The sequence below is a fragment of the Canis lupus genome, chromosome 17 (genome assembly GCF_003254725.2).
Source record: "Canis lupus dingo isolate Sandy chromosome 17, ASM325472v2, whole genome shotgun sequence".
Taxonomy (NCBI): Eukaryota; Metazoa; Chordata; class Mammalia; order Carnivora; family Canidae; genus Canis; species Canis lupus.
In genome coordinates this window covers 59,378,184-59,504,062 of record NC_064259.1, presented here as the reverse complement: position 1 = coordinate 59,504,062, position 125,879 = coordinate 59,378,184, and the positions used below count along the sequence as shown (strand labels likewise).

Here is a 125,879-nt window from a genome sequence, read left to right as displayed (position 1 = left end):
TGGGATCACGCCCTGAGCCAAAGGCAGACGCTCAACTTCTGAGCCACGCAGGTGTCCCTGGGTAAACTTTAAGGTAATTTACTTACATAAATTGCAATTTGTGTAATTACATTGTAATATGCAAATTAGTGGTTTACACAAATACATAATAGCAGTGTAATCATTTACAAATCATTCATAATTGTTTATATTCCCAGCAAAACAATTAAAAAATAAATTTCTTCAAAAATTTTAATGAACTTTATTTTTTTTAAGATTATATTTATTTATTTACAAGAGACACACACAGAGAGAGAAAGAGGCAGAGACACAGGCAGAGGGAGAAGCAGTCTTCATGCAGGGAGCCCGACGTGGGACTCGATCCCGGGTCCCCAGGATCAGGCCCTGGGCTGAAGGCGGCGCTAAACCACTGAGCCACCCGGGCTGCCCCTGAACTTTAAACTTTTATTTGACATGAGAAAATTACTGTCTGCTTAATCATTCAAATATTGACGTTCTTTCCTTTTCAGCATTCGACAGTTAATGATAAACTGAAAAACAAAAATATAATTAAATAATTAAATACAAACTATTTTTCTTTCAAAGATTTTATTTATTTGATAGAATGAGAGAGAGCACAAACAGGAGGAGCAGCAGGCAGAGGGAGAGGGAGAAACAGGTTTCCTAAAGAGCAGGGAGCCTAATGCAGGGCTGGATCCCACGACCCTGAAATCATGACCCGAGCCAAAGGCAGATATTAACCAGCTGAGCCACCCAGATGCCCCAAATACAAACTATTTTTATTTGCTCCTCAAAGGCCAAGTCATATGCAAAAACACTCAGAATCAAACATGATTTTCACAAGGCATTAGATGACAGCCAAAAAATCAGATATAGACCACTTCTTGTGTTTATCTACTTTTAAGAATTATTCATTCTTGAGAAAGAGAGGCAGAGACATAGGCAGAGGGAGAAGCAGGTTCTCTGTGGGGAGCCTCATGTGGGACTCCATCCCAGGACCCTGGGATCATGACGTGAGCCAAAGGCAGACTCAACCACTGAGCTACCCAGGCGCCCCCACTTCCTGTGTTTAGAATTTCAAAATGAAGGGAGAGAAAGTTCTCCAGTCACAGCCTCAAAGTTTTGTAGCGCTGACTTTGCATACATTTTGTATATCTTCTATGAACTCAATGTTCTTGTTGCTTGTGTCATATCAAAAAAAAAAGAATTTTTTAAAAAAGATTTTATTTATGTACTCATGAGAGACATGGAGAGGCAGAGACACAGGCAGAGGGAGAAGCAGGCACCATGCAGGGAGCCTGATGTGGGACTTGATCCCGGAACTCTAGGATCATACCCTGAGCCACCCCCAGCATCCCAAAAATAGAGAATTAAGTAAGGAATAAGACTGTGTTGAGTAGGGGCACCTGGGTGGCTCAATCGGTTAAGCATCCAACTCTTGGTTTCGGCTAGGTTGTGATCTCAGGGTCATTTTGGTCATTGGATTGAGCCCCAACACAGGCCCAGGCTCTGCAAAAAATCTCCTTGTCTCTTTGCTTCCCCCTCAGCCCCTCCTTCTCCATGCACCAGCTCTTTCTCTTTCTAAAGAAAATAAAATCTTTGCAGAAAAAAAAAATGTGTTGGGTATATTTGAGTTTTGGAGGGTTACAAACCACCGTAAAACAAAACAAAAAAACAAACCATAATATCTAAGATTTCTTCATCACCAAAGAGCAAATTTTTCCCTTTTGTGGAATGATATTGCCCCCATTGAAAATGCATAAAGTAGAAGAATGGAGTTTCCGTTTTCTCAGATGGAAGAGGAGAAGAAAGATGGAGGAGCAGTTGTGTGAGAAATAAGCAGGACTTAGAGGACTTCAGCTACAGACAGCTTGAGTTTGAGATATTAGATACATAAATGTATCTCTTTCATGAGAAAGATCTAGGCAGGAAACATCAATTTAAGAATTGTCAGTATTGGGGGGCTCCTGGGGCTCCTGGTTGGCTCAGTTGGTTAAGCATCTGATTCTTGATTTCACTTTTTTTTTTTAAGATTACATTTATTAATGAGAGACAGAGAGAGAGGTAGGAACACAGGCAGAAGGAGAAGTAGGCTCCATGCAGGGAGCCCAATGTGGAACTTGATCGCAGGACTCCAGGATCACACCCTGAGCTGAAGGCAGATGCTAAACCACTGAGCCACTGGCATCCCTGATTCTTGATTTCAGCTCAGGTCATGATCTTGGTGTCCTGCAATCGAGCCCTGAGTCAGTCTCCATGCATTGCACAGAGTCTGCTTGAGATTCTCTTCCTCTCCCTCTGCCCCTCTCTCCCCTCACTTTCACTTTTTCTCTCAAAAATAAATCTTTAAAAAAAAGTCAATATTGGAGCTTTTGGGTTGGTGAACTCACGGAGATTTGGAGAGAAGTACCCAGAGAGGGCATGAAAGCTGTGTGGCCTTCCCCATACCTGGCCCTGTGCATTTCTTCACCTGGCAATTCTTGAGTTGTATCTTTCTATGATAAACTGGTGACCTGGCATATCGTGTTACCCAGAGAACTTTCCAAACAAGTACCAAAAACCTATCTTATGTCTGAAGAATAGAGGAGACTTGGTATGTAACAGAGTCCAGGCTGGGTTGATTGCATGATTCATGAGCCAGAACCACATGTTCTTCTCTTTGGATGACCTCTTCCAAAAGATCAACAAATATGAAGTAGATCAATTGAATCTTTTTCAAATTTAATGTATGTGTGTATAAGGTAGTAGTCAATGAATGTACAAATGTTCATCCATACCTGTGCAGATGTAAAAAATGTACAAATTGTTCATCCATACCTGTGCACAAGCTATAGTCTTCACAGCCACAGAACTCAGTTAAATGCAAATCCAAGTAGGTTACTGTAAGATGTTTAAGATAAAGTTCCTTCCATGCAGTTTTTCTCTTAATATAAGTGCCTGTTTGACCTTGTTGTTACTTTTGTTAAATAAAGTCTGTATGTTACATTTAAAAAAATTGTCAGTATTTAGGGGTGCTTGGCTGGAAGAGCATGCAACTTTTTAAAAATTTTTATTTATTCATGAAAGACACAGAGAGAGGCAGAGGGAGTAGCAAGCTCCCTAAGGTTCCCCTAAGGAACCCCTAAGGGACCGATGCAGGACTCGATCCCAGGACCCCAGGATCACACCCTGAGCCAAAGGCAAATGCTCAACCGCTGAGCCACCCAGCTGTCCCTCATTATTTACAGTGTATTATTTACAGGCTTCACTTTCCATTTTTCTGATAGCATAATGGTTAAGAGCAAGACCTCTAGAACCAGACTGCTGAAATTCAGCCTCTGCCACTTACCAGCAGCAATTTTAGGTAAATTTCTTAACCTCTGTGGTGCTATAATTATTAAATAAGTTAGCATAGCACCTGAGTCAGAAAAGGTTTGATGATGATATCATTATTACACTTAAGCTTCCTTTAAAAAAAAAAAAGATATTTATTTATTCATGAGACACAGGGAGAAGCAGAGATGGGGAGCCCAGTGAGGGACTCGACCCCAGGACCCTGGGATCATGACCCAAGCCAAAGGCAGATGCTCAACCACTGAGCCACCCAGGTGCCCCTACACTTAAACTTTTCTTAAAAGTCATTTCCTTTTGCTTTTGTTAAATGTATAATCCTTAATCAGATTGTAGTAAATTGATGGCTTCTTTCTCTGCCCATTGCTAGTTTTCTTACCCTGGTTTGCCAGAGTTCCATTCTTTAGCCCTTTAGTCATCTTTCTCCTTACCTTCTCCTAAAGATTAAATTTTATCACCTGCATTCAGATATATTCAAGTTGGATAGTCTGGTTATCTTTGATTCCACCTCTTCCATCTAGTTATCAAATCCTATAGACTTTTACCAAGAAATCTCTTGTATCAATTCCCTTTCCACTTCCTTTGCCCTCTACTTACTTTTATGGTTATTACCATTCTAATAAACTATGTTTCAACAGCATCACAATTAGCTTCCCAGTCTCTTTAACTTCTACATTATTACTAATGAACATTAGTCCCTTCCCCTCAAAAAACAAAACAAAAGTGTTCCTCGTTACCTATCAGATTAAATAAAAGCGCTGGCTCCTAAGATCCTCCATAGTAGGATCCAATCTAACTTCCCAGTATTATCTCAAATGCCTTCCCTCCATGGTTCCCTGGGCTCCAAACTGTTATTTTCTTTAAACGTATCCGGTAATTTTCTATTTATAATTCTGCTCTTTCTGCCTAAAATGTCCTTTTCTGTTATCAAAATTCTACCCATCTTTCAAGAGGTATCTTAAATTGCTTTAAAAAAATTTTATTTATTTATTTATTTAGTTAGTTAGTTAGTTAGTTAGTTAGTGACACAGAGAGAGAGGCAGAGACACAGGCAGAGGGAGAAGCAGGCTCCCTGCAGGGAGCCCAATGTTAGACTCGATCCTGAGTCTCTAGGATCATGCCCCGGCCTGAAGGCAGCACTAAACTGCTGAGCCACCTGGGCTGCCCAAATTGCTTCTTTCATGCAGACTTCCCTGATCATTCCAACCAAATGGAATTTCTCTGTACAGTAACATTTTCTACCCTGAGTGCAATTATTTGTATTTTCTTACCTCCCAGAATACTGCATTGAATAACATGGAAGAGCACCTTGAAAACTGTAAAATGCTCAACAGCATTATTACTGAATTGTCTTATCCAAAAATAATTATTCGAAATATTGGAATATTATTGAAAGAACATAGCTCTCCCTACCACTTTGTTTCACAAACAAAGCAGCTTATGTAGGGGCTAAGAGTTTGAGCTCTAGTCAAACAAACCTGGGTTCAAACTCAGCTCCATTACTTACTGGCCCTAACCTTGCACAAATTACTTTCTCTAAGCCTTTAAAATCTACTTTTCTCTTAAATTTGTTCTGATAAAGGAGGCAATGCTTATGGAACACAATGCTCAATACAGCATGGGGTCAAGAAAATCTAAAGACAATCAAAAACATCATGAGGCACAGGGAGATTGAAGATTTGCTCAAGGCATGGTGAAGTCTTACTATACTACTATACTTTATATCAAACAATTGTGTATTATAGTATAAATATTCCTTTTAGGCCTTGTGCAATACATTTTTGAAGTTGTATATAAATTATTTACACACATTGTGGTAAACCCTTTAATAAAACCAAAAGCACTTATTTCTATGACAATGAATTTTTCCCCTGGATTTGCTTAAGTCAAGAAATATCAAAAACAAGTTCAATTCTCTGGCTTCCATCTCATATATACTGAGATGATTCCTATCAAGTACCCAGTTCATTGCTGAGGCTTGGTGAGCTTTTTGGATTTCATCCTGCTCCAGGAATAACTTCACCTGTCTGGGTTATAGTTTACTATCTCTAAGAAAAGGTCATACTACTTTATCTTTAAGGCCTTTAGCAGTCTTTGTCTGCTTTCCACTTTTTCTCCTAAAGCTCTCTCATACTGCTGTAAGATTGGAACTCTAGGGATGCCTAGGTGGTTCATCGGTTGAGCATCTGCCTTTGGCTCAGGGTGTGATCCTGGGGTCCTGAGATCGAGTCTCACATTGGGACACTGGGCTCCCTACGAGGAGCCTGCTTCTCTCTCTATGTCTCTGCCTCTCTCTCTCTGTCTTTCATGAATAAATAAATAAATCTTATTAAAAAATTGGAACTCTAACTAGGACCTGAAACACTTTTTAAAAAAAATATTTTATTTATTCATAGGACACAGAAAGAGAGAGGCAGAGACATAGGCTGAGGGAGAAGCAGGCTCCATGCAGGGAGCCTGATGTGGGATTTGATCCTGAAATTCCAGGATCCGCCCTGAGCTGAAGACAGACGCTCAACCAATCAATGAGCCACCCAGTCGTCCCAACACTTAACTTTTTTAAAAGGGTTAATTTTATAACACAGAATGTTTTAACTTCTGATCAAATATCCATTTTGCAACACCACTTTGTGGTAAGCTCAAACTACAGGAATTTATGGGAGGACTAATGGCTCCTGTGTTCAATGCATTTCCAGCCATGTCCTCAACAGGCAACATGAAATGGAAGTGTAGATGTGGCAAGAATTTTGGATTCTAATGGATACTTATGCTGACCTAAATACTCCTAAAATCAAACCAGAAGCATTAAATTCTTAAACAGAATCACACTTAAATTCTTCAGAAAAGAAAAAAGAAACTACACATTGCTTTTTAGAAAAAGATTTTCTTTCGTTTTTTTAATTAGTAAAGAGAGGAAACAGACTAAATTCCTGAATTCTATTCCATTTTACAAGCTGACCCATAATGTCCTCCTTGGACTCTCCCTGTGCCCACTTCACTCACAACACACCTCATATATACACCTGCTTGAGGAAATGACTTCCTGTTAAGATTACTTAGCCGAGATCAGAGGTAATCTACCTTGTGACTTTACTGAAGGTTAACAGATGGACACTCATTTGTTCCACCCTCTTTTACCCACTTAACACCTTCTGCTTCATTCCGCTCCAGGAAAACAGTATTTATCACTCTTGTTCCAAGATGAGGTCAGAAGTTTCCATTAGACATCAAAAATACATATTCATCCATTCATCCACCCACCCATTCATCCATTTATATATACACAGATATCAGTGATAAAATTTTCTTTTTCCACAGCAATTTCTAGAAGTTGGGAGAAAAGATCATCTGAAGACCGAAACTCCAATACCTATAAGTGTGTGAAAAATATCATACCAACTTTAAAAATAACTCTTTAATCATATGCACATAAGGGGAATAAAGGGCAGCACCAGGCTGACTGGGGAAGGGACTAAGGTGTTTTTCCTTTGTCCCAATTGTCAGCTTGGCACAGTTCTGAGATCACACACACAAGTGGGACTGGGCTGGGAAGTAGAATAAGAGGACTGAAGAGACAAAGGCAGGAGGGGAGGCAAGGGCTCACAGTAGTCTCAGTCGGTAGACTCCAACACAGATTCACTCAGCGCAAGGTCCCAGTAGTGTTCAGCCCCATGCTTTTTGAAGTGTTCTCGAGCCATGTTCTCTGTAGGGCACTGTTTGAACTTCATTTCCCCAAAGCTCCGGTCTTTGGCTGTACCCTGGGAAAGAGACAAAATCTGTAATAAACATGCTGTAAATTTATAAAAAATATTTTAAGTAATCTCTGTACTCAATGTGGGGCTCCAACCTACAACCCCAAGATTGAGAGCTGTAGGCTCCAACTACTGAGCCAGCCAGGGCCCTAAAACACTGCAATTAAAAAAAATTATTTATTCATGAGAGATGGGGGGGGGGGCAGAGACCTAGACAGAGGGAGAAGCAGGATCCCTGTGGGGAGTCCTATGCAGGACTTGATCCTGGGACTCGATCCCCAGACTCTGGGATCACGACCGGAGCCGAAGGCAAACGCTCAACTGCTGAGCCACCCAGGCGTCCCAACACTGCAATTTCTAATCTAAATCAGATATAGCTAACTCTTTCAGCAGGGAGTCTGCTTCTCTCCCTCTTCCTCTGCCCCTCCCCTTGCGTGCATGCACACACACACAGACCGACTCTCTCAAACAAATAAATGAATCTTTATTATTTTTAAAGATTTTATTTATTTGACAGAACATGTATGCACAACTTGGGGGGAGGGGCAGAGGGAAAGGGAGAAACGGACTCTCCGTGTCCCACAAACAGCTCCATTCTAGGACCCTGCGATCATGACCAGAGCCAAAGGCAGATACTTAACTGACTGAGCCACCCAGGCAACTCTTAAATAAATGAATCTGTATAACCTAATAACATTTTCATAGCAATATGCCTAGTTGAGCATGAGTTTATGGTAAAAGCTATTTAAACCTCCACTCCCTTAGATGTTCGCGTGAGTCTTCATGAATTTATTGGCAAAAAGGTTTCAGGTCTTTTTTTTAACCAAATGGAGGATGAGGAATTCTGTGCTCTGATATCTGGGTAAAATGGGATGAATACTGGCCCACCAGGCACCTCTAGGCCTAGATTTGAGCCTTTAAGGAGAGAGAACTGGAGGCTGAAAGGACTCTTTCCACAAGACTCAGTGAGGTCCTGTATGCAAGCAGAAGGCTGTGGGGCCCACTGACCAAGAACAGTATAAGGGTGAGCTAAAGAGGGGAATGGGAGCAGTGAGGGAGGTACCTGAAGAAAATTACAATAGAAAAATATACAGTACTGGGTGTAACCACGTTCTCACCAAAGGTACCAGCAGCAACGGCAGTCATGAAGTATACCTCAAGAGGCTTTCAGGGATCAAATTCCAATAAGCTAGAGTAGAACCTGGCTTATTTCTGAACCTGAGATACAATTTCTATGGATTCTTACAGATAAATGGAAGAGAAATTGGAAGAGATGTAGGCGTTGGGTTCTTAAATATGCAGGTGGGGTATTATGGTTATTATGGCCTAATTTGTATGCATAAATTAGAGGAATCTGGGATAAGACAAAAGGATACATGAAGAACAGAAACAATTGCCTATAAAGAGTGGTCTTAAAGAATCAGAGAATTGGAAGGGGACAATTTCAGTTAAGTGCTTTTCTGTGTTATTAGAACTTTATATTTTTTAAGATTTATTTATTTATTTATCCATGAGAGACACAGAGAGAGGCAGAGACACAGGCAGAGGGAGAAGCAGGCTCCATGCAGGGAGCCCGATGTGGGACTCAATCCCAGAACTGGGACCACACCCTGAGCCAAAGGCAGATGCGCAACCACTGAGCCATCCAGGTGTCCCTAGAATTTATTTTAATAAACATTCACCACTTTTAAATAATGTAATACTTTTATAATAAAGAACTAGTACTAAACATCAGTACTTTTTAAAAAAAGGATATATATGTACTCAACATAAAAGAATAAAATGAAAACATTAAATCAACATAAAGGTACAAAATATTTACAATGTAAAAAAATGTATTTTGGAGTGGGAATAAAAGAATTACTGCAAAACATCAGGATAAGAATATAATTAATTAAGAAAGAAAAAAATTTTAAAGGTTTTATTTATTTATTCATGAGAGAGACACAGAGAGAGGCAGAGGCACAGGCAGAGGGAAAAGCAGGCTCCTCGTGAGGAGCCTGATGGGGTACTTGATCCCAGGACCCTGGGATCACACCCTGAGCCAAAGACATACGCTCAACCGCTGAGCCACCCAGGCACCCCAAGAAAGAAATTTTTAATGCTTCCTGGAAAAAAACAGAATGGTATTTTATGCTTCACAAACAATGAACAATCCTTAATTCACATATTGGCCTGAATAAGCCTATTCATTAATTCATTCTTCAGAACTAATACTGATTCACTAAGATTTCAGGGATGAGGGGAACTAATACTGATTCACTAAGATTTCAGGGATGAGGGAACTGTATAACCATAAACAAGCTCCATTTTACAGAGCACTATTACATAGTAATCTAATCCTGCTCTCAGAAAAAACTGACAAAGAGAAAAGAATATCCACATTTTGTAGATAAAACAACAGTAATTGATGTTAAGTGTCTTGCCAAGTTAAAGAGCTAGTGAGTGGTAATGCCCAGACTCCCAACTTCATATTGTTAAGTCTAGTACTTCTTTCATTATATCCAGACCAAAACAAAACAAAACAAAATCTCACAATGATTCATTTCCCTCTTTCCACGTCTCATATCCATGACTGTGAAATAAACGAGTTGGTAGAGAATTTGTATTCTTTCCACCAGTTTTTCATACTCTTCCCCAGATGACATATCCTATATACTCATCAATTTCACTAAAATATAATCAGGAAGAATCTGCTGCCAAACATTTACCATGGGTTCCAAAAAGAAACATGAATTACTTAAGGAATCAGTAATTGCATAGTTGTACCATCCCACTGCTCACTAGAATGGTATAAACAACCAGGAATTAGCTAACAGTCTGCTTCGGTGTTTAACAAAAAATCACCTACCTCCCAGACTAGTACACATTTGTTGGTTTTCTTCACAGCTTCCTCATCAGATTCCTCATCATCTGGAAAAGACAATATAGCTAAATCTTGCTCTAGACTTACACTAGAGACCAAGGTTTAGGTTCTAAACAAAGAGTATTCAAGGCTACCCCAATTCTTTTAAATGTTCCTTTGCCATATATCAGAATCAAATGTCTTGTATTATCTTTATTTCCCCCAAATTAGACTGAAAGCTTCAAACTCAACATTTACTGAGCACTACAATATATCAAGAGCTGCATCAGGTACTGGGAATAAGGAGATAAATAAAACACAAGCAATTAACAAGTTTTTATTGTTAATAAAAAGTTGTCCTAAGCACTTTGAGAGAGCAAGGCTTCAGATGCCAACATGACAGCATCCCTTATCAAGGACTTTCTAATCTAATGAAGGACAGATAAACCAAATGAAAATATCTTAGAAACCTTGCAAAGCAAAAGAAAATATAGATCAGTTTAAAACTGTCCTTTAAAAAAAATAAAAAATAAAAAAAAAATAAAACTGTCCTTTAAGTAGGGCACAAAAATAAAGACAAAAAACATAAGAGGGTCTGCAAAGTTAGGTAAAATTAAGAAAAGTAAGGTAAGCACATATTGCTAAAGCAGGGCTTCAAAGAAGGTAAGAATGAATATTGATAGAAGAATAACAGGAGGGTATCAAATATATACATGTATTTTATATTTTTTATTTTATATCTATATAAAGTTGGGCTAAAGAAAAGTGTGTGTGTATATATATATATATCTGTATATATATTTTTTGCCTTTAAAAAACTTTTAAAAACTTCTTTAAAAATAGTATAATATAGACAATGCACATATAAATGCATAGCCTGCTAAATTTCACAAACTAAATATATGCCCATAACCTGTGTAAATATAGGCAGACAGTGAAACCAGCTAATAGAAAGGCCTTAAAGGTCGGGCAGAATAACTAACCCTCACACATATCATCACATAATAAAAACTCTATGAATGTCTACTATGTTCATAGTCCAAACAGGTCTTTCTAAAATTCCTCCACAATATGTAGTGTGATCAAGTTTCAGTGGGAGGGAATAGATGAATGGACAGAGTACCATCCCCACCTCCCACTTAATCCCCTCTAACCCCCATTCACCATCTCCCTTTGTGTTAGATGTCTGTTCATCCCACTTTATCCGATGCAGCATAAGACGCTTAAATTTCTTCTGGGCCTTGGGGCCTGGAAACAGAGAAGGAGAATTTTGCCAGAATGGTGGAAGATGATGAAGTAGAAAGAACCTCTGAGCTCATTTGTTACTCAGACCCTAAGGTGGTAGTTGCAATCTTGGAAACCACATTTTAGGTTCTTCTACTCCAATAAACACAGAAACAGAAACCCAGGACGTTATACCTAGGCGTGGCTCTAAAACACTTATCTTCTCCTCCTTTTCCCCACCATTCTATTCACTTCAAGGCCTAGGGTTGTGTGGGGACAGTCTCCCTCAGTTTTTTCGGACTCACCCCCTTCCACTACTACCACGTTGACATCCTTGTGCAGTACAACCACCCCTGTCAGGTACAGTTGCCCAGCATTGGCCTCAATCTTGAACTTCTTGGCTGGATTGCTCAAATTTCGAACTCTGGAGAAGGGAAAGTTTAATTATGGCTTTTGTTTTAGCATCAGTAGCTGCCTGAATGGAATGGCAAATAAACAGATGTTCCACAATGGTTTTCTCTCTACAAACAACAGCCTCTGGAGTAAGCACGTACACTAACGCTTGAAAGAAAGGCAGAATCAGTAAGTCTTGAAGTAACTCCACTGTCTTATACTTCAAAGACCAGTATTGTACACACACACAACAAATAGCAGGTAATCAAAATTTACTCTAAGAAAGAAGAGGTATTACCACTATCCAAAAGTACTTGCAAGCTAATTGTTCTTGACAGTGTAATGATCAACAAATTCTTTGCCTTCTAGATGCTTATAATGTCAAGTTACCAGAATGCTATGCATGGAAAATTTCTAGAATTTTCTAGAATTACAAAAAATTGTTAGTAGCAATTATCTACAGTAAGCAGTAAGGGATCAGAGAGCAAGAAGGGGACTTTTTTCAGTAAAGGCCTTCTATACTGTTATATTAAAAAAATTCTTAAATATTCATTACTTTGTAATAATGTATCACTTTCATAATAAAGAACTAGTTATTAAACAAGAGCACTTTTAAAAAATGGAAGGTACACACGTACTCAACATAAAAATAAAATGAAGACATTAAATCAACAAGAAGGTAGAAAATATTTACAATGTGCAAAATGTATTTTGTAGTGGGAATAAAAGGATTACTACATTACATGAGAATAAGAATATAGTTACTGAAGAAAGAAACTTTTGATGCTTCCTGAAGAAATAGATTATATTTTATTTCACATAGAGAATGATCCTTAGTTCATATGTTGGTCTCACCAGGTATATTCATTCATTCATTCATTCATTCATTCATTCATTCATTCATTCATTCTTCAGAACTAGTACCGGTTCACTGAGAAGCTCTCAGAGATAGAACAGTAAGTCTTTAACCCTCCCTCATTATAAAAGATTTACTAGCTCCTGATTCATGTTGAGGTCACAGAAGAGAGTAGGGACTGATGTTAGACCACAGTGATTCTGCCTCAAGCACTTGGAAAAGTTTTTGGTATTTCTAAGGCAAAGGCTGGCCCAGTTTGGACACCTACCTATATACAGATATGTGTACCCCCTGTGAAATGTCTTCTTTAAGCTTTTTAATTTTCTTGACCTTTCTCTGTTCTGCTGTAAGTTTTCGGGCAGCGTTGGCCTCTTCATGCGCTCTGTCGTGACAGGAAGGACATCCACAAGTGAGAAAGGCATTGAAGATCAGAGGCAAAGCTGAGGGAAAGAGAGAGCAACAGAGGACTCTCCCCTCCCTCCAAATATGGATCCCCTCAGAAGAGTCTGGGAAAGGTACTTGCCCGGGTTTCCACCCAATCCCATGGCACTTACTTCTGTCTTTTTGCCATCTGAGCTCTGACATGGGCTTCTACCTTCGTGGGGTCTTGAACAGCTTCTGTTCCTAATACTCGCATTAAATTTGAAATTCTCACTGCAAGTGGAGAGAGGATAGAAAACAATGAATTCTCCAGCTGGGATAACTTGTCACCTTTTCTCAATCAATTCAACTATTTACCTATTTCAAATCTCTGCTCCAAGTTTATTTCCTCCAAAAACCCCTACACCTTGAAAAGCCCATCCAATTAACTCAGTATTTGTGGAAGGTCACACAATCTATACAGTTGGTATACATTTATTTACACTGCTTGAAAATTTATGATAGATAAGGAACTTTAATTTCGTTGGTATTTTTCACTCTGATCACAGCATTTTTTTTTTTAATAAAGATTTTTATTTATTTATGAGAGACTCACAGAGAGAGAGGCAGAGACACAGGCAGAGGGAGAAGCAGGCTCCATGCAGGGAGCCAGATGTGGGACTTGATCCCAGGTCTCCAGCCCATTAGAGGATCAGGCAGGCCCTGGGCTGAAGGCAGCGCTAAACCACTGAGCCACCTGGGCTGCCCCTGATCACAGCATTTAATAAAAGATCCTACACATAACAGTGCTCACTCAAATATTACTGAGTGATAATGGAAACTACAGGAGTGAAGGTTTCTTTCAACAGTATTTTCATTTTTCAAATATTAAGAGTTATGTACAAAACACTCTATGCAAACACTGTAACTACTATCTTCATGAATTTCAAGACCATTACTCTTCCAGGAAGATCAGTGTTATATATTTTTACACTTTACAAATAAACCTTAAATGACCTCTACACCGAATATGTTGACCTGTCTTAACAAGATTGTAGAAAATTTAGAATAGGAAGAAAAAAATCAATGAATGATTCAGAGAAAACAAAAAGCACCCAAATACAGAGAGATATAAAAGTTCCTCTAGAAATACAGGGATAAACAAATGTACCACCCTTTCTTCTTTGCCTCCAAGATACGTACCTTTGGGTTCTGGAGGAGGCATCAGGCCCAGCCTGACTTTCTCTTGTAGTTCCTTCTGTGCTTCCCTCCTTGTTTGCCTTCGAAGTTTCTTCTGTTCCTTCTTGGTAAGATACACCCCCAGAGTAACTGGTGTGTCATTGTCAACTGCCAGGTAGAGAAATGAAAGTATAAAAGCAAGAAGCCCATTAGAGGAAGGTAGGTGACAATCAATCACTCACATTAAAAGAAATTTGCTATTTTTAAGTTGGATAATGGTAGTATGTTACATTTTTTAAAAGCATCCTTATCTTTCATAAGTGTTCTAACTTGTTTTTTCTTGAAGCAGGTGAACGCTTTAATCAACTGAAAAGTAGCAAATACAGAAAACAAAATTAGAGCTGCTCTAGTTGCTCTGCATGAGTATTTGGGTTAGGTGGGGCCAAGATGAAATTTATAATTTTGGAGTTACAGGAAAATCCTCTGGACTCCCAAAGCAGTTTATTTAATTTTCTTAAATTTTATTTGTTATTATTATTTTTTAAAAGTTTATTTAAGTAATCTCTACACTCAAAATGGGGCTTGAACTCGCAACCCTGAGATCAAGAGTCTCATGCTCTTTTGATTTGAGGCAGCCAGGTGTGTTCTCAATCTTTTAGTAATATTTTTTAAAGATTTGTTTATTTAGGGATGTGGCTCAGTGGCTCAGTGGTTAAGCTTCTGCCTTCAGCTCAGAGCGTGATCCTCGAGTCCTGGGATCGAGTCCCACATCGGGCTCCCCGTGTGGAGCCTGCTTCTCTCTCTGCCTGTGTCTCTGCCTCTTTCTGTGTCTCACATGAATAAATAAATAAAATCTTAAAAAAAATTGTTAATTTATTTTATAGAGAAAGATCCTGCACACATGCTAGTAGGGGGAGGGGTAGAGGGAGAGAATCTCAAGCAGACTCCCCATTGAGCCTGTAGGGCTCCCCTCAATCTCATGATTCTGAGATCATGACCTGAGGTGAAATCAAGAATTAGACACTCAACTGAGTTGCCCAGGCACCACTCACTTTTTAAAACAAACAAAATCCCCCATGTTCTTCTAATAATTCACAATGATGACAACTAAGTATACTCTGATTAACTAATATTGAATGATTATCATACATTGTAACACCTCAAGGTCTTTTTTTTTTTTTTAGTATTTTTTTAAATTTTTATTTATTTCTGATAGTCACAGAGAGAGAGAGGCAGAGACACAGGCAGAGGGAGCAGCAGGCTCCATGCACCGGGAGCCCGACATGGGATTCGATCCCGGGTCTCCAGGATCGCGCCCTGGGCCAAAGGCAGGCGTTAAACCGCTGCGCCACCCAGGGATCCCACACCTCAAGGTCTTAATCTATTTTTCCAAATTTACTAATTGAAATATTATCTCTTCTATTCATCCCAAATCTGATCAAAGTGTAAAAATCTTTTATGACCTACATAACTCTTGAAGAAGGTATAACAGTTAATATTATCTCTACTTATGAGAAAGTTCTGTGTGCTCAGTGATTTACCCAAGGGATTCAGCTAGTTAAAAACACAGCCACAACTAAAACCTTTCTCTTTTGAGTGAGCCAATAGGTTTTTGCTAAAAAAAATGATAGAGAGAAAGGCTAAAGACAAAGATGACTGAAAAAGAGCAGGTATTTAGTAAAAGTATACAAGACTGGAGTTGGGAGTCAGAGATAAGAATGTTTTTTATTTTTCTTAAAATAGGTTCCATGCCCAGTGTGGATCCCAATGTGGTGCTTAAACCCATGACCCTGGGCAGCCCGGGGTGGCTCAGCGGTTTAGCGCCACCTTCAGCCCAGGGTGTGATCCTGGAGACCTGGGATCGAGTCCCACATCGGGCTCCCTGCATGGAACCTGCTTCTCCCTCTGCCAGTGTCTCTGCCTCTCTCTCTCTCTCTCTCTCTCTCTCTGTGTCTCTTATAAATAAACAAATAAACAAATCTTTAAAAATAAAAAATAAGGGCAGCCCTGGTGGCACAGCGGTTTGGCGCCACCTGCGGCCTGGGGTGTGATCCTGGAGACCCGGGATCGAGTCCCACATCGGGCTCCCTGCATGGGACCTGCTTCTCCCTCTGCCTGTGTTTCTGCCTCTCTCTGTCTATGAATAAATAAATTAAATCTTAAAAAAAAATAAAACATAAAAAATAAATAAATAAACCCATAACCCTGAGATGAAGACCTGAAATGAGATCAAGAGTCAGATGGTTAACTGACTGAGCCACTCAGCCACCCCAAGAATGTTTTTTAAAACCTAACTTGTAATATATATCAGTGAAACTATCTTTAGATTAAGCCTCAGTGCTCTAGAGCTACACTGTCCAATATTGTAGTCAATAGCCACATATTCTATCTATTTTTAAAGATTTCTTTACTTTAGAGACAGGAGAGAGAGAGAGAAAACACATCAGACAGAGGGAGAGAGAAGAATCTTAAGCAGGCTCCATACCTAGCAGAGCTCAATCCCACAACCCTAAGATCATGATACATACACTATTTAAATTGAAATTAATTAAAATTGAATACAATTTAAAATTCAGTCTTTCAGTTTTATTAGCGCAACCCAATTTTCAAGAGCTCAAGTCACTAGTAGATAGTGGCTACTATATGGACAGCACAGGTAGAGAACATGTCCATTATCACATGAAGTTCTATTTAACTAGAACCTTAGTTGAGTAATCTACACATTACCTGGAGGGTTGAGTTGGGCTGGATGTTCAACAAGATTTGTGATTCCAAAATAATCTTCTCTCTTGGGATTTTCCTCTGTACTAAAATTGGAGGAAAAAGGGAAAACAAGATATGTGGGTAGAGACAATTCCAAGAGAGGGAGTCTCAGAAACACAATGAAAAAATGCACTCTTCACAATGCATTCTAGTAGTTTTTAGTGTTTGCATATCTACAACATGTAATTATATTACACATAATTTTTAAGATGAGAAAACTGGGTCCCACTAAGGTTGGACATACTCTCCACACTAGTCATTCTCAACCTTTTTCCTACCCTAACATCCCTGATGGATGTAAAATTCTCTAACAAATAACAAGAACTCCCTGGGACAGTGATTGACAAAAGAAGGGAAAGGAGAAAGGCTGAGACACGGTCTCTTAAAGCCATGTATCAGAATTATAGAACAGATATAATTAAAGCTCTCCAAATGTTTCTTAACCATTCTCTCCTGAATCAATTATCCTTCCTCTTGTTCTAGGAACAGATCTTTAAGAAATGTAAAAATCTATTATAAGTAGCAAAAAAAAAAAAAAAAAAAAATCATTAAGAAAACAAATAATTATGTATAACAAAACCAAGTACAAAATTTACATCCTTTCCCTTTTAGATTTGTGCCTATTCCTTCCTCTGTTAACCCCCAAAACTAAAGAAACCTATACAACATATTCTTCACCAATACATAAGCCTGTGTATGGTTACCTATTTCCTCAGGATTTTAAGATTTTACTTAATGCATGAGTATCATCTCTCCCAATAAAATTCTAGCCTTATTAAAAAATATTAACTAACAAACTCACAGGTCAAAGCCATTGGGGATGATATAAGAGTCCCACCACTCAATTTCAGGGATATCTCCTTCCTTTAGCTCTTTTTTAGGAGCAATGAGGGCCAGCCTAGTTGAAGTATGGATGCCTGTTTTTCGAGCTGCCTGTGAGATCTCTGCCTGCAGCTTCTCCAGTTGAGCCTAAAGACAAGATAAACCAAGATGCGAAGATAAACCAGAGTCACAGAAAACAAGGACATGAAAGAATCCCAAATTTTAAAGCACCCTCGTTGAACTGTTTATGTCTAATGCAAAGAATTCATAATTTCTGAAAACTCTGAAGAGCCATTCTACTTTATTTTATCCTTAGTTGATTTACATGCAACTACCCTCATCACCACCTTTCACCTGTAGCAAAATACAAAAATTGGCATTTTATGAAAACCCCATTCTAAGAAGATAAAAACAAGAAGCAAAATTCACTGAATATATAGTCAGTTTAACTCTTCACGTGTGGAGTTATTTATCTGCAGTAAATGTTAAGACAGGCTAGCTTTCCTCAGTCACTCAGAGCATTTTGAATTATTTCCTTCCACTATTTTTTTTTTAAGATTTTATTTATTTATTCATGAGCGACACAATGAGATAGAGGCAGAGACATAGGCAGAGAGAAAAGCAGGCTCCATGTAAGGAGCCCAATGTGGGACTCGATCCCGGGACTCCAGGATCACGCCCTGGGCTGAAGGCAGGTGCTCAACTGCTGAGCCACCCAGGCATAACCTCCTTCCACTGTTTATAGGTGAATTTTCAAACTTTCCTCTTCACGTAAGTAGAATGTAATTAAGAAGACAAATCAGCTAAAAATCAAGTATTCCAAGAATAAATGAAGTTTTTAAAAATTAGTCATTGCTTTATTACTTATGTATCTAACTGCCTAAAACTTAAGAGAATTGAATTGATACTATTTTAGGACTGTATTAAATTTCCTCTGTCCCCTAACTTCTTTGAAGTTCTAGGTTATATTCTAAACCAGATACCTTTGTCCGTAATCGTTGGGCAATCTTCTCAAATTTGCCCTTGTCATGGAATTTAAAAGTGCGTCTTTGGCGCTGAGAAGGGGCAATTGAAACTCGGGGGTCGAAAAAGGTGTTAGACTCCATGTCTTCTGAAGGCTTTTCTTTCAGCTGTTGTTTGAACTGCTCCCTTTTCACAGCACGAATGTTGGCCTTCAGAGTAGGCATGCGGTGTGTCAGCTCAATCTCCTTTCCTGTTGCATCTACAGTGCGACCTTGCTCGTCAAGAATCAGTGGTGTAGGTTTAGTTTGATCTTTTAACTCCACCTTCCTGAGAAATAGTGCACAAATAAATAAATGCCATATGGGACAATATAGCAAACAAAAACAAACAAAACAAGCCGAATCCAACAAAGAGAATAGGTTACACAAGTCTAGGGAACATAAGCTCATCAGTGAATAGTAACACTCTGATTGAAAACATCAGACTAAATATTTGAGTACAGACTATAGTCTGATGAAATGAATTGAAATTACACTGACGAGAATTTGTAATTCTATTTCACTCCTGAATTTCTAAGTCAGACAGTATGCCAAATCAACTGTATATGCTAAAAATGGTTTATCATCTTTATCCAATTGTAGAGAACTCTCAGATCTGGTATCAACTCACTGTGGTTTAATGGATATAGCTCTGGAGTTAGGAACCAGGAGACCTGGTTCTATTCCTAGCTCCAACAATAGATGAATAATCTTAACTTCAGTTCTACCAATTGTAAAAAAAGATAAATTCTGCAACAAGGAAGCTAAAAGAATTCAATTAGTATTTATTATTTTATTTATTTACTCATGAGAGACAAAGAGACAGGCAGAGAGAGAAGCAGATTCTGCACAGGGAGCCCAATATGGGACTCAATCCCAGGACCTCGGGATCATGTCCTGAGCTGAAGGCAGATGCTCAACCACTGAGCCTCTCAGGTGTCCCTCAACTGGTATTAAACATATGTAAGAAATATGAAACTGTAAGAAATGATGTAGGCTCCTTGAAAGAAGAGGATCAATAACATTCAAAGTTGTTGTTTTCACTTTCAAAAGTATTTATTGCTCCAGCTTCAGCAATAAAAAGGGGTTCCATGAAACAGATACTCACGGGGGAGCAATGCCCATGGCATGGAGATTAGCCAGGCCCACCATATTGGCATTACCAATGAGCCCTGGCTTCAGTGCCAGCTGGGCTTGGATGCGGGCTTGTAGTTCAGCTGCTTTCCTTGCCTTCTCAATGGCATCATTCATGAAAGTGGCAGCCTGGGAAGGCTGAATAGTGTTGCCAATTGGAAGTCGCTCTGGTTGAGAGGAAGAAGGAGTCTTTGGCTGTGAGATAGAGAAAAAGAAGTCAGAATCAGAAGAATCAGATAGGTCACTTACACACATATACACACAGACACACTCTGGTAGACTGTGGGGTGGAACGTGCAGTAACCTTCCAGACTCTCAAATGAGTGGATGGCAAGAAATGCTTTGCTACATAGTCTTCTTTTCAGAGTAACCTGGGCACAATACCTGAGGTGTAGGGGGGCTAATGAAGCTCAGCTGTTTTTTCCTCTCCTCAATTTGCCGTGTAGCTGCCTCCATCATCTGTTTGATCTGTGCTCGATGGGAGAAAAATTGAAAAACTGTTAACATCTCTTTTTTATTTCTCCTGCATAAGTTCCTAAATGCAAAAGGCTTTCAGGTCTAGAGAACTAAAAGTTTTCGAATGAACCCATCATATTCTGCTCGTACCACTGGCTAGAATATTTAGTAAAGATAAGCCTACTACACTGGGCATTGAAACTTTTCAACCCATCATTCTGTGGCAGGATTGGCACATTAGGTAGTAACATAATTTGATGATTAAGACTCAGGTTAAGGGGTGCCTGGATAGTTCAGATGCTTAAGTGTCTGACTCATATTTTGGCTCAGGTCATGATCTCATCTCATGAATCAAGGGATGGAGCCCTACGTCGGCTTGGGATTCTCTCTCTCTCTCCCTCTTCCACCGTCCTTCTCCCACCTCTTTCAAAATAAAGAAATCTTTAAAACCAAAGAAAGGCTCAGGTTAAGAGAAACTTGAGCTTGAATTTTAACTCTCCCATTTACTGCTTATGTGACCTTTGACATGGTATTTAATCTCTAAAACTCCAACTGTCTAAAAAGGGTAAAAACAGTACCTACATTATACAGCTATTATGAGCATTCAAAACAGAATCCACACAAATTATCATACTTTTTGTTTTTAAGTTTATTTACTTATTGGAATTTCTACATCCAACATGGGGTTCACACTCAGGACCCTGAGATCAAGAATCATATGCTCTTCTGATTGAGCCAGCCAGGTGCCCCAAATTATCCTACTTTTTAAGAATTTCTGCTCTGGGTAACTGGAGACAACAAAGCAAAGACCTGCCTTTGTAAAACCCTTCTTTCAGAAGAATTTTAAAGCGTCAGGCTCCCAGCATGGAGCCTGCTTCTCTCTCTGCCTGTGTCTCTGCCTCTCTCTCTCTCTGTCTTTCATGAATAAATAAATAAAAAATCTTAAAAAAAAAAAAAAAAGAATTCTAAAGAATATGACAATGACAAACTCTGAAAATACAATTAAGTAACTCTTGAATTTTCTAAAAAAGACACTGTTGTGTCAAGGTGCTTCAAGATTTTTTTTTAAAGATTTTACTTATTTAGGGCAGCCCCGGTGGCCCAGCGGTTTAGCACTGCTTTCAGCCCGGGGTGTGATCCTGGAAACCTCGGATTGAGTCTCACATTGGGCTCCCTGCATGGAGCCTGCTTCTCCCTCTGCCTGTCTCTCTGCCTCTCTCTCTCTCTGTGTGTCTGTCATAAATAAAATAAAATCTTTAAAAAAATATATTTTACTTATTTATTTGAAAAGAAACGGTGAGAGCATAAGCAGGGAGGCGGCAGAGAGGGAGAAGCAGATTTCCTGCTGAGCAAGGAGTCTGATGCCAGGCTTGATCCCAGAATCCTGGGATCATGACCTGAGCCAAAGGTAGAGGCTTAACCAACTGAATTACCCAGACGCCCCTCTATTTTTTAAAATTTACTTTAAATTATTTTCAAAATTTATTTAAGTCATCTCTACATCCAACTTGGGGCTCAAACTCACGACCTCAAGATTAAGAGTCACATGCTTTTTTCAATGAGCCAGTCAGGAACCCCTGTAAAATTTACTTTCTTAATATTTCTTTTGAGTAGTTCAAAATGCAAAAAAGTACAGTAGGGTATATTATTATTTCTTCCACCTCTATTCTCCATAAAGCACCAGTTATCAGTTTCTTTCCTTGCAGAACTATCATCTACAGATACAAATAAGCAAATTTAGGGATGCCTGGGTGGCTCAATTAGTTAGGAGTCTCTCTCTTTTTTTAAGTTATTCATTCATTCATTCATTTATAGTGGGCGTGCACGCACAAGCAGGCAGAGCAACAAGCAGAGGATGAGGTAGAACAAGCTCCCTGCCTAGCAGAGAGCCTGATGTGGGGCTTGATCTCAGGACCCTGAGATCATGACCTGATTTGCAGGCAGAGGCTAAAGCAACTGAGTCACCCAGGTGCCCCAAGAGTCCAACTCTAAATTTCAGTTCAGGTCATGATCTCAGGGCCAGGAGACTGAGCCCAGAGACAAGCAACGTGCTGGGTGACAGGAGATGCAATGGGCATGGAACCTAATTAAGATTCTCTCTCTCTCCCTTTGCCTCCCTCACCTTAAAAAAAAAAAAAAAAAAAATTCATTCACCATTCACCCACCGATATGCATATGTATATATTCTATTTCCCTTCCAGGAAATCTTAAATGGTTGAAGAAGTATTTACTGTTTATATGGTATCAAACCTGTTTGTTCCTTTTTTATTCTATATATTTATTTATTTATTATTATTATTATTTTTTTTTAATTTTTTTAAGTAATCGCTACACACAACTGGCTTGAACTCACAACCCCAAGATCAAGAGTTGTATGCTCCACTGACTGAGCTGCTCAGGTGCGCTAGTATCAAAATTGTTTTAAGAGAGCCCATTTTTAAAAATTAATTAATTTAGGGCAGCCCCAGGGGCCCAGTGGTTTAGCACCGTCTTCGGCCCAGAGCGTGATCCTGGAGACCTGGGATCGAGTCCCACATCGGGCTCCCTGCATGGAGCCTGGTTCTCCCTCTGCCTGTGTCTCTGCCTGTCTCTCTCTCTGTATGTCTCATGACTAAATAAATATTTTTTAAAAATTTACTTTAATCTCTCTTTTTTTAAGAATTTTATTTATTTATTTGAGAGAGTATCACAGAGAGCACAAGTAGGGGGGATAGGCAGAGAGAGAGGGAGAAGCAGGCTCTCTGCTGAGCAGGGACCCCCATGCAGGGCTTGCTCCCAGGACCCGGAGATCATGACCTGAACCAAAGACAGATACTTTTTTTTTTTTTTGAAGACAGATACTTAACCAACTGCACCACCCAGGCACCCCAAGAAAGTCCATTCTAAAAATATAGAAAATTCCTATTAAAAACAAAAACACAAAGTCGGGGCACCTGGGTAGCTGAATTGGTAGAGCGTCTGACTCTTGGTTTTGGCTCAGGGCATGATCTCAGGGTCCTGGGATGGAGCCCTGCACTGACCTCAGCAAAGTCTGCTTGGGATTCTCTCTCTCTCCCTCTGCCTTCCTCTCTCACTTGTGCATGCTCTCTAAATAAGTCACATCTTGGAGGATCCCTGGGTGGCTCAGCACTTTAGTACCCGCCTTCAGCCCAGGGCATGATCCTGGAGTCCTGTGGTTGGGTCCCACATCAGGCTCCCTGCATGGAGTCTGTTTCTCCCTCTGCCCGTGTCTCTGCCTCTCTCTCTGTGTCTCTCAATCACATATTTAAAAAAACAACAATTTTAAGTCAACTTAAAATTATTTTAGTGGGGGATCCCTGAGTGGTTCAGCAGTGTGGCGCCTGCCTTTGGCCCAGGGTGCGATCCTGGAATCCTGGGATCGAGTACCGCATTGGGCTCCCAGCACGGAGCCTGCTTCTCCCTCCTCCTGTATCTCTGCCTCTATCATAAATAAATAAATAAATAAATCCTTTTAAAAAATTATTAATAAAAAAATTATTTTAGTGGGTTATACTGTCTCTGCATTGTATTTAGAAATTCTCCTCTGCCATCAAGCTGAGTTCTGATTACTTCAACAATTTTTTTTCTTTTTAAAGATTTTTATTTATTTATTCATGAGAGACACAAAGAGAGAGGCAGAGACACAGGCAGAGGGAGAAGCAAGCCCCATGCAGGGAGCCCAATGTGGGACTCGATCCCGGGTCTCCAGGATCAAACCCTGGGCCAAAAGCAGGCGCCAAACCGCAGAGCCACCCAGGCGTCCCTACTTCAACAATTTTCTCAATGATCCAATGAGGTACACAACTGGCTAAATGATATGTGTAATACACCTTGTTTGCCACATAATAGGTACTCAGTAAATGCAATTTTTTTTTTTTTTATTTATGATAGTCATACAGAGAGAGAGAGAGAGAGGCAGAGACAGAGGCAGAGGGAGAAGCAGGCTCCACGCACAGGGAGCCCGACATGGGATTCGATCCCGGGTCTCCAGGATCGCGCCCCGGGCCAAAGGCAGGCGCCAAACCGCTGCGCCACCCAGGGATCCCAGTAAATGCAATTTTTAAAAAAGATTTACTCATGACACATAGAGAGAAGCAGAGACATAAGCAGAGGGAGAAGCAGGTTCCCTGTGGGGAGCCCGATGCAGGCTTGATCCCAGGACCCTAGGATCACAACCTGAACTAAAGGCAGATGCTCAACCACTGAGCCACCCAGGTGCCTGAGTAAATGCAATTTCAATAGTCTTCATTGGAATACTCCTCGTTAAACTGAGAAATGACAAAACATAAAACAGGAAATAAAAGTTCCCGATGCTAAACACTAATTCAAATTAAGGTCACAATGAATCTGGACCCATGCATCTCTTGCTTCTTCAACTCATAAAATCACTGCTTTCAGTTCCTAATTACTCACCTGGAGCTTAGTCAGCATGCCAGGACTCTCTGAGGGAGGCCCAGGGATCACTTCAGGTTCCTCTTCCACCTCCTCAAAACGGGGTATCCGTCGCTTCTTTACTCCTGATGATTCCTTGGAGATCTCAGAGTCATCACCAAACACTTCCTAAGGAAACCCAAGACAAAATAAGAGTTGTCTCCCTGCCCACGGGACAAAGGAAGAATCATCCTAGTCCCTATCAGCATTTTGTGGCTTTTCCCAGAGGCCTCTAGACCCTCCACCAAATGGACCATCTCACCCAACTTCATCATTCTCCTACTCCAGTCAAGCAAATTTCATCTCCATGTCCTTATAAATGTTCCCATCTCAAAGTCTTTAGAAACGCTACTACCTACAGTTGTAATGATTTTCCCTCAACTTTTCATATCCCTGTTCCAAATCCTGCCTAAAACTCACCTCCTCCAGGAAGTTTTCCTCATTAATAATCTTATCCCACTCTGATCAAACTGTTGCTTCACATCCTCTTAGAATTTAAGACCTGGGTTCATACTACATAAAATTACATTGCTGATATTCTGCTTGCCAAGTGTTAAGTCTTTCAATGTTAGTACTTTCTCCCAAATAGAGTCTAAGCTTTTCCAGGACAGGGGTTTTCTTTTTCTTCTTCAGTATTCCCCAGTAACACTTGTTCTCATTAAACAATGGGAACTCAAATATGTTGACTAATTTGCAAGGTGAATTTAACAGGACGAAGAGTGGCCAACTGGAAGGGACAATGGGAAAAAGCAAATGTACACACCGGTGGTAGGCTTTGGGTGACATCCCCTCTTCACTAGGAGGGCTCGTGTTTTGCAAGGACATATCCTCGGCCAGGGGCGAGCGCTTCCTGGAACTCCTACAGTTCAAGAAAAAGGACTCTCCCATAATATATTGTGTGGGGTGGGGACTTGAATGGACCAAAATGGGACCCATATCCCAAAGCTATCTAGATACCTCCTTCAAGAAACCATTTTTATTAATCCCACCCAATGTAGTCACTTCATTCACAGCATGCCTCAACACTTTCATAGCCACACACCCTATTATAGCATTAACTTCACTCCATAGATCTGTGTATATTGTGGATCAAGCATTCCTTCCCTAAACATAACAAAATTCAATGTCAGTCTGACTGTCTGGTCAACTCTAAAATTTACAAGAAACTGCTACTTAGATTTTATTTATAATTTGTGACTTTATTTTGTTGTGCCCTCCCTCCCCCCCAATTGCAAATTCCTTTAAGGCAAGACCTATTTCTCATTCCTCTGAACACCTTACAATGCCTTAAACACAAAAGGCACACAATTCTCTATTTCTCCTGGTTCCACAGCCTGGCCAGGGACCAGCAGACATTGCTTATTCACTCTTTGTGCCTCAGGAAAAGCAACAGGATAGCCAAGGTATCAAATGAACTTTGGAAGGTTTGGTGAGGGTCACAGAAAAGACATTTTTAATGGAAGAGACAGAAAAGATATAGAGAAATGAGCCTCTTGACGCTGCTAATATGAAAGAAAGCCTGACAAATTAGCAACTACCGAATAAAAAATGAAGGAGGTCAGATAGTAATGATGGTCTTTTTAAGTACTCCACTCATGGGGCCAGATGACCAGCAATATGCTATGCTATACAGCAAACGGTAAGCTCTCAAGACATACAGTAAATAATTTTTGTTAGGTATCCCATCTACAGGTCCATTGCAGAGAAACCTCTGAAAGGAACAACAGTGAGGTCTATAGCTGTGGAGTCACATTCTCAATCAATCTATTAGTTATCAAGTAATCCAAAGCATAAAACATTAAAGCAATCAATGTATAGGTAGTAGCAAAGGAGAGAGTGGAGGAGACAAAGGGAAACATAAGAACCAAAACCCTAACTGTACACGAAAAAGGACAAAGCTACCAATTGTTTCCTTGGAATATTTCAACCCATGAACTTAGGTGGTTTATCACCATGAGATGATGATAATACAAGTTCACCTCTCTCCTTTGACTTCTAAGTACCTCTCTTGAATATTATGTATTCTAATAGTGGATATCAAAGTGTAAGCCGGGTAAGCTCAGCAACTTTGTTACCATTCAAAACACTCCCAAGCTCATTAAATAGTTAACTGTAACCTACCTTTAGCTCTCGTTTTCTGCTCCTGTCACTGCTAGACTTGGAATGTCTAGAGCTTCGGCCTTCCTCCACAGCCTCAAACAGTTTGTCCACAAATCGGAGAGTAGAATCATCAAGAAAAGGTTTCAGATGGTCTGACAGGATAAAAAGAGGTGGTAGGGTTGAAAAAATAAAGAGTACTTAGTCCAATACTAGGCATATAGCAGATGCCAACACTGCAATTTTATCCCCAAGAGGGAGGGAAATGTTTTCGTTAGTTCTTTGTAGGATTCCCATAAATCCTTTTACATTGAAAGACTTTACCTTATGAGGTAAAAGTACAGTTAGAATTTTTTGCAGTAGGAAGTAGCATGGTCAGAGCAACCTATTCAGGTCGAGCATCAAAGTTTATGATGAATAATCACCCTAACTCTTCCCAAAGAGTAAGCTATAGGGGACTACCATAAACAAATTCTGCTTTCCTCAACTTTTTTGTTTTTTTCAGACTTCGATATATTCAGATGTCAGTTTGAATCTGAATATATCTATATGACTTTAGCATATTTCCTAAGTAAATATAACTTAGCCAATTCAATACATTGGTCAAAGGAAGTCAGTATGAAATTCAAAGTAGATCACAAAGGGGTGCCTAGGCTGGCTCAGCTGGTAGCAGGCATCTTGCTCTTGGGGTCATGAGTTCAAGCCCCACATTGGGTGTAGAGTTTGCATTTAAAAAAAAAAAAAAAAGTCATGAATAGTATAAAAAATAAGAAAAAAAGCAAAATTCATCATTAGGCTATTTCCATTATTATTCAGGAGAAAATAAAATGTGGCCTGATCTTTTTCAGATACTTCCAATAGAGAATTTGGGGAAATTCAAATCAATATTTGTGGTCATGCTGTATGTTAAGCTCAAAGATTCATAAAAGGACATACCAGCTGCCTTCTTCTTGTCCATGCCCTTCCCCACACAGTTCAGTGCTGCTGTGACCACTGTGGGCTCTGAGAAACCCAGCACCCTCTTCACGGTCTTCTCTATCCATGGTTTCAGCTCATCCAGCTCCCTCTTAGACAGAGCCATTCTTCAGGAAAAGTATGGTAGCTCAAATCGGATTCGGTACTGCACCTAAAAAGAAACCAGGAAAAAGTTCTGTTAGAGGATAGGAAAAGACCATTCCAGGCAATATTTAGTACATCAAGAATGTCATCTCCACCCCTATTCTCAATCCTTAGGTGAGTTCTTGTACTTCATTTCAAGCCAAATACTTTTCCTAAAACCTATACTTCAAAGCAGAAAAAACTATGTTCTATTTGTAACCCTAACTCAGTAAGTATCAGTGGATAAGTGAAATCCGTGGAATAAACAAGCAAACCCCGGGAATAACCCAGTCTGAGAAATGAGTTCTAGCTTCTTTTTTGATCCTATCATAACAAAGATTGGCAAACATACAACCTGAAAACAAGACTGAAAAAGCCTACCCAAAGACCAGCTTTTCTATTCCTCCTACTTCCAGGCAGGTATTCCTTAACCCAGCCTTGACCTGTAGGTTTCCTTTTTTTTTTTTTTTTAACTTATTTATTTATGATAGTCAGAGAGAGAGAGAGAGAGAGAGGCAGAGACACAGGCAGAGGGAGAAGCAGGCTCCATGCACCGGGAGCCCGACGTGGGATTCGATCCCGGGTCTCCAGGATCGCGCCCTGGGCCAAAGGCAGGCGCCAAACCGCTGCACCACCCAGAGATCCCGGTTTCCCTTCTTTTTAGAGATGAAAAAAAAAAAAAGAAGGAGGGCTTATCCAGGTAAGCCATCCAATATTAAAGCTCTTAATCTGGACAGCCTAAGTGGCTCAGTGGTTTAGTGCTGCCTTCAGCCCAGGGCCTGATCCTGGAGACCCAAGATCAAGTCCCACATCAGGCTCCCTGCATGGAAACTGCTTCTCCCTGTGCCTGTATCTCTGCCCCCCGCCCCATGAATAAATAAATAAAATCTTAAAAAAAATAAAATAAAGCTCTTAATCTGGGGTGGCTGGGTGGCTCAGTGAGTCAAGCATACGACTCTTGATTTTCAGCTCAGGTCATGATCTTGGAGTTATGGGATTGAGATTCCTACACTGGGCTGCACACCTAGTGTGGAGCTTGGGATTCTCTTTCTCCCTCTCCCACTGGCCTTCCACCAGGTTATTTAAAAAAAAAAAAAAAAAAAAAGGCTCATCATCCTGGGCACCTGGCTGGCTCAGTCAGTAGAGCATGCAACTCTCAATCCCAGGGTTGGGAGTTCAAGCCCCCGCATTGAGAATGTGTTGAGCCTACTTCAAATAAATAATTTTTTTAAAAACAATAAAGTTCATAATACCTAAGAATGTTGTCACATTTCTCTGTAGTCATAGTCATCCCCATGGAAATTCTGTACCCAGATCATTTTATGTTCTACGAGATCTCTATCAGTTGACTTCACAAAATTAATCCCTCAGCTCAGAAAAGAATACCCTCATTTTGGATGTGCTTTCTCTCCCTTTTCTTTCTTTCTTTCTTTTTTTTTTTTTAAGATTTATTTATTTGAGACACAGAGAGAGAGGCAGAGACATAGGCAGAGGGAGAAGCAGGCAGCCTGATGCAGAACTCAATCCCAGGACCGTGGAATCATGACCTGAGCCAAAGGCAGACACTCAACCACTAAGCCATCTAGGCACTCCTCTCTCCCTTTACATCTTTATTCCTTTCTTTTTAGCTTTTAGCTTAGCAGAGAAAACATTATCATAAAGAACTCTCTATAACAAATTTTAATTATTTACCCAAGTTAGCAATTCTTCAAAATTATTCATGTTTACATTTTGCTCTCCTAGTTAAACAGTAAAGCCTGGAATGCCTGGGTGGCTCAGTGATTGAGCGTCTGTGTTCAGCTCAGGGAGTGATCCCCCCCAGGTCTGGGGATCGAGTCTCACATTGGGGTCTCTGCGAGAAGGCTGCTTCTCCCTCTATGTCTCTGCTTATGTCTCTGTGTCTCTCATGAATAAATCTTAAAAAAAAAAAAAATAGCATAGCTCATGAGCAGAGAGAAAATGTTATTTCCCTGATTTTCTCACTAAGTGCCTAAAGCTAATAAACAGCACTGACCTCAATTTTCAAGCTAACTTCCTCACAGCAGTGCTACAAATCAGGGTCTCTGAGAGTCAATCTTTCAAGATTTTTTGTTTATTTTTTAAAGACTTTATTTGAGAGAGAGAGAACATATGAGCGGTGGGGAGAGGCAAAGGGAGAGGGAGAAGCTGAATCCGGACTTGATCCCAGGATGCTGGGATCATGACCTGAGCTGAAGGCAGATGCCAAATTGACTGAACCACCCAGGCACCCCTCAAGATATTTTAAGACATCTTTTTTCTCTTAAAAGATGGTCTAATTAACTTCTACTTTCTTGGCAGGTTTATTCTCTATAAGACCTGTTGCTAAACTGTGTATTTAATTTTGGTATAACCACTGGAAGCTAGTAGATTAACGTAATGAAAATAGGAGTGAAAGATTTTGTGTGCCTCAGGACATGTTATATGAATAATTCTATGGCAGCTCTACTCACCTCTCATGATATAGCAGTATAGTGTATAAATCAATACATATTAAATGTACGTTACTCAAAAGAAGCAGATTCAGACCCCAAAATGAGTGAAGAAAAGAGTTCACACTGAACATTTGAAATATCGAACTCTTATTTGGCAAGTAATTCCTCTGAGCCTCAGTTTACTTGTCGTACAAAATGAAGCCAATTGCCATATCTAAATAATCCTTAATCACTCAATAAACACTGCATAAGTACTAGGTCTCAAGCAGTGTACTGTGTGCTGAGGATACAAGTGAACAGACAATCCTCGCCTTAATGGGGCTTATATTCCACCAGAATTGAATCATGGGCTAGAAAGGGTAAGCATTTTGAAAATCCAAAGAACAAATCACGTACCGCTCTATCAGATGAAATGTGTGCTCAAGTACCATACTAACAAATGTATTCAACTTCAACCCAATCCTCTAGGAAATTAAACAGTCAGTGGGCAAAAATAAAAGTTTCAAACAGTAACTAGCTTTTTGTCACTAATCAAATGTTCGACAATAACTGCCTCGGGCGGGGCGGGGGTGGAAGTAGAGGAAGGCAGGATCTCTGAGCAGGTAGGAGAATCCAATCTTCTGAAAAATTTCCTTACTCCGTGTTCTTCCCTGCTAACCTGACTTTCCCCCCTGCAACTCCCATTCTTCTGTTTGCTATCTCCGACCGGTTCCCTACCCCACCCTGTTCTCCCCAAACTCCTCATCTTACAGCTAGTCTCCCCACCCCGTCCCCTTCCCGCCCCCGCCCTTTTCCTCCTCACAATCTCACTCCAACCCATTCTCCCTCAGAACCCTGTACTTCTCTCAGCTTCCTTCCCACTGAACGTTCCCGCCTCGGTCCTCCCCGTGGGCTGAGTCCCGGCCCTCGCTGCTCAGACAGGAGGATACCCTCAAAGGGCCCGGGGCACTACTCACCTCACAAACTTCAGCCTCTGAGACGGAGCCCGAACGTTACACCGGAACCGGAAACCCTCGGACCGCCCTACGGCCTGCCGTCGCTACCGCCACAGCTGCCGCCACGCCGCGGTCCCCCACATGTGACGGCGAAGGGCCGGGCCACCGATTTGCGCAGCCGTAGTAGCTACTTTCTCTGCGGCGGAGCGCATGCGTGCCAGGGCAGTAAAGTTTGCGCATGAAAGTTCCTGCGTCTTTGGGTTTCTCCAGCTAAATCTGGTAACTAGATTACTGCGAAGTTAATGTTGCCTGAAGCAGAAATTGGGCTTGCAGTACTCACAGTGTGAATAAATGCGCTAAAAGCGAGGCTTCTGGGACGCCTGGGTGGCTCAGTGGTTGAGAGCCTGCCTTGGGCCCAGGGCGTGATCCTGGAGACCTGGGATCGAGGCCCACGTCGGGCTCCCTGCATGGAGCCTGCTTCTCCCTCTGCCTCTGTCTTTGCCCGCCCCCCCCCCCCCCATGATTAAATAAATAAAAATCTAAAAAAAATTTTTATTATTATTATTTTTTTTTAAAAAGCGAGGCTTCTGGGTTCGGGCTAAACTGAGCCTTTCTGGTAGGCAGTAAACCATCTTGAGAGGCGGCACCACTTTAACCTTTTTCCCTTACTTAAGTGTAGTGTCAGAGACCACCAAGAAAAATGACTAACATAGGACGACTCCGAAGATAGCATGCCCTCCATCTGTGCCTTTTATGGTTTCATTCATTCATTGGCGTAATACTTATTGACTGCCTACTGCCATATGCCAGACATCCTCTGAAAATCGATATTGCTTAAACTAAGGACAGGGGCTTTAAAGTCAGACTGCCGAGATTTGTATTCTAGATCTCACGCGTTAGCTATGAAAGCAGGCAAATTACTGAAGCCCTGTTTCCTCACCTGTTAAAAAAAATTCTCTTCACAGGGGCTGCTCTGAGGTCAACAATGACAGAATGAGGGTAATGCACTTAAAACAGTGCTTTTCATAGAGTTAAATAAGCTATATTACATATAATAGTCAATTGCCTATTTAGTCTGGAACACATCTTAAGTTTACACGATAATGAAAACTAAACTCATGATTTCACACCGCATCCGCCCTGCCAAAATACCAGCTCCAAGTCTTCATTCTCAGTTAAGAGCAACTGTATTACAGTTTCGGCAGGCCAATAATCTTGGAATCATCCTGGACTCCTGTGTTCTGTTGGTCCTGCTTTCAAATACATACAGAACCCACTTGTTTCTCACCACCTCCACTACTCTCATTTTTATGTTTCGATTATTTTAGGAGCCTCCTGCTTCCAGTCTGTCCCCCTTTTGTCTCATAATGTAGGTTAATAAGCAAATTATCTAGTACTAGAAAGGCAGCTATTATAGTGACCATGTAAACACCTCAGAAAGGTCGTTATGTCCTTGCTTAAAACCATTTCTTGGCTCTTCATACAATTCAGAGTAAAATGTGCCACTCTATTACCTCTGTGATTTCAACCTACCACCACTCTTTCCCTCACTCATTCAACTCCAGAATCGTAATCCCTTTTACTCCTTGAACATGCCAAGGATAATTTCACCTCAAGGTCTTTGGATTTGACGTTCTCTACATGGATTGCTCTTTATCCAAGTATAGGATTTGCTTCCTCCATCCCCTTCAAATTTGTATTCAAATATGACTTCAGTGAAGCCTTTCCGATCACCCTGTTAAATTCTGAAGCCTGTTTGGCACTCTCAATTCCCCTTATATTTCTTTTTTCCATAGAACTTCGTACCACCTACCATATCAGTACTAGTTTATTTATGCTTACTGCTTATCATTTGACTCCCTCTGCTAGAATATAAACTCCTTAAAGAGAGGAATCATTGTCATTGATATATCCTAAATGCCTACAGAAGCACGTGGCACAATTAAACAAGTATCTGTTGAAGTAAAGAATGAATATTTTTTGGCAGCAGATCTTGCAGGCCTCAGAACCTGCTGAAGTCTGTTTTTCACCTAAAGAAGAAAAAGGCCTAAGGCATTTTGTTTCACATTGTCTTTATATCTCCAGGACCTAGGATAGTACCAAATAAAATTAAAAGGCTCAAAAAATGATGAAACAGTAAGACTTGCCAGAACTTGTTTTCTCATTCTATCAGTAAGCCTGCATTTTTCCTTTTCTTCAAAATAAGGCTCTAAACCCTTTAAACCACTGCTTCTGAAAAGCACATATGTGGGCAAAGTATAATTTGGAAAAAACACATCCAATATTAGGCACATTTTCATATGTGGAAAATAAACCATTCTGTACCAGATTGCAAACTATAGAAACTAAAATTCCAAGTTGTCTTCTTAAATGATAGACTCACCAGGAAATGCAATTATTCTCTAGGGAGTTATTAGACTTTCCCAGAGAAGATTTTTATATCTAATGGCTGGCTTTAAAGAAGTTTTAGAAATACATACCAAGACCCACCTTCCCTGATGGTGCACCATGACATAATGGAATAAAGCTTGGTTTTGAGTAACAAACTGAAGGAGCTCCACTACGTTAACTCAGCTTCCCCATTGTAACTATGGCATGTAACACCAATGTCTCCCAGAATATTCAAAGTCTGCTGAATGGGCTAATGAGTCCAACTGCAAAGTTGTAAGTTTATTCTGTTTCAGTGCTTTTAACTGTCTGGGTTCAATTCTCCAGAGGAATATGTTTTTCTAGGAACTGATTTTATTTCTAATGTTTGGAATTGGATGGGTTTAAATCCTTAGTCTCTCAGTTACTACCTATGATTCCTTCAGGTAATTAACTCTTCTGAGATTGTTTCCTCAATTATAAAATAAAAATCTCTACTTCAGGGATCCCTGGGTGGCGCAGCGGTTTGGCGCCTGCCTTTGGCCCAGGGCGCGATCCTGGAGACCCGGGATCGAATCCCACGTCGGGCTCCCGGTGCATGGAGCCTGCTTCTCCCTCTGCCTGTGTTCTCTACCTCTCTCTCTCTCTGTGAGGCTATCATAAATAAATAAAAATTAAAAAAAAAATCTCTACTTCAAAAGAATATTCTAAGGATTAAATGCAATGTATAAAACAGTTACTGTGGTACTGACACAAGGGCAGCCATGTAGAACAACAGAACAGAATAGAGCCTAGAAACAAACCCCACATATATGGCCAGCTGATTTTTGACAAGGGTGTCAAGACTATTCAATGGGAGGACAGTCTGCTCAACGAATGATGCAGAAAAAACTGGGTATCCACATCATATACATAACTGGGTATCTGCACATCATATACATAAATCAGCACAAAATGGATCAAAGACCTAAACTTAAGGACAAAAACTATAAAATTTGTAGAAAACATAGGGGAAAATCTTCATATCAAATTTGACAGTGATTTCTTGGCCCTGGCACCAAAAACACATGTTAACAACAACAAAAAATAGATAAATTGTACTTCACCAAAATTAAAACCTTTTTGTACATCAAAGGACACTATCAAGAAAGTGAAAAGACAATCCATGGAATGGGAGGAAATATTTCTGAGTCATATATCTGATAAGTTATTAATATCCCAGAGAGTATAAAGAACTCCTATAATTCAACAACTATAAAAAACAACCCAATTCAAAAATGGGTGAAGGGCAGCCCAGGTGGCTCAGTGGTTTAGCACTGCCTTCGGCCTGGGGTGTGATCCCAGAGACCCGGGATCGAGTCCCATGTCGGGCTCCCTGTGTGGAACCTGCTTCTTCCTCTGCCTGTGTCTCTGCCTCTCTCTATCTCTCATGAATAAATAAATAAAATCTTTTTAAAAAAATGGGTGAAGGACTTGAATACACATTTCTGCAAAGATATACAAATGACCAATAAACACATGAAAAGATGCTCGACATCATTAGTCATCAGAGAAGGGCAAATCAAAACCCACAAGGAAAAAAAATGCACAAGGAGATACCATCTCACACTCATCAAAATGACTACTATCAAAAATATAAACAAAATGGGTGCCTAGATGGCTCAGTTAAGCATCTGACTCTTTTTTAATTATTTTTTTAAAGATTTTATTTATTTATTCACGACAGAGACAAAGAAAGAGAGAGAGGCAGAGACTCAGGCAGAGGGAGAACCAGGCTCCATGCAGGGAACCTGCTGTGGGACTCGATCCTGGGTCTCCAGGATCACGCGCTGGGCTGAAGGCGGCGCTAAACTGCTCAGCCACCCAGGCTGCCCAGCATCTGACTCTTGATTTCAGAGTCATGAGTTCAAGCCCCACGTTGGACTCCATGCTGAGTGTGGAGCCTACGAAAAACAAACAAACAAGCCAACAAAAAAAAGCCAAGCCTCCAAAAAACCCCCAGAAAATAACAAGTGTTGGTGAGGATATAAAGACATGGGGGGAGGATTGGAACCTTGTACACTGGTAGTGGAAATGTAAAATGGTACAGCTGCTATAGTACACAGTATGGTGGTTTCTCAAAAAATTAAAAATATAATTACCATGTGATCCAGCAATTCTCCTTCTGAGTATACACAAAAGAACTGAAAGCAGGGTATCAAAGAGATATTTGAACACCCATGTTCACACCCATTATTCACAATAACTAAAAAGTAGAAGCAACCCAAGTGTCCACTGACAGATGAAAAAATAGACAAAATGTGGTACATATGTACAATGGACTATTGCCATTAAAAGGAATGGACTTCTGATACATGCTACATCATGGATAAACCTTGAAAATATGCTAAGTGAAATAAACCAGACACAAAAGGATAACTACTGTATGATTCCAAATATATGAGCTATCTAGAATAAACAAGTAGAGAGAGTGTTCGCTTTGGCAGCACATACACTAAAATTGGAACGATACAGAGAAGATTAGCATGGCCCCTGCACACATGTTAACAACAACAAGGATGTTGTTGCACAAGGATGAAACAAGTAAAGAGAGATAGAAAGTAGAATAGAGGCTACCAAGGGCTGTGGAGAGGAGGTGTCGAGAATTATTTCTTAATGATGACTGAGTTTGTTTCAGGTGATGAAAGTTTTAGAAATTGATAGTTCTGATAGTCACACAACATTGTGCAAGTACTTAATGCCAATGAATTATACACTTAAAAATGGTTTAAATGGTAAACTTCATGTTATGTATATTTTGTTACAATAAAGAAATATTTAGTACAGTGCCAGGCACATAGTAAGACTCAATTGATTATTACTATTGTCATCTGTTCCTTCAAGAAATATATATTGAGGGGCGTCCGGCTGGCTTAGTCAGTAGAGCATGTGACTCCTGATCTCAGGGTTTTAAGTTTGAGCCCATGCTGGTTGTAGAGAGGACTTTTTTTTTCTTTTTTTTTTAGAGAGGACTTTAAAAAAAAAATCTTTAAAAAAATCTTTATTGAGCATTTATTTTTTTTAAAGATTTATTTATTTTAGGGGGAGCAAAGGGAGAGAATCTCAAGCATAGAGCTTGATCCCACGACCCCAAGATCATGACCTGAGCCAAAATCAAGAGTGAAATGCTCAACTGACTGAGCAACCCATTGCCCCACTTATTAAGCATATAAATGCTGGGCATTATTCTAGGCACTGGGAATATAGTGGTTCAAAAAACAATAAAGACCCAACCTCCAGTAACTGAAAATCTAATGGAGAGAAAAAAGCAAATAAGCAATACATCACAACAAATTACAGAAATCAACTACTAATATAGAAGTAAGCTTGTAAAGATAAATTCAAGACACACACAAAAAAAGGAATAGAAAAAGAAAAGTTGGTAGAGATCAGGGAAGTCATCTCAGAGAACAGCCAAACTGAGAGCTGGTGTAGGCAGAGGGAGAAAACAGCATGTCCCAGGAGTTCATTGGAGAAGACAAGTGGCTAGACAGAAAAACATGATTCAGTCATGAAAGGCCTTAAATGCCATGCTAGTATTTTGGACTTTATCTTGAAATTAATGGGAACCGGGGATCCCTGGGTGGCTCAGTGGTTTAGCGCCTGCCTTCAGCCCAGGGAGTGATCCTGGAGTTCCGGGATCAAGTCCCACATCAGGCTCCCTGCATGGAGCCTGCTTCTCCCTCTGCCTGTGTCTCTGCCTCTCTCTCTCTCTCTCTGTGCCTCTCATAAATGAATATAAATAAAATCTTAAAAAAAAAAAGAAATTAATGGGAACCAATTACTTACTTAGCAGAAAAGTGAAACGATCAGGGTTGCATTTTAGAACATTCTGACATAAGTAAGGGTGGAGGGTTTGAAGGCCAGGCAACACTGATGCAAAATAGTTAAATGGCTATTGTGGTACTTTAGTCTTCAACACAGGAATTAAGTGAATGCTAAGTATGGCTGAGTGTGGAGGAGGACTCAATGACCAGGCTTCTGTCTGGCACAACTGGCCAGAGATTATTGCTAACATTTATTAAGATCTGTGCCAGAAACCACGCTAAGCATTTGACATGCATGAGCTCATTTAATTCTCTCCACAAACCCCTATGTACAATTATTCTCATTTTACAGGGGAAACTAAAATTTATGTTAAATAACTTGCCAAGATCATGATTAAATCTAGATCTTTCTAAACAAAAAGCTTAGACAGCCCTAGTGGCTCAGTGGTTTAGTGCCGCCTTCGGCCTGGGGCGTGATCCTGGAGACCTGGGATGGAGTCCCACATCGGGCATCCTGCATGGAGCCTGCTTCTCCCTCTGCCTGTGTCTGTGTCTCTCTCTCTCCGGTGTCTCTGCCTCTCTCTCTCTCTGTCTCTCATTATTGAATTAAAAAAAAAACCAAAAACTTAAATACACATAGTGCAAGTCCCAATATCTTCCTTTCCCTTCAAATACCTACATTTAACACATCACTCCATAATTACTTTATCTTGTTAGTATTCAGGGAGGTATTATTCCTTAATGTTTTCAGTTAACATATAGGCAAACTCTCGTTTCATACTTAATTCACTTCTGAAAATTTTAAAGTACAATGTCAGTTTCACAACAGAGTCCCAATTTTAAAGCAGTACCTGTTTCCAGAGCACTAAACATTTTAAGATTCTTAACTTGTGATTGGAATCGACCTGTCAGAGGCAATCCAGTGCACATCGAAGAAATGTCACAGGTGCCTAAGATCAGGATGATCAGGATATGAGGTACTGCATCTACCTCTCTGCAACTGGGTAAGCACCAAACCACCACTCTCCTGAACCCAATGCAAGGATAAAAGGATTAGGGAACTTTCTATTCATTTTATGACCATAAGGTATCTTCTAGCTTCTCAGAGCAGGGAGTGGAAGGTCTTTCTCCCTGCCATGACAGCACAAACTGATTGGACTTCAGGCAGCTATCCAGTTACCCTCTTTACACATGAGGCCTCTCAACTGGTTATTTGCTAAAATCCATCATTGTTCACTGCTCTGAGGGACATGGACAACGGTCAGGAAAGTGACTAGAACAAGCAGGGGATATTACCACTCCTTGGTATTTTGGAGGGGGCTCAGGAGAAACTGTAATCTCAGAGGAATACTGCCAAGTAACAGGCCTGGCTCTATTATCACAAACGGTACCCTACCATTTTGTCAAAGGCCAGAACTTTATTCTTCAGCAGCAGCAATTAGCCAGAGGTGAAACAATGCCTGGACTCAAAATCACTCAAAAGTGACATTAAAGACCACATTCAGGGCAGCCTGGGTGGCTCAGCAGTTTAGTGCCGCCTTCAACCCAGGACGTGATCCTGGAGACCTCGGATCGAGTCCCGCGTCAGGCTCCCTGCATGGAGCCTGCTTCTCCCTCTACCTATGTCTCTGCCTCTCTCTCTCTTCTCTGTGTATTCGCATGAATAAATAAAATCTTTAAAAAAAAAAAAAAAATGACCACATTCAGAGACTAAAAAGGGACCTAACTTGAAAATGAGGTTGTACAAAGGTAACAAAATTGAACACCACCTATATACAGAATTTTTTCAACCACAGTGTAAGTTTCTGGAGGGCAAGGATAAGATCTATTTCTAAGCTAAGCTACTTCTATGCTGTGCCCTATAATATGCTTTGTTCACCTTGGGCCTTACTGATGAGGGTAAGAAAAATGATCAAGTCCTGAAAGGCAAGGAACAGTGGTTCCAGCATATCTTTTTGCAGGCCTGCCTAAGTCAATTAAGTATGTTAACTGTGAAAGGGAAAAAGGATATTGAAGACTAAAATTAAGACCAGAGAATTGGATTTCATGCACTTATAGCACAAGGGGGCAGTGTTTGAACACTAGTAATCTGGAGTGCTTGGCAGTCTGTTTACCCTCCCTCCTTTTTAAACACCATACTGAGGGCTGGAGCCTTGGTAAGGAGAGATGGGCTAGTCACTCCACCTACCCAATGTGTTCTCCTACAGAGGTTGGCACCAGCTCTCCTTATACTAGCAGCGTAGCTATCAGGGAGCAAGGCCAAAGGAAACAAAAGGAAGCAGAGGAGCTAGTCTTCCCACAGAGATAACATACGAAAGAGTGCTTGTTGAACAGGAGTAGAGGAGACAGTAGGGATCTCTGCCTGCAAACTACTTTGAATTGGATGGGCCAGGGATTCTCAAACTTTAACAAGCACCAGAATCACTTCCAGGGCTTGTTAAAATAGATTACTGGGCTCTAACCCCAATTTCCAATTCAAGAGAGTCTAAAGTAGGCCCCAGAATTTGCATTTCAAACAATTTCCTGGGTGATGATGATACTGCTGATCTGAAGACCAGACTTTGAGAATCACTGCTGTAGATATTTCTGGCTCTGTGCCCTTATATTTCTTAATATTCGCTCATTCTCTCTTTTCTACCATCCACCTACCGCTTTATTTCTTCTTTACTATCCCTTCATTAGCTTCCTTTAGGAAAACTGAAAAAAAGACAGAAAACAGGAGCGAATGTTAGGTTTGTCTTAAGATTTCCTCTAGACAAGGACTCCAGCACTAGTCTGGTTGATGGGTGTTTCAGTGGCAATTTATTCCAAATACATAGATGCCTCCTCTCCTTTTATCTAACAGTTGGTAGAGGGGGTACAGTTCAGTAAAGAGTAACAGATGCTTTTCCAATAATTTCCTGCTTTGGGTTTCATAAGAATTGGGTAGGAAATGGTAGATATATTTCACTACATTTTAGAAAAGTTCCTCACCTCTCTTAGACTATTTAATAAATTTTTCCCCTCCTCCCCCTTTTTGTCCCTCCCCAATAAATTTTTATTATAGCTAAATATATAGGAAATTTGCCATTGTAACCATTTAATGTACAGTTCAGTGGCATTAAGCATATTCACAGTGTTGTGCAACTATCACCATCATCTGTCTCTGGAACTTGTACAGCTTCCCCAACTAAAATTCTGTACCCATTAAACACTAACTACCCATGCCCCACTCCCGGCCAGTGCTTGGCAACTACCATTCTACTCTTAGACTACTTTCTGACTTACTTTCTTTTTCATGTAATAAAAGACAGAGTCCATTGTTAACTATGCGACTGCTTCTATGTATGCAGGCCTTCTTACATATATGTGACTGAATTTATTACAAGAAAAGTAAGAGAAAATAGGATCAGAGAAAGAAAGATTAGCTGGATAGGGATTTTCATACTGGGCCTACTATCCACAGGCCTCAGCAGCCCTGCCACGGATCCGGCCGGTTCTTTCGCATCAAGAAGTTGATTTTGCGAGCCATTTCCATGTTGTAGATACGCCGGCAGGTTTCATAGCTTTCTCTTTGTCTTCGGCGACAAGGCTTTTCATAGTACCGTCGTCGCTTAATGTCCTCAATGAGCCCATCCATGGTGAGGATTCTGTATTAAAGCAGGCAATGAAGTTAGAAATGTGGGCTCATTATTATTCTTTTCCAATTTCACAGATGGCCAGAAGTCAACTGACAAACAATTGGTGTCTATAAAAATCATGATGTGAAATGGTGGTTATATAGCATTAACTGCCTACATATAGAGGTCCTATATAGGAATTTGTAAGAAATAGCAAAGCAATTAATTACACAGTCCTTGCTCTTGGTAAGTTTATAGTCAGGATATTTCTATCCTTTTTTCTACCACAGCACACCTGAGGAATGTGACACAGTCCTTAAGAACAAGGGCTCTCTATAGCAATGATTCTCAACCAAGGGGTCATTTCAGAATCTTCAGATGGGATGGGTCATTTGTAGTAGGAAAAACAAATCACTAGGAGTGATTCCTAGACAGCAAATGCTGTCCCATCTCTAAAGTTTAACTGACACAGCTGAAGTTCTGTAGGCCCGAGATATCCCCGGACCTACTTAATACAAGGAAAGAGGCTATCACACCAATGATACAAATAAGAGCATTAAATAAAAGCCTCACCCATCATTTTTCCATGTACCATAAGCTCCAACCAGACTACTTTGCTGACTACTCCCTAAACACCCTTTGATACCAAGTCTTTATTCATGCTGTTTCCGCAACCTAGAATGCCACCCCACCTCCAGTTGCTAACCTTCTGAAATTTCCCTCATCTTCTTGATGCCAAGCCTAGACGCCATCTTTCCAGAAGTTTCTTATCTTCTTAAAGAAAATCATTTCTTTTGTTGCAGAACTACTTAGCGATTGTTTCATTCCTCCATTCTAATAGTTATTTATATAAACATCTCCCTCATTAGACTGAAAACTCTCTGAGCAGGGAGCCTGACTCAGGGCTGTATTCCAGGATCCTGAGATCATGACCTGAGCCAAAGGCAGACACTTAACCAACTGAACCACCAGGTGTCCCAACAATATGCACTTCTTGTACTGCTTTCCTAGATAATCCCGGATAACCCCAGCCACAAAGTATGAATTTTCTAAATTCATAAAGAAGCCAAAAAGAGATCTTCACACCTCAGGCCCTAAGCTTCTGGAACTTGAATCTCTTCGTATATTTTTGTTTCTAACCATTCCTCTTCTTTCTGATCAAATTCTTTCCTTTTTAATATGTAGTTCTTTTTTTTCCAAAAGCTATTCCTAAATTGTTCTAATACCTAAAATAAAGTAAATAAAAGTAAATAAAAGTAAAAAAAGTAATGCCACACTTTTTTAAAAAGATATATGTATTTATTTTTGAGGGGAAACCACAAGTAAGGGGAGAGGCAGAAAGAGAGGAAGAGAGAGAATCCTCAAGCAGACTCTTGGCTGAGCAAGGAGCCTGATGTGGGGCTCGATCCTAAGACACCAAGATCATGACTTGAGCCAAAATCAAGTCTGCCACTTAACCAAATGGACCACGCAGGTGCCCCAGAAATGCTATATTTCTTAACTAGGATAATTGAGTGTGCCAAGAGTACAATCCAGAGACAAAAGTCTCTGGATAAAGTTGATACATTTGCCCAAAGAACCAATTTCAGGGACGCCTGGGTGGCTCAGCGGTTGAGTGTCTGCCTTTGGCTCAGGGCATGATCCCAGAGTCCCGAGGTCAAGTCCCACATTGGGCTCCCCTCCAGGAGCCTGCCTCTCCCTCTGCCTGTGTCTCTCACAAATAAATAAATAAAATCCTAAAAAAAACCCCAACAATTTTAACTTGAACAGGGGTGGAGGTGCTACCCTTAAAACAGATGCAATGGCAATGAATTAAAAAAAAAAAAAATCATGCTTGGGTAGCTCAGTGGTTGAGCGTCTGCCTCCGGCTTAGGTTGTGATCCCAGCATCCTGGGATAAAATCCTGCATCTGGCTTTCCACAAGGAGCCTGCTTCTCCCTCTACCTATATGTCTCTGCCTCTCTCTGTGTCTCTCATGAACAAATAAAATCTTAAAAAAAAAAAAAAATCACCTAAAATTTTCATTAAAAAAAGAGAAACTTCAAAGAGAACCCATGTTTGCTTATAGTAGCAGAAACCCTATAGTTCTTTCACTCTCCTTTGCTGTTAAGGATACCTTTGGGAAGGTCTAACAAACATTAAGAGATTGACAAAAGATAAAGAAACATTTACATTCATTAAATAGACACTTACTGAGAGCTTTCTATGCGCCAGACATTTTGGCAAATGTAAGGGATATAAAAATGAAAATGCACAGGTCTCTGCTCTTAAGAAGTTTATTACAATCCTGGCTCAAAACTAAAATCTCATGGGACATTTTAAAAAATGCTGCTGGTCAGATGCCACTGCCCAGACTTAGTCTCGAGGGGGGCCTTGGCATCAAGAGGTTTTTTAAAGGTTCCCCAAGTGATTCCAAATTGGTAGCCAGGGTTGAAATCCGCATGGTGTCACACTGGCCAGTTTCCTTCGGTTTCTGACTAAAATTAGCACTTATACCTAGGAAAAAAGTATGCACAAACTGCCATTCACCTACAAAGAGAATCTTAAAAGAAGTATGGGGCTGCTGTTTAACAAAAAGAAGAATGAAAGAAAGAAAGACAAAAAAAGAGCAATATGAAAACAGATACCTAAGAACAAGATCTGAGATAGTGCCAGGCCAGGCCAGATGGAAGAAAACCAAACATGCCTCACCTTCTGCCATGTATTTATTTTTCTCTCACCTACCACCCATTTGCACCTGGAATCAGGAAGGATTTTTAGAGAAAATTTAAAAAAGGAAAAAAAATGGAAAAGAAAAATTCTAATGTTAATTAAAATAAAAATATATTGGCTAAATACGGATTTTGGAAGATGTAGATATACAGATATTTGGTTCTAAGTTAATTAGAAAGATCCCAAAGACACCAGAAAAGTCTTCTCTCAGAAGGTAGAGAAGGCCTAATGTTTTCTTCAAGTCTAACATCAATGGAAAGAGGATCACCTTCACGGAGGAAATTAGAAATATTCTGTTTTTCAGGGTTTTTGGTTTTTTTTTAAGATTTTATTTATTTATTCATGAAAGACACAGAAAGAGAGAGGCAGAGACATAGGCAGAGGGAGACGCAGGCTCCATGCAGCCTGATGTGGGACTTGATCCTAGAACTCTAGGATCACGCCCTGAGCCGAAGGCAGACGCTCAACCACTGAGCCACCCAGGAGTCCCTGTTTTTCAGGTTTTAAATTTTTGTAACTGGAAATGGAGATGAGAAAGCAGAGCATACAGGGGGAATAAATGCTATTATTTCAAAATAAGATTAGCAATAGGCTAAGTAGAGGAGCCTTGGTTGGGAAGTATCACTATCTATAAGAAAAGTCCTTCCAGTATCAGCAGCAAACTGGCTTAATTTTCTTATCTTTTCATCTTCAGTCCACCTTGAGCATAACCTGATGATCAAGGAAGATAGAGAAAAAACAGCTACAGTAAATTTTTAATCATTCAAAATAAATAAACAGGGACACCTGGGTGGCTCAATGGTTGATCATCTGCCTTCGGCTCAGGGAGTGATCCCGGGGTCCTGGTATGGAGTCCCACATCAGGCCCCCCACAGGGAACCTGATTCTCCTCTACCTATGTCTCTGTCTCTCTCATGAATAAATAAATAAGCAAAACAAAAATAAATAAATAAGCAAACAAATCACCCACAAAGCAAAACCAAAAGGGTAAAAATCTTCCTTACAATGACTTCCAAATTATGAAAATAACTAACACACAATGCCTACTATGTGCCAAGCACTGTTCTAAGCAATTTAATCATATTAACTAATTTAATCCTCACATCCACCCTGTGAGGTAGGTGCTATTTTATTATTAGTTCCACTTTACAGATGAAGAAACTGAGGCAGAGACATTAAGTAGCTTACCATAGATCATGAAGCTAATAAACGGCAGAGCTGAGATCTATTTGAACCGGGCAGTCTACTACAGGGTCTGTGTTTTGTTTTGTTTTGTTTTGTTTTCCTAAGATTTGTTTATTTGAGAGAGAGAGCGCATGAACATGCAAGATGTGAGGAGAGAAAATGTCCAGCAGACTCTCCATTGAACGTAGAGTTTGACTCAGGGCTTGATCCCATTACCCCAAGATCATGACCTGAGCTGAAATCAGGAGTCATTCATTCAACCAACTGAACCACCCAGGTGCCCCAGGGGGCTGTACTCTTATATTCAAGCCATCATCAAAGCTTTGGTCAAAAGTTTTAAAGTTGTAGCTACTTCCTTGATACAAACATAAAAAATGGTTCAATAAATAATCCTGCACCATAAATTATTTTTTCATTCCTTGCCAAAGTAACTCATTTCTTAAAAATCAAAATTTTGAGGGCACTTGGGTGGCTCAGTTGGTTGGGCATCTGCCTTGAGTTCAAGTCGTGGTCCCGAGTTCTGGGATCCAGCCCCACATGGGGCTTCCTGCTCAGTGGGGGGCCTGCTTCTCCCTCTCCTCCCCACTCATGTTCTCTCACTATTTGTCTTTCTCAAATAAATAAAATCTTTAAATTTTGATTTTTTAATCAAAATTTTGCTTTTGTGTTATTTGCACTTTAGGAACAGTGGAGGTTAGTGGAGCTAAAGCTAAGCCTTTATAAATTTGTTTTACCATCAATTAATGGCTAGACTTTGACATCCCTCAATAATATAAACATCTCAATCACCCTGGCTAATAGACCCATCTAAACCCACCAAAATAAATCATAGGAAGACTTACAGGTAAAGATCAGAAAAACAATAGAGGAACCTGCATGACCTCCTTTTCCCAAATTCAGCATTTAATCTCACTAACTAATTCACTATGGAGTCTATAAAGACATTCAATTTGTGCTTATTCTACAGGGGCAGAGAAAAGTTATTAGATACCTCAACCCTCTCACAGAGGTGCCACCTGGTCTGAAATAGGAAAGAGTTGGGAATGAGCAGTGATAGAAAAAAATGATACAGGGAAACCTGGGTGGCTCAGTGGTTGAGCACATGCCTTCGGCCCAGAACATGATCCTGGGGTCCTGGGATCGAGTCCCACATTGGGCTCCCTGCATGGAGCCAGCTTCTCTCTGTGTGCCTCTCATGAATGAATAAAAATATTTTTTAAAAAAATGAAAAAAAAAATGATACAGGGAATCTTCCCACATAGTACTTAACTGAGTATCTTTAGGGGACAGCTTCTGCCCAAGGATACAACTGGTATGCACACACATAGAATGAGGTAATGGGGCTGATCTAAGACCAGATCCTTCTAACAGACACACAATCAGGGCACCTGGGTAGCTCAATCCATTAAGCGTCTGCCTTTGGCCTAGGCCATGATCCCGGAGTCCTGGGATCGAGCCCCTATTGGACTCCCTATTCAGTGGGGAGCCTGCTTCTCTCTCTATCCCTCACCCCACTCATGCTCTCTCTCAAACAAATACAATCTTAAAAAAAAAAAAAAAGACAATACAGAAACCATCTTGAGCCTGCAACTGCTTCTCACAGCACCTTCGCCCTCATTTAATATGGTCTTCTGTCATCCAACACTCCACACCTACAACTCTGCTAAGAACTAGTTTCTCTTTCATTTACCCTCTCAGACCCCAACAACCCTAATAAGCCCAATCAAATATTCTTTTTTTTTTTTAAGATTGTATTTGAGAGAGAGTGAGCATGAGTGGAGCAGAGTGGAGAGAAGCAGGCTCCCTGCTCAGCAGAGAGCCCCACATGGGACAACTCCAGGACCCTGAGATCATGACCGGAGCCGAAGGCAGACACTTAACTGACTGAGCCACCCAGGCACCCTCAAATAAATAGGTGTCTACATCTCCAGAGGAACTAGAACACTGCATAGAAAGGTGTTATTTTTTTTTTTTTTTTTTTTTTTTTATGATAGTCACACAGAGAGAGAGAGGCAGAGACATAGGCAGAGGGAGAAGCAGGCTCCATGCACCGGGAGCCCGACGTGGGATTTGATCCCGGGTCTCCAGGATCGCGCCCTGGGCCAAAGGCAGGCGCCAAACCACTGCGCCACCCAGGGATCCCTAGAAAGGTGTATTTTACACCCCTCTCCACCATTCAATAATCATGTGATCCAAGAAACATAATTTACATGTCCTAAGCTTCCCTTACTTGTGTAATAAAGCTACCATTTTATTGGCCTTAAGGTAGAAGGCCAGCTCATATATTCTCTTAAGATCTCTTTCATATAATTCTTTGATAATTCAATTCAACAAGCATCTGTTTCTTTCATACTGGAGAGAGAAAATGATGAAGCGAGACAGAAAATCAAAATCCTTATAACCAGTGATAAGGGAAGACTAATTAACTATTGGCCTGAGAACATATGATGGTAAGGTATTCTTTATTACAGCTCTTCTACACCTCTTTAGTCTAGCATTCAAAAACCTTTCAAAACAGGGCAGCTTGGGTGGCTTGGCGGTTTGGCGCTGCCTTCAGCCCAGGGCCTGATCCTGGGGAACCGGGATCGAGTCCCACGTCAGGCTTCCTGCATGGAGCCTGCTTCTCCCTCTGCCAGTGTCTCTGCCTCTCTTTCTGTGTCTCTCATGAATAAATAAATAAAATCTGGGCAGCCCGGGTGGCTCAACAGTTCAGCACCGCCTTAGGCCAAGGACATGATCCTGGAGACCAGGGTTCGAGTCCCGTGTGGGGCTCCCTGCGTGGAGCCTGCTTCTCCCTCTGCCTGTGTCTCTGTCTCTATGTCTCTCATGAATAGATAAATAAAATCTTAAAAAAAAAAAACTTTCAAAACAGCTCTTCGGATACTCCTAGTTCATTTCCACCTTTGTTTTTGCTAATGCTGTAACCTTTCTCAAACCTGTTAAGACTTTTCCATCTCTTGCTCGCTTCTCCAAGATCCCAGATCTGAATTCATCTATTAGCCTTGTCTGACACCAATCCCTCAACTTTATATTTATCACATACTACGTTCCCACTGTCCAGTTACATTTTGATTTTCCCTTTGGGCTCCTTAAGTCTTGGGAGAGAATTCAGGCTCTGTATAAACAAACTTCATACTGTTAGGTTTGGGGGAAAACTTCATTTTTAAGATAATAAACTAAGGGGCTGAAAAGTTTCAAGAGACTCTGAAGACCTGGCTGATGTAAGTTTGAGAACAATCTATGACAGGGGAAGGAGAGAATAACTACCGAAGCACTTCCCAAGAGAGCTTGTTTCTGGTTACCTGTTTAGGGTCCTGTATGCACCTTCCACGTTCCCTTCCTGTACCATCACAGTCCTGGCAACGAACTTCAGATGTTTTGCCATGACCTTGGAATTAAATCTTCACTCCGCAGGGCCTAAAGGGTGATGGAGAAAGGGAAAGTATAGAGACCAGGTAAGAAAAGGAAAACAGCAGAATGCACACTTACCGCGTGGCTTACTTAGGATCTGGAAAAGCAAGGACCTTGGAAACAAAGGACACAGAGCACGTGGAGTCTTCACATCTTAGAGAGTATACGCTAATCATAACCAAGACTGCCTAGTTCTCTTTGCGGATACAAACCCTAACTTAGGGGAAGAAACGAAACTGGAGCAGGGCGTCACCACGGAGATATACGAAGCCCGGACGGGAGGATCCGGAAACGCCACAGGGTGCTCCAGGTACCGCTCACCGCCCCAGGAGCGTTTGGGGCGAGAACTGGGAACGGAGTCTTTCTCCGTCTTTCTCGCGCAAGTTTCCCCTCCCACGACACCCGTCCTGCTCTCCCCATTCCCATCCTCCGCTCCTCACCTCACGCCCTCAGCAACCAGCAGCCGGGAAGGTGGCGCGCGGCCGGAAGCGGAAGCTACGTCCTCTCCTGCGCGGCGCGTGGAAATTCTGGCTGGAAGGAGGGCGGAAAAAAACCAAGAAACCAAAAACAAACCCGAAACAGCTTGGAAACCATAGCAATTCTTTCTGGCTCGAGTTGATTGCTTCTCCAGGCTCCCCACCCCCACACCCCCGCCAGACTCCCCAAGCCTCCAGCCTGTACTCTACACCCGACAAAGCACAATACTCGTTGCCTTAAATTCGCCCAAAACAGTTTGCTCGTTTTCTCATGCTTCGGTCTTTGAGAAGGTCAGTGTGATTCCGTACTCCCTGATCCTATCAAATCTGTAATCGATATTTACTTTTTAAAAGATTTTATTTATTCATAAGAGAGAGAGGCAGAGATATAGGCAGAGGGAGAAGCAGGCCTCTCGCAGGGAGCCCGATGTGGGACTCGATCTCAAGACCCCCAGGATCACTCCCTGAGCCAAAGACACGTGCTCAACAGCTGAGCCACTCAGGTATACCTGTAATCGATACTTAAATAATTTCTTGAAGGAAAATGAGAGAAATAGGCAAAGCTTCCTAAACATGCTTCCTGTTTTCTCAAAGGACACAGATTCTTTGAGATCCGCTCTCCGGAAAAAAAAAAACAAAAACAAAAACAAAAAAAAAACCACAGCTTTACGCCCCTTATCTGCTTAAAAACTAAGGAAAAGAAACAAAATGAACATACCATGAGTTTCCTATAGCATCATCTGCCTAGGCATTTCACTACATAAACTGAAATCACTAAATAAATTGGGAAACGCCTGAAGATTTTAGAATTGAAGTTGTTTGTTTGTTTTTGTTTTGTTTTAAGATTTTGTTCTTAGCAATCTCCACACCCAAGGTGGGGCTGGAACCTACCACCAAGATCAAGAGTCCCATGCTCCACAGACTGAGCCAGCCAGGCATCCTGAATTGAAGACTTTTTTTTATGTCAACTTCTATCCCTTTGCCTCCCAGTGAGACCTAGTGGAAATATCTCCTTTATTTCTTCTTCACTGTGGAAACAGCTTTTCTTTTTTTTGTATGTTATTTCTACATATCCATCTCTGGTTTGTCACATAAATTCAGATCTAGCGTGTACTGGAAAACAGTAGAGAAAGGCTCAAAAGAAGAAAGGTGCACAAGCAGGTACTTGTGTTATAAGGTAAGCCAGGTTCAACATACTAAAATAGAGCTAGATTAGGACATCATCATGCTTATTAACAAACTTTGTAAATGCCTACTCTTTGTTTTTCATACCATTCCAGTACCTCTTGGACCACTAGAAGACAATACAGTAGACATTAAAGTTAAGTAGTAAAACAAATTAGCGTATGATAAATACAAAGTAAGTTATATAGGCAAAAGGATAATATGATGGAAAAGCAGTGGATTAGAAGTCGAGAGATCTGATTTCTTTTAATTTTTTAAAAAAGATTTTATTTATTTATTCATGAGAGACAGAGAGGGGCAGAGACATAGGCACAGGGAGAAGAAGGCTCCTCACAAAGAACCAATGTGGGACTCCATCCCGGGACCCCAGGATCATGCCCTGAACCAAAGGCAGACGCTCAACCACTGAGCCACCCAGCCATCCCAAGAGATCTGATTTCTATCCAAATTCTGATAGTCATAAGTTCTGTGTCACTTGAACCAATAGTCTGAGATCTATGGCTTATAGATAAAATCCAGTTCAACCCCTGTTTTTGTAAATAAAACTTTATAGGAGCACAGTTGTGCTCATTTGTTTACATATTAGATATGGCTGTTTTGGGCTACAATGGCAGAGATGGGTAGTTGCGACAGAGATGTATGGCCCACAAAGCCTAAAACATTTACTATCTGGGTCTTGCTGACTCCTAACAAACTCTTAGTCTATTTTCTCGTCTGTAAAATGAGACCAATGTCTGCCCTCAATCACGAAATTTGTCATGGGAATCAACTGGGATAAAATGGAAAATTCTTTTTGAAATAAAAGCAGAGGGAAAGTAACATTTTTGAGAGCCTGCTATATGCCAAACCTTGTATGGGCACTTTATGTGCATGATCTCATTTGATGGAGGAAAGGGCCCAAGATGGCTTATACATCATGTTTAGTGGAAAGAATAATTGGGAGAAGGCCTTGAGTGAGTCTCTTAAAGGTAGGATTTAGTTGACAGACGCAGGAAAGACTGGGCAAGGTGAACAGCATGAAGAAGAGTTCAGAGTTAAAAAGTCTTACAGTGTTCATCAAGGGCAAATGAAAAAGTAAACATAGGGATCAAGTGGGAGAACAGAAGGAGAAACAAAGACTTTAAGAAAAGTCTTTGAACTTCTCAAAGCACTGAGGAGCCATTGGAGGAGTTGAATAGGAAATGACATGCAAAGCACTGTTCTAGGAAAAGTAATCTGGTATCAGTGAGCAGAGATGAGAGGTAAGAGAGACTATTCCTATAGTTAAAGTTCAGACCAAAAATGTGGCAATGAAATGGGTAGGAAGAGGGCAGTTTTAAGTTTAGTTATCTAGAAAAATGATGGTAGTATAGTGTTAACAGAAAAAAAAGAGTATAAAACAGCAAAACAGGACATCTTTAAAGGAAAGATAATATTTTGATTGGTGACCACTGGAAAAAGCACCAGACTGGAAATCCAGAGTTCTGTCCGCATGTTGTGCTGTCTTGCATAAGCCACCTAAGTTTCCTCATCTAAAAAATGAGGAGGAGTGGTGAATGATACCTCTTGGTTCTAAAATGCTGAAATTTTCAACAATATTTAGGTACTAATAACATGTAAATAGAACTGTTCAGCAAAGATGTAGACATTCAGTATGTCTTCTAGGGGAGAAATTGGGATTAGAGATGGAGATTCAGAAGTCTTTTTTTTTTTAAAGATTTTATTTATTTATTCATGAAATACGAGAGAGAGAGAGAGAGAGAGAGAGAGGCAGAGGGAGAAGCAGGCTCCATGCAGGGAGCCTGATGTGGGACTCGATCCGGGTCTCCAGGATCACACACTGGGCCGAAGGCAGGCACCAAACCGCTGAGCCACCCAGAGATTCCCAATTCAGAAGTCTTGAAAGTTGAGGCAGTAAAGCCATGAAAGATGAAATTTTTAAGTGAAAGAATATAGTCAGAGAATAAAGGATCAAGGACTAAGCCTAAGGGAATGCCCACACCCTAGATCAGGCTTAAGTGGGACCATTACAAGGTATAGAATTTGCTGCGAGGAAGGTAAGAGGAGAATTAGGATAGTGGATAGCATGCTGTCATGGGATCCAAGGGAGGAGAGTTTCAGTAGGTAACATCAAGCGTGTCAGATGCTACAGAGAGCATGGAGCACATAGCCTTTGTGCTTGGATCTAGTTACTGATTCGGTGGAAAATATATTAGAATACTTGATACTGGGGGTGCCTAGATGGCTCAGTTCATTAAGCATCTGCCTTTAGGTTTGGATTATGAGTCATGATCTTGGGATCCTGGGATCAAGCCCCACATTGGGCTCCCTGCTCAGTAAGCAGTATGCTTCTCCCTCTGCCCCTCCCCACCTGCTTATTTGCATGCTCTCTCTCTCAGATACATAAAATATTTTTTTAATTTTTTAAGATTTGATTTATTCATTTGAGAGGGAGAGAGCACGAGTGGGAGGGGGGCAGAGGCAGAAGCAGACTGCCTACTGAGCAGGGAGCCCCACACAGGGCTTGATCCCAGGCCCCCAAGATCATGACCTGAGCCACCCAGGTGCCACCCATAAATAAAATCTTAAAAAAAAAAGTAACTAATTTGGTATGATAATTAGTGACCCTGGAAGGTACAGTAGAATAGTAGCTGCAAGAGGCTAAGGATTGAGTGGTAGAAAAGAGAAAGATTAGACTGTTAAAAATATGAAGATGACAAAAAAGGACAGACTTAAGAGATGTTTTCCAGAAGGGGGAGACCTGATCCAAACTTGTGGGAGGAATAAATACTACTTGTAGGAGACATAAATAAATAAACAATTCAAGAACAACGTGAAGTTACAAGTGATAAGTGATACAGTAAAAGTTCCAGAGAAGAAAGGTAATCAAGAGCACAAATGGAGAGGTTTGCCTTAGAAAGGAGGTCATGTGCCTGGGTGGCTAAGTCGGTTAAGTGCCTTTCAGCTCAGGTCATGATCTCAGGGTCCAGGGATCGAGTCCTGATTCTGGGCTCCCTGCTCAGTGGTGAGTCTGCTTCTCTCTCTCCTTCTGCCCCTCTCTCTGCTCATGTGCTCTCTCTCTCTCAAATAAATAAATAAAACCTTAAAAAAAGAAAAGAGGTCATTTTCTCTCTGAAATCAAGAGATAATTATTCCCTGAGAACAGAGTACTTGGGAAATAGGGTAAAGATGTATAACTAGCTGTGAGAAATATGCTAAGTAGCCAATAAACAATAACTAAAATGACCAAGTGGTCTGATACACTGCCAAGGCTTAGGATGGGAGAAGACATGGTTTTGGTGGAAACTGGGATATATGAGTTAGAGTAATAAACAGAGAAGGGTATTAGATAAATTCACTGACTTTCATGTTTGCCTCATGATAGCACTGGGTAGCTTTCCTTAGTCTTGCATAGGTTTAGCAGCTGCAGGTTTTTTTCTTTGTTGTTGTTTTAAGATTTATTTATTTATTTTACTTGGGGAGGGGCAGAGAGAGAGAGAGAATCTCAAGTAGGCTCTGTGACCAGCATGGGGTTTGATCTTCCGACCCTGAGATCATGACCTGACCCAAAATCAAGAGTCTGAGGCTTAAGCCTAACGGACTAGGCCACCCACCCTGGCGCCCCTCCTGCAGCTTTCTGAATGAACATGTGGCCCAGTGTCTGAGGAGACTTCCTACTCTGACAGTTCTAGTGCACCCCTTCCTCTTCAAAACTGGCCACCACAGTGGCTGTTCTGGCTCTTCTATTCCTCCTCTGGCTGCAGTAGATTACATATGTATTTATCCACGAGCATCAACAGCTCCCATCAAAGCAAAGAGCTATCCCAGAGCAGAAAAAACCTGCTAGTCTGGGCCAGCTGGAAGATTACAAAAGTGAGAGACACAAAGGGAAAGGTATTAGTCTCTGAAACTAAATGAAAACATAAGCCCAATTCTGAACCCTGTAACCATCCCAAGGGTAGTCCCTAGGAAGCCAGCAGCAGAGTCCCATTTCCTCTTCACAGGACTTCTGTCATCCCATCCAGACTTCTAACTTGCTGGAGATTACTTTCACAAATATTCTTATCCCCTTTGTCTTTTCTGCGGCTGAGAAGCCCAATATTGGTATTTGAAGCAGAAGGTTTCAATTTCCTCCAACCAACAAACTGTTCAGGTATAAAATTTCTTTAATCAAAAAGGACTTCTCTTCCCTCAACACAAATGTACACATGAAAAGTAAAAAATATATATGAGAGACATACATTTACACAAATTAGAAACCACAGTCTCAAGTCCTGGATTAGGGGTTGAGAGAATGGACCTCAGGAGCAACTGGAGGATGGCTTCTCATTTGCTCTAGATGTCCCATGGTCATCTCTCTGGCCATAGTGGGTAGACCAGGGCCAGACAGGGTACAGCTCCAGTCTGATGGCAGAGTTGCTGGCAAACTGTGGCAATGAGGTCCCTCTCTAGAGAGTTTCTTAGGATCAACAGGGATGACAGGAGACGCTGTGGTGGGCGGAACTGGAGTGGTTGGGGCAGAGTGGGTGAAAGGCTGCATTCCATGCTGGACAAAAAGGATGACACCAATGCTGGCTCCAGTGCCTAAAGGACCATGGCTAAAGGAAATGGTACCTGGGGAACTGAGGGGGGGGTTGCAGATTGGAGTGGTGTGGATCCAAGTAAGGTGCATAGTTGGCCATTCAGTGAGGTGCCAAGGCTGCTTTGGTTTAAGCAGTAGATGTCCTAACTGTGTCTTGTCCATCTTTTCCAGGGGAGGTGCAGGAGAAGAAGCAGCTGAGTAACTGTGGGGGCTTGGAAAATGCTAGAAGGGGGAGATGAGAGAAAAAAAATATGTGAGAGAGCTTTCAGGTTAACTCCACTTGGTTGCTTAAAACTTTTCTTTCTGGGCAGCCCTGGTGGCGCAGCGGTTTAGCGCCGCCTGCAGCCTGGGGTGTGATCCTGGAGATCCAGGATCGAGTCCCACATCCATCGGGCTCCTTGCATGGAGCCTGCTTCTCCCTCTGCCTGTCTCTCTCTCTCTCTCTCTTTCCTTGGGGACTCTGTTTGCAATGCAAACATACCTAGTCTTATGCAACAGATCATTTCCTGCCAGGCCAAGATCAAATAAAACTTTTAGTAGCCTAATTATACTTTCATTTACTTAACAAATACTTGAAGGCCAATTGTGTACCACACACTAAGTTAGGCACTGGACATCCAGAGAGGCAAAATAAAACAAACAGTCCCATAGGTTCTCACTATTTATAAAACAATTCATTTTAGAACTTTTTTATTTTATTTTATTTTATTTTATTTTACTTTTTAGAACTTTTTTAAAAGTCTGTTTTTAACTGGGATCATCATTTCCCAGTTTCTGCATTTTATTTATTTATTTATTTATTTATTTATTTATTTATTCAATTTCTGTATTTCAAATTCTAATTTCCCTTTGTTGAGTTTCTTAAGAAACGTAAATTAATATAGGCAAAATCCTCCTGCTTATGTTTATTATTTTTTTTTTCCTGCTTATGTTTAAATGAGTTATTCCCACACCAATAATAACTGTGGTTGACTGAAAATAAGAAGGGCTATCCATTATCTATAGAAAACTTTACCCTCCCCATCATTTGAGTACCCTCATAAATACCCTATTATTTGAAGGCACGGAAAATAGGTCACTTCCACATTAGGTCTAAGAATCTATCCAACACTCCTTCCATGGGTGTCCTATGGGTGCCCTCCTCCCCTCCCTCTTGAAACCCACACTTTCAGAGGATTTGGTAAGGATGCTTGGGTAGGAGTAAAAAGAGGGAAAAGGAAAAAGTTTTATGGCAACAGAGGAAAAAGGAGTTGTAGAGGAAAGCTAAGGACTCTTCCTGCATGACTCATTTGTTCAGGTGAAAAAGCCTTCTGTATCTATGCAGAAAGCAGATAAGCTACAACATGAGGGATAGGGTTAAATTTCATGGAGTTCTTAGTAGTGATCAGAACAAAATAGAATGGGGACGCCTGGGTGGCTCAGGGGTTTAGTGCCTGCCTTCAGTCCAGGGTGTGATCCGGGAGTGCCAGGATTGAGTCCCATGTCAGGCTCCCTGCATGGAGCCTGCTTCTCCCTCTGCCTGTGTCTGTGCCTCTCTCTCTCTCTCTCTCTCTGTGTGTCTCTCATGAATAAATAAATGAATAAAAATTTTTAAAGAACAAAATAGAACAAAAATCATACACGAATCAAGACAATGAGGAAGGTTAGGGGACGCCTGGGTGGCTCAGCAGTTGGGTGTCTGCCTTTGGTTCAGGACGTGATCCCAGAGTCCCAGGATTGAGTCCCACATCCGGTTCCCTGTGAGGAGCCTGCTTCTCCCTCTGCCTGTCTCTGCCTCTGTGTGTCTCTCATGAATAAATAAACAAAATCTTAAAAAAAAAAAATGAGGAAGGTTAGGCATTTCCTCCCCTGAAAAGAAACCTGTTTTGAAAAAGATGAAAAGACTCAGAAGAAAACAGAAGGATTTCTGCATGTACACTTCATTTCCTCATTACCCCATTTCTCCCTCAGGTTTGTATGTTCTTACCTTGGTCAGCTGGTGCCTGCTACTACTCAATGATGACTTCTGGGCAGCTATATGAGGAAACCAAGTCTTTAACATCCCTTCTACCTGTAGCAAGGTTCCTAGATAACGCTCCCTGTGGAAAAAAATTTTTTTTCTTTAAAAAGCCATTAAGTGTGAAAAAAGCAACAAAACAGGATTGTAGATATCTCCTTTTTTATGAAGTACTGAGGAAAGTACCAGGGGGGAACTTACCCCATTTGTGGCTTCTGCAAAATACCTACAATACGCTGGATTCTGTCCATTGCCACACTCTGCTGGAAACTGCTCAATCCTGGGATTAGGGAGAGAGAAAAACATCAAAGGTTGAGATTCAAGAATTTCATCAGGTAAAGGAAGGACAAAACAGGGTTAAAATAGATTCAGCTAAATAAATTAAATCACAGAAGCACAAAAGGAATAATGTAGGCTACAAAGATTTAAGAGAAATAACACATTTAAAACATTGAGAGAAAGACAGAGATTAATCTAGCCCAAATAAGTGCAACTTATTAGATAATCACCTCTCTCAAATCGACCCATCTTCAGCCCATTCAGTAGGTCTGTGAGAGGACGGATAAATCCTTGGAGCTCTTTACACTGTAGGAAAACCGGACAAAGGCTATGAGAGGACTCACAGAATTGTCCACACAGTACTGTTCTTCCCCACCTCCACAGCCCAAAAACAACACTGTCTTCATAGGGTCCTTACTCATCAGCTGGGTGCTAAGCCATTCCAGTATTGTCTCCTTTCCCCTGCCTTTTCTTACCTTCTGAGCAAAGAGCAGGTCTCCTTCTGTGGTACAACCTTGGATGTTTACGTTGGTCTGTAATTCACCATCTCTTGATTTTTTGACCCCAGATCCCACCATAGGAGAGGCCAAGCCCCGCTGTTCCAGGTGAGATGCTGTATGTTGGTTGCTGGAAACCTTGGTTCGTTGCCTGCAGCGGATAGGCCCCGGGCTGGGCCGAGAACCTCCCCTCTGCCCAGCAGGATCTGACCTGGGGCCATGGGCCCCCTTGTCCTCCCCCTCACTATCTGACGGGAGGCCAAAGTCACTGTTCACTGGGGAGGTGGAAAGACAGGAAGACAGAGAGTAGGAAGAACAGGAGTAATCGCTAGCTGGAGAATCCATAGGTTCAGAAGCAGGGGCTGAACAACTCCCGGAGTACCCAAAGATCAGAACCTGCAAGTGAAGAGCAAAGCCAGAAATCTGTAACCATCATCTGAAAATTAGAAAATAGACTGGGGGATTGGGGTGTACTGGATAATACCTCCTCTCTCCTCCCCAGCATTACATGTCTCCGAGAAAATAGAAAAAGTCACCTCCTCTGCCTGCCCCGCTCAGCTAAGAACCTGGACTGCCCCTCTGGCCTCCGCAGGCAGCTTCTTTATCTGACACAAGACTGTCCTTTCCTCCCCTCCGTTCAGAGTAAATTACCTGACTTGACACCTTCCCCCGACAGTTGTTCACCAGATCTGCTCCCAGCCTGACCCCCGCAGCGAGGGCTACCGGTGAGCCTACCTAGTGACCCTGTAGGGAACGCTCCCCACGGTAACCCCACGCCCCTTCCCAATCTCTGAACCGTATCCCAGCGCCGGGACCCTCCACAGTCGCGCCTGCCACGTGAGGCTATTCCTCCCAATACCAAGCTCCGCTTTCGGTCCCGAAACCTACTCCCTCGGGTCTGATCCTCAGGCGCGGAACGCTCCCTCAGCCCACCAGCCCCCGCACCTGTACCGGTCCGCCACCTGGCTGTCTCCCGCTCCTTCTCCAACTCTGCAGGTCGGGGCTGCCCACCTCTGCCTCTCCCCGACTGGTCCCGCCCCTTCCCCCCTCCCAGACACGTGCGGCCGGGCACGTGCCTTCCCCCTGCGTACACAGACCTCGCGGCCTCATTGGTTGGCTAGTCGGCGGCGCGTGACGCATGTTATCCAAGTTCGCATCCCATTTGCTACAGCCTCCAGGGGCTCGGCCAATAGAGACACAGCTAGATGACGATTGGCTGGAAGGGAAGCATTCCGTGCCCCGCCCCTACATGCGGCTCGCAAGAAGGACCCGGTGAGGAGAAAAGGAGGAGGATGGAAAGAGTGGAAAGGGCGGAGCCCGTGGCCTTAAATAGGATGGTGGTGGGCAGGAGACGTGCAGTTACTGTGTGCAGACTGGTTGTGTGCTGGGAGGCGCGCGTGTTGGGATGTGGGAGTAGGACTCCGGCTCCCCCTCAGTAGCAGATCCACCCCCCCTCCGGTCCCGTCCCCCCTCCCGGTTGAGCGCCTCCTCTCACGAGGGCCGCACGTGGAAGCCATCGGCGACTTGGGCGTGCAACGTGCGAGAGAACGGATGGACGCCCCTGTGTGTCCTCTTCGTCTCTCGGCCGCCCCCGGGGCCCTCGTGACCCGCAGGTCCGCGCTTCACCGTCTCCGCCTCTGCCTCCTCCAGGCTGGCTGCCTCCTGCCCTGCAGGGTGGGAGGGTGGGAACTGCCGCCGAGAACACCGCGTCCTCTCGCGCACTCCCACGGGGGTGGCTCCTCCGGCCCTTTCCTTACATAACCCGCCGCGCACGTTACCAGCTCGGATACCAGCCAGCCACGACTCCAGAGGTCAAAGCCCAGCTCGCTCGTCCCTGACTTGCCTATGCGGGCTTCTCTGGCCCTGCGCAGGGAACGGAGAAGCCCGCGTAGGTTCCTGATTTCCTAGATTAAACCTTTGTCCGGCTTCATTTCTTTACGTGTTCCCTGGAGAAGATTCGAAAGGCCCGGAAGGAGGGAAGGTGCGCGTCCGTAGTTGACCAAGTCTGGAATTTACTACTTGGTGCTCCTCGCAGGCCTGGAAGTACAATGCCGCGAAGGGGACGGGGGCTCAGGGACGACAGGCCGATTGACGCTGTGACACCGAGGAGACCGCAAGGGGGCAGCCCCGTTCTGATTAGGGTCTCGAGGACGGAGAAAGAATTAAAGTGTGTCCCTGCCTGCCCTAATTACGAGCTGGAAAAGGCACATTGTTGGGGGTTGGGGGTGTAAGTGGAGGAGGGTGTGATTTTTAAAATCTATTCTAAGTAGTTTTTAATATTTTACATATGTTTAACAATGTGCTTATTTTATAAAAAGAAAAAAGTGTTCTACATAAACCTCAACTCTCTTTTCCCAAACACGCGGTCTCAACATGTGTAATAAAGTAATAGCATTAGATGAAATTAACTGTCTGTTGGTGCTCTTCTCCATTCTTCACATTTCAGGTTTATTCACAGTCCTAATTATTCCCTCTAATTCTACTGCTATCTCACTCCCCCCACCCCCCTTTTTTAAAGATTTTATTTACTTATTCATGAGAGACAAAGAGGCAGATTCACAGGCAGAGGGAGAAGCAGGCCCCATGCAGAGAGCCCGGGACTCAATCCCAGGACTCCAGGATCAAGCCCTGAGCCAAAGGCAGGGGCGTTAAACCACTGAGCCACCCAGGGATCCCCTATCTCACTCTCTTTCTAATCTACCCTTCCTATCCCCATATCCTGGTGCTCTCTTTAGTGTTGTGAGATTAGAACAGACCCTCATGAAGGAGTAGAGTAGCCAAATTATTTCATTTATTTATCTTCCAATTTCCTCTTCCCAAATCCCCATCCAAAGAGTTGTAGCAGGCTTCTTTGTCCTAAAAAAAGCAAAGAAAGGGAAAAACACCAGGCTCAGGTGGCTTAGGAAGTCCCTGAAGCCCCCCCGCCCCCCCCCCCCCCCCAGCCTCTGTGAAAACTCCCCAGATTTCATATTCTGGGCTAGATTTCCCCCATGAGATCTCCTGGAAGATGTGTCCCCTCCCCCTCCTCAGTCCTTCCTCTGATAAATTTCTTCACCACTCTCCATAGTTATTTAGAATCCCAGTTTTAAAATTCCTATAGCACAGGCTTCTCTCCCCTCCTTGCCTCCACCATCTCTCCTCTACTTTAGGGAACCAACCACCACCCCTTCTGCCTCTGAACTTTGGCTCTTGACTTTGCCAAGTTGTAGGGCTCCTCCCATTATGCCCTCTGGCAACTGCCATATCTTAAGCCACCTCCAGGCTGGAACCAGCTTTGATTCTTCAAGGCAGACTGGAAATGGGGAGGTCTGCTTCTACTGCCGGAGGTCCTGAAGTCCTCCCAGTTCAGAAAAAGTAATGACTCTTGTTCAAAAAGTCTTTGCCTCAACATCTCCTAAACCTTAAAATTAGATAAGATCATTCTAAGTGGGATCCCTCATCCTTCAAGCAGCTGAGACTTGACCAGGCTGGAAACATTAGCCAGAGATATTTGTAAAAAATGACTTCACTGACTTCCCCAAGGCCAGTGGCTGCACTCTCACCTTCTACATGAAATACATCCCCCCCTGAACGAGGGCCCAGGACAGGAGGAGGGGAACAGGACTCTGCAGACTGGATACAGCATCGTTCAGATCTGGACTCTGCTAAAATACAGACATCCCCCCATGGTAGGGCAGTGTCATCCTTCCTACCATCCCTCCTCCCCCTGTGGAAGGATGGCCATCTTTTGACACCAACCTCAGTCTTCCTTTCTTCTGAGTTTACAGAAAGATACAGCTCTCCTCCCCATAACTATGAGGAATTCCTTCCTCTGTGCCTTTCAGCCTCCTGACCATACCAGGGAGGCTCAACACAATTCACTGATGTGTATTTTTTATCTGTTATGTGCATGACAATATGCTTAGTCACTGTGCTAGGTGCTACAGCAGGATAGAAATGTGACTAAGACATGGCTCCTTTCTTCAAAGAGTTTACAATTTAAATGTAGCCTACTATATACCTTAAAATATTTGCCTGTCCTTGTCATCAAGCACCAACTTTCCATTCCTACCGACTCCTCTCCTCTGTTTTCAACTATATTCAGGCTACCCTTTGGTCCTGTTGCCCTTTCTGGCTGTTGCTTCTCTTTTTTTCATTACCAGATTCCTCAAGCGATTGGTCTATACTTTCCCTCCCTTCTTAAGAAGGTACTTCCTGGGACGCCTGGATGGCTCAGCGGTTGAGCGTCTGCCTTCGGCTAGGGCCCTGATCCAGGGATCCTGGATTGAGTCCGGCATCAGGTTCCTTGTGGGCATCAGGTTCCTTGTGGGGAGCCTGCTTCTGTCTCTGCCTCTCTCTTTCTCTGTGTCTCTCATGAATAAATAAAATCTTTAAAAAACAAAAACAAACAACAACAACAAAAAACCAATGTACTTCCTCTCTAATTCCACAAAAACCTACCTTTTGCTCAACTCAATTAAAACTTCTTTCTTTGGAGCTACCAATGACCTCCTTTTCTTTGGCCTCTTGGTAGCTTATTGATTATATTAAACTTCATCTTCTAGATTCTATAATACAGACTTGCCTATTTGCCAACCTCTTCAAACAATTCTCCATTTTCTTGATTTATTCCTCTTCCTCCTCCTTCTTCTAAGTACAGGCACAGTCATTGGCCTTTTGGTCTTCTGTGTACTGGCTCTACTGAGCTTGTCTACTTTTGTAACTGTGACTTTGCACTTCGAACTGTAGCTCTGATCGAGTTCAGCTACCTTTAGGACACCCTCATAGGGTTGTCACCATAAATTCAGCTTGGCCAATACCTAAATTATAACTTCAGTCCTAAACTGCTCTGACCTTCCACAGTTCCCATTTTGGTCAGCCATTTACCCAGACGTCCATATTCAAATGTGTAAGTTATTTCAAATCTCTCCTCATTTATTGCCCGCTGCATTTCTTCAAAATCTTTTTTTTTTTTTAAGATTTTATTTATTTATTCATGAGAAACTCAGAGAGAGGCAGAGATGTGAGACTCAATCCCAATACCCCGGGATCACAACCTGAGCCAAAGGCTCAACCATTGGGCCACCCAGGCACTCAAAATCTTTCTTATTTTTCTCCTCTCCATTCAAAACGCTACTTCACTAGTCCAAGCCTTTAATGGTTGTTTCTGGAATGATATAAGTCTCATGCATCTCTCTCCACTTCATTGCATCTTGCATACAACCAAATAGTTCTTCTAAATTACCACTTTCACTGTATCTTTACCACACTGGAGAATTTACTAGGCTCCCGATTGCTTATATGTCCAGTCTTTAGCCCGACATTTCAGATTCTCTTGTAATTCAGCCCTATTTTCCCTTACCTATGTGAAATTACCAAGCAAATATTAAGAGCCTTGTAGATTTTAATTTTTTTCTTAATTTCCCACTGTTCTTTCCCATCTACCTTCTCCTTCAATCATATCCTATCCACTAAACAGGCCATGCTTGTTCCATCTCCTCACCAATGCAGCTCTTTCAACTTCCATTCTTTCTTCTAATTGTTTTCATATGTTCATAACTTACTACCAATCAAAAGCTCACCTATCTTTCAAAGTGTATCTCAAACACAGTCACCTAAAAGTCTCCCATGCAACTCCAGCGTATACTGATCTCCGTCCTTCCACTGACTAAAAACTTGCCTATGTCATATGCTCTCAATTTATATGTAACTGAACATTGTTATGAACCTTTTTCATTTTGTTCTGTTTTGTAAATTTTTTTTTAATTTTTATTTATTTATGATAGTCACAGAGAGAGGGAGAGAGGCAGAGACACAGGCAGAGGGAGAAGCAGGCTCCATGCACCGGGAGCCCGACGTGGGATTCGATCCCGGGTCTCCAGGATCACGCCCTGGGCCAAAGGCAGGCGCCAAACCGCTGTGCCACCCAGGGATCCCAATTTTTAAAAAAAATTTTTTTAATTTTTATTTATTTATGATAGTCACAGAGAGAGAGAGAGAGGCAGAGACACAGGCAGAGGGAGAAGCAGTTGTTCTGTTTTGTAAGTGAGTTTTATACATACTTTGAGGGCAATAACAACATCATAGATTTCTTCTTCATCATCATCAGCATCCTTCACAGCTTTAGTCATAGGTTACATAAACATTTAAGTATTATTATTATTTTTTTTAATTTTTATTTATTTATGATAGTCACAGAGAGAGAAAGAGAGAGGCAGAGACATAGGCAGAGGGAGAAGCAGGCTCCATGCACCGGAAGCCCGATGTGGGATTCGATCCCGGGTCTCCAGGATCACGCCCTGGGCCAAAGGCAGGCGCCAAACCGCTGCGCCACCCAGGGATCCCACATTTCAGTATTATTGAACTGAAATTTAACTGCACCAAATCTTCCCAGGTTTCTGAACACAAGGTTAGTATTAAATCTCAATGGAGGGGCTCCTGAGTGGGCCAGTCAGTTAAGTGGTAGGCTCTTGGTTTCAACTCAGATCTCAGGGTTCTGGGATCTAGCCTCATGTCAGGCTCCACACTCAGTGGGGAATCTGCTTGAGGATTCTCTCTTTCCTGCTCCCTCTGCCCTTCCCCTGCTCTGTCTCTCTCTCTTTCTCTCTCTCAAATAAATAAATAAATAACACTTTAAAAAAAAATCTCAAAGAAAAAAAAAACTCAAAGGTATGATTGCTTAGCTGAGCTGGACACCTGCATTGCTGTATTAGTTATCTGGTTCCTTCTTCCACCGAAGCCTCCCTCTGTTCTGTCTCCAGCCCTGGGATCCCCCACCCCACTACCCACCCCACCATCCCCAATCCACTCACTGGTTCCACTGTCATTGGTTTCAATGTTTCAGGCTTCTGAGGGTCTGCACCTTCTGTTTCATGACTAATGGTGGTCTCTGCTGCTTCCCTTACCTCTTTATCCAACCTGTTCTGCCCTCAGTAGGATCAAGAAACACAGAGTTATCATTGCTTCCATCCAACATCCTCAGAGATTATTTAGAGTCCCTCTCTCCTGCACCCCCACCCCCCAAATCCTAAACTCAGGAATCCTCCCTACTTTATGTTTGCATGGATTATGTACCCATCCCATTCACCAATTCCCTTGACTCCAAGACTGCCCCTCCCTCTCAATGTCTTAGCAAACCTACTGAGTTCTGGCTTTATTCTTTTCCTCAGCTGTGGTTAACAAAGCTGCTTTGGGCCTACTTCCCAGTTTCATTTCACCTAATTGATTTTTATTTCTGCTAATCATTTACATTTCAACATTGCCCAGTTTCCTTTTAACTGTTACCTGTTACCTTTTAACTGTTACCTATCTTGACCCGCTTAGATTGCTTAGAGGTTGCTCACCAGTCTGTCCTCAGATTCAAACATGGAGTAATCAACAGTGAAATTTGCACCAAAGTCATCTGGGAAGGAGAAAAAAAAATAGTAATGACAAAGGAAAAAGGTAGCAGTAGGTCTAGAAATGGAGAGAGGAAGAAATTGCTCAGGATACCTTTAACTTGCTCAAGTTGTAAAATCTACTGGTGTAATCTAATTCTAATGAACTTTAATGTTAAAGAGGCACCTGGGTGGCTCAGTAGGTTAAGCATCTGCCCTTGGCTCAGGTCATGATCCTGAGGTCCTGGGATCAGGTACCACATCCAGCTCCCTGCTGACTGGGGAATCTGCTTCTCCCCTTCCCTCTTCCCCTCTCCCCCCACTCATGTTCTTGCTCTGCTTTTTCTCCCAAATAAATAATCTTTAAAAATATGTTTGTAAATGTATTTGCATTTATATTTTCTGCATTTATATATTCAACCTGATAGCTAAAATAGTTTACAAATATGAAAATCTTCAAATTGTTTCAACCAGTTTCCAGAGAATTGAAAATCACTAGCTTGAGAAATAACATCATGAGCCTTGAAAAGCTCTTTGCTCATAGCCAAATTTCTCTCTGATTTAGTTGTTGCAATTGCATAGAGAAAGGGAAAGTCTCTGAACTAAGTATCCCCCAAACCTCTGCCCATCCTGTTCTGGGTCAGAGCCTTATACATACCATAATTGGGGGTGACTGTATAATAATAGACCACCTGATAATAATCATCCTCTTCTAGTCCTTCTCCATCCTCATATTCTTGTCCTGCGGGGACAAGGACTAGAAGTCAAGGGGTATTTGGAACTCCTTAGCAAGAGGACACCTGAAGTTGACCTCAGCTCTATCAATTTCTTTTCTCTCTGCCTCCCCTCCAAGGGTCTTACTATCTCACTGCCCGTGTACCTCTAAACCCTTCTCAGTCTTTGGAGCTCCGTATCTGTGATGAGGCCTGTTATTCCATGCCCTTTCAATTCAGGAACTCCTAGAGAGAAAACGGGTCCCTTCACATTCTGTAAACTCAAAATGAGAGCTAAAGTTAATAAGCAGAGATGCCAGAAATGAAGAACTCCAAATCACCTCTCTAGCATTCCACAGACTGTATTGATTTCTCTTCTCAGTGGCTCTCGCACCCAACACAAACACATCCTTAGGATTTTAGACTTTAGTTCCGGATCCACTGCTAACTAGCAGAATAACCCTGAAGAAGCCACTTAACATCCGCTCTCTCAAAATGAGTCAGCTGGACCAAATGACCCATCTACATTAGTTTTTCTTCCTTCCCAGGACTAAAAATATGTGGCTTTGACATGATTAGATCAAGGACTCCAGGCCTCCTTATCAACACATCCGTAAGCTCCTTGAATGCTCTCCCCAAACCCCAGGCAATGACACACACATCTGGAGGAAAAGGAAACAATGAGAGTACCTGGCAGACTGGGAACAAAGGAGGGAAGGAGCCAAGCTACTTTTGGGACTCTCTCCCAGAGGGAAGCCAGTCCTCCACTACTCTAAAGGCCACCCCCCATTTCTGTTTCCTTACTAATATGATGGTTTTTCTCCAACCTTCTGGGAAAGGAGATCCCCGGGCTTATCTCACTATTTTCAGACTGCCCCACCTTTCAAGAGCCTCACCTCTCTCCTTCACCCTGTCAGTAGTCCCTTTCCATCTTGTTCAACACTAGTGATGGAGAGCTGAAGTGATTCTTGTTAGGTCACCCATGTGTCTGGGGCTCCATCCGCTGTCAGCTGTCTCTTCTTTCCTCCCCTTCTCTTGGCTCTACTTCCCAGATCTCTCCCTCTCGCCCTGATACTGGACTCTGGCACAGATCAGTGTATCACTCCCCATTAAATTGCACCTCTCACTCTCTCTTCATTTTTCTTTTCTCTCACCGCACTTATGATAAAAGACCTGGCCAAAAAAAGCTCAGGGAAAGAAGTAAACTTACCCAGGATAAGTGGCACGGCAAGGATGGCTACGAAGAGGACATCCATTCCGGATTCTGCACTATTGCTGTGAAAGTAAAAAAGGAAATTACAGCATTTCTTACCAAACTTACCCCGCCTCCCGCCCTCCTCCAAAGCTGCTGCAACTCTTCTCCCAGGGGGTAGAATTCCCCACCCACTTGCTGACCGACTAGATCTTCAGTTTACTACTGGTCAGCCAAAGCTGCCCAAATTAAGAGAGGCAAAGTAGGTTTTGATGCGAATGTGTTCACTCTGCTCCCCCAGCCCTAGACTAGATCCAGTTCAGATTAGATCCGATGCCACCACCAAAACAAACAAACAAACAAACAAACAAACAAACAAGCAAAGAGTCAAACCAAAACAAAAAACCCTCAGCCTACCCAGGAGTCTCCCCCCCTCCTCCCCTCCTTCCGTCCTATAAATCCTCACAAAAAGCTCACCCTCTTTCTCACTGTTCGTAGCTGACCACCACCAAGCAGACTTGAAGCTTATTTACAATCGCTTTCTTCACAGTCAAAATGTTCTGAGGAAGGGATGAGCATTTTTTTCTAGACGGAAAAAACCACCCTCTCCTCTGCCTGTCTTGGACTATGAAGTACAGGAGCAATGTCAACATCATTGTCTGATACTCAAAGCGCTTGAGGCATTACTTCTGATAAAAATCTCTCAGCCAAAACTAGTTTATTTCCTTTCTGGTAAGTACCGAACTCACTTCATTTCTTTCTCTACTTTCTGGTTATAGGATGGAAGAAGGGAGGAAGCAGCCTCTCTTCCTGTGTAGATGCCACCCCCTTCTCCCACTTTCAGCCACTTGGTATGCTCCCTTCATTCCAGCCCACAAGGATAGATTTCATCTCACCCTTTCTGCTTTTATATTTCCCATTTTCATTTAATCCAACTCAGAAGCATTTAGCAATGTATATGCTAGGCCTACTCTGATAAGCAATTCAGGGTTCACAGGTAAGAGAATAAGAATAGTTATGTTTTGGGACACCTGAGTGGCTCAGCGGTTGAGCGTAGGCTCAGGGCAGGATCCCATGCGGGAGTCCCATGTCCCGTCCCTGTTCCCTGCCACCCCCCCAATCGGGGTCTCTGCATGGAGCCTGCTTCTCCTTCTGTCTTTGTCTCTGTCTCTCTCTCCCTGTGTGCATGTGTCTCTCATGAATAAATAAATAAATCTTTAAAAAGAGAATAGTTATGTTTTTAAAAAGGAAGTTAGTAAACATCTACTTAATGTCTACTAAGAGCCAGGCACTATGAGAGTCCCTGTGGAACCACTTGCGGACAAGACACATTTGGAGCCTGCTCCTAGCAGTCAGAAGATGCTGCGGTAATGGCTCAAAGGAGAAATGAGAAGACTTGTTATACTCCTATTTCTTCCCCTGACTCGGCCTGCTAGGCTCAGAAGCAAGACACACTGGAGTTTTGAGCACTGACCAGGATGTTTTCACCCTCTCAACCTTTTGGGGGGAGGATTTGCTTGGTGATGGTGATATTCCATGTAAATCTATACAATCTATGCCTCCAGGTCCTTTTGAGAATTTCCTGGGGAAAAAAGTAAAATGCTTGTGTGGATGTGCCTGTATGCATTAAGTCATAAATTGCTTCCAGGACGGAAAGGAAGCTGGTTCTCTTTGAACAATTTCTATAGTTTTTTGGTACTTTGATTAATCTCTCAAAAACAGTATTCCAGATTTCCTTACTTCACCATCCTGGTACTCTTTTACCTAAACATCCTCTCTAAAGACTGACCCTACCCCCATCCAAATGAGGTTACAATACCCTCCTCTCCTACTTTAATTTCCTCTCACTGTAATACCCACAACCTCTGTGCCTTCCCCCAGTCTGAGGAAAAGACACCACCGAGGTTCATTTTCAGAAAATAAATGGAGGAAGTATGACCTAAAAGGAACTGTGATTTGGCTGGTGTGTGTGTGTGTGTGCGTGTGTGATTTTCCTTCAACTCCATAGCTGGAATTACTTTTTACCAACAGTCTTAACTTTCAATCTTAACACCGAATCCCATGTAACCTCTTTCCTAACACTTCTGTCCAGGCTCCTCGTTTCTCTGACTCTCCAGTCATGGCAGATGAAGGCTTCATTAGCGGTAACACTCGCTGAAGTGCATATTTCCTATACTAGCCTGTTGAAAGAGCTCTTACTTTTAAGTCTAACCTTCACGTCTTAGGCAGTAGCTCTAGCTCATTTCCTGTCATTCAAGTAAGAACAATACGCGTCCCTATCTCCCTGTACCTTCTATCCTGTGCTTTCTGTGTATTCGTCCTTTAGAGGTTCCAACAGGATCTTCCCCGCCCCCCACCCCCTGCAGCTCTTCAAGAAGACGTAGAATTGCTACCACCCTTCCCCCACAAAATCACGAAAGGGAACGGCAGCCAAGGTCCAACGGGACCCAGAAACCCCGGCCTGGCCCGATGCGCTCCCTTCTTTGACCCGTTGGAGCCACTCCCAGAACCCAGATCCGAGGCTAGGGAGGGCAGAAGGACTACAACTCCCAGCAGGTAGTACTGCCACGCCCCCTCCGCCCCGCCCCCGCCGGCTCGCCATTGGCTTTCGGGATTGGATGGGAGGTGGCCATGGGGCTGCGGCCGGGATTTGTTCCCTCCTCGGCTTCCGTAGAGGAAGTCGCGCAGACTTGTATCTGGGGTTTGGGTGTCCCCCTCCCCTTCCCCGGGGTCCGGGGGTGACATTGCACCGCGCCCCTCACGGGGTCGCGCCGCCACCCCAAGCGGACTCCCTAGCTGGCCTGCTTCCCCGCTCCACCCCTCTCGGCTAGGCTTCCACCCTGCCCCCAGCTGCTCAGCCATGGGGGCCGCAGTGTTTTTCGGATGCACTTTCGTCGCTTTCGGCCCGGCCTTTGCGCTTTTCTTGATCACTGTGGCTGGGGACCCTCTTCGCGTCATCATCTTGGTTGCGGGGTGAGTAAGGGGGTCGACAAGACGCGGGAGGGCGCCAGAGAGAGATCCGGAAGGGGCCGGGCGAGCTTGGGAGCCTGAATTGGGGGAGACCAGTCGGAGGTGCAGATTGGAAAGGATCGAGTCAGGGGTCTAGATGATTTGCCTTTTCCCGCAGTTGGTTTCCGCCTTCCAGGGATCGCACAGATTCCTCCTCTTCTCCCGGCGACGTCAGAGGAGGCCCAAGGCCAAGACTTATGAGGGGGGTGTGCTGACCTCCGCCGGCCTAAGAGAGGATCCAGGAATGGACACCTCTCACCACTGTGCGCGTACATTCTGACTTTCATCGTTCTAAAGACTCATTAATCAGATTTCTAGCCCTTCCCCTGCGCTCAGATCCCTAAATGACTCCCTCAGTGGAGTCACCAAGCCTATCTCCTCCCAGTCTCCCTGACCATCCGGAAGTCTAACTTACACTTTCCATGCTGCAGCCTTGATTGGTTCTCCTCCTTGATTTCTCTGGTTCTCCCTACCCTGGCCTGTCTGATTGCCCTTGTCTCTCCTCAGGGCATTTTTCTGGCTGGTCTCCTTGCTCTTGGCCTCTGTGGTCTGGTTCATCTTGGTCCATGTGACCGACCGGTCAGATGCCCGCCTCCAGTATGGCCTCCTGATTTTTGGTGCTGCGGTCTCTGTCCTTCTACAGGAGGTGTTCCGCTTTGCCTACTACAAGCTGCTTAAGTAAGAAGATGGGATGGTTCAGAGGGGAGAAGGGCAGAGGACTGCATTATGAGAAGTGGGGCAGCCCCTGGGTGGTGGTTTGGAAGAGGAGGCACTAAGGGAGGACTTAAGAGGGAAAGGAGCATTTCTGCCCTCCCTCATATTTCCCCTACCCCACCTCACCCCACCCACCCCAGGAAGGCAGATGAGGGGTTAGCATCGCTGAGTGAGGACGGAAGATCACCCATCTCCATCCGCCAGATGGCCTATGGTGAGCCAAGGGAGAGGGACTGGAGGAGGGAGTTGGACACCCCCTTCTCCTGGGGAAGTCAAAAACACCCACATGTTCTAAGTGGCTGCTTCTTTTCCTTCATATCTGACTTCCAAGGAGAGGTGGTCTGGAGGGAGAGTAGGTGTGGGGGAATTGTGACTGGGAATGGGGCGGCATCACTGGTAATCAGGCTATAGTAATCTCTGACATTGATGAGACCCTCCTTCCCCCCAGTTTCTGGTCTTTCCTTCGGTATCATCAGTGGTGTCTTCTCTGTTATCAATATTTTGGCTGATGCACTTGGGCCAGGTGTGGTTGGCATCCACGGAGACTCACCCTATTACTTCCTGACTTCAGGTAAGGTCTGCATTCTGTCTTGCCTTCATGCCCCATCCATCCCTGGCCCTCTCTTATTTATTGGCCTTCTCTGGGAGACTTCTTTGGCTCAACATCTCAGGAGGCTGGGAGAAGATGAGGGATGTATCTCATCCCCATCTCCCTCCCTGCAGCCTTTCTGACAGCAGCCATTATCCTGCTCCATACCTTTTGGGGAGTTGTGTTCTTTGATGCCTGTGAAAGGAGACGGTACTGGGCTTTGGGCCTGGTGGTTGGGAGTCACCTACTGACATCAGGACTGGTGAGTTTGGGACAGGGGCCCGAGTTAGAGAGAAAAAAAATTTAATGGTGAGTGGGATGGAGGGGAGATATATTCTTACTTCTTAACATTTTCAAACATGCCTAGGGAGGAGGCAGACAGGTAAGTGTTTAGAAGTCTCTCACCTCTGCATCAATTGTATAACCTACTGTGGGGATGCTCTGGGAGGAGTTTGAATGGATTGGGCAAACTGTAATACAAATGGCCTGAGGTGAACAGGAGGGGCAGAAACCTCTGAGGGAGCTGAAAAATCAAAAGTCCTCTTAACCACAAGATGTTGGAGCCTTGAAGGGAAGGACTGGGGGATTTGAGTGAGTCACCCGAGGGGAGGTTTGGGTCAAAGGCACGAAGAGAATGCTGGGATTAGATAGAGGGAGAAGCTAACCTCTTTTCTACTCTAACCCCATCCCTAGACATTCCTGAACCCCTGGTATGAGGCCAGCTTGCTGCCCATCTATGCAGTCACTGTTTCCATGGGGCTCTGGGCCTTCATCACAGCTGGAGGTTCCTTCCGAAGTATCCAACGCAGCCTCTCGTGTAAGGACTGACTACCTGGACTGATCGCCTGACAGATCCCACCTGCCTGCCCACTGCCCATGACTGAGCCCAGCCCTAGCCCAGGTCCATTGCCCACCATTCTGTCTCCTCGTCGGTCTATCCCACCACCTTCAGGGTTTTGCTTTGTCCACTGGTGACCTTTAGTCTCTAGGCTTTACCAGGAGCAGCCTGGGTTCAGCCAGTCAGTGACTGGTGGGTTTGAATCTTACTGATCCCCACCATCTGGGGACCCCCTTGTTGTCCAGGACTCCCCATGTGTCAGTGCTCTGCTCTCACCCTGCGCAAGACTCACCCCCCTTCCCCTCTGCAGGCCGACGGCAGGAGGACAGTCGGGTGATGGTGTATTCTGCCCTGCGCATCCCACCCGAGGACTGAGGGAACGTGGGGGGGAACCCCTAGGCCTGGGGTGCCCTCCTGATCTCCTCGCCCTGTATTTCTCCACCTCCAGTTCTGGACAGTGCAGGTTGCCAAGGAAAGGGACCTAGCTTACCTGTTGCTGTGGAGATGAAATTAGTGGAGGCTCAAGGGTAGATGAGCTCTCAGTTTCCCAAGTACCTCCTCCCCAGACTGGGCATCTTGGTCTTTTTCTCAGGTCTGAGGGGAACCATTTTTGGTGTGATAAAGACCCCAAAATGCCTTTTTTTTTTTTTTTTTTTTTGAGTAGGGGGCAGGGAAGGGAGGAGGTGTGTTGGAATTCTCCTACCCTCCTTGAACTATATTTTCCTTCCTCAAATTGCTCCTCCTGGCGGGGCTTAGTTCTATCCACCTTTCCGCTTTGTCCCAGGCCTTGGGGGAAAGGAAGGAAGTGCATGTTTGGGAAACTGGTATTACTGGAACTGTTTGAACCTCCTTGACCACCAGCATCCCCCCCCTCCCCAAGGTGAAGTGGAGGGTGCTGCGGTGAGCTTGACCCACTCCAGAGCTGCAATGCCACTGGAGAAGTCAGACTACCATGACACACAGGGAAGGAGGGCAGATTTTTTTCTAGTTTTTAATTGGGGGGTGGGAGTGGGCTGGCAGGGAGGTTTTCTATAAACTGTATCATTTTCTGCTAAGGATGGCATGTCCCATCCTTTTAATCAAGGTGATTGTGATTTTGACTAATAAAAAGGACTTTATAATTGTGGGGGAACTTGGCTTTTAAGGGAGGGGATAACATGTTAATTGAGATTTCTTTGTCCTTCCACATCTCTTATCCGACCTCCATTGTAACCTGGCAACCTCTGATTGTACGGACAGACATATGGGCTGGTGGTCTCACATGTCAGGAACTTTGGGTTAAGTATTTTCCAGAGGCGGATCTCCCCTTGCAAGACTGTGGTAAAAAGAGTTATTCACTCATGCTTCTTTTCCCCTGTCCTTTGCCCACCTCTGTCACCAGAGAGATTAAGGAGCTCCCCCACTCTTAAGAGTCCCCAAAGTGAAACCATAGGTAGGGTTAGAAAGTTTAATTTCCAGATATACTGAGAAAAAAATATAACCCTAACAGCAGCAACTCTTTTTCCTAAGGGGAGGTCCTGTTCTATATCTAGGGAAAGAGACACAAGGATAGGGGGATGGAGGACTTTGGGGTACATCTTCAACTTCCCCTACAACTAAACATAATTTGCCATCTGCATTGTCCTGATCTACATGTTTGAGAGGCCGAAGAAGGCTATCTGTTACTCCATGAACAAGAGCCTGTCCACGCCTTTCTGTAGGGGCTGTCTACAGAAAAGAGGGGTGACTACCCACTACTCCTACAGTATTTTCTGGCCAGTCCCTGCACCTCATTCGAGAAGCTCCCTGATATCCATGAAGGGAGAGCATCCATAATGTTGGCACAGGAGTCTATGCCTCTGTGGTTCGTGCTGAGGTGAAGACCACGGTTTTCCGGTTTCCTAGCCTCTTCTTCCTAGAAGGGGGAATGGTTCATGAAAATGACTAGTATCCTAGGTGAAACAGATTAAAGGTGGAATAGAGTGCTTCCTAGTAGGAAAAAAAAGGACCAAAGAAATGAAAAGTAGGACCTCACCGAATCTTCCTGGCGATGAAATAAACAGCCAACAGAAGGCAGAGACAGCCAACCAAGATTCCCACTCCCAGACTCAGCATTTCGCCTGGGAGAGAGAAACACAGAAGGTGTCATCCTGGGACTAACAGATAATGAGACTTTCCCTCACGTGACGCCCCCGGCCCCTCCTACCTGGCTGTCTTACCTGTAGTATACAAGGATCCCACTGTAAGGGAAGAAGACACTGGTCAGTGGGCCTTGCGCTCCCCATCACAGCTGGGAGCAGCACACTCTGCCTCTGTGCTGGGGAAGATCATCTGGCACTCAGGGGTGGAGGGATTCCTGGTCCAAGCAAGTCCCCTTCCCCTTCTAGCCTTCTTTTTTCTCCTCCCAGGGTCTCCCATTTTCCTGCCATTGAGTCCCCCAACTCCTGTCTCCTTTTCCAAGCCCTGTGCAGTCACCTTGGATGAAAGAAGCAAAGACTGTTCGCTGATTGAGAGGCTGGGGGGCTCGGTAGTTCCGTACCAGTAGCTTAGAGGGCTCTTCTTCTGTGGAAAACAGCGTTTCCTGAAGCTCTTCCAGCTGAGGAGTAGAAGAGTGGGATTAGGGGAGAAATGTCACTCACTTTGTGGAATGGGAAAGGGTCTGAGGCTCTAACCATGACCCTGCTGCCTCACCTCTCCACCGCTCACCTGTCCCATGGAAATCTGAGCCCTTCGATTGAAGACTGTCCAGAGCACACTCTGGTAGCAGGGGGGTGTGGTGAGCGAGCCATTGTAGCGGAAGAACTGGTTCAGCTGTGGGGGGAGCAGCTCTCCCACATTGAAGGGAGGCACTGAAGTCTTCTGATCTGGGGGAGAAGAGACTGGGACTCTTCTCCCCCTCATTGTACCCCAGCTTACCCAGATAGGGCTCCCAGAAGCCAAACTCCTGGCCCCTAACTCACTGTCATCCCTGGCCTCATAGGCCTTTGTGAGGAAGTGCCCCCTGAAGTCTAATCTCAGGCTCACCTTTATGCCTGATTTCATGGAGGTGACTCAGAATATGTTCATAAACTGGATTCTTAGCCTCACCCACCTGGAAAGGGAGAGAGTTTGGAATGAGTCCACATTTGGCGTAAGGTGTTCATATAGAGAAAAAATGATCAGAGTAGGCTGCTGCCCAGCTAAGGGTGAGGGAGCAGCAATAGACATGGACAGAATTGGATTGAGCGGTGGGGACAGAGTGGGGAGAGGCTGGGAGGGATTGGGGACCACTGACCTCAATGAGGATGCCCAAGACAGCCAGGCCCTGCGGCTTTGGAGCAGCCTCGCCCAAGCTGTCATAGGAGTCAGAATCATAATGTACAATGTGGAGCTAAGGGAGGGGAGAGGAATGAAATCACTTAATGTTCCTCCACCACCCCTTTCCAAAGGCTTTGACCCCAGCTGCCACCACCACCACCACCACCACCACCGCAATATTCAGCATGCCTTAAACCTGTCCCACAAAAGTTGGCCTTATCCTCCAAGGATGACTTTTCCCAGTTTCCAGAGCCTTCCTTTCCCTGGCACCAACCATGTCCTAGTGCAAGCTTTGCTCCCTGGTACCTCGGCCGCTGTGGCTTCACCGTTGATCTGGTGCTCTGATCCCCTCAGGGATCCTGTCTCACCCCAGTGTAGGTGAAGCTGGGCAGCTACATATTTTCGGGGAAGTCCTTCCAGATACATGGTAGGGGGCAGAGAGAGTTGTACTGTAAGGAAAAGAGAGCAAGCTCAAGTCGGTGGGGGAGTGTGGTCACATTCTCACTCCTCCATAGCCACTGCTCCTTGGGAGACTTGGCCAGCCTTTTCTGCCTCCCTCCGCTAGCAGCACCCAGTCCTTCTCACCACTGCTTTTCTAGCATCTCTTCCCCCTTTTCAATGAGGATCAAGTTGACGTTATGATGCTAAATCCACCGATTGTAGACATTCACTCCCCGCCTTTGGCTATAAGGAGCTTCATTCCCATTCTCGCATCTCCAAATTTCTAGATAAAGCCATCTGAGAATTTAGAAGTTAGGCAAATGCTTCTTTCCTCAGACTCCTTAGATTGGAACTGGAGTTTATGCCTCCTTGGAGCCTGGGCTTTTTACCTGTATGGCCATTATTGTGCAGGTCCAAAGGCTCAGTGCCAGGCTGGTCGTATCCTTGGAGCTGCAGAGCAGGCAACTCGGGGTCAAAGGTCACACTGTCTGTCTGGATATCGATGGGGGATTGGGCATTGCTGCCACACTCCGGGTGAGAGGCTGGCCAGTGGTCTTGACCGTGTGGGCCTAGTGGGGATTACCATGGACATCTGTCCTGCCCTTCAAGCATCCTGCATCCTACAGGATGCCCCCCACTCCCGACCCAGGCAAAGACCCCAGTGGTGCAGGGCTTGGTGAGGCAGGGGTCCCTGCTGGACTGGCTGCTGCAGCACCCTTCACCTTCCCTGAGGCACTGATGAATCCCAGCTCTGCTATCCTGATAGCAGGAGAGTAGTGGCTTTTACTTTTCTGTAGTTTGGGGATAGAAAACTGAATAAGGAAAAGGGAATGGATAGAAGACCTGCATGCTGGAGAGGTGAGTCTAGAAGTAGGGAAGCTGGGGAAGCAAAAATGATCCTTGAAAGAGGAAGTCTCCTTAGGGGCGCCCCTATTAAGCGGCCTCTGGATTCCATCCCCTTACTGACTTTTCACCACTCATTTCTTGCGATCACTCGATCACTTGGGGACCTTGCCCTGACTCTGGAATTCACATATGAGTCAGAAGTTCAAAGGAATGGAGTCCACCTCCGCCAGGATCATAAAGTATCCTCCAGGCTCTTCCTCACCCCCCCGACCTCAGGCTCTGTCCCAATTCCAGGTGCAGGTGGGATCCCTGAGTCAGAGATAAGCCAGAAGTGATGGGCGCTGAGCTCAGTGCTCCTTTCCCCACCTGGTCCCCTCCCCACTCCAGCTGCCTCCTTCCCACACAGGCTGACGGAGGACACCCCTGGCTTTCGGGGCCCCACCGGCACGTGTGGGGCTGGGCGGTCAGGGCTGGGGCTGGGAGTCCTCCAGGTAAACTTGGGGCCTGGGGGCCCAGAGCGGGGAGGAGCCGGGCGGAGGCTGAGGGGAACTGCCCGGCGCTCGGCAGGTGGAGAGGCCCGGGTGGGAGAGGGCAGCGGGGGCCCCTGGGGCTGCGCTCACCCACGTACGTCCAGTGCTGCCGACCTGCGGGGGAGAAAGCGCGGCTGCAGCCAGGCGCGGGGGCAGCGGCCTCCCGCCCTCGGCCGCCCCCCTTCCCCTAGCGCTTCCCGGAGGAAGCCCTGAAACCCGACACCTCGGGGGAAAGGTCGGCGGGGAGCCCTATTTAAAAATCTGCGGCGGGGTTGTGCGGTACGTGCCGAGCCGAGGGGGAGGAGACCAGCGCCGAGAGCGCCCGGGACTAAAATTAACCTGCACCCGCCGGAGCCGCGCGCCCCGCCGAGCCAATCGGACACTTAGATGAGGCCGAGGGCGGGGTGTGTGAGTGTGAGGAGGGGACTGAGCGGGGGTGGGGGCGGGGGAGCACGTGGGGGTGCTCCCCGTGGGGACTGGCCGTTATTCATTTGCTCTGAAGCGTCGGGCGAGGTGGGGCCCCCGGCTGTGAATTCGCAGGGAGGTTTCTCCTCCGGTCCTAGGAGCTCTGGGGGAACTTTCCCCATTGCCCGGAGCCTCGGCTCCCTGGATCCCTAGATGCCCAGGGAAGGTGGGAGCCCGGGCAGGGTCCCCGCCACGCTGAGGCTGGTGGGTGGGCATAGGCAGCCAGGCTGAAAGTGAGGCATTGTGTGTGGAAAGGAGAGCTGCCAGCTGGGTCACATGCCGGCTCTCTGCAGTCCTATCTCAGGCCTTAGGGTCCCTTCTTACCCAGGGCCAAATGGCTTCAACGAGAGAAGGAAGGCTTTCCTGCAGGTTTTCTCTGTTATTATTTCTCTATTATTCCAATTCGAATTCTAATTCCAATTCTGGGGGAAAATTCTAAATTCCTTCCTCTCTCTCTTTCATTCCCTCAAATTCCTCAGACTTCTGAAATATCCTTGAACTTATCCTTGGGCTCTTGTCTTGGCCCATCCCTTGGTTTAGACACCTCTTGAGTAGCAGCCCAGGGGGGAGGGCTGGAGGCAGCCTCTCACTCACCAGCACCCAGGGACACTCACACAACTCGAAACCCACTCTCCTCAGGGAGTTAGGTCCGGGCTGACAGCCCTGCCTTCCCCTCCCACCAGATCCTCAACATGCTAGTTCTTTAGCTCTTCCCCTTTTTTCCCTGTTTTTTTTTTTTTTCCCCCCCTTTCCCTCAGAGGCAATTTCCAATTCTCCATTTGGCTGGTCCCCTCACCCTGTCACCCTCCCTGCATTCCCCTTCTGCTCTCTGGGCCCTCCTCCTCCCCCTGCTCTTCCAAAGGGATTTTAATTACACACCTACTGTGTACCCAATACTGTGCTAGACAAAGGAAACTAAAAAATGAGGGGTAGAGGTCCTGGGGACTCTTTGGAGCACTGGAGCCTAGTCTCCCAAGTTCTCCTCACCTAGGAGCTTCTGAAAGTCCTTTGTAAGCTTTAAAGGGCCCAATGGTGTTGACTATTATTGCTACTGCTTTCAGGGAGAAGCTGGAAATCCGTGGCCCCATATAGAATCAAGAGAGAATATTAGCTGGAGGTTCATAGTTGGGGATCCAGGTCTGACTTACTTAGAAAGTGTAGGGGTATGCCCCCACCCCCATCAGTCCTCTATCTTTTCATGCCCTGCTTTCTTGGCTCCCTAATTAAGGGAGTTCGGAAAATAAGAAGGCTGGGAGGGTCGCCTGGGACCAGAGCAGTGAGGGAAAGAGTGGGGAGAGAATCTCGAGACTGCGAGGAGATTCCCTGCAGTGTGTACAGTGTGCATACACATTCTGCTCCCCAGCCCTCCCCCCATCCCCACAAACAGTAAGCCTGGACAGGCAAAGGGGGAGGAAGGAAAGTGCTCCTCTCCCCATTCCTGTCGCTTCCCCCACATTCCTGAGTCCATTATTCAAGCTCCTTTTATACTCCTCCCACCCCCCCCTCCACTCCATTAAGTAAACCTGAAGTTGGGCACCAACAGACACACAGACATCCAGATGTACCTACCCCCTTCTGCAGCCAGGATCCAAATCACCTCCAGCAGGAGACTGAAGAACAGCATGGTATCCCCGGAAGAAGCAGGTACTGGGAGTTTGGGGACTAGAGGGACTAGGGTTGGCCGAGAAAGAGTGGGGGGGGGTGGGGATGAGGGAGAGAGGGGAGAGAGGAGGGAGGGAGGGAAGAGAGAGAGAGAGGAGTTTCTTGGAGCTGAGCTGATTGTATTTATCTCTTTTTCTCTTGCTGTCTTGTGGGCTTCCAGGGGATTTGGTTTTCAGTAGGGTACTGTAGGGTTTTGGATCCCTAGGACAAATCTTTCGCTGCCTCTTTTTAAAAATCTACCTCTACAGTCTTCAGTCCACTTGCTGGCCAGCGACTTCACAATTGCCTCCTGCTTTTAAGGTGGCTCTGGACGGGTGTACAGGGTGGGGGTGGGGGGGCTGCCTGGGTTGCTGGAGAACAGCTCCTTAAATAGCCGATTGGGCATGCGGACCTGGAGTGTGCAGCTTCATGGGAGCCCTGGCCCTGGCTCAGGAGCCCAACTGGGGTGAGCTCTTCCTTCCTCTGTTCTTCTCATCGGCACTGTCCAGGTAGGTGTCCTCTGGGGCAGCCGGGGCACGGGAGGAGGGCTTCGGGGTCCAGTCCAGCCCCCTCAGGGGGGACACTGTGTTCTCATTCCCCTTGTGGCTTCTCTAAGGGGCAGCTCTCCTGGGTGGTATGGGGCAGAGTGGGGGAAGATCTATTTCCTGTCGCTGCAGAATTTGAGCTGCCCTGGAATAGGAAGAGTCCAAAGTTTGGAGATAGACAACCTGGAGGAGCTGGGGACTCGGGGTGCAGGTGGAGGGTAGGAAGTCAAGGGCTAAAAGCTAGCTCATGAGGACTCCTGGGTGGCTCAGCGGGGGGCATCTGCCTTTGGCTCAGGGCATGATCCCAGGGTCCAGGGATCGAGTCCCACATCGGGCTTCCTGCATGGAGCTTGCTTCTCCCTCTGCCTCTCTCTCTCTCTCTGTGTCTCTCATGAGTGGATAAATAGAGTCTTAAAAAGAAAAGAAAATAAAAGCTAGCTCATGGAAAATAAAGAAGAGAACTGAGGCAAGAGACCTTGCTTGGAGCGATCTCTTCCTGCGCCTGTCACCACCCGCTTCCCACGGTGAGGCCTGGGTCCACGTGCCTGTGTGGCCTGGGTGGGGGGGGAGGTGGTTTTGTTTGCTGTATAATGCCCATTTGTGTGTCCAGTGGGGGAGGGGCTGCTGCAGCAACATAGAGAGACAGCGGCTCCAACTGCCAGGCCCAGCTACCTCCTTCCCCAGGGAGCCCAGATCTAGGGCGGTTTTTGTCATTGAAGAGGACACTGACCCCTGGCAGGGAGGCCAGGGCAGGAGGAGAGATCGGAAGACCTCAGGAACATCATTACCACCGTAAAAAAAAAAGGTAGACTCTAGAGAAAGGGTGGGGAGAGAGCAGAGAGAGAGAGACCATGTGATCTAGTTGGAAGTGGGACCCAGGGTCTTCCTTCTTGCCCAACAAAGGGCTGAGGCAGGACAAGTAGGACTGATAAAATCTGCCACCAGGGAGTTGGATGAGTAGAACACAGAGCCTGCTGAGTCTCAGGAATGTGGGCTGGTGCTTGTTTCCCCACGGGACTGGAAATCCCGATTGGAATGTACATCTTAAATCCCTCATTAGAGAATGTGAAACACACAGATAATTTCAAGCCAGCCGCTGAGACCTCTTTCTCCTCTGTGCCCTTCACCAGAGTCAACAGCCTTGAGGATGCACCCATTTGAACTCACTCTGCGCTTGTCCCTCCTGCCAAGGAGCAAGAAGAAACCAAAACAAAGGGAGCAGAGACTAAATGAGGGAGCAAGATAAATGCCAAATGAACAGAATAATGCATGTGCTGGATCATCCGGGCCTCCTGAGGCAGGAACTGCCTTGTCTTTCTGTGCCCTGTGATTGATCTGCAAAGCAAAACCATTTGCCAGATGTCATTTCCTTCTTCATTTGATGGATGTGATGTGATGACCCGTCAGAATTATTTTTCCCTTACAGATACATTTTATGTTTTGAGGTTCCCCCAAAGCCCCATCTCATCCAAGAAGAATAAAAGGTATAAAGTGTAAACTAGACATCCTGGAAATCAGGATAGTTAACACAGAGAAACAGAAAAGAAGAAAAGCAGAGACATCTACTGCACAGGGTGGTGGTAGAGGGGGAGAATAGGCCTGGACAGAATGACCTCTGCCGGGTCAGAGTTCCCTTTCAGTGGCGCCTGGAATTCAGCTTCCCCAGGCAGGTAGTGTCTTGCCAGGCGCCACCTCCTGGTTGTCTCGTGAATTTTTTTTTTTTTTTAATTTTTTTATTTATTTATGATAGTCACAGAGAGAGAGAGAGAGGCAGAGACACAGGCTGAGGAAGAAGCAGGCTCCATGCACCGGGAGCCCGACGTGGGACTCGATCCCGGGTCTCCAGGATCGCGCCCTGGGCCAAAGGCAGGCGCCAAACCGCTGCGCCACCCAGGGATCCCTGTCTCGTGAATTTTTAAAAAATTTTAAAATCTTATTTTAAAGCGTGTGACTGCTTAGGGGAAGTGTTTCACTGCTGATGGGATTTGGGATTTTGCCTACAGAAATAAACATTGTTTCACAAAAATGTCTTAGCCCCAAATCAGCACCTTCCCACTTCTGAGTGAGCAGCCTCTCCAGGCCCTCATGCTTCCCAAGTGGACAAAGGCCTTGGTTTCTGGGAAGGAGGGAGAAAGGAGGCAAGCACCATCATCCAGGCACTTGCCTTTATTTTGATCTTTTGTTCTACCATGAATATTTCTGTTGTCCCCGAGGTAATTTGGAGTAGGTGTCAGGAGGGTCCTTACATATTAAAACAAAATAAAATGCCACCCCACTACTACTCCCTTCAACTTAGTAGCCTTCAAACTCTGACTAATTGTTTGTTTTAATTCCTACTTCTGTCTCCGGGACATTCCTTAACCTGGGCTTGGCTAAACCCAAGGCATTGCACTGCCTTCTGGCGCCATCTCCTGTCCTTTCAAATGCAGTGAAATGTGAACAGGTCAGAGAATCAGGTATCCAAGTGTGGTGGCTTTCTGGTTTGTTTTTTTCTTAAAGGGTTATTATTATTATTATTATTATTATTTTAAAATATTTTATTTATTTATTCATGAGAGAGAGACAGAGAGAGGCAGAGACACAGGCAGAGGGAGAAGCAGGCTCCTCTCAGGGAGCCCAATGTGGGACTCAATCCCAGGACCAGGATCACACCCTGAGCAGAAGGCAGACACCCAACCACTGAGACACCCAGACTTCCCTATTATTATATTTTTACTTAAGTAATCTCTGCACCCCACACGTGGCTCAGTCTTACAAGCCTAAGATCAAGAGACATGCTCTTCCAACTGAGCCAGCCAGGCATCCCATTAAGAGATCTTTCTAAAAAGGATATTTAAGCTCAATAAAAGCCCTAAATAGTCTAAAACACCTTACAGGAGTTCTCTAGGTGCTCTGAGTTTGTGTGGTGGGGTATATGAGAGTTCAACGTGGGAGGGAGGCAGATCACAAAAGAAGAATGACCAACATAGGAACTTATTCAAACAATACGGGTGGTTACTACATTACTGAGAAAAGAGAATCAATGCAGAGACAATTAGATGGAATTCAATTTCCTTAAAGAGCAAGCAACTTTGTGCCATGAAATAATGTAGACTCAGAGATATTCTAATTTGGTAGATAATCGTATTTATCATCACATGCTTGTCTCCTAACACATTAGTACTGAAGCCTCTTAAGAAACAAGAGTTTTCAAGAATTAAAATCAAAGAAAAAAAAAAAAAAAGAATTAAAGTCCAAATAATCTGAGGGGGGTTGGTCAGAGCTCTGGATCATTTTCCCAGTTTTCCAGTTCATATTGCACAACAAATGCAATGTGAGACTATTGTAGACAAAAGGGAAGTTTGGGGTCTGAAATCTTACAACTTTAATTAAAAAGGAGTAATTTTGAGGGGCCTGGGTGGCTCAGTTGGTTAAGCATCTATCTTCCTCTCAGGGTCCTGGGTTAGGGCTCCCTGCCCAGAAAGGAGTCTGTTTCTCCCTCTGCCCCTATCCACCTCTGCTTGTGTGTTCTTTCTCTCTCTCATAAATACATAAAATCTTTTTCTTTTTTTTTTTTAAAGGAATAATTTTGTGTCCGGCATTGATTCCATGCCCAGATCACTGCCTGGTACATACATATTTGCTGACTGACTGAATGAATCTAGTCATTGGAGCATTTATTTGTCTTCTTTCTGTCTTTGGTATTTTACAGAATTTTAGACCAGAAGGGTTCTCAGGCATCATTCCAACTCCTTTGTTATACCCTGTGAAGACCGAGTTCTGAGGGGCTTAGGGATTTTCTCGTGATTAGACACATTGCAGCTAAGCTGACAAACCAGACCAAGGGCACAGACACCATTGGACTTACTGCTACATCACCGGTTCTTAAACATCAGTGTGCATCAGAATCACCCGGAAAACTTATAAAATTACAGATTTCTGGGCCTCCTCCCCACCATGGTTTCTGACTCTGTAGGTCTGGGGTATGTCTGGAGAATTGCATGTATAGCAGGTCCTCAGGTGATGCTGATGGTCTGAGGGACCACACCTAGGAATCAATGTCCTACGCCACCTGGAGTTGGGGAGGTAGTAGGGAGTTTGCCATTCTTTGTAGAGCTTACAGCCATTTGGAATTGTTATTTGCAGTCATCTTTATAGAGATGAGTCACACAATACCTTCACTAGTTCTAGATGTTAGGCATCATGCCATGCTAGAAATAAAAAATTAACAAGAGGTAATTTCTGCCCTCAAGAACTTCACAATCTCTTAAGGGCTACAGATATCCTACCCAATTACTAGACTACAGCAGTGAGGAGTTTTTGTTTTGTTGTGTTTTTTTTAAGGATCTTAGTTCATTCATAAGAGACACAGAAGCAAAGATACAGGCAGAGGGAGAAACAGGCTTCCTGTGGGAAGCCCGATGTGAGACTCCATCCCAGGATCATGCCCTGAGCCAAAGGCAGATGCTCAAACCACTGAGCCACCAGGTGCCCCAGCAGTGAGTAGTTCTAAATAGTGGTGGAGCAAAATATTATGGGAACCGAGAGAGATCGGCAACTAGCAGTGAGATTTTCTTTACTTGATATCAACAGTCTTTCCACAGAATGGGAGCATAACTAGGTCCTAGAGTTATATATAACAGCATGAAAATTCCACTCCAAGGCAGGCAGATTCATGCTTCACTGTCTTGGAGACACTGTCAAAGCAGGATTCTCCTTAATGTATCTTATAAATTGCTTCCTCTGCAAGAAAGGAGGAAAAAGAATAGCATGGTGCCCTGGAATTGTAGTTGTTCTTTGTTCCATCTGCTCTGGTGGCTGCCTCATTCTGCCTGTCTTCTTCCTTTTCTCCTTATTTTCTACCATTCATCTAACTCAAATGAAGGTCGTATACCAACCCAAGCAAAAGACATTGACATTTCTACCATTTCCCTTCCTTGGTGAGATAAAGACATTTTTTCTTTGTTTTTAAAGGAATTGTTATGTTTAAATCCCTATAGGAATAAGAATCAGAGGAATCTGATTAGGATCAGAGAATTATATGACATAATCTTGTTACACTGGGTACCTTATTACTGGTTTATATCATCCCCCAAATAAGAAGTCTGTTCTCAGATTGGATTGTGACAAATGGTTTGGAGTTCTTTGAAACTTTATAAGAGAAAGAACTTGCAGGCAGCCCTGGTGGCTCAGCGGTTTAAGCACCGCCTTCAGCCCAGGGCCTGATCCTGTAGACCTGAGATCAAGTCCCATGTCGGGCTCCCTGCATTGAGCCTGCTTCTGCCTCTGTCTGTGTCTCTATCTCTGTCTCTCGTGAATAAATAAAATCTTAAAAAAGAGAGAGAGAAAAAGAATTTGCTGTGTTTTCATGGACATCTTATCTGATCTCAAAATAGCTATGCATTTTTAAAATTTTTATTTTTTAAAATATTTTATTTATTTATTCTTGAGAGACAGAGGGAGAAGGAGAGAGAGGTAGAGACACAGGCAGAGGGAGAAGCAGGCTTCATGCAAGGAGACCGACTGGGACTCGATCCCAGGACTCCAGGATCACACCCTGCACCGAAGGCAGGAGCTAAACCGCTGAGCCACCCTGGCTGCCCTATGCATTTTTTTTTTAAAATTTTTATTTATTTATGATAGTCATACACAGAGAGAGAGAGAGAGGCAGAGACACAGGCAGAGGGAGAAGCAGGCTCCATGCACCGGGAGCCTGATGTGGGATTCGATCCCGGGTCTCCAGGATCACGCCCTGGGCCAAAGGCAGGCGCCAAACCGCTGCGCCACCCAGGGATCCCCTGCATTTTTTTTTTTTTAAGGACATGATTCTTGGGGCACCTGGGTGGTTCAGTTGGTTAAGTGTCTGCCTTCAGTGCAGGCCACGATCCCAGGGTCCTGGGATGGAGCCCCACATTGGGCTCCCTGCCCAACAGAGAGTCTGCTTCTCCCTCTGCCGTTCCCCTGCTTATGCTTGCTGTCTCAAATAAATAAATAAAATATTATTTTAAAAAAGGATATGAGTCTTAAAAGGTAAAATGACTTGGCTGAAGTCATATAGAAATATTACTGGGACAAAGAATCAGGTTCTGACTGATCCCTCACCCAAACCATGTTAAAATACTTTAAAAAAATCTTTAAGTAAAATAGAGGATTTTAAATTTATTTTTATTTATTATTATTATTATTTATTTTCTTTTAGTAGAGGATGTTTCTGGTTCTGGCTGCTGTTGCTGCCTCAATTAATTCCCTGTAGTAGTTGAGGAGACATTGCTCAGAGGAGGAACTCCAAAAGCCAAAAAAAAATATATTTTTTAAAGCTTCAAGTCATTTCTTTCTTTCTTTTTTTTAAAGATTTATTTATTTATTTATGATAGACATAGAAAGAGGCAGAGACACAGGAGGAGTGAGAAGCAGGCTCCATGCCGGGAGCCCAACACAGGACTCGATCCCGGGACTCCAGGATCGCTCCCTGGGCCAAAGGCAGGCGCCAAACCGCTGAGCCACCCAGGGATCTCCTCAAGTCATTTCTAAAGCAACATCTGCAAAAGTGAAATGCAGCTATTAATGAGCTCTTAGATTCTGCACTCTATTGTTCTATCCAATATACTTATTAGTTCAGGTATTACATATATTTTAATTAAATAGCACTCTCACAGGTTGGTTATACATCCATTTACATTGGGAAAAATTGATATCTTTGCTGCTTTTTTTTTTTTTTTAATTTATTTATTCATGATAGACAGAGAGAGGCAGAGACACAGGCAGAGGGAGAAGCAGGCTTCATGCCGGGAGCCTGATGTGGGACTCGATCCCGGGACTCCAGGATCATGCCCTGGGCCAAAGGCAGGCACTAAACCACTGAGCCACCCAGGGATCCCTCTTTGCTGCTTTTTAAAAAAATTAAAAGGAGGGGCATCTGGGTGGCTCAGCCCATTAAGCCTCCAATTCTTAGTTTCAGGTCAGGTCTTGATCTGAGAGTCGTGAGTTTAAGCCCTGCTTTGGACTCCATGTTGGGAATGCAGCCTACTTAAAAAAAATAATAAAAATAAAGGAAATGGTTACTTGGAGTTGGCTCTAGAATGGTAGAAAACATCAGATCTTAGCAATGGCTTGTCACTTTTCCACTTAATTTTCCTTATTATTATTTTATTTTTTAAAATTATACAAGTAATACCTGAGGAATTTAGGGAAAATAGAAAATTCAAGAAAGAAAAATATTACCATGATTTGCAATTCCTTCAATAAGAGATAACTGTGTTAACATTCTGGTATCTTATAAATGTTTTTTTTTTATTTTATTACAAATGTTTTTTAATGAAGTTACATCTAAGTGCATACTTTTTATGTGTACATATATTGTACTTTTTAAAAAACTGGAACCAGGGCAGCCTGGGTGGCTCGGTGGTTTAGCGCCGCCTTCGGCCCAGGGCCTGATCCTGGAGACCCGAGATCAAGTCCCATGTCAGGCTTCCTGCATAGAGCCTGCTTTTCCCTCTGCCTGTGTCTCTGCCTCTGTGTGTCTTATGAATGGATAAATAAAATCTTAAAAAAAAAAAAAAAGTGGAACCATACTCTACACGTAATTCTTCTGTAACCTTTTTTTCTAACGTTATTTTATGAACATTCTTTTATGTCAATAAATATGTACCCCTGTTTTTCTTTCTTTTGCTTTAATGGATGGCTTGTTCCTTTCTTTAATTACAAAAGGAATGAGACCTACATTTTAAATTATTGAACACATATAAAACCCAGTATATATTCATATTCACTAGAGCTACAAAGTATTATCGCTATCAGAAAATTCTTTATTTTATTTTATTTTTTAAAATTTTGTTTATTTATTCATGGCAGACACAGAGAAAGAGAGAGGCACAGACACAGGCAGAGGGAGAAGCAGGCTCCACACAGGGAGCCCGATGTGGGACTCGATCCCAGGACTCCAGGATCACACCCCAGGCCGAAGGCAGCACTAAACCGCTGGGCCACCGGGAGTGCCAAGAAAATTCTTTAATTATAATTCACATTCACTTCTTCCTCTACTAATCTATCAATATTTTAACTAAGCAGAACAGCAATCTCACGTTTGTTTCTGGAGTTACTCTAAGCACCAGATATGTTTGGATTTTCTGATAGTGAAATATTTATACTTCACAATGAACCCAATTATAGAAAGAAGTTTACTATGAGTCCACTCTCCCCTTCTCTGTTATCAATTTAAACTTCATAGTATTGTGTAGAAATAACCTGATATATTTAATCACATCTCTGCCTTGGGATTGTTAGAGGTTTTTTTTTTCTTTCTGTTTTTATCTGTAACATACTTTAATGAGAATGGTCTTGTTCATATATATTTACACATTGTCCAATTGTTTCCTAGAATTGCAAGAGGGTCTGTGGACTTTCTTTTAACTTTCTATTATGAAAAAGTTCAAACTCAACCCTTTTTAAAAAAAAGACTTCTTTATTTATTTCAGAGAGAGAGAGAGGGAGTGTATGTGAGCATGTGCATACACACGCACATGGTCAGGGGAGGGGAAAAGGAAGAGGGAGAGAGAGTCTTTAGCTGACTCCAAGCTGAGATTGGAGCGTGATGTGAGGCTTCATCTCAGGACTCTGAGATCAGGACCTGAGCAGAAACCAAGAATGGGGTGCTTAAACAACTGTACCACCGAGGCGCCCCCCAATCTTTTTTTTAAAGTCAGGTTTATAGGGGTATAACTTACAGACAGTAAAATTCATCCTTTAAAAAAAAGATTTTATTTGAGAGAGAGAGAGTGCAAGCAGCGGGGAGAGGCAGAGCGAGAGGGAGAAGCCGACTCCCTGCTGAGCAGGGAGCCCGATATAGGGCTTGATCAGAGGACCCTGAGATGACCTGAGCTGAAGGCAAACACTAAACCAACTGAGTCACCCAGGTACCCCCAGTAAAACTCATCCTTGTTAGTGTACAGTTCTATGTGTTTTGACAAATGCATACAGCCATGTAACCACCATCATAATCAAGATACAGACCAGTTCATCCCCCCTGCCACACCATAATTCCCTTGTGCCCTTTGTAATCAGCTTCTCTTCCCACACGCATCCTTTGGTAACTACTGATCAGTTTTCTGACCCTATAATTTTGCCTTTCCCAGAATGTTTTATGTATGAAATTATACAGTATGTAGTCTTTTGAGTCTGGCTTCTTTCACTTAGCATTCATTCATGTGGTTGCATATCAGAAATTTGTTGCATTTTATTGCTGAGGTTTTCTCACTCTCTGGAAGTACCACAGTTTGTTTATTCATTTACCAGTTGAAGAACGTGTGGGTTGTTTCTAGGTTTTAGCAACCAAGAATCAAACCACCATAAACATTTGAGTACAGGTTTTTGAATGAATCTATTTTTTTAATTGTTCTTGAGTGGGAGTAGTGAACACACTGTGCTGGGCTGTATGGTAAGTGTATGTTTAACTTTATAAGAAATGGCTCAACTGTCTGTCATAGGGGTCATATTGTTTTTCTTTTTTTTTTTTTAAGATTAAAAAAATGTTTTATTTATTCATGAGACTCAGAAAAAGGCAGAGACATAGGCAGAGGGATAAGCAGGCTCCTTGGGGGGAGCCAATGTAGGACTTGATCCCAGGATCCCGGGATCATGACCTGAGCCGAAGGCAGATACTCAATCACTGAGCCACCCAGGCGTCCCAATGTATGTATTTTTATTGATTCATGAGAGACACACAGAAAGAGGCAGAGACATAGGTCTCTTTAAAAAATGATCAGAGGACCTGAGATGACCTGAGCTGAAGGCAAACACTAAACCAACTGAGTCACCCAGGCACCCCCAGTAAAACTCAGTAAAACAATTTTTTAAAATCTTTAAAAAAATGTATTTATTTATTCATGAGAGACACACAGAAAGAGAGAGAGAGAGAGAGAGGCAGAGACACAGGCAGAGGGAGAAGCAGGCTCCATGCAGGGAGCCTGACATGGGACTCGATCCCAGGTCTCCAGGATCAGGCCCTGGGCTGAAGGCAGTGCTAAACCGCTGAGCCTGAGCCACTCAGGCTGCCTGAGATCCATTCAATTGGAGGAAATTTTGGTTTACAGATGAGGAAGTCTACATTGGTGAGTGTAGCAAGCTCTTCAAAGACAACATTGAAACAACAAATGAGAAACAAAAAAGGCACAAAAACAAAACAGCAAATAAAAAAGATACATATTGAAAGTAAATCCATCATTTTGTAAGAAATAATAACAGCAAAATAATTTATCCTAACCCAAAATACTACCTGTCAAAACAGCTCAAATAACCAAGCAGTGAATTAAATGGACCACATTGCACCAGTCACCCAGCTTCTATCAAATTTCAATATATTTCAGTAGGATTGCATTTAACTCTTGGGTTACAAAGACTTTGTTTTTATTTTGTGGAAGCTATTGATGTGATTGAACTAAAGTTAAATGGAAACCCAAACACAGCCTTGGCAAAAATCTAAACTGTATTAAGAAATAAACAAGAGAACATACTTATTGAAATACATGGCAGAAGAATATACCAAAATCCTGTCAACAGGCATTGTGCGTTGAATGAGCTCTCTATCTTGTAGTAGGTTTGGCTTTGGCATGCTAAACTTCTCCATAACAAAATGTATGTATATTCTTGTCTTTTAGTACAGAATAAGAAAAGCATATATTGGCTTAAAGACAGCTGAAACACTCAATATATTTTCTTGTCTTTGTAGAAGGTCCACAAGTCAGTTGTTAGCTTATTATTATTATTATTTTCTAGAGAGGAAAGGGGGGAGGGGCAGAGGGAGAGAATCTTTTTTTTTAAAGATTTTATTTATTTATTTACTTATTCATGAGAGACACAGGAAGAGAAACAGAGACAGAGGCAGAGGGAGAAGCAGGCTTCCCAAGGGGAGTCCGATGCAGGACTCGATCTCAGGACCCCGGGATCACGACCTAAGCCAAAGGCAGACGCTCAACCACTGAGTCACCTAGGTGCCCTGGAAGAGAGAGAATCTTAAGCAGGCTCCATGCCTACTCAGAGCCCAATGGCAGGCTTGATCTCATGATCATGAGATCATGACATGAGCTGAAATCAATGTCGGACACTTAACTGACTGAGCCACCTAGCTGCCCATATCTCATATTGATTTTAAATTTAATTTTTAATTTTATCAAAGCAGTACAGGTACATAATTTAAAAAGCCAAATAGATTGATAAAAGTCATAACACTCACTTTTTCACAATGGGTTTGGCACCAGAACGCAAGTGTCATGAAAACCACTACTAAACCTAAACCAAAACGGGAAAGGAAAGAGTCACATCAACATCATTGTCATTGGACATGTAGATTTGGGCAAGTCTACCACGACTGGTCATCTGATCTACAACTCTGGTGAGATCGACAAAAGAACTATTCAAAAATTTTGAGGAGGCTGCTGATATGGGAAAGGACTCCTTTACATATGCTTGGGTCTTCTATAAACTGAAAGCTGAATGTGAGTGTGGTATCACCATTGATACCTCCTTGTGGAAATTCGAGAACAGAAAGTATTATGTGACCCTCAGTGATGCCCCAGGACAGAGATTTTATCAAAAACACCACTACAGGCACATCTTAGGCTGACTGTGCTGTCCTGATTGGTGCTGCTGGTGTTGGTGAATTTGAAGCAGGTATCTGTAAGAATGGGCAAGACCCGTGAACATGCCCTTCTGGTTTACACACTGGGTGTAAAACAACTGGTTGCTGGTGTTGAAAAAATAGATTCTATAAGCCACCCAGAAAGAAGAAATACAAGGATACAGCCAGAAGAAATACAAGGAAATTGTTAAGGATGTCAGCACCTACATTAAGAAAATTGGCTGCAACCCTGACACAGTAGCATTTGTGCCAATTTCTTTTCCTTTTTTTTTTTTAAGATTTTATTTATTTATTCGAGAGAGAGAGAGAGAGAAGGAGAAGCAGGCTCCATGCAGGAAGCCCGATGTGAGACTCCAACCCGGTTCTCCAGGATCAGGCCCTGGGCTGAAGGCGGCGCCAAACCTCGAGCCACCCGGGCTGCCCCATTTGTGCCAATTTCTGATTGGAATAGTGACAACGTGCTGGAGCCAAGTGCCAACATGCCTTGGTTCAAGGGATGGAAAGTCAACCGTAAAGATGAGAATGCTAGTGGAACACACTGCTTGAAGCTCTGGATTGCATTCTGCCACCAATTTGTCCCACTGACAAGCCCTGTATCTGCCTCTCCAGGACGTTTACAAAATTGGTGGTATTGGGGCACCTGGGTGGCTCAGTGGTTGAGTGTTTAGCTCAGGTCATGATGCTGGGGTCCTGGGATCAAGTTCTGCATCAGGCTCCCCGCAAGCCTGGTTCTCCCTCTGCCTGTGTCCCGCAAGCCTGGTTCTCCCTCTGCCTGTGTCTCTGCCTCTTTATCTGTGTCTCTTGTGAATAAATAAAATATTTTTTTTAAAAGATTTTATTTATTTATTCATGAGAGACACAGAGAGAGAGGTAGAGGCACAGGCAGAGGGAGAAGCAGGTTCCATGCAAGGAGCCAGATATGGGATTCGATCCTGGGTCTCCAGGATCACACCCCGGGCTGCAGGCGGCGCTAAACCGCTGCGCCACCGGGGCTGCCCAAATAAAATATTTTTAAAAAAAGAACATAACTGGGCAGCCCCTGTGGTGCAGCAGTTTAGCGGGACCTCCCTGGGATCAAGTCCCACGTCAGGCTCCCTGCATGGAGCCTGCTTCTCCCTCTGCCTGTGTCTCTGTCTCTCTCTCTCTGTGTCTCTATGAATGAATAAAATCTTAAAATAAAAAAGAACATAACTGTTAAAGATATGCATTGTGGCAATGTGACTGGTGACAGCAAAAATGACCCACTAAAGGAAGCCGCTGGCTTCACAGCTCAGGTGATTATCCTGAACCATCCAGGCCAAATCAGTGCTGGATAGGCGCCTGTGCTGGATTGTCACACAGCTCACATAGCTTGCAAGTTTGCTGAGCTGAAGGAGAAGATAGATCATCGTTCTGGAAAAAAGCTGGAAAAAAAAAAAAAAAAAAAAAAAAAAAAAAAAAAGCTGGAAGATGGTCCCAAGTTCTTGAAATCTGGGGATGCTGCCATTATTGATATGGTTCCTGGCAAGCCTATGTGTGTTGAGAGCTTTTCTGACTATCCTCCTCTGGGCCATTTTGCTGTTTATGACATGAGACAGACGGTTGCTGTGGGTCTCATCAAAGTAGAGGACAAGAAGGCAGCTGGAGCTGGCAAGGTCACTGAGTCTGCCCATAAAGCTCTGAAGGTTAAAAAGTATCCCTAATACCTGCCACCCATTCTTTTTTTTTTTTTTTTAAGATTTTATTTACTTATTCATAAGTAAAGGCAGAAACATAGGCAGAGGGAGAAGCAGGCTCTCTGCAGGGAGCCAGAAGTGGAACTTGATCCTGGGATTCCAGGATCACCCCCTAAGCTGAAAGGCAGAGGCTCAACCACTGAGCCACCCAGGCATCCTGCCACTCCATTTTTTGTATATATTATTATAGTTAATTTGCCAACATATAGCATAACACCCAGTGCTCATCCTGTCAAGTGCCCCCCTCAGTCCTGCCACCCAGTTACCCCAAACCCCCTCCCACCTCCCTTTCCACTACCCCTTGTTCGTTTCCCAGAGTTAGGAGTCTCTCATGTTCTGTCACCCTCACTGGTATTTTCACTCATTTTCTCTTCTTTCCCCTTTATTCCCTTTCACTATTTTTTTTATATTCCCCAAATGAATGAGACCATATAATGTTTGTCCTTCTCCAATTGACTTACTTCACTCAGCATAATACCCTCCAGTTCCATTCATGTCAAAGCAAATGGTGGGTATTTGTCGTTTCTTATGGCTGAGTAATATTCCATTGGATACATAAACCACATCTTCTTTATCCATTCATCTTTCGATGGACACCGAGGCTCCTTCGCAGTTTGGCTATTGTGGAGATTGCTACTATAAACATTGGGGTGCAGGTGTCCTGCCGTTTCACTGCATCTGTATCTTTGGGTAAATCCCCAGCAGTGCAATTGCTGGGTCATGAGGCAGTTCTATTTTTAACTCTTTGAGGAACCTCCACACAGTTTTCCAGAGTGGCTGCACCAGTTCACATTTCCACCAACAGTGCAAGAGGGTTCCCCTTTCTCCACATCCTCTCCAACATTTGTTGTTTCCTGTCTTAATTTTCACCATTCTCAATGGTGTGAGGTGGGATCTCATTGTGGTTTTGATTTGTATTTCCATGATGGCAAGTGATGCGGAGCATTTGCATTTTCTCATGTGCTTTTTGGCCATGTCTGTGTCTTCTTCTGTGAAATTTCTGTTCATGTCTTTTGCCCATTTCATGATTGGATTGTTTCTTTGCTGTTGAGTTTAATAAGTTCTTTATAAATCTTGGACACTAGCCCTTTATCTGATACGTCATTTGTAAACATCTTCTCCCATTCTGTACGTTATCTTTCAGTTTCCTTGACTGTTTCTTTTGCTGTGCAGAAGCTTTTTATCTTAAGTCCCAATAATTCATTTTTGCTTTAGTTTCCCTTGCCTTCATAGATGTATCTTGCAAGAAATTGCTGTGGCCAAGTTCAAAAAGGGTGTTGCCTGTGTTCTCCTCTAGGATTTTTTTTTAAAGATTTTATTTATTTATTCATAGAGACAGAGAGAGGGGCAGAGACACAGGCAGAGGGAGAAGCAGGCATCATACAGAGAGCCCGACATGGGACTCGATCCAGGGTCTCCAGGATCACACCCTGGGCTGCAGGCAGCACTAAACCGCTGCACCACCAGGGCTGCCCTCTCCTCTAGGATTTTGATGGATTCTTGTCTCACATTTAGATATCTCATCCATTTTGGTTTATCTTTGTGTATGGTGTAAGAGAATAGTCTAGTTTCATTCTTCTGCACGTGGCTATCCAATTTTCCCAGCACCATTTATTGAAGAGACTGTCCTTTTTCCAGGGGATGGTCTTTCCTGCTTTATTGAATATTAGTTGACTATAAAGTTGAGGGTCCACTTCTGGGTTCTCTATTCTGTTCCACTGATCTATGTGTCTGTTTTTGTGCCAGTACCATACTGTCTTGATGATCACAGCTTTGTAGTACAACCTGGAAGCTAGCATTGTGATGCCCCCGGCTCTGGTTTTCTTTTTCAATATTCCCCTGGCTATTTGGGGTCTTTTCTGATTTCACACAAATCTTAAGATGATTTGTTCCAACTCTCTGAAGAAAGTCCATGGTATTTTTTTAAAAGATTTTATTTATTTATTCGTGAGAGACAGAGAGAGGGAGAGAGGCAGAGACACAGGCAGAGAGAGGGAGAAGCAGGCCTCATGCAGGAAGCCCGACATGGGACTCGATCCAGGGTCTCCAGGATCACGACCTGGACTGAAGGCGGCGCTAAACCACTAAGCCACCCGGGCTGCCCAGTCCATGGTATTTTGATAGGGATTGCATTAAATGTGTCAATTGCCCTGGGTAGCATGGACATTTTCACAATATTAATTCTTCCAATCCATGAGCATGGAATATTTTTTCCATCTCTTTGTGTCTTCCTCAATTTCTTTCAGAAGTGTTCTGTAGTTTTTAGGGTATAGATCCTTTACCTCTTTGGTTAGGTTTATTCCTAGGTATCTAATGCTTTGGGGTGCAACTGTAAATATGATTGACTCCTTAATTTCTCTTTCTTCAGTCTCATTGTTAGTGTATAGAAATGCCACTGATTTCTGGGCATTGATTTTGTATCCTGCCACACTGCCGAATTGCTGTATGAGTTCTAGCAATCTTGGGGTGGAGGCTTTTGGGTTTTCTATGTACAGTATCATGTCATCTGTGAAGAGGGAGAGTTTGACTTCTTCTTTGCCAGTTTGAATGCCTTTTATTTCTTTTTGTTGCCGGATTGCTGAGGCTAGGACTTCTAATACTATGTTGAATAGCAGTGGTGAGAGTGGACATCCCTGTCGTGTTCTGATCTTAGGGGAAAGGCTCCCAGTGTTTCCCCATTAAGAATGATATTTGCTGTGGGCTTTTTGTACATGGCTTTTAAGAGTCTCATGCTCTACCGACTGTACATGGCTTTTAAGATGCTGAGGAATGTTCCCTCTATCCCTGCACTCTGAAAGTTTTTTTTTAAATTTTATACTCAATTCTTACATGCCAATTTTATTTTATTTTTTATTGGTGTTCAATTTACTAACATACAGAATAACCCCCAGTGCCCGTCACCCATTCACTCCCACCCCCCGCCCTCCTCCCCTTCTACCACCCCTAGTTCATTTCCCAGAGTTAGCAGTCTTTACGTTCTGTCTCCCTTTCTGATATTTTCCACACATTTCTTCTCCCTTCCCTTATATTCCCTTTCACTATTATTTATATTCCCCAAATGAATGAGAACATATAATGTTTGTCCTTCTCCGATTGACTTACTTCACTCAGCCACTCTGAAAGTTTTGATCAGGAATGGATGCTGTATTTTGTCAAATGCTTTCTCTGCATCTATTGAGAGGATCATATGGTTCTTGTTTTTTCTCTTGTTGATATAATCTATCACATTGATTGTTTTACGAGTGTTGAACCAGCCTTGCATCCCGGGGATAAATTCCACTTGGTCATGGTGAATAATCTTCTTCATGTACTGTTGGATCCTATTGGCTAGTATCTTGTTGAGAATTTTTGCATCTGTGTTCATCAGGGATATTGGTCTATAATTCTCCTTTTTGGTGGGGTCCTTGTCTGGTTTTGGAATTAAGGTGATGCTGGCCTCATATAACGAGTTTGGGAGTTTTCCATCTCTTTCTATCTTTCTGAACAGCTTTAGTACAATAGGTATGGTTTCTTCTTTAAATGTTTGATAGAATTCCCCTGGGAAGTCATCTGGCCCTGGATTTTTGTGTCTTGGGAGGTTTTCGAAGACTGCTTCAATTTCCTCCCCGGCTATCAGCCTGTTCAGGTTTTCTATTTTTTCCTGTTCCAGTTTGGTAGTTTGTGGTTTTCCAGAAATGCATCCATTTCTTCTAGATTGCCTAATTTATTGGTGTATAGCTGCTCATAATATGTTTTTAAAATCGTTTGTATTTCCTTGGTATTGGTTGTGATCTCTCCTTTTTCATTGGTGATTTTATTAATTAGAGTCTTTTCTCTTTTGTTTTTAATAAGGCTGGCTAATGGTTTATCTATCTTATTAATTCTTTCAAAGAACCAACTCCTCGTTTGTTGATCTGCTATCCCATTCTTAATCAGTGGTGGAAGAACGGTCTCAGAAATGTTTGTGTCAATTGGCCATTTAAGTTTAACAGTAAAAGACTGGTTAATGATAACAATGCATTGTAAAACCTTCAAAAGGAAGGGAGAATGTTTTGTGGACCGTTTTTTGTTTGTTTGTTTGTTTGTTTTGCATGTGTGCGGCACTTTTAAGTTATTAGTTTTTAAAATCAGTACTTTGGGATCCCTGGGTGGCGCAGCGGTTTAGCGCCTGCCTTTGGACCAGGGCGCGATCCTGGAGACCCAGGATCGAATCCCACGTCAGGCTCCCGGCATGGAGCCTGCTTCTCCCTCTGCCTATGTCTCTGCCTCTCTCTCTCTCTCTCTGTGTGTGTGACTATCATAAAAAAAAAAAAATTATAAAATCAGTACTTTTTTAGGGGCCCCTGGGTGGCTCAGTCGGTTAAGTGTCTGCCTTCATCGCAGGTCATGATCCCAGGGTCCTGGGATTGAGCCCCTGTCAGGCTCCCTGCTCAGCGGGGAGCCTGCTTCTCCCTCTCTTTCTGGCCCTTCCCACCTACTTGTGTTGTCTCTTTCTCAAATAAATAAATTTAAAAATCTTTAAAAATAAAATCAGTACTTAAAAAAAGGATTTTATTTATTTATTCGTGAAAGACACACAGAGAGAGGCAGAGACACAGGCAGAGGGAGAAACAGGCTCCACGCAGGAAGCCCGACGCAGGACTCGATTCCTGGTCCCCAGGATCACACACTTGGCTGAAGGTGGCGCTAAACCGCTGAGCCACCTGGGCTGCCCAGTACTTTTTATTTGTAAAGGACTTGACCAAAAATCTGTCACAGAATTTTGAGTCCCACTAAAACAAATGTTTGATGAGAATAAAAAAATCATTACACTCTAGAACTCCAAATTTTCAAAAACATGTTCGTACTGCTATTTCTTGATTTTTCAGTTTTAGATTTTTCTCCTCCTCCTTCTTCTTCTTCTTCTTCCTCCTCCTCCTCCTCCTCCTTTTTCTTGTGGGCTCCATGCCCAGCATGGAGCCCAATACAAGGCCCGAACTCACCACCCTGAGATCAAGACCTGAGCTGAGATCAAGAGTCCACACTTAACCAACTGAGCCATCCAGGGGCCCCAGGTATTATTATCTATTAACTTCCAACTACAAAAGATGAGGATTTACATCATCATGTGTTACTCCCCAACATATAGTTCTACCCTATCCTCCTGATATAGTTATTATATAATATTTTTTATTGAAGTATAATTAACATAAAAGTGCTCTGCTAGTTTTAGATGTATAATACAGTGATTCAACAATTCTGTACATTACTGTGTTCATCAAGGTAAGTGTGTTATTATTAATCCCCTTCACCTATTTCACCAATCTCTCCACCCACATCCCCTTTGGAAACCATGAGTTTGTTCTCTGCATTTACATCTCTGCGTTTTTTTTTTTTGTTGTTGTTGTTGTTGTTGTTTTGTGGGCTCTTTGCCTCCGCATAGTGCACCCACCTCCCTTTCTGCCTCCACTGCCACCCTGGTGCCCGTGGAAAAGCTTGTTGGGGGGGATCCCTGGGTGGCTCAGCGGTTTAGCGCCTGCCTTTGGCCCCGGGCATGATCCTGGAGTCCCGGGATCGAGTCCCAAGTCGGGCTTCCGGCATGGAGCCTGCTTCTCCCTCCTCCTGTGTCTCTGCCTCTCTCTCTCGCTCTCTATCATGAATAAATAAAATAAATAAAGAAAAAAAGAAAAAAAAGGAAAAGCTTATGGGGAAGGGCGGCAAAAAAAAGAAGTTCTGAAGTTTACCCTTTTTAAAAAAAAAAGATTTTATTTATTTATTCATGTATCCGGAGAGGTGCCTGGGTGCCTCAGTAGGTTAAGCTACCATGTTTGGCTCAGGTCATGATCTCAGCATCCTGAGATGGAGACCCGCATCCACAGAGCTCCACATGCCACCTCCCTCATTGATGATTCACTTTTCTACTGCATGCATTGAGACCCCCCCACTCCATGGCTTGAGCCCCACATACGTAGAGCCTGGGCTTTCTGCTCAGTGGGGAGTCTATTTCTCCCTCTCCCTCTGTGCTCTTTCTCTCTCAAATAAGTAAATAAATAAATAAAATCTTTAAAAAAACCCTCATTTATCTGCAATATTTTATATGAGTTCTTGAATAAAATTTGGGAACCAAAAAATAGTCTGTTTTTTGGGGTCTCTTCTTCATTTGTTCATTTGTTTTATTTCTAGAATTCCATGTATGAGTGAAGTCATCAAATGGTATTCGTTCTCTGTCTGACATTTCGTTTAGCATTATACCTTCCAGGCCCATCCATGTTGTCGTAGATAGCAAGATCTCATTCTTTTTTATGGATGAAAACTATTACATTGTGTTATATACCACATACACCACAACTTCTTTATCCGTGGATGGATACTTCGATTGCCTCCATATTTTGGCTATTGTAAATAATACTGTAAACATAGGGGTGCATATATCTTGTTGAATTAGTGTTTCTGTTTTCATTGGGTACATACCCAATATTTATTTATTTCAGAGAGAGAGAGCAAGAGCATGCATGAGCTGGGAGGGGGGAGCAGAAGGAGAGGGAGAAGCAGACTCCTAGTTGAGCAGGCAGCCCAATGTGGGGCTTGATCTCAGGACCCTGAAATAATGACGTGAGCCGAAAGCAGATGCTTAACCAACTGAGCCACCCAGGTGCCCTGATTTTTAATTTTTTGAGAGGCCTCCATACTGTTTTCCACGTCAATTTGCATTTCTACCAACAGTTCATGAGGGTTCTTTTTTCTCCACATCCTCCCTAACACTTGTTATTTCTTACCTTTTTGATTTTAGCCATTTGACAGGTGTGAGATATCTCATTGATCTCATTTGATTTGCATTTCTCTGGTGATTAATTATTGAATCATAATGTTAGCTAAATCAGCTTTTAGATTATCATCAATATTTACTCAGAGCTAAGCCAGTCTATATTTCTCTTCTTATACACATTTATTTTTATTTTTAAAAGATTTTTTAAAATTTTAAAAGATTTAAAGAAATTTATTTATTCATGAGAGTCACAGAGAGGCAGAGACATAGGCAGAGGGGAAAGCAGGCTCCATGAAGGGAGCCTGATGCAGGACTCCTCCCCAGACCCGGGATCATGCCCTGAGCTGTAGGCAGACGCTCAACCACTGTGCCACCCAGTGCCCCTATTTTTTTTTTTTGTTTTTGTTTTTGTTTTTGTTTTTTTATTTTTATTTATTTATGATAGTCACACAGAGATAGAGAGAGAGAGAGGCAGAGACATAGGCAGAGGGAGAAGCAGGCTCCATGCACCGGGAGCCCGACGTGGGATTCGATCCTGGGTCTCCAGGATCGCGCCCTGGGCCAAAGGCAGGCGCTAAACTGCTGCGCCACCCAGGGATCCCTGCCCCTATTTTTTTAAGTGTTTTATTTATTTATTTATTTATTTATTTATTTATTTATTTATTTATTTATTTATGAGAGAGAGCAAGAGAGAGAGCATGAGCGGGGTAAAGGGCAGAGGGAGAAGCACCCAATTGTGTACCCAATTGTATGATGAATAGAGGAGAGAAAGGTATTGGTTTGTTGGGGAGAATTCTTACTGTTTGAAATTGAGATTTTTGCTTTTCCTGCCAATTTGCATTACAGGTGTTTCTGAGTCTAGAATACCTTATTTTGACTTCTGTGGGTCAGAGTTGGGAAAGAATTCAGTTGGTTTTATTTTTTTATTTTTTTTTAAATTTTTATTTATTTATGATAGTCACACAGAGATAGAGAGAGAGGTAGAGACATAGGCAGAGGGAGAAGCAGGCTCCATGCACCGGGAGCCCGACGTGGGATTTGATCCCGGGTCTCCAGGATCGCGCCCTGGGCCAAAGGCAGGCGCTAAACCGCTGCGCCACCCAGGGATCCCAATTCAGTTGGTTTTAATATGAACTTCAACCAAATCTGTTTTAGCCCTACCCTTCCCTTATCTTCAAAGGTTCATTGTGCTTCCAAATTCAGAATTTTTTGTGTGGTTCTTTTTTTTTTTATGATTTTATTTATTTATTCATGAAAGACACAGAGAGAGAAAGGCAGAGACGTAGGCAGAGGGAGAAGCAGGCTCCAGGCAGGGAGCCCGATGTGGGACTCGATCCTGAGACCGAGGATCACGCCCTGACCCAGGGGCAGGTGCTCCACCACTGAGCCACGCAGGCGTCCCTTTTTGTGTGGTTCTACTGTAAATCAGTTTGTCTCTCAATCTCTGGCAGGCAGTTAGGTTTCAGCTTTCTCCTCTCTTCTAAGATGATCACTTCTACTCTACTGGGATCTCTGAAGGGGATCCCAATAATGGCATTCCTGCTTCATGCAGGGGTGCTGAACAAGTTGAGAGATAAAGCAACAGGCAAATATGAAGGTAAACATATCGACTTTATCACTGTGGGAGGCTAAATTGGAGGTGTACTTTGTCTTTCTCCTTTCTTTCTTTCTTTCTTCTCTCTCTTTCTTTCTTTCTTTCTTTCTTTCTTTCTTTCTTTTCTTTTTTTTAGATTTTGTTTATTTATTTGAGAGAAAGAGAGTGGAGGGAGGGGCAGACTGAGAGGGAGAAGTAGACTCCATGGTGAGCAGGGAGCCTGATGAGACACGAGGCTCCATCCCAGGACCCTGGGACCATAACCTGAGCTGAAGGCAGATGTGTAACCAAGTGAGCCACCCAGGTGCCCCGGAAGTGTACTTTAGTATGAGAGTTTATGGGCCTGCTAATTGTGCCCAGAACCAGACAGCCTGGACTGAGGCCTACTTCCCCATGGAGGAGCAAAGCAGAATTACGTGTCTGACAAAGACTTCCTCTTCCAAGAGCAAGGAGGATGGAACAGGGTGGAACACTCCACTTAGAGTGGGTGAATAAAGGAATAAGAGAGGCCCAGTCCTACTGCCTGAACTTTTTCACAAGAAGTAAGACATCAGGAGTAAGGAAGCATTTCTGAACTACATGGTACATCACTTTATAGATGCTAAGATTTTGTTGAACTCTCTCAGCTTTCCTTTCTTTCCTCACTCTATCTTTTGGGTTAGGTCTTTAAAAAATTTTTTTGAGATATAATTGATATGCAATATGATACTACTTTTAGGTGCCTAATATGATATAATATAATATAATATAATATAATATAATATTTGTATATTTGTGAAATACTTACCATGTATGTAATTAACATCCATCTCCACACAGTTACAAATTTGGGCTTAGGTATTATTCTTTCGAAGTTATTTTAGTAAGGTTTGGTAAGAAATGAAAGTAAATATGTATATTAAATTCTCTGCCTCTTTTTTTTTTTTTTTTTTTTTTTAAGATTTTATTCATGACTGAGAGAGAGAGAGAGAGAGGGAGAAGCAGGCTCCATGCAGGGAGCCCGACGCAGGACTCGATGCCAGGTCTCCAGGATCAGGCCCTGGGCTGAAGGTGGTGCTAAACCACTGAGCCACCTGGGCTGCCCGAATTCTCTGCCTCTTAAACAGAGGTTTCAGGTTAGTGTTTTGAAAGTAATTTTGTTGCCAGGGTTACAAATTTCTTTTAAGACAACTATTTATTACTTGTGCTACTAGGTGAATACAGTGATGCAATAATTCTTAGATTGCAAAATCTCTAAATCATTTGTATTTGCTATTGCAATATGTATTTATTTTTGGGAGACTTACTCTGACAATTTTGTTTGACTTTGGTTAATGTTAAAACTAGGTTGCATAATGTTAACATATAAAGAGGTGACTCAAACTAAAATATCTCAAGCACAAATTTTAAATTTTTGTAGATATTCCATCAAATTTTGCTTTCACAGAGCAATAATAAAAAATGTACTGTAATAATATATATGCTTCCCACTTCAGCATTTACTAACAATCCTTAAAGTGAAAAGGATCCCAAATTAAAGAAAGAATGGAGTGCCTGGGGTGGCTCAGTCAGTTAAGTGTCTGTCTTCAGCTTAGGTCATGATCCCAGGATCCTGGGATGGAGGACCCCTGTGGATCTCCCTGCACAGTGGGGAGTCTGCTTCTCCCTCTCCCTCTGCCCCTCTTCCTGCTTGTGCTCTCTCTCAAATAAATAAATAAATAAATAAATAAATAAATAAATAAATATCTTTAATTTATTTATTCCAGGGATCCCTGGGTGGTTCAGTGGTTTAGCGCCTGCCTTTGGCCCAGGGCGTGATCCTGGGGTTCCAGGATCAAGTCCCACATCTGGCTCCCTGCATGGAGCCTGATTCTCCCTCTGTGTCTCTGCCTCTCTCTCTCTCTCTCTGTGACTCTTATGAATAAATAAAATAAAATCTTTAAAAAATTATTTATTCTTGGAAAATGTAGGGTAGCTCAATTATAGTATTCATAGTGTTAAGAAAATCTTTTCTAAAAAAAAATCTGATAAGTATCTTCAACTAAGGCTTAATAGAATAATCAAGTTTACTTATTAGTTACCCTGGAGTTTTTGTATCTTAACAGGCATCATAACAGAATATCTATTTGTGGCATTTTGGGCATCAGTAGGGCATAAGAATGATGTTTCAGGGAGCAGAACATTTTGTGCAACTACGAATTAAACAGGATTATAATGGTCCCCTTTGGAAAATGATTTTTTAAAAAAAGATTTTATTTATTTATTTGACAGAGCGAGCGAGTGAGAGAAACAGAAAGAGAACAAGCAGACAGAGGGAGAGGGAAAAGCCAACTTCCTGCTGAGCAGGGAGTCCAACGGGGCTCCTCTATCCCAGTACTCTGGGATCATGACCTGAGCAGAAGGCAGACACTTAACCAACTGAACCACCCAGGTGCCAATGGAAAAAGATTTTAACTTTGATCATAGGAACTGGATTTGAGATTCATCTTTACAAATTACTAATCTTGGGATGCCTGGGTGGCTCAGCGGTTGAGTGTCTGCCTTCGGCTCAGGGCATGATCCTGGAGTTCTGGAATCGAGTCCCACATTGGGCTCCCTGCACGGAGCCTGCTTCTCCCTTTGCCTGTGTCTCTACCTTCTTTCTGTGTCTCTCATGAGTAAATAAATAAAAATCTTTTAAAAAATTACTATTCTTAGGACCTTGGGTATACCCTTGTTTAGTTATCCATTGTAATAAATCACCTCAAAACTGAGTAGTTTAAAACAATAGTCATGCTTGATTTACTCAAGATTCTAGAGGGAATAAGTCCTACCTTCCTGAAGGAAAATCTGGGTGGTACACCATTGTGGTCACCACAGGATTTGTGGCTTTTGGTAGAGAGACACAGCCTTCTTGTAACGACTTGGCATGAAGGAGATGGGGGCTAAATACTCCAATGTCAGTCCTCCAGACTTCCAATCTCCTGCCAGTGCCCTCTCCCACGGACCAAACCCAGAAGTCATAGGACTCTGTGGGTTTTGAGTCACAGGGCAGGGTGGAGAAGGGGGAAGAGTAGATCTAGAGGGGCAACAGAAGATATTCAGCAGCAGAAAACAAGTTTAGTTGTTGAACACTAAAGGCATGTTGAGTTAAATAATATCCTGATGCATACTTCTTATTTGTGGATTAGAGGAGTGTTGGAGCCACCCTCTAATTCATTCCCTTCCTTGCTCCTTTGCTTTCATCTACCTCCTGATAACTTCACTTTTCATTCTACCATTTAAAATAAACTCTGGGGATCCCTGGGTGGCGCAGTGGTTTAGCGCCTGCCTTTGGCCCAGGGCTCAATCCTGGAGACCCGGGATCGAATCCCATGTCGGGCTCCCGGTGCATGGAGCCTGCTTCTCCCTCTGCCTATGTCTCTGCCTCTCTCTCTCTCTCTGTGACTATCATAAATAAATAAAAAATAAAATAAAATAAACTCTGCCTCATTACTTCAGCTTAAAGCATGTTCTAGTTCATGAATTTGGCTTTTCTCCTGACTCTTATTTTTTCATCCTTCTTTTAGTATCATATACCCATCTCCTAGTCTGGTAATGTTCTTCAGCCAACCTCTTCCCAGGCATCTTTCTTTCTATACAGCAGCCCTCTGGAGAATCTTTCTTCCCCCAGCCTCTTATCCTGGCTCCTTGATTAAGACTAGAAAGATCTGGTTTCAAGGTATTGAAGTAAGGCACATTGAGAGATGACATGAGAGTGAGAGCCACGGGTGGGGAAGGCTCCCTTTGGTGGATCCCTGTCTACAGTGTACTTTCTGAAGCTATTATCCAGTGGTAAAATGAATTCATGGCCTTTCCTCACATTCCTTATTTCCAACATAGTCTCCCATTCCATCTAATGTGTTCTGATATAAAAGTCCCACCATTTAACCTCAATAATCATCTATTCCTTGAAACTCTTTGGCTTCCATGCATTTTTCCCCTGAATTCACTTTTTTTTTTTTTTAACCTATCCCTCAGTTTCTTTCACTACTTTGGTAGACGATCCCTCTCACCTCTTTCCCCTCAATCTTTTATCCCTTCCTTTCTTAAAAAACAAACAAACAAACAAAAAAACAAAAAACCTCTTCCTCAATCTGTTTTTTCATATCATCCTGGCTTCCTTTAGCCTGTGTTAAAACAAACTTAACTAATGCCAAATTACCCCCCAGAGATGTCATTTTTTTCCCAAAAGCTCTCCCTCTTCCCCTCTGTATTCATCTTCACAAAATTTGCTTTTCAAGAATACAAAGGAAACACTTCTCCAGAAGAAGACAATCACTATTTTGTTTTCCTTTAAAGTATTTCACATGCTAACTACGAAGTGTTTACATTTTAAATGTAAGCCTAATTGAAGAATTGTGTGCCTATGTGGGAGGAGGAGGGGCGCGGTGGTAAAGTGGTGAGTGGTGAGTCTGTTTGAAACCCTAGTCTCTAACCCGAGAAACTGAAAAAATAGTAAACAAGCACTCCACTCTGAGGTTTGGACTAATTCACTCACTTTCTTCTCGAAATTATTTAGTTTTTTTTTTTTTTTTTTGGTATTTATCTTGAGAATAGTGTAAGGGAATGAAAAGGACAAATTTAAGCAAGAACTAAGAAGTTAGACTCTTAAGACAAAATTAAAAAAAATTCTTATCTCACTCTTTTGTATCCCCACATTCAGTCTTTTAAAAGCACGTTTAACCTACAGATATCCATGGAAACCAACCAAAGGGAAATTAGAAAGGAGAGGCATTTCAGTACCAATTCTATGCGAATTGATGTTTGATTTTCATTAGTCCAGCACTGTTTTTCCTCCAATGTCTTAGTGTTTATTACAGCAACAATTACCTCAGTAACAAATCCTCCAGGGTAGTTTTGTTTAAAGGTGCCTAACTTATACACTTCACCCAACTGTTTTCAAAAGTGTTCAGTCCTTCATGTTGCAAATTAAAATACTATTTTTATCTCGGCTCTGGTTCTGCAGCAGAAGCCTGTCCCCAGCAGGGCAGGGCCAGGAAAGCTCCTGTGCACGTTTAAATCATGTGCACGTTGCTGTGCATCTCGGCCACAAGGTGCTTTAAAACTGCCAAGAACCGGTGCATGCTGTGTGCCAAATGATCAGTCCTGCGACCTGGACACAGAAGAAGGATGGATGCTTTCTCCCTCCCTCTCACACTAAAAACAAAACAGAAAAAGCAAATCCAGCAGGCATCAAAACCTTCCGAACGCCTGGGGAAAGCGCGCCAATCACACAAAGAAAAGGAGGGGGGCTACTGGGATTCAAAATCCTTTCCCCAGGACGAACACCCTCCCTGACCTATCGGAGTTAACTGCGCGCTCGGTCGCAGCCAATAGGCATGGCGCTCCGGGTTCAGGCCCACCCTGCAGGCTGACGGACATTCACGCAGCCCAATGAGACAGCGCGATGCTGGAGAAGGAACCAGTACATTAGGGAGGGGGGCGGAGTGTAGGCCAGGGGGTTGGCGGTGCCGTGTCATGGAGGCTCAGTCAACGAGCAGCCATTGAAGGGGAAGGAACTGTGGCGTGCGTGTGTGTGTGCGCGCGCGCGCGCGTGTGTGTGCGTGTTTGTGCGTGCGTGTGAGTGCGCGCGAGTGTGTGGACGAGGAGGTGGGGGCGGCCGACTTAAGAGTCCCAACTCCTTGGACTCCATTTGCTATTCTCTTCTTTCTCCCCCACACCTATCTGGAGGTAGTGGGCGTTTATATTTGCGTTTCTTTTCATTCATTTCCAGATCTTTTACAATTTAAGGGTTGGGGGTAGTGGGAAAGGCAGGAAAGGGTCAGGGAAGGAGTAGTAGCAGCCGAGCAGGAGGAGGACATGGAGATGAAGAAGAGGATTAACCTGGAGTTAAGGAACAGAGCCCCGGAGGAGGTGAGATGACTCAGCCCCCTCCCCTTCCCCGCCAGACCTGGATTCGGAGGGTCGGGTTCTGGGGGTCCCGGTGGCTGTGCGGGGAGGGGTCATGAATGAACCCCCGACTCGGGTTAGGGTTAGTGGGGAATATTTAATTTTAAGTGTAAAATCATTAAAATCTTCTATTTAAAATGGCGAAGGGTTTGAAGTTTCTAGGGGCGTTTTTGTGTGTGCCTGGGGGCTTAGCCTCCGCAGCTTGTCCTCGAGTCGGAGTCCCGGCCTGGAGGGGCGGGACGGGTGCCGGGGGGCCGCTCTTTGGTTCTGTCCTGCGCTGGGGCAGGCGGCGTGGGCGCGACCCCCAGTCCCACTCGCCCCTGCCGCAGCCGTCGTCGCCTGAGAAGTTAGTCCAACTTTTCTGCGATGCTGCCAACTCCTCCTTTCTTCTTAGGGGCGGGGGGTGTGCCCCGGTCTCGAGGCCCCGGGTGTCCGGCGCGCCGGCCGGGGTCCCCTGCGGAGGATGAGGTCGGCGGTCGGCGCCCCCGCGGCCTCCGAGTCCTGGGACCGAGGCGGGGAGGGCGCGCGGGGCGGAATCCTCTTGGTCCCCCCCGCGCTGGGACGGTATTCGGCGTGTCATGTCGTCGCGGCCGCAACTCCGAATTGGAGCCCGGGAGGAGGAGGTGTCACAAAACTCAACACATGGGTCGTAGTAGTTCTGTGCTTTAAAGATGGATTCGGCGAAGCGAAATGATGCGCTCCTGCCGCTGTCGCCTTAGTTAAAGAGACGGGCTGGGAGGGGCCACGTGAGGCTGGTAGCGGTCAACTTCTGGGGGGTCGGACCAGGCGTTTCCGCCTCCCGGTCGAGGGCGCCTCCCGGGCTGGCCCAGCCCTCCCCGCCCGAGGCCAGGCGACCCCGCTTCCCCGGCGGAGCCCCCGCCCCGCGTGCGTTTTCCCGCGGGTCGGGGCGGCGGGCGGCGAGAGCGGCGAGGGTCTCGGTGACTGCGGCCCCCGAAACAAACACTGGGAGCGGAATAGCAGGGATCGGGCTGTTTTCGCAGGGGTGGGGCGGTGCTGTGCACACCAGTGCTGGAGGCGAGCGGGTCTGCTGCTGGGATGTGCGGCGGACTGGGCACCCGAGGTCTTCATGCACTTATTTATTTTTTTAAGCCTTCGTTTCCCTGGAATTGGCAAAGGGCAGGGAGGAGGAAACAGTGCTGCTATCATCCCAGAGAGAGCTGGGAGTTTTCTAGGGCCTACTTCTTTGGGGGCTTCAGGAAAACAAGATCAAACACTGCCTTTCAGAAGCACACATTTAGAATACTTTTGTGTGTCTGGGGTTTGGAAAAGTGAATTTGCTGCCCCGCATGCCCCCTTCCGTTTACCTACCCTACCCGTAGTAATTTCCTTTACAATTTTGGGGAGTGCCAGACGTTCGTTGTCTTTTTGCAGCCTCCCCTTCCTCCCCTGTGGTGTAATAACGGTCTCTTATATTTGTATAGCTCTTTACAGTTTACAGAACGCTTTTTGTGTTTGTTATTTACCTTTCTACTTCGGACAGACTTGTAAGGTAGATTGTATTGTTCTAGAATCCAAATTAGTAAATGGAGTCCCAGGGCAGTGAAATTATTTACTCAAGTGGAAGAACTGGTTTTCTGACACCAAATCTAGTGGCCCTCTCTCTCCTCCGCTCAGCTGGACTAGGAGTCAGAAGACTTAGAGTGGAAGCATAGCTCTGTTATACTGTGTGACGGTAGCCAAGGCATTCTTACGCTCTGGACCTTGGCTTCCTTAACTCTAAACAGATCATAGTCCTTCTCTGGTCTCTAAAATAATTATGTCAAAGTCATATTGAAATAGAGAAGGGGGCATTGCTCCTTGTTAATTTTTAGCTCTCAAAATCCTCAAACATATTTTTTTGCACTGGGAGTAGATATCCAGGGTCTCCTGTCTCCCCCTTAGGATTAAGTCCTCTTAGGTCCACACCAGCAAGTTTTGTTGTTTGACCTGATAGGAGGATGCTTCTTCCCCCCCCCCCTCCCCCAATGAGGAGAAGTCTACAAAAATGCTACCAGGGTGTTACAGAGAAATAACATTTTGTCAATGATGTATTGTCCCGAGTGACATTGCTAGGCCCTGCTATTAAGAACAAATACCTCTGAAAGCCAGCTTTCTCAGAATGAGCTTTCGAGCATTTCTTCAGAAGGGTAACAAAAGTATTTTTGAGTTGTGGTGGCATTTATCAAGCAAAGATAAGGGGGTTTAAACTTGAAATGTGAATAAAATAGTTTCCTTTCTTCTCCCTGCTGTTTTGGGGCAGCTCACTTGAATCCTATCCCAGTAGCCTCTGCAGCCCTTCACTGCATAAATATATGCCTTGATGTTGTGAATCCTTATTAGGGGCAGAAGTAAGTTTCACATGGGACCTTTTTCGAAGTTTTATTTTTTATGCGTCAGTGTTGTGAGCAGGCATTGAACTTTTGGTTTAAGTTTAAATTTAAAAGATTAACTTATAATGATGACTTTAGATTGTATTTCAGTTTTTGGTTAGGGAGGAGTGAATGGAAGGGATCTGTGTAAGGGAATTAGTGGTTTTAATATTCACATTGCCAGTTGTCTTGACCCGTCTTTTGCTAAACAGACTGCAACATAATCATTCATTTTCTATCTTACAGGTGACAGAGTTAGTCCTTGATAATTGCCTGTGTGTCAATGGGGAAATTGAAGGCCTGAATGATACTTTTAAAAAACTAGAGTTTCTGAGTATGGCTAATGTGGAACTAAGTTCACTGGCCCGACTGCCCAGCTTAAATAAACTTCGAAAGGTAAGTTGGTATTAAGTGTGAAATCATCATAATTTTGATGCCGAGGGCTAACATGTCTAGGTTTTGGCCAAATGAAACAACCGATCTGCCTTCTAATTAGAAGTTTCTGAATTTCTAGAGATAAGAGAATGGGTTATGCAGGATTTTAGAATCAGCTCTAATACTGCTTTTAGAAATTTAAACATAATAGTGAAATTGCTTTATGACATGAATGTGGATTTATTTATTTTTTAAAATTATTTGTTTATTCATGAGAGACAGAGAGAGGCAGAGACACAGGCAGAGGGAGAAGCAGGCTCCCCGTGAGGAGCCTGATTTGGGACTGGATCCCAGGACCCCGGGATCACAACCTGAGCTGAAGGCAGATGCTCAACCCCTGAGCCACCCAGGTGCCCCATGAATTTGGATTTAATATCTACTAAATGTTTTTCTCTGAAACATAAAATCTACCTATAACCCAACTGGAACCAAATTTGGGGTAGAAGCTTATTATATAGGGGTTCCAATACATTATTTGGTGATTATAGGTAGGAATTTGGAAACTAATAATTTGTAACATTTCTTCTTCAAATTGATATATTTTAAAAAACTGGGGGCGCCTGGCTGGCTCAGTTGGAAGAATGTGTGACTCTTGATCTTGGCATTGGGTTTGAGCTCCATATAGAGTGTAGAGATTACTTAAATAAATAAAAAACTTAAAAAATAATCCGATCTGCCCTAAGCCTTCACCATTGTTTGTTTTTTCTCCATGTTGAATATATAGTTGGAACTTAGTGACAATATAATTTCTGGTGGTTTGGAAGTCCTGGCAGAGAAATGTCCAAATCTTACTTACCTCAATCTGAGTGGAAATAAAATCAAAGATCTCAGTACAGTAGAAGCTCTGGTGAGTGGAAAGTCTCTGGACTTGCTCTTTTTTGGTTGATTTTCTGAGATTTGCTAGTGTTTTTATCTTCACTGATTTATATTTCACTCTTTGAAACTTCTGAATTTCTTATACGTTTTTAAAAGGATCTGCCTTCTCTTCTTTTAGAGTAAACCATTCAGATAAATTTTTAAATCTCTGAGAAATTTATTTTATTAATAACCTCATGAGTTGAATATCTGGTTTTAAACTTCCCAGTATTTTCTTAAATTCTATTCTTTTTCCTTCTTTCTTGATTTAATTTAATTTAATTTAATTTAATTTTATTATTTGCTTCTTTGTTTCCTGGAATGAGATGAAGTGAAACTCAGAAAATTGTTGTTCTGATTTTAAAAAAGCTTGGCAGGAGGTTGAAATTGTTGACAATAAGCTTGACTGGGTTTAAAGCTAACCACATTATTATTGTTGCCTATTTATGCACATATATGGTCAACAAAATATATTGAGTGGCTACTACAGGAAGACTCTAAGCCAGGTGTTGGAAATACAGTGGTGAACAAAATAAACTTCCTATTCTTGTGGAGTTTACATGCAGGTCCTCATAAAGAGAATTGATACGATAACCCTTCTTTATAAAATTTGAAAAATCCAAAAATCATTCTTTTAATATATGTTTTCAGGTCCATGAAATAAAAAGAAATAACATAATATTTAAAATCTTGAAATGTAAGCTTTAACTTTTTACTTTTCCAGCAAAATCTTAAAAATTTGAAAAGTCTTGACTTGTTTAACTGTGAGATCACAAACCTGGAAGATTACAGAGAAAGTATCTTCGAACTGCTGCAGCAAATCACATACTTAGATGGATTTGATCAGGAGGATAACGAAGCACCAGATTCAGAAGAGGAGGATGATGAGGGTAATCATTCTTAATGCTTATAAATACAGGCTCCAGCCTAGCCAGGCAAGTTAGATTGGGCCTGGATATTTAGGTGATAAAAAAAAAAAAAAAAAAAAAAAAAAAAGATGTAAAACAAGAAAAATTACAAAACCCACAGCCCTAATCCTGTATTTCTTATTTTAGATTGCTGATAGCTTTGGGGAATTTAATGATTATTATGCTATCAAGCTATGTGAAATTTTTTTTTTTAAGGATTTTATTTGAGAGAGAGAACAAGAGAGAGCACAAGCAGAGGAAGTGGCAGAGGGAGAGGGAGAAGCAGGCTCCCCATTGAGCAGGGAATCCCATGTGGGGCTCAATCCCAGGACCCCAGGATCATGATCAGAGCTGAAGGCAGATGCCCAACTGACTGAGCCACCTGGGCGCCCTCAAGCTCTGAAATTTTGTATCTGTATGAACTTGTTTAATGACCACCTAGTAAAAGTGGCAACTTTTAAAATAGTACTTTTTTTTTTTTTAAAGGAATCATTTCTTGTAGTGTTATCCATAATAGTCAAGAAATAGAAACAACCCAAATGGCCTATCGACTGATGGAGAAACAAAATGTGATATATCCATACAGTGAAACATTATTGATTCAGTCATAAGAATGAATGAAGCACTGATACATGCTCTTGCATTGAAATCATTCTATGAAGTAAAAGAAGCCAGACACAAAAGGCCACATTTTGTATGACTCCATTTGTATGAAATGTCCAGAATAGGCAAATCCATAGAAACAGAAAGTAGGATAATGGTTGCCAGGGCTGGGTGAGAGGAGAATGGGGAGTGACTGTTAATGACTGGGTTTTTTTTGAGAGGGAGAGGGGAGGTGATGGAAACGTTCTAGAATTAGGTAGTGAATATATATGATTGGATAAGTGGGTGACTAACAGATCAGATGATGGAATGGCTGTTGTTAGTAATGGGACACTGATTACTCTTGGTTGAAAATCATTTTTACTATAAAAAGAAATCTGATGGACAAACAATATTAGAAAATGATAGAATGATAGAGAAGTGGGTTTTGAGATGTCCATAAGGTAAAACAAACTTTAGTGCATGTAATATTTTAATGAAAATCTGTACGTTGGAAATATTTCAGTATTTAGAAACCATAGTTCTCAAATAGTAAATATGGATGTTGTGAAAGGGAAATCTTTTTTTTTTTTTTTTAAGATTTATTTATTTATTTAGAGAGCGAGCGAGCGCACACAGGTGAACAAGTGGGGAGAGGGGCAAAGGGAGAGAGTCAAGCAAACCTCCTTACTTGAGGGCAGAGCCTGAGACCATGACCTGAACTGAAATCAAGAGTTGGACACTTAACCATCTGAGCCACCCAGGCACCCCCTGTAAAAGGAAAATCTTAAAAAAAGAAAATATCCCTGAGATAGTTTCCACCTTCCCATTGGCTTTAGAGTTTGAAGTGATTGGGGCAAGGGCAGATAGGCTTAAAGTACTAGCAAGAAACATTTGCTCAGCCACTCACTCATCTTTTAAAATATTTTTAAAGATGGAGATGAAGATGATGAAGAGGAAGAAGATGAAGCTGGTCCACCTGAAGAATATGAAGAAGAAGAGGAGGAAGAAGAGGAGGATGAGGATGAGGATGAGGATGAAGCGGGCTCGGAATTGGGAGAGGGAGAAGAGGAAGTGGGCCTATCATATTTAATGAAAGAAGAAATCCAGGTGAATAGGCATTTCTTTATTACTAAATAAAGTAATTATTTAGGCATAAAGCCAAGGTCTATAAATAGTTCAGTTGTGAAGAAATCTGAAAATTGTTACTAACTTGCAGGTCTGAGCGTGTCTATCTGTCATTTTTCCTACTGTCCCCTGGCTCAAACTGTATCTAGGGCAGCCTGGGTGGCTCAGCGGTTTAGCGCTGCCTTCAGCCCAGGGTGTGATCCTGGAGACCTGGGATCGAGTCCCACGTCGGGTTCCCTGCATGGAGCCTACTTCTCCCTCTGCCTGTGTCTCTGCCTCTCTCTGTGTGTCTCTCATGAATAAATAAATAAAATATTAAAAAAAAACAAAACTGTATACAGATCATCATAAGCACCTATGGTTTTACCACCTAGGTATCTTGAAAATCCATTCTGCCCAGAGCAGCAGGGTTCATGGAAACATTTTACAAAAGTTTCTGAGCTTCAGCTTCTGCATTTATAGAACTGAAAATAATATCAACCTCTTAGGCTCTTTTCAGGGTTTAACAAGAGAATATAGGTAAATTATCTAGTCCCTGGCACATCGTAGGCCCTCAGCAACACTTTCCCTCTAATTATTTTTTGTTTATGGTTTTGTTGTAGTTTTCCAAATGGCCTCTTAAATACAGTGTCACCACTTAGGTGTATCCTTCACAGTCTGTGCTTGCTTGCTTAGTCTGAATGCAAATGTGATCATATCACTGCCCTGCTTGAAACAATTTAATGTTTCCCTGTTGCCACCAAAATATATACAAGACCCATCACTATCTAGTCCCTGTTTGCCTCTCTAGCCTCTTCTCCCTCAATTTTATTTTATTTATTTTATTTTATTTTATTTTATTTTATTTTATTTATTTTATTTTATTTTATTTTATTATTTTATTTTATTTTATTTTATTTTATTTTATTTTATTTTATTTTATTTATTTTATTCTATTTTATTTTATTTTTAAAAATTTTTATTTATTTATGATAGCCACACAGAGAGAGAGAGAGGCAGAGACACAGGCAGAGGGAGAAGCAGGCTCCATGCACCGGGAGCCCGATGTGGGATTCGATCCCGGGTCTCCAGGATCGCGCCCTGGGCCAAAGGCAGGCGCTAAACCGCTGCGCCACCCAGGGATCCCCCTCAATTTTAAATTAAATCCTCACACTAAGCTGTTTCTTGCCTTTCTGTCTGAAGATACATTGTTTACTCTTAATCTGAAATGACTTGCTACTCATGCTCTCTGATGAATGCTTTTTTTTTTAACTGAGGTAAACATAAATATAGTTAAAGCCTGTAAAGTGCACGGATTTTATGTACAAGTTCACATTTTACTTATGTGTATACTTGTATGACTACCACCCAAATCATGACTCAGTTCTGGAGTTGCCTCATTATTGAAACTTTATCTATAATTTTTTATACTCCTTCCTTCATTACCTTTTTTTTTTTTTTTTTAAGATTTTATTTATGAGAAAAACAGAGAGAGAGAGAGAGAGGCAGAGATATAGGCAGAGGGAGAAGCAGGTTCTCCGCAAGGAGCCCAGTGTGGGACTCGATCCCGGATTCCAGGATCAGGACCTGAGCCGAAGGCAGATGCTCAACTGCTGAGCCATCCAGGCATCCCCCTTCGTTACCTTTGAATCTTGGTTAGTCTTCTCTTGCTCATAGATACTTTTGTAAAAACTTGTTTACTTGGCTACTTTCTACTAGATGGCGAGTTCCATAAAGGGAGGGTCATCTGTCTTTATATCTCAGTGTCTAGTACATTAACAGGGACATAGTAAGCTCACAGGAAGTGTCAGTTGACTTGAATAAATGATCTTTTGCCCCTGGGAATTACTATTTCCTCCTAATGTTTTTAAATTACTGAGTTTGTTTGCATAATTCAGAGTTTTTTATTAAAAATATCTCTTACTTAGGGCAGCCCCGGTGGCACAGTGGTTTGGCGCTGCCTGCAGCCCGGGGTGTGATCCTGGAGAACTGGGATCGAGTCCCGCGTCGGGTTCCCTGCATGGAGCCTGCTTCTCCCTCTGCCTGTGTCTCTGCCTTTCTCTCTCTGTGTCTCTATGAATAAATAAATAAAGCCGAAAAAAATATATCTCTAATTTAGACTAGAAATTATTAGTATTCTTATTTGTTCTCCTAAGGACTTTTACATTGGTTAGATAATATCCCTGATCAGTGATAATTTTTCTCTGATACCATTTTATTTTATTTTTTAATTTTTTTTAAGATTTTATTTATTCATTCATGGGAGACACACACACACAGAGAGAGAGAGAGAGAGAGAGGCAGAGACACAGGCAGAGGGAGAAGCAGGCTCCAAACAGGGAGCCTGACGTGGGATTCCATCCCAGGTCTCCAGGATCATACCCCAGGTCGAAGGCGGCTCTAAACCACTGGGCCACTGGGGCTCCCTGTTTTTAATATTTTTAATTAGTTGTGTTGTAACCTTATGTTTAGAAGGTGAGAGTCAGTAGAAGCTTCCGAGACTATCAAGATTCAAGAAAGAAAGTAGAAGGAGATAGAAATGGGATTTGATTAGCTATTTTTGGTTTGAGTATTCTTTTTATTTCAGTTACTCTTCAGAGGTAAGGAATTAATATGTAAAAAGATGGACTTTATGTTTGTGTAGTACACTTCATTAAAAATGGGGGTGGAGGCTTTAGAAGAATTGGAAATAGTGGTGCTCCTGTACTATACATAGTATAGTGAGGAAACATGGATTTCCCATTAGTTAGGAAGAGACCATAGTTTCTACTGAATAAGCCTTTGGTGAAAGCAGAGTTTTTATTGAGGGATATTATCTAAAATGATATTAAAAACTAAAGGCTTAGATGATGGCTATACTTGGCAGTGAGCATAGCTTTAGGTAAAGACTTGTTGAGTCACCCTGTTGTACACCTGAAACTAAGGTGACATCGTGTGTCAACTATATTTCAATTTAAAAAAAGGCTTAAAAATGTGAATCAGTTAATGTAACCATATATATATATATTTAAAGATTTTATTCATTTATTCATGAGAGACACAGAGAGAGTGAGAGAAGCAGAGACATAGGCAGAGGGAGGAGCAGGCTCCATGGAGGGAGCTTGATATGGGACTCGATCCCAGGACTCTGGGATCACACCCTGCGTCAAAGGCAGACGCTCAACCAATAAGCCACCCAAGTGTCCCCATATTTTGTTTAAAAATCTGGAGAAGCAATTAGCTATTGAGAATGAGAGACACACAGAGAAAGGCAGAGATGTAGGCAGAGGGAGAAGTGGAGAAGTAGACTTCCTCTGGGGAGCCCAGTGCAGGACTCGATCCCAGGACCCCAGGATCACACCCTGAGCCAAAGGCAAATGCTCAACTGAGCCACCCAGGTGTTCCTATGTTCCTTTTTATTAAAAAAAAAAAATTATATATATATATATATATGATAGAGCACAAGCAGTGGGAGAGGGAGAGGGAGCCTGATGTGGGTTTTGATCCTAAAACCCTGGGATCATAACTCAAGCTGAAGACAGACACTTAACTGACTGAGCCACCTGTTGTACCCTTATTGTGGTTCCTTTTTATATTATTGGCCTACCCCATTTATTCCTTTTCTTCCTTGTATCTTTTTATGTTTTCATTTTTACTTTTTTCCCCTCCTTGTATTTTTTTTTTAAGGTTTTATTTATTTACTCATGAGAGACACACACACACACACACACAGAGGCAGAGACACAGGCAGAGGGAGAAGCAAGGTCCATGCAGGAAGCCCAACGTGGGACTCCATCCTGGGTCTCCAGGATCACGCCCTGGGCCTAAGGCGGTGCTAAACCGCTGAGCCACTGGGGCTGCCCCGCTCCTTGTATCTTGATGATGTCCTGGTATAGAATGCTTTTCAGTGTTTGAACTGATTGTATAAGATTGATTTCTTTTTTTTCCAGAGAGATAGATAGATAGATAGATAGATTTATTTATTTATTTATTTATTTATTTATTTATTTATCTATCTATCTATCTATTCATTCATTCATTCATTCATTCATTCATTCATTCATTCATGAGAGACAGAGACAGAGAGAGAGAGGCAGAGACACAGGCAGAGGGAGAAGCAGGCTCCATGCAGGGAGCCTGATGTGGGACTTGATCCTTGGTCTCCAGGATCAGGCCCTGGGCTGAAGGCATCGCTTAAAGCGCTGAGCCCCCCGGGCTGCCCTAAGATTGATTTCTGATAGAAGTGTTGTGCAATTGAGTTTCTCAGGATTCTCGCTACGTGGTGGGAAATTAGGTTCTGTTTAGTATTTCTATTTTTTTATCCTTTTTTTTTTTTTTAAGATTTTATTTATTCATAGAGACAGAGAGAGAGAGAGAGAGGCAGAGACACAGGAAGAGGGAGAAGCAGGCTCCATGCAGGGAGCCTGATGTGGAACTAGATCCCAGGACTCTAGGATCATGCCCTGAGCCAAAGGCAGATGCTCAACCACTGAGCCACCCAGGCATCCCGTTTAGTATTTCTAGATACAAATGGGGCTGTGGATACTGTAAAAAGGATGAGTTGTCCAAGTTTTCCCCTAGCAACCCAGCAGTTCTTGACATTTGCCTATTAAAGTATTTTAAGGAGCATACTGCTTTTGTGGGGTTGGAAGGGAAACCCTAGATTGGTTCCCCCCCTTTTTTTTTCCCCAAGCATATGTAGAACTCAACTGTTTGGAACATGGCAGTAAGTGTAAAAGGCCCCTGAGTAGCCAAAATATAGTAACAAAACACATTTTCTTTCCAGGAGCTGTTATTCTAAACCTATTTTCTCTTCTATATTCAATATAATAAGCTTGTCGATATATTTTCTGAATCCAAAGCAGATTAAAATTCAAGTGGTAACTTACTACAAAAGAGAAGACATGAAAACTAGGAAAAGATACAATTCAAAGAAGAGGCCAGGGTCATTTTTAAAAGGAGAAAACTAGGGCAGCCCAAGTAGCTCAGCGGTTTAGTGCTGTCCCCTCTGGCCCAGAGTGTGATCCTGGAGACCCAGGATCGAGTCCCATATCGGCTCCCTGCAGGGAGCCTGCTTTTCCCTCTGCCTGTGTCTCTGCCTTTCTCTCTCTCTCTCTGTCTCTCATGAATAAATAAATAAAATCTTAAAAATAAAATAAAAGGAGAAAACTGTCCTACATATATTGATAGGCTCCGAAAGAATCGGCATATACTAATTAGGTTTGTGTTCATGATCAAATGATTATGACTGAGTATTCAAGAGAAACGTTTGTTTGGTTTAGCATAAAATGGTAAAAGTGCAGTTTAGAGATTTGTATCCCAATTGGTTAAAGTAAAAAAAAAAAGTTTTGATGTTTCAAGGCTATGTTTACATCTTAGCTATCTAGAACAGCTCCTTCCACAAAAGTTGTAGATCAAGTTTTGTGATTTTATTGACATTGCTATTTCGACGTGTAGATTTGTATTTATTTATTTATTTTCTTAAATAAATAAGTTTATTTCTTTTCTTAAAAGATTTATTTATTTATTCATTCATGAGAGACACAGACTGAGAGAGAGAGAGGCAGAGATATAGGCAGAGGGAGAAGCAGGCTCCTCACAGGGAGCCTGATGTGGGACTCAGTCCCGGATCCCACGATCATGACCTGAGCCGAAGGCAGGCACCCAAACACTGTGCCACCCAGGCGTCCCAATGTGTAGATATTTAGATGTAGAAGGAACTTATACATCTTCTGGATGAATACTGTCTTTTATTGTTTGGAAAACTACGGTCCAGGGAGATTGAGTGATTTATTCAATGCATATAACTATGTTGGCGCTAGGATTCAGGTAATTCCTGTCTTACTCTATAAAATAGAAAACTTTTCTTTGAAATTGTCTAAAGTTACTCTGTCCATTATAGTAGTCACTGAGCACATTTGGTTATTTAAGTTCAAATAAAATGAAAAATTCAGTTCCTCATTTGTACTGATCACATTTTTTACTTTATTTTGTTTAAAGATTTTTTATTAAGTAATCTCTACACCCAATGTGGAGCTTGAATTCACAGCCTTGAGATCAAGACTTGTATGCTCTACTGAGCCAGCCAGGCACCCCTGTACTGGTCACATTTTAAGTGCTCAGTAGCCACATGTGGACAGTACAGATACAGAACATTTCCATTGTTGCAGAAAGTTTTTTTGAACAGTGTCAGTCTAAAATATAACTTACTTTCATAAACCAGATTTAGTTGGGTTCTTAAAGAAGACCTATATAAGTTAGGTAGAGGTTGTTAGAACACAGGATAACTATAGTTTTTTTGTTCTTGTTGGAATGAATAACTACCAAACAGTGAAAAATGTGTCATGGCTTTTTATTCTCAAACTGAATATTTGGTTTTTAAGGATGAAGAAGATGATGATGATTACGTTGAAGAAGGGGAAGAAGAGGAAGAAGAGGGTGAGTTACATTATCTGCAAAAAATCCCAACATTAAAGTTATAGCTATTATTCACGTACTTTAAAGAATGAGTTTATAGTTCAAATTATTACTGATCTTTGATTTGATTTTGGTAACATAGAGCACTTTGAGGGATGTAAAACCTTTTTTTTTTTTTTTTTTTTTTTTTGAGAGAAAGAAAGAGCCTGAGTGATAATGGAGGTTGGCAGGAGAGAGAGAATCTTAAGCAGGCTCCAGGCTCAGTGTAGAGCCTGATGTGGGTCTCGATCTCAAGACCCTGAGATCATGACCTGAGCCGAAATCAAGAGTTGGACACTTAGCCCACTGAGCCTCTTAGGCACCCTGAGATGTAAAACCTTTCTTGAAAGAGTAATTTTCTCAAGGCATTTAATAATTTCATTTAAAAAAACCACCCAGCCTATAACATTTCTTTCTTTCTTTTTTTTTTTTTTTTTTAAAGATTTTATTTATTTATTCACGAGAAACAGAGAGAGACAGAGAGACAGAGAGAGAGAGGGGCAGAGACACAGGCAGAGGGAGAAGCAGTTTCCATGGAAGGAGCCCAATGCAGGACTCGATCCCGGGTCTCCAGGATCACACCCTGGGCCGAAGGCAGGCGCTAAACTGCTGAACCACCCAGGGATCCCCCCCACGCCTTTTCCCCTTTTTTCTTAAAGATTTTATTAACATTTATTTCTATAACCGGTATGAACAGAGATAAGAGAGAACCTTGAGCTTAATTTATTATTTTCTTAGGTCTTTCATTTTGAAGAAGGTGAAGCCATATATCTAAGAGAAGAGCTGTTTTATTTCCAGATTACAGCCTTTTCAGATTTGCTTTCTAGTACTCATTACCTAGGCCTTCCATAATAAGTTTAAAAATTTACTAATGATTCTCTTTTATTGACAAGCCCCTGGGTTCTTGATCTGTACTTCATGATTTGGCCACAAGGGTGCACAGCAAACTGTCATTGTTTATGGATTTCTAAATCTATTAAGTCTGTTCAGTACACTGAAGTTAAATTCAGAGAGGAAACAATGTATAATTTTTTATGCCAGTAAGTTTTCACTAAGATAGATTCAAAACTTTGTAATTTAGCAGATATTCATTTGGTAAAATTGAGTATTTTACTGGTTTTTTTCACTCTTTTTTCAGAAGAAGAAGGTCTTCGAGGGGAAAAAAGGAAACGAGATGCTGAAGATGATGGAGATGAAGAAGATGACTAGATCATTCTAAGACCAGATTCCCTAATGTTCCTGGGTGTGCAATAGAGTGATCACATCTTCTTTGTTTCTTCATGTACCATAGCGATCCCTACAGAAGATAACCTGTAACTTTTTATAGGAAAAGTGTGGTTTTACTATTTTTGCCTTATCATTCCAAATAAGATTTACTAGTCTGTTAATGATCATATTGTATGTAGAGAAAAAAATTTTCATTGACCCCATTGTGAAATTCTCTAGCAATTTATTTAGAATCTTCATTTTTCTCATTCAAGCTCACTGTATTAGTTATTTTTAGCCCATAATTAAAAACATGATCACTTTTACACAGGCGTAGTTTGGTGCATTTCATTTATAAGGTTTTAAAGTTATTTATAAGTTAACTGAAATCACAGTCGGCTGGAATATGAAATGAAAATAATCTCTTGACTGATAAGTTGGTTATATTTTTAGAGGTGACCCAGAGATCTCTAGCTTGAAGGCAATGACCTTTTGGGGGAGGGCTAAGGGTATTTGGGTGCTTTTTTGTCACATCAGTAACTTAGAAAGTAGGAAAATAGCAAAGGTTCTATTCAACAATATAGTTCATGGCTTTTGTGGAGGCTTCTGAAACCTTTTAAGCCAGGTGACTAATATTTTATTTTTGAAGGAAAATTGCTTATACTAAGTTCAGATTCATGCAGCTGAGCCTTTGTTTTTCAAGCTGAAGATCACAAAATATCAACGGTTGTTTATTTTGTTTTCAAGTGCACATTCTTTATTTTCCTCCCAGCTATTCCTTTATGATGACTTCCATTTCTTGTTTCACCCCCCGCCCTTTTTTTTAAAGATTTTATTTATTTATTCATGACAGACACAGAGAGGGGCAGAGACACAAGCAGGCTCCATGCAGGGAGCCTGACATGGGACTCGGTCCTGCGTCTCCAGGATCAGGCCCTGGGCTGAAGGCGGCGCTAAATCGCTGGGCCATGGGGGCTGTCCCCCTCCCTCTATCTCAAAAATGTTGGGAAACTTATGGCTACCAAGGAAAAACTTTATTTAGTCTTTTACACTTTAACCACCTTTTCAGACTGTCTCATTTTTAAATAAGCTAAGTGAAAAAAATAGAATATTTTCTGAGATACAAATATTATCAATACAGTATTTGCAATAGATTCTGCTTATTGTAAATCTTTCTTGGTTGAGAAGATGTACAGACTGTATTAATAGGGTAAAGAAGGAAAAGCAGAGGAAGCTTTCAGAAGCAGCATTAATGTTCCTCAAAAGTCTGAACAATTGCCTGCCGATAATTAATGAGACATGCAAGTCAAATTTTCAAGTTAGCTTCCCAAATGATTTAGATACCACACTTCAAAATATTTCTAATTTTTCTGAGTAGAACCTTTAATTATTCTTCCTATAGTTTTAAGGTATTACCAGATATAGCATTTAATTGGAATATACTGGGCAGTTGGAAAAATATTTGAAAGTAAATATTAAAATTAAGATTTGTTTCCAAGTGGAAGTCCATTAAAAATAGAAAGATATTTGGGTTGGGTGTGTTTCTTTACATGGCTACTAAATATAATAATATGAGTAGACAAGTATATCTCCCTTTTTTGTCGTGGAGGCTCCATGCTCAAGGCAATTGCTTTTTAATACTTGGCTAAATTGTTTTCCCCTTTGTTTTGAATATCTGTAAGCTTTTTTAAAGTTAGCATCAGCAAATTAATTGAAGTTATACTTCTATACTGGGACACATTTAAATTACTGAGTAAAGAATTTATTTTTCAGTTTCAGATGTATGACTTGGGGTTTTAAAGTAAAAATTACAAAGTTATTTGTGAGTAAACTAAAGTTGCACAAGTGACTGAAATAAAACTTGTGGAATAGGTTTAGTGGGGAGATTGAAATCTCCAAAAGGCCAACATTTTACTCCTTTTTTAATAGTTGAAATACCCTGTTTTAGTCCCTAAGAATTCTCATTGCATAGTATATGCCAGACTATAAAATACTTATTTTTAAAATGAAATCTATATATTGACTTTCTTATCAATCATCTTATTGTGCAATCAAAATTAGATTTCTTTGATTTGAAAACAACATTTAGAGCCTCCAAATAACTTTTCAAAGACTTATTCAGCTTTGTGGGTGGTATTTTCATGCAAACAAGTAAGGGTGGGTTTTATATTTTGTAGAAGTTTTTGGTCCTATTTTAATGCTCTTTGTATGGCAGTATGTATATAGTGTGTTAAATTCCTCAAAACTCTTCTTTAAAAACTTTGAAGTTAATACTTTTGTGTAACTGTGTTTTGAATAAAGCCATGACAGTGTTTAAAAAAAAAATGCAGCACTCCTGATTATTTTTATTGTTTCTGACTGTTTCAAACCTGTTTTTTTTTCTGTGACTGCTGTAATTTAAATTAAAGTTTTTGAAATTGAATTGCTTCAAATAAATGGAAGATTTGTTGTTAATATTAGTTTCAGTGTATGACATTCACTTTTTGAACACCACTACTGGGGACTTTGAGGGTCTTTTTAAAAACAGAAACAGCTTGGGAGGTAGGCATTACAATTTTTTTTTTAAATTTTTTATTTATTTATGATAGGCACACAGTGAGAGAGAGAGAGAGGCAGAGACACAGGCAGAGGGAGAAGCAGGCTCCATGCACCGGGAGCCCGACGTGGGATTCGATCCCGGGTCTCCAGGATCGCGCCCTGGGCCAAAGGCAGGCGCCAAACCGCTGCGCCACCCAGGGATCCCCGGCATTACAATTTAATAGTTTAACTCGTCATCTGCCTTACTAACTTTTGTCCAAGAAGGAGAAAAAATTCTGGATTCCCTTAATTTTCCTTTTGGAGTTGCAAATTGAGCCAGTACCTTTTTTTTTTTTCCTTAAGACTTTATTTATTTATTCATGAGAGACACTGAGGGAGAGGCAAAGACATAGAGGGAGAGGTGGGCTCCCTTTGGGGAGCCCGATATAGGACCTGGGTCCTGGGATCATGACCTGAGCCAAAGGCAGACGCTCAACCACTGAGCCACCCAGGTGCCCTGAGCCAGTACTTTTTGTATTTTGAAGTAATAACTGGGCAGCCCTGGTGGTTTAGCGGTTTAGTGCCACCTTCAGGCCAGGGTGTGATCCTGGAGACTTGGGATCGAGTCCCAGGTCAGGTTCCCTGTATGGAGCAGACAACTCTGGAATGTAACTTACAAAGTCAAGACACAAATACAGTAAGTAATGTTTTTGTGATTGCTTACAGTGTAATATTGAAAAGGCATTAAAAAAAAAAGATTTTATTTATTCATGAGAGAGACAGAATGAGAGAGGCAGAGACATAGGCAGAGGGAGAAGCCGGCTCTTCACAGGAAATCCAATGTGGGAGTTGATACCAGGACCCAGGATCACACCCTGAGCTGAAGGCAGGTTCCCAGCTGCCGAGCCACCCAGGTGTTCCTATATGGCATTTTTTTTTTTAAGATTTTATTAATTTATTCATGAGAAACAGAGAGAGAGAGAGGCAGGCTCCATGCAGGGAGCCCAATGTGGGACTCCAGGACCATGCCCTGAGCCAAAGGCAGATGCTCAACCGCTGAGCCACCCAGGGATCCGAAAAGGCATTTTAATTACAGAACTTTGCTCCTCGAGAGATGGAAAATATTGAAGTATATCTCAATTACAGAAATCGTTTATTAAACAATTTTTACATCTTTAAAATTTCAAAACCTTCTTCCTTCCCCTTGGTTAAAGAAAATGATGGAACTACACTAAAAGTCTTTTTGGTGGTGCTAAACAATGAGGCAATTCTGTGAGAGATTGTGATTCAAACCACTTTAGTAATGCTTATTCCTTCTGTATTTTATTTTATTTTTTAAAATATTTTATTTATTTATAGAGACAGAGAGAGGCAGAGACACAGGCAGAGGGAGAAGCAGGCCCCATGCAGAGTCCAGGGTCTCCAGGATCACGCCCTGGGCTGCAGGCGGCACCGCTGTGCCACCGGGGCTACCCTCCTTCTGTATTTTAAAGAGAGGCGTTGGAACATGTGACATTCTCCCAGTTGCTGAAAATTTCCTCTATGTTCCTAGTACTGGATGCAAAGATTCTGCAGCTGTTTCTTAATAATTGCATTCTACTACTGCATTCCTTTTTCATGTACTAATCAGCCTAAGATTTGAAAACCTGGCTTGGGTAATTTGGCCTGAGGCAGCTATTTGTGCTAGTCTGTTGATCAGCCCTAACTTGAAAGAGAATGGGTTATGCCACAAAATGGAAATTACAAAGTGGGTTGATCTCCAGGAGCATCTTTAAAAAGACTTTATATACTGGTAAAATAGTTTTATTTCATACAGATCTAATCCTTTTTGGGTGGTAAGACTGAAGCAGGGCTACCCCATAACAGCAATTCTGATTAAGCATCAGAAGCAACTACGACTTACTCAAATTTATGAATACAAATAGTCAAATTTTTGCTTCAGGCATCATTTGGACCTGGTTACTTATAAAATGGGCACATCCACATTACTGGTCAGTATTGATACAGGCCATCAAATAGGCACATAGCACTGGTGAAAAAAAAAATTCCAGCTGTTAAGTAGTAACTGAAACTGGGGTACCTGGATGGCTCAGTAGTTGAGCATCTGCTTTCAGCCCAGATCCTGGGATCAAGTCCCACATCAGGCTCCCAGTGGGGAGCCTGCTTCTCTCTCTGCCTATGTCTCTGTTTCTTCCCTGTGTGTCTCATGAATAAATTTTTAAAAAAATCTTTAAAAAAACTGGGCAGCCCAGGTGGCCCGGCGGTTTGGCGCCTGCCTTCGGCCCAGGGCATGGTCCTGGAGACCCAGGATCGAATCCATCAGGCTCTCTGCATGGAGCTTGCTTCTCTCTCTGCCTGTGTTTCTGCCTCTCTCTGTGTGTCTCTCATGAATGAATAAATAAAATCTTTAAGAAAAAAAATCTTAAAAAAAGAACTGACATTAAACTCTTCCTTATTTTCTGTAATTCTCCTATTAAATATTCAGATGGCACCACCTTGTGGATGAAGGCCACGATCTGTGCCTCCACTTGAGTTGGATAAACTCATTCCACCA

The 125,879-nt window shown here is 42.7% G+C and overlaps 7 protein-coding genes and 1 pseudogene across 26 annotated transcripts; 3 read left to right on the top strand and 5 right to left on the bottom strand.

The window, feature by feature from the left end:
- Positions 1 to 6,730: 6,730 nt before the first annotated feature.
- Positions 6,731 to 31,589, bottom strand: PRPF3 (pre-mRNA processing factor 3). 3 transcript variants are annotated; one of them, XM_025453140.3, is made up of 16 exons: positions 31,151 to 31,589; positions 27,580 to 27,769; positions 26,668 to 26,798; positions 24,529 to 24,675; positions 20,044 to 20,127; positions 19,634 to 19,854; positions 18,508 to 18,814; positions 17,505 to 17,671; positions 16,667 to 16,746; positions 13,964 to 14,107; positions 12,955 to 13,054; positions 12,669 to 12,782; positions 11,457 to 11,575; positions 11,092 to 11,175; positions 9,934 to 9,995; positions 6,731 to 7,088 (listed from the first exon to the last, which is right to left on the bottom strand). In XM_025453140.3, exons 2-16 carry the CDS (start codon positions 27,722 to 27,724, stop codon positions 6,942 to 6,944), a joined length of 2,052 nt encoding a protein of 683 aa, XP_025308925.1. In that variant the 5' UTR covers positions 27,725 to 27,769; positions 31,151 to 31,589; the 3' UTR covers positions 6,731 to 6,941. The 3 variants fall into 3 exon arrangements, with proteins under 3 accessions (XP_025308925.1, XP_025308926.1, XP_048951833.1); XM_025453141.3 differs by lacking the exon at positions 31,151 to 31,589 and adding an exon at positions 30,591 to 30,845; XM_049095876.1 differs by lacking the exons at positions 27,580 to 27,769; positions 31,151 to 31,589 and adding an exon at positions 25,310 to 25,405 and having other exon boundaries at positions 26,668 to 26,803.
- Positions 31,590 to 35,966: 4,377 nt separating this feature from the next.
- On the top strand, positions 35,967 to 36,062 carry LOC112665179 (U6 spliceosomal RNA; annotated as a pseudogene).
- A 4,019-nt stretch (positions 36,063 to 40,081) lies between these two features.
- On the bottom strand, positions 40,082 to 48,746 carry MRPS21 (mitochondrial ribosomal protein S21). Of its 4 annotated transcripts, none has more exons than XM_025453143.3 (3): positions 48,650 to 48,746; positions 48,101 to 48,215; positions 40,082 to 40,931 (listed from the first exon to the last, which is right to left on the bottom strand). In XM_025453143.3, the coding sequence occupies exons 2-3, from the start codon at positions 48,181 to 48,183 to the stop codon at positions 40,751 to 40,753; spliced, it is 264 nt and encodes an 87-aa protein (XP_025308928.1). In that variant the 5' UTR covers positions 48,184 to 48,215; positions 48,650 to 48,746; the 3' UTR covers positions 40,082 to 40,750. The 4 variants fall into 4 exon arrangements, with proteins under 4 accessions (XP_025308928.1, XP_025308930.1, XP_025308929.1 ...); XM_025453145.3 differs by lacking the exon at positions 48,650 to 48,746 and adding an exon at positions 48,323 to 48,638; XM_025453144.3 differs by lacking the exon at positions 48,650 to 48,746 and adding an exon at positions 48,422 to 48,638.
- Positions 48,747 to 53,997: 5,251 nt separating this feature from the next.
- On the bottom strand, positions 53,998 to 58,643 carry CIART (circadian associated repressor of transcription). Of its 3 annotated transcripts, none has more exons than XM_025453148.2 (6): positions 58,301 to 58,643; positions 57,183 to 57,599; positions 56,937 to 57,012; positions 56,629 to 56,707; positions 56,398 to 56,509; positions 53,998 to 54,653 (listed from the first exon to the last, which is right to left on the bottom strand). In XM_025453148.2, the coding sequence occupies exons 2-6, from the start codon at positions 57,546 to 57,548 to the stop codon at positions 54,129 to 54,131; spliced, it is 1,158 nt and encodes a 385-aa protein (XP_025308933.1). In that variant the 5' UTR covers positions 57,549 to 57,599; positions 58,301 to 58,643; the 3' UTR covers positions 53,998 to 54,128. The 3 variants fall into 3 exon arrangements, with proteins under 3 accessions (XP_025308933.1, XP_025308932.1, XP_035556787.1); XM_025453147.2 differs by lacking the exon at positions 58,301 to 58,643 and adding an exon at positions 58,149 to 58,280; XM_035700894.2 differs by lacking the exon at positions 58,301 to 58,643 and adding an exon at positions 57,855 to 58,124.
- Positions 58,644 to 60,853: 2,210 nt separating this feature from the next.
- C17H1orf54 (chromosome 17 C1orf54 homolog) lies at positions 60,854 to 69,082 on the bottom strand. 3 transcript variants are annotated; one of them, XM_035700904.2, is made up of 7 exons: positions 68,754 to 69,082; positions 66,941 to 67,023; positions 66,482 to 66,546; positions 65,251 to 65,300; positions 64,526 to 64,584; positions 63,995 to 64,100; positions 60,854 to 61,571 (listed from the first exon to the last, which is right to left on the bottom strand). In XM_035700904.2, exons 3-7 carry the CDS (start codon positions 66,525 to 66,527, stop codon positions 61,416 to 61,418), a joined length of 417 nt encoding a protein of 138 aa, XP_035556797.1. In that variant the 5' UTR covers positions 66,528 to 66,546; positions 66,941 to 67,023; positions 68,754 to 69,082; the 3' UTR covers positions 60,854 to 61,415. The 3 variants fall into 3 exon arrangements, with proteins under 3 accessions (XP_035556797.1, XP_048951845.1, XP_048951846.1); XM_049095888.1 differs by having other exon boundaries at positions 63,995 to 64,105; positions 65,217 to 65,300; positions 68,754 to 68,908; XM_049095889.1 differs by lacking the exon at positions 65,251 to 65,300 and having other exon boundaries at positions 63,995 to 64,105; positions 68,754 to 68,981.
- A 31-nt stretch (positions 69,083 to 69,113) lies between these two features.
- On the top strand, positions 69,114 to 72,734 carry APH1A (aph-1 homolog A, gamma-secretase subunit). Its single transcript, XM_025453153.3, has 7 exons — positions 69,114 to 69,436; positions 69,980 to 70,150; positions 70,327 to 70,400; positions 70,635 to 70,757; positions 70,910 to 71,037; positions 71,469 to 71,592; positions 71,924 to 72,734. Exons 1-7 carry the CDS (start codon positions 69,324 to 69,326, stop codon positions 71,986 to 71,988), a joined length of 798 nt encoding a protein of 265 aa, XP_025308938.1. The 5' UTR covers positions 69,114 to 69,323; the 3' UTR covers positions 71,989 to 72,734.
- A 312-nt stretch (positions 72,735 to 73,046) lies between these two features.
- Positions 73,047 to 79,364, bottom strand: CA14 (carbonic anhydrase 14). 7 transcript variants are annotated; one of them, XM_049095877.1, is made up of 12 exons: positions 79,225 to 79,364; positions 78,741 to 78,842; positions 76,797 to 76,820; positions 75,720 to 75,899; positions 75,196 to 75,338; positions 74,867 to 74,962; positions 74,617 to 74,683; positions 74,284 to 74,456; positions 74,068 to 74,188; positions 73,812 to 73,832; positions 73,628 to 73,712; positions 73,047 to 73,507 (listed from the first exon to the last, which is right to left on the bottom strand). In XM_049095877.1, exons 1-12 carry the CDS (start codon positions 79,241 to 79,243, stop codon positions 73,444 to 73,446), a joined length of 1,095 nt encoding a protein of 364 aa, XP_048951834.1. In that variant the 5' UTR covers positions 79,244 to 79,364; the 3' UTR covers positions 73,047 to 73,443. The 7 variants fall into 7 exon arrangements, with proteins under 7 accessions (XP_048951834.1, XP_048951835.1, XP_035556788.1 ...); XM_049095878.1 differs by having other exon boundaries at positions 74,299 to 74,456; XM_035700895.2 differs by lacking the exon at positions 79,225 to 79,364 and adding an exon at positions 79,074 to 79,091.
- ANP32E (acidic nuclear phosphoprotein 32 family member E) lies at positions 79,186 to 123,262 on the top strand. Of its 5 annotated transcripts, XM_049095883.1 has the most exons (8): positions 79,186 to 79,321; positions 101,942 to 102,116; positions 109,527 to 109,676; positions 110,440 to 110,562; positions 111,295 to 111,460; positions 112,995 to 113,170; positions 119,530 to 119,584; positions 120,741 to 123,262. In XM_049095883.1, exons 2-8 carry the CDS (start codon positions 101,991 to 101,993, stop codon positions 120,809 to 120,811), a joined length of 867 nt encoding a protein of 288 aa, XP_048951840.1. In that variant the 5' UTR covers positions 79,186 to 79,321; positions 101,942 to 101,990; the 3' UTR covers positions 120,812 to 123,262. The 5 variants fall into 5 exon arrangements, with proteins under 5 accessions (XP_048951840.1, XP_025308941.1, XP_048951842.1 ...); XM_025453156.3 differs by lacking the exons at positions 79,186 to 79,321; positions 101,942 to 102,116 and adding an exon at positions 106,446 to 106,875; XM_049095885.1 differs by lacking the exons at positions 79,186 to 79,321; positions 101,942 to 102,116 and adding an exon at positions 107,696 to 107,796.
- The last annotated feature ends 2,617 nt before the right edge of the window (positions 123,263 to 125,879 follow it).

What these genes read in the sequence shown, in the direction of transcription:
- ANP32E (XM_049095883.1), top strand. Translation starts at nt 101,991, where the DNA reads ATGCAGGGAGCCCGACGCAGGACTCGATGCCAGGTCTCCAGGATCAGG. An exon ending in CTCTTAAACAGAGGTTTCAG is followed by an intron (nt 102,117 to 109,526) that starts GTTAGTGTTTTG and finishes TCTATCTTACAG; the next exon opens with GTGACAGAGTTAGTCCTTGA. An exon ending in TAATGAAAGAAGAAATCCAG is followed by an intron (nt 113,171 to 119,529) that starts GTGAATAGGCAT and finishes TTGGTTTTTAAG; the next exon opens with GATGAAGAAGATGATGATGA.
- PRPF3 (XM_025453140.3), bottom strand. Translation starts at nt 27,724, where the DNA reads ATGGCTCTGTCTAAGAGGGAGCTGGATGAGCTGAAACCATGGATAGAG. An exon ending in CCCAACGATTACGGACAAAG is followed by an intron (nt 17,672 to 18,507) that starts GTATCTGGTTTA and finishes TCTTGTCTTTAG; the next exon opens with GCTCAACTGGAGAAGCTGCA. An exon ending in ATCTAACACAAAGGGAGATG is followed by an intron (nt 9,996 to 11,091) that starts GTGAATGGGGGT and finishes TGTCTTTTCCAG; the next exon opens with ATGATGAGGAATCTGATGAG.
- C17H1orf54 (XM_049095888.1), bottom strand. Translation starts at nt 66,527, where the DNA reads ATGGATGTCCTCTTCGTAGCCATCCTTGCCGTGCCACTTATCCTGG. An exon ending in TGCCGTGCCACTTATCCTGG is followed by an intron (nt 65,301 to 66,481) that starts GTAAGTTTACTT and finishes TTGTCCCCGCAG; the next exon opens with GACAAGAATATGAGGATGGA. An exon ending in TTGAATCTGAGGACAGACTG is followed by an intron (nt 64,106 to 64,525) that starts GTGAGCAACCTC and finishes TACTGAGGGCAG; the next exon opens with AACAGGTTGGATAAAGAGGT.
- MRPS21 (XM_025453143.3), bottom strand. Translation starts at nt 48,183, where the DNA reads ATGGCAAAACATCTGAAGTTCGTTGCCAGGACTGTGATGGTACAGGAA. An exon ending in GCATACAGGACCCTAAACAG is followed by an intron (nt 40,932 to 48,100) that starts GTAACCAGAAAC and finishes GCTTTAATACAG; the next exon opens with AATCCTCACCATGGATGGGC.
- CA14 (XM_049095877.1), bottom strand. An exon ending in GCAGCACTGGACGTACGTGG is followed by an intron (nt 75,900 to 76,796) that starts GTGAGCGCAGCC and finishes AATCCCCACTAG; the next exon opens with GCCCACACGGTCAAGACCAC. An exon ending in GTGAAGCCACAGCGGCCGAG is followed by an intron (nt 74,963 to 75,195) that starts GTACCAGGGAGC and finishes CCCCTCCCTTAG; the next exon opens with CTCCACATTGTACATTATGA.
- APH1A (XM_025453153.3), top strand. Translation starts at nt 69,324, where the DNA reads ATGGGGGCCGCAGTGTTTTTCGGATGCACTTTCGTCGCTTTCGGCCCG. An exon ending in CATCCGCCAGATGGCCTATG is followed by an intron (nt 70,401 to 70,634) that starts GTGAGCCAAGGG and finishes CCTTCCCCCCAG; the next exon opens with TTTCTGGTCTTTCCTTCGGT. An exon ending in ACCTACTGACATCAGGACTG is followed by an intron (nt 71,038 to 71,468) that starts GTGAGTTTGGGA and finishes CCCCATCCCTAG; the next exon opens with ACATTCCTGAACCCCTGGTA.
- CIART (XM_025453148.2), bottom strand. Translation starts at nt 57,548, where the DNA reads ATGGATTCTCCAGCTAGCGATTACTCCTGTTCTTCCTACTCTCTGTCT. An exon ending in ACCTGCTCTTTGCTCAGAAG is followed by an intron (nt 57,013 to 57,182) that starts GTAAGAAAAGGC and finishes GTTTTCCTACAG; the next exon opens with TGTAAAGAGCTCCAAGGATT. An exon ending in GATGGGTCGATTTGAGAGAG is followed by an intron (nt 56,708 to 56,936) that starts GTGATTATCTAA and finishes CCCTAATCCCAG; the next exon opens with GATTGAGCAGTTTCCAGCAG.